Source organism: Somniosus microcephalus, chromosome 1 (assembly GCF_052327205.1).
Source record: "Somniosus microcephalus isolate GS21.2 chromosome 1, FLI_Smic_1.0, whole genome shotgun sequence".
Lineage (NCBI taxonomy): Eukaryota > Metazoa > Chordata > Chondrichthyes > Squaliformes > Somniosidae > Somniosus > Somniosus microcephalus.
The window spans coordinates 382,725,507-382,869,685 of NC_140987.1; the positions used below are offsets into that span (position 1 = coordinate 382,725,507).

The window sequence follows — 144,179 nt, forward strand, 5'->3', positions numbered from 1 at the left end:
GTGTAGCTTTGATTAGGTGGGCTCTATCAGGGCGGTAGAACCGAGGCTTGCACTCAGCACAAGTGCGGCAGTTCCTGGTCAGGGACCGAACTTCCTCAATCGAGTAGGGTAAGTTGCGGGACTTTATGAAGTGGAACAGCCGTGTGACCCCTGGGTGGCAGAGGTCGTTGTGGAGGGTCTGTAGCCAATCCCCGGTGGCGTTGGCACACATCCCTCGTGAGAGGGCGTCGGGGGATTCGTTAAGGGCCCCCAGCCGGTATATGATGTCGTACTCGAAGGTGGAGAGCTCGATCCACCACCTAAGAATCTTATCATTTTTAATCTTCCCCCTCTGTTTATTATTGAACATAAACGCTACCGACCGCTGGTCGGTAAGTAGGGTGAAGCGTTTGCCGGCTAGGTAGTGCCGCCAGTGGCGCACTGCCTCCACGATGGCTTGGGCCTCCTTTTCCACGGAGGAGTGTCTGATCTCGGGCCCCTGGAGGGTCCTCGAGAAGAAAGCTACGGGCCGCCCCGCCTGGTTGAGGGTGGCCGCCAAGGCAAAGTCAGACGCATCACTTTCCACTTGAAAGGGAGTGTTCTCGTCCACTGCCTGTAGCGTTGCCCGCTCAATATCCTGCTTAATGCTTTTGAAGGCAGCATAGGCCTCAGCAGAGAGCGGGAAAGAGGATGCTTTCAAGAGGGGGCGGGCTTTATCGGAGTAGTTGGGGACCCATTGGGCATAATACGAGAATAACCCCAGGCACCTTTTCAGGGCTTTGGGAGTGTTGGGCGGGGGCAGCTCCCGTAGGGGGCGCAATCGGTTGGGGTCTGGTCCGATTTCCCCATTCTCCACCACACTGCCTAGTATGCAGAGGCGCGTGGTGTTGAAAACGCACTTGTCCTCGTTGTAGGTGAGGTTGAGTTTTTGTGCGGTTTTCAGAAACCTCGCGAGGTTTGAGTCGTGGTCCTGTTGGTTGTGGCCGCAGATGGTGACGTTGTCGAGATAGGGGAAGGTTGCCTGCAAGTGGTGGTCATCGACCATGCGGTCCATCTCCCTCTGAAAGACCGAGACCCCATTTGTCACCTCAAAGGGGACTCTGAGGAACTGGTAGAGGCGTCCGTTTGCCTCGAAGGCGGTGTACGAACGGTCCTCTGGTCTGATAGGGAGCTGGTGGTACGCTGACTTGAGGTCGATGGTGGAGAACACCCGGTATTGGGCGATTTGGTTCACCATCTCGGATATGCGGGGTAGCGGGTAGGCGTCTAGTTGGGTATAGATGTTGACTGTTTGACTATAGTCAATCACCATCCGCTTCTTCTCGCTACCCCTCACCACCACCACTTGGGTGCGCCACGGTCTGTTGCTGCGTTCAATAATGCGCTCCTTCAGGAGCCTGTCTACCTCGGTCGCGATAAACCGCCTGTCCTCCCAGCTGTACCTCCTGCTTTTGGTCGCTATTGGCCGGCAGTTAGGGGTAAGGTTCGCGAATAGCGAAGGCGGCTTTACCTTCAGGGTAGCCAGACCACACACTGTGAGGGGCGGCTGGGTCCCACCGAAATTGAGCGTGATGCTTTGGTGGTGGCACTGAAAATCCAGGCCCAAGATCACGCTCACACATAAATCCTTCATAATTAACAGTTTAAAATTATTATATACAGTGCCTTTGATGGACAATCGTACCGCGCAGTAACCCGCAATAGTCGATATCTGGGTTTTGTCGGCCATAGAGATCGTGCCCTGAGTAGGGACTATAGTTAGAGAGAGTCGTTGTACCAGATCAGGGTGAATGAAGCTCTCCGTGCTCCCGCTGTCAATTAAACATTTAACCTTGCACCCGTTTACCTCGATGTCCACCATCGATTTGGATAGTGGGTGCGGTCTGGACTGGTCCACTGTGATCGACGCCACTGTAGGGCCCTGATCGGGACAAGATGGTGGGCCACACGAGGCCGGGTAAGATGGCGTCCACGATGTCTGCTTGCGAGATGGCGGACCCCACGAGGTCGGACAAGATGGCGTCCAAGATGGCCGCTCCCACGGCGCGCACGCGGCGGTGGCGGTTTTGTCTGCGGGGTTCCCTCTGCACACCTTCCCAAAGTGCCCCTTCTTACCGCACTTACAGCAGGTGGTGCCTTTCGCCGGGCACAGGTTCCTGGTGTGCTTCGGCTGCCCGCAGAAGTAGCATTTGGGGTCCCGATGCGTCGCGGCGGTCGTAGGGCTTCTGGGGGGAGAGCAGGGCCGCGACGGTGTTGGGCTACCGGGCGGGGAAGCAGAGGCGGCGTGGGCCGCGCGGCCTGATGAGTAGGAGTCAGAGTTCTTCTGAGCCACATCCAGCGATCGCGCTGTGTCCACAGCCTGTGTCAGATCTAGGCCCGTTTTCTCTAGCAGTCTCTGCCGGATGTAATTAGAGCTAAGGCCTGCGATAAAGGCATCCCGAATAAGCTCGTCTGTGTATACCGTGGCTTTCACGTCTTTGCATTTGCAGTCTTTGCCAAGCACTTTTAGGGTGACTAGAAAGTCCTCTAGCGACTCTCCGGGTCGCTGTGTGCAGGTAGCAAGCAGGTGCCTGGCGTACACCTCGTTGGTAGGCCACTGATAGTGGGCCTTTAGAATGTTGCAGGCATCCAGGTAGGTGGCGGCGTCTTGGATGAGTGGAAAAACCCGGTGGCTTACCCGATTCTGCAGGATCCCGAGTTTCACATCTCCGGTGGCTTTAGAGGCTGTGACGGCTTCGGAGTTGGCCATAAAAAATTCCAAGCACTGGAACCAGTGTCCAAACCGTGCCGATGCATCCGAAGCATGCGGGTCCAAATCCAAGCGTTCCGGTTTCAAAAGTTGATCCATCGTTAAAAGTTTGCTAATAAAATTGATGCGCCTCAATAACTTCAAGACTCAAAGTTAACTGAATAAAACAAGGCTTTTATTAGCAAAGAAAGATGCCTGTGTCTTCACCTAGCGTTCTGCTGCAAGACAAGCCTGGGCTTGTCTTAAGTAGGGCCAGGTATGGGCGGAGCCGACACATCCAATGGGAAGAAAGGGGGCGTTGCACTATATACAATACAAGGTAAAACACCGGAGCAGGCAATACAATATATGTAGTTAAATACAGAGTCTGATGAATGACATATTTCAGCACAGATGTAACAAGGGTAATACAGTAATCATGGGGGACTTTAATTTTTACATAGACTGGGGAAACCAAATTTGCAGTAATAGTGTGCCGGATGAGTCCATGAAATGCATTCAAGGTAGTTTTCTAGATCAGTATGTCGAGGAACCAAAAGGGAAGAGGCAATTTTAGATCTAGTATTGTGCAATGAGACAGGCTTAATTAATAACCCTGTCGTAAAGGAGCCTCTGGGCGAATAGTGTCATAATACGATAGAATTTTATATTGAGTTCAGTGAAGTCTGAAACTAGGGTCTTAAATCGGAGCAAAGCAAACTACATAGGTATGAGGGCCGAGTTGGCTAAGGTAGATCAGGAAACTAGATTAAAAGATATGACTGTACATAAGCAATGGCAAACATTCAAAGAAATAATTCATAATTCTCAATGAATATACATTCCCTTAAGGAATAAAACCCCACGGGAAAAATGGTCAACCGTGGCTAACAAGAGAAGTTAAATATAGTATTAGATTAAAGGAAGAGGCTTACAATGTTGCCAAAAGAGAGTAGTAAGCCTAAGGATTGGGAGGATTTTAGAATTCAGCAAAGGATGACCAAGGATAAAGAGAAAGAAAATAGAGGGGAGAGTAAACTAGCAAGAAACATGAAAACAGATTGTAAAAGCTTCTATATAAGTATGTAAAAAGGTAGAGATTAGCAAAAGTAAAAGTGGATCTGTAAGCATCAGCGCAGGCCCCGAGGATTTTTTTTGTATCGGCCATTTTGTATGTTTGTTACTGCTGATTGACCAGCAGCCTGTTTGGAGAAGATGGGAGGGGCCCAGGTGTTCATGATGGTCCGGAGATTCCAGCCAGGCCTACAAACTGATTACGGGAGAATGTCTGAACAGACAGAGTTCTCTGGGACAAAGGAGGGCCATTGGAAACTAATGGGAAACCACTTAACCTGGGATTGGGTAAGAAGTGCAGCCCATCATCTGCCATTAACACTAGCACCTACATGGGATAGCCCTGAAAGGCGGGAAACCAGACAAAGAAGGGTGATTAAAAAGATATCACTGCAATACACAGACCTTAATGAACTTTTAGGGTATAAGAGAAGGCAGCTTTGGCCATTCTCGCTCGCTTGCTCTCGCCTTCGCGTGCCCTCATTCTCTGAACCAAGAACTGAGCACTCCGGGATGGAGAGAAGAAACCACCATGAGCAACAAGAGCCTCACCTTGCTCTTCGACTGTAGGAACGAACCTCGAAACTAGGACTTGGATACTGCAGTGGCGATACGGAACCAGGAGACACGCTCTACACAGGGAAGCAGTGACCAAGAAAACGGACAATCGGGGTGAGCATTGTCCAAGCCCGCGCAACCTTAAGACCACTGGTACTGTGTGAGGGGGTGCTGTGTGTCCGAATCAATCCAGAGGGGCTTAGTGGGGAGGTTCTGTGTGTATCATAGTGTATGTTCCGGGGTTTGTGGGACAAGTCCATGTTATACTCTGTATAGCAACACAGTGTGATTTTAGGCGTCTTAATACGAGACAGGGGCCTGTTCGACGGACCAAGTTGTATTGTTGTACTGTTTGTTTTACGCCACCAGGCATTTTACATACTGGAGGCGGGTGTTTGTGTTAACCTTATTAAACACCGACGGTTGAGTCGGAAAAGCTTGTCTGTGTTCCAACCCTGTTCACCGTAATTCCTGTCATCTAGAACTAAGTAGGAGAGGTGATTTGAACCACCAAGGCAAACCACCTACAGGTCCCTTACAGACAGAGATAGGAGAAATTATAATGGGGAATAAGGAAATGGCATGAGACATTAGACAAATATTTTTGTATCTGTCTTCATGGAAGAAGACACAAAAAACATTCCGGAAATAGTGGGGAACCAAGGGTATAGTGAGAGTGAGGAACTTAAAGAAATTAGTATTGGTAAAGAAAAAGTACCAGTGAAATTAATGGGACTAAAAGCTGACACATCCCCTGATGGCCTAAATCCTAGGGTTTTAAAAGAGGTGGCTACAGAGAGAGTGGTTGCATTGGTTTTGATCTTCCAGTATTCCCTAGATTTTAGAATGGTTCCCGCAGATTGGAAGGTAGCAAATGCAGCCCCATTATTCAAGAAAGGAGGGAGAGAGAAAACAGGGAACAATAGACCAGTTAGCCTGACATCAGTAGTAGGGAAAATGCTAGAATCTCTTATTAGGGACATGGTAACTGGGTATGTAGAAAATCATAATATGAATGGGCAGAGTCAATACTAATTTATGAAAGGGAAATAGATTTTTGAGGTTGTAATTAGCAGGGTAGATAAGGGGGAGCCATTGGATGTAGTGTATTTGGATTTTCAAAAAGCATTCGATAAGGTGCCACATAAGAGATTATTGCACAAAATTAGGGCTCATGGGTTTGGGGGTTATATACTAGCATGAGGATTGGTTAATGGACAGAAAACAGAGAGTAGGAATAAACGGGGCATTTTCGGGTTGGCAGGCTGTGGGGTACCGCAAGGATCAGTGCTTAGGCCTCAGCTATTTACAATCTATCAATGACTTGGATGAGGGGACCGAGTGTAATGTATCCAAGTTTGCTGACAATAGAAAGCTAGGTGGGAAAGTAAGCTGTGAGGAGGACGCAAAGAGGCTGCAAAGGGATATACACAGGTTAAGTGAGTGGGCAAGAACATGGCAGATGGAATATGACGTGGGGAAATGTGAAGTTATCCACTTTGGAAAAATAGAAAATATTTTTTAAAAGGGGAGAGACTGGGAAATGTTGGTATTCAGAGGGACTTGGGTGTCCTTGTACATAAATCACAGAAAGTTACATGCAGGTACTGCAAGCAATTAGGAAAGCAAATGATATGTTAGCCTTTATTACAAAAGGACTGGAGTATAAGAGTAAAGAAGTCTTACTGCAATTATATAGGGCATTGGTGAGACCACACCTGGAGTACAATGTACATTTTTGGTCTCCTTACTTAAGGAAGGATATACTTGCCTTAGAGGGAGTGCAACAAAGTTCACTAGACTGATTCCTGGGATGAGGGAATTGTCCGATGAGGAGAGATTGAATAGACTAGGCCTCTGTTCCCTAGAGTTTAGACAAATGAGAGGTGATCTCATTGAAACATAAAGTTCTTAAGGGGCTTGACAGGGTAGATGCAGGGAGGATGTTTCCCCTGGCTGGGGAGTCTAGAACTAGGAGTCACAGTCTCAGAATAAGTGGTCGGCCATTTAGGACTGAGATGAGGAGAAATTTCTTCACTCAGAGGGTTGTGAATCTTTGGCATTCTCTACCCTAGAAGGCTGTGGAGGCTCAGTCGTTGAGTATATTCAAGACAGAGATCAATAGATTTTTGGATATTAAGGGAAGCAAGGGATATGGGGATAGGACAGGAAGGCGGAGATGAGGTAGAAGATCAGCCATGATTGTATTGAATGGTGGAGCAGACTCGAAGGGCCAAATGGCCTACTCCTGCTCCTATTTCTTATGTTGTGTTGATGTTATTTCTTACAATCTATAACTGATTCATTGTGAGCAACAACACTGGAGATCTATCTATATTATGATATTATTAAAAAATACTTATGCACTTTATTCACTACACATCAGATAGAAAAATAGTCCATTCGGCCCTTCGAGCCTGCTCCGCCATTTAATATGATCATGGCTGATCCTCTATCTCAATACCATATTCCCGCTCTCTCCCCACATGCCTTTTGCGTCTAGAGATCTATCTGTCTCCTTAAATATATTCAGTGACTTGGCCTCCACAGCCTTGTGGTAGAGAATTCCATAAGTTCACCACCCTCAGTGAAGAAATTTCTCCTCATCTCAGTCCTAAATGTCTTACCCCATATCCTGAGACTGACCCCTCGTTCTAGAGCCCCCAGCCAGGGGAAACATCCTCCCTGCATCCAGTCTGTCTAGCCCTGTCAGAATTTTATATGTTTCAATGAGATCCCCTCTCATTCTTCTAAACTCTAGTGAAGATTTAAGTCACACTTTATGAACATGCAAAAGAAACAAAAGCAGCAATTTGTAATGAATAGAAAATCTCTCCAGGAACAGAAAATAGCAGAGCCACAATGGCTGAAGACTCCTGATTGACCTTCCTACAAACTAAGCCAGGATTCTGATTTCCAGCCTGAATAGCAATTAACCTTTGTTTACTTACATCAATTACACTTTGTAGCCTGAAAAGGACACACACATCTAAACTTTAGTCAATTAATAATATGTTTTACTCGGTATTTTCCTGTCTTTATAAAACAACAAATCCATTGATTTAACTTGAGGAGCTGTACTAGTAATTCAGAAATCTTGCACCTAATATGCAAATTTTTGTGTCACATTTGCAGCTGATTGGCTCAAATTTAATCATAGACAACAAATTACACTGATTAAGTAAGGAAAATACCAATCAAAAGCAGGAATGAAAACTACCAATCATGCACTACAAATGACCGATGCATTTTGATGAGTAGTTTTCAAACTTAGCATTAAAACAATTGCAGGAAGTTGAATGGGAACAGGAACCAATGAATAGCTCAAAATGTTTTTTGCTGCAATTTTGCTTTTTTTATTAAACTGAGGACTTGGTATTGGAAATAAGGTACCATAATAAAGGCATAAATTCCAAAAATCATAAGAAAACAGTTAAATATGCCTGTACAATTGTCGGTGTGTGTCTAACCATGTTCTCTGTTAGAGGATATTGTTCGAGCTTCAACATTTTCCCACCTTGTCCATCTTTGAGAAGCCTTGGCCTTGATTTCATGGGGCTTCTCAAAGCTCTAATTTCTCAGCAGAGTACAACTTCCACAATGCACCAGTGTTAATCTCTGCAAGTGCTCTGGACAATACTCCTGGAATGTTTCGGTGCCACTGTGAATAATCTGTGCATTATGTGTCCCCAAATGCACTTTAAGATCTATCTCTCCTCTGAGTGTTATTAGCACTATTAGATTTTGGAATGTAGAGGTATAATGCACTATGTTACTATAATTGATAGCAAGACTGGCTATTCATAGGATGTGCCAAGTCTTGCTGTTTGTAACCCCATCTGTCCTCGCTTCCCCATCTTTCCTGGTCTAGCAATGGAAAGGGAATAAAAACACTCAAAAAAACTAGCAATTCACCATCGGGACCAGTGAAGGCAACTGAATTTTTTTGCAATAAAACATCAAAGCAAAGTAAAACATGAACTTCTGTACTTTACTGAAGTAACTGATTGGAAAAATAATGAATTAACTCTCTATAAGGTATTGTTTATGCAACTACATCATGTTATATGCATACACTAAATTGATTCATTATTGTAACTGCGGTATGTAAGAGGAAAGAGAAAAAATTTGTATTTACCACCCAAAGGACTTCACAACCAGCTAATTGCTTTTGAAGTGCAATTTGTATTATGCAGCAGAATGTGTCAGGTAATTTGTGCACAGCATGGTCCCACAAACAACAAATGAATGTATGACCAGATAATTACTTTTGGTAGTGTTAGTTGAGGGAGGAATGTAAGTCAGGTCCCAATGATAACTCCCTGCTCTTCTTTGAATCATTTATTACCATATGAGCAGGCACAGAGACCTTGGTTTATGTCTAAATTTAGAAAGAACTAGCATTTATATAGTGCCTTTCACAACTTCAGGATGCCCCAAAATGTTTTGCAGTCAACAAAGTAGTTTTGAAGTGTAGTCACTGTTGTAATATAGTTAAACACAGCAGGCAATTTGTGCCAGCAAGATCCCACAAACAGCAATAAGATAAATGACCAGATAATCTAGTTTTTTTTAATGATGTTGATTGAGGGATAAATGTAGCCAGGACACCAGGAGAACTCCCCTGCTCTTAAATAGTGCCATGGGATCTTTAGTAGCAAGCTGAGAGGGCACGCTGGGCCACGATTTAATGTCTCATCTAAAAGACAGCACCTCTGACAATGTAGCATTCCCTCGCTGCTGCACTGAAATGTCTGCCTAGATTTCATGTCTCTGGAGTGGGGCATGAACCCACAACCTTTTGGCTCAGAGGCTCCCACTGAGCAAGGCAACCATTTATTTAACACCATGTGTTGAATTTCCATCGGGATTGTATTGAACATCCACCATAAATTGGCAGAAAATCTGTGGAAACCCTAGGAAAACGGCGTAAATACTGTGTTGTGCCATTTCTCCAGGATTTCTGCAGACCTTCCACTGAAATTATGGTGGATAATTTTGAGAATCGCAGCAGAACGTCAAGCCCTATATATTTGATTTAAAAATGTTTTTTATTCATGACCAATGGAATGGGAAATCTCTCTCTCTCTCTCTCATTCATACATACATACATATATATATATATATATATGTGTGTGTGTTTGTCGCACAAAAAAATCCTGATTGGCTCAAATTCTCCTCGAACAAATAAAGAAAAAAACTTACATCACCGTCTCTGACCACATCTCTCACACATTTAGTTTCAAATCTTTTCAGCGACAATGTGTTCACTCCCCCACACTAGCACCATCCTCTTTACAACGGTGTGACCTATGGCTCACCATCAGCAACACCCTGGGAGATCTGCTCACGTAGTAAAGTTTGAGTCCATCACACTTTTAAGTAGGAAAATTATTGGGAAAAGCAAGAAAAAGTAGTCATTTCATGCTGCTTTCTTCTGACCTTGAGCTGGACATTTACAAGTACCTGCCAATCTGCAGACTTAGCTCACAAACAACCATTTACCTCTAATTGATCTCAGATCTACTACTTCCAAGAAATAGACTGTGGGATAAAATTGGTCTTTGGTAGTGGTGCAAAATGAACAATAATGAATTGGCAGCCTGCTTTCCACCCTGCCAATTTTCTTTTCCTGTATAAATGTAACTTCTTTATTACTTGAAGTGGGAAGTTCCCTGAGTGTACTTGCAACATTCCTCACAACCAAAGCAGATTGCCTGGTCATTTATCCCATTATTTGTAGGATCTTGCTGTGTGCAAATTGGCTGCTATGTTTTCCTACAGCACAACAGTGATTGCACTTAAAAAGTACAGGAAACTTTGTGATATCCGGCACCGACGGGACCGAGCTGTTGCCGTCCCGTCAAAACTGCCGGACAAACCAGCGCTAATGTTGAAACATACGGAGCTTTTCAGCTCCGTGTGAATCAACAAACCCTGTTGCTTCTAAACAGTCAGCCGTACCTTGCAAGCGTCTCTGTAGCTTAGCAACAGCTTCAGCGAGACCTTGCAGAGGCTGACTGGTGAAAAAAAAGCAACGAAAAGAAGAAATACCTAACGAAACGGCTCCTGATTTTTGCCGGTGGATCAGTGGAACAGTTAACCTCCGGATAAACCAAAGTTTCCTGTAATTAGTTGGTTGTAAAGTACTTTGGATGACATGAGGGCAGGATAAGGTCCTATAAATTCATTCATTCATTCTTATTCTTTTTCTTTTTTTTTTACTTTCTTTCCCTCCCTCAAAGTCTCATATCAAGGGTAGTATTGTTTTCCAGTTGGACACAGCAATGAATAAAAAATGCAGGACATTAATTTTGAAAACTTCAGTTTCTGTGAATGCTTTTCATTACACCATCTTCCTGAGCCACATACTTCTAATCTCTGAAGTTCTACTTATGTATATCATAATATGAATTGATAAAGCTGCACCATAACACTTTGGTGTTTGTTGGGTCTACAACGAGGTTCCCCCGGCCAGAAAAATGAAGTATTTTACAACTGTTAATTCCTTGTCCCCAGAAAAATAGAATCATCCTGAGGTAACTGGTCAATCTCCTTGAGAAGTTAAAATGGTACCATTACTATACATGGTCCAAGCAGTGCTCCCAGAACACAGCTATTATAAGCTCTCGATCATGTAACTTTTGAGGCATATGCTGATTCTCACCAGTAAAACATAAATCTGTCTGGTTACTGTCTCTTGTCTCTTTAAGACAACAATTAGCGTAGATAGTAATAACAAAACATTAATTTGGTCAACACTGTGATTTGAAATGCAGCCCTTTAAAGAACCCTACGGATATGGCTTAATTAACAGCCCTGAGCAAGGTAATTTAATATTTGTGTTTAGTGTCTGGTTTTAGCCTTTCTCTTTTTAAATGTAATGCTATTATTTCTATATATCCGCATTAGATTCCCAGCTTTGATTCTTCACCTGAAGCATTAAATGCATAGCCTATAACAGTCTTGTCAATGGTCCCTCCTCTTGAGCAGGATGTTATTCATATGGCAACCACACACAGAGACAAAAGAGGCACGCTCCCTGGCTGGCAGCCTAAGGCATAAACAGGTGCAGCCCAGAGCACGCAAGTGAACACTGGTTGATTTAGCTGCAGCTTTGAACCAAACGCCATCAAATTGTCCAAAAACCACAGAAACCACCAAACCATCACATCCAAGACAGCCGCAGGTTTAAATGGACATGGCAAAAATGTCCAGTGGAAAACAAGACGTGATAATCATTGGAGGGGGCTTGTCGGGTGAGTTTCTTTGCTCTTCCTTTTCGGTTTCACGCTTCTTCCCCGACATAGTCCAGCACCAAAGGGTTAAGAGCTGGAATCATTCAAATGAAGACAGTTCTAACAGCAGGCTTATGCTTTATGAATAAATGGTTATTTTGAATCAGTAATTATGCTTTAACACAATAAATTGTCTGGATTGCTGTCACCTCGTATTGGTAGGTGATGGGGATTAATACTTTTATGGATATGATAGAATTTATTCCTCATTTCTGAAAGATGCAATCTATTTTCCAATTTATCCAAAAAATATTAAAGCAGAAAAATATTTTGGTTTTCTATGAGCTTTAATTTAGCCCTTATTTAAAATGCAGACTCCATGTATTGAGCTATCTGTTACACAGAAGTCCAAGTCCTTATATGCTGTCCTCTATTAAAAGCAGAGCTGTAAACAAGGCATGTTATCATGAGGGATGCTTTTTAGAGGGGGCATTCTATGTAGTTGCTTTATTAGTCATGATGATGATGATGTCATTACCAATGTGTATTATCACTGAGTGTACAGAGCTCCAGGCTAATCCCTCCTCTGAGCCAATGCCCCCTCCCCCAGCAAGGCAATCAGCTCTCACTGTTCAAACAGACAGATCTTTTTTCAATTAGATCAACAGATGACTGGAAATAAACAAAGGGATGTAAAACATAATGGATCAAACCTTGCTGGAGTGGGGTATCTTGCGGCGTGCATCGTTGGTCTGATTTTTTCCGGCAGCCTTCAGCTCAAAATTTTTTTTGCCCCGTAACCTGCTGAAAGTGCGAGCTGATAACAGCACAGTGAGGGCAACGGGGCATCTGGGACCTTAGTGAACAATGGGACTAACAGTGTATCTCCTTAACCAATGAGATTTAAAGATTGTGAAAGAAACAGAGAAGGATGGTGAATTAGAGTCAAATCAGGTACAGAAAGAGAAATAAAGAGTTGGAAAGAAAGATTGGATTAAGAGAGAAAAAAAGAGACAGGAAGGAAAAGTAAGAAAAAAATTAAAAATTTGACGTTTTTTATATCTCTAAGAAGAGTTTACTACATGCAGGAATGAGACTCGACAGTTTAAATTGTTCCCTTTCTGGGCAAGAGAGATTGTGTTGTTAAAAAGGTACTTGCGCTATTAACTATGAACCCTGACTTTCTGCGGTGAGTTTAAAGGGCAATTAATGTGCAAATCCAGCTATTTCTTAAAACTAAAGGGGGGGCTAAGGTGCCATTTCTGCAAGGCAAACAGCGGAGCAGCCTAAAGCAAGTTATGGAGATTCAGTTTAGTTGGAACATTGGTGGGCACATATGCCCTTGTGGAGACTGGTACACTTCCATTCACTCGACACATCAGGCGTCACATATACTTCCCAAATGAGACTTGTGGAGTCCTCACCATGCTGACATCACAGATGCGATGCACACTCATCTTGGGCCTAATATTTGGTGGCAGGACAAGTTGATAAAGCTGTTAAAAATGCATACGGGATCCTTGGGTTTATAAACAGAGACATAGGGGTCGATTTTCCTGGAGCCGTCAGGCGGGGTTTCAGGTGTGTGGGGGGTGGGGGGGGAAATCCTGAATTTGGGGGTCCCGGCACCATCCCGCCCAAAACCCCGCCCCACGCAAGTTTCAGGGGCGGCGGGTAACCGCCCCGCACTGGGACCCGCCGAAACCAGGCGGGAAGGGATTAGTGCCAATTAACTGCCTGTTAACAGGTAGTTAACAGGCAGTTTTTAGCCTAATCCCTATTCTGAGGAGTTTCGTGTGGGATTCCCGATGGCTGCAAACCACGCCAGGTTAGAGCAGGCGGGCCATCGGGTTGAAGGGGTCGCGATGTCAGTGCTCAGGTAAGTGATGGGTGCATGAGTGCAAAGGTAAGTGTGTTTGGTGTGTCTAAAGTGTGTAAAGAACTTTTACTTACCTGTACTTACCTTAACAGCCTTTCTTCCTGTAGCCATCGGGAGCCCATCACTCAGCCGGCACTTAAAGCTGAATGGCTGCGATCTGTCAAAAGTGACAGCCTTCAGCTTTGAGTGCTGCTGAGAGTTCTAACTGAGTCTGTGCAGAATGACTTAGGTTAGAACTCAGACTGTCAGTGTTTCACAGCTTCAAACAGCTGTGAAACACTGATATTTCATCTGTCAAGAACTCTTGACAGATGAAATTTCAGTCTGTGACATCACCTGTTGCCAGGTGGCCCTTAATTGGCCTGCTGAGCCCGCTATGCAGGCTCAACAAGGTCAATCAAGGGAAAGTCGCGCGGATTGGCTGGACGTCGAAGTAGGCGGGTCTAAAACCCGAAAGTTGTAGTACCACCTTCTTCCCGACAGCTTCAGGAAAATCGACCCCATAGAGTACAAAAGCAAGGAAGTTATTGTAAACCTTTATAAATCATTGTTTGGCTTCAGTTGGAGTATTGTATCAATATCAGGGCACTACACTTTAGGAAGGATATAAAGGTTTTGGAGAGGGTGTAGCGGAGATTTACTAAAATGATACCAGGACGAGTGACTTCAGGAGCGACTAGAGAAGGTGGAATTTGTAATGATCTGTAACATGTCATTCTAGAATGGTACACTAGGTGGAGCTGTATGTTGCTGTATGTAGGAGCTGTATGTATATAAGAGTGGGGCTACCCACGATGCACTAGGCTACCCACAAGGCAGTAGTCAAGATGGATGCTGTACAAGTCCACATGGCATGAATAAAGTGACTAGCTCAAGCTAGCTGTTCATAATGAAAACGACTAGTTATTAATGAACATAACATGGTACCAGGGTTGGTAAAATCTGCTGAAAATTGTGAAATGCGACATGGAGACTTTGAAGCCACCGGAGGGTTTGAAACTCATGGGGAATGTCGACTGCAATTGGCGGACTTTCAAACAACAATTCGAACTCTACATTGCTGCCATCGGGTTCGGTACGATGCCAGACGCAAGGAAAATAACGTTGCTGCTCACGGTTGCAGGCCCACAGGCGATAGAGGTATTTAATACGTTTGTATTTGATCAAGCGGAGGACAGGGAAAAGATGGATGATGTGCTAAAGAAGTTTGATACACATTGTTCTCCCAAAAAGAATGAGACCTATGAAAGATACGTGTTCTGTTCACGGACACAGCAGCAAAATGAGACTTTTGATAGCTTTGTGACCGATTTGAAACTGAAAGCACAGACATGTAATTTCTCTGATCTGAAATCATCCATGATTCGTGACCAGATTGTGTTTGGTATTCATGATAAAAAGGTCAGGGAACGTCTGTTGAGAGAAACCGAACTAACATTGGAGGATGCTGTGAAAATATGCCAAGCCAGTGAGCTAGCTCAAAAGCACGCGAAGGCTTTCAGTGAAAATAATAATAATGCGATTGTAGTAAGTGATAGTGCTGCTGTCGGTGCTGTGTCCTACAAAGGGAAGAAACGTGGGCAGAACAGAAATGAAAAGCAATCGGAGGAAGGAATTTTTAATTGTAAATGCTGTGGTTACAAACACCAGTCACGACAATGCCCTGCGTTTGGAAAAATGTGCACAAAATGTCATGGAAAGAATCACTTTGCCAAACAATGCTTTTCAAAAGTAAAAACTAAGAAAGGGCAACGAGTTAATGTGATTGAGGACACCGATTTAAGTGAGACATTTTCTGTAGGAATGGTGTCATGTGACAATATCAAAAAGGATACAGAAAATGTGCAGCCCTCAGGAATGGACAATGCTAAACATAAAGTTAATACAGTAAAAGAGGACAAATGGATGATCCCACTGCAGGTAAATGGAGCATTAGTTACATTGAAACTAGACACTGGGGCAAAAGCAAACTTAATCAGTATGAGTGACATTAAAAATATGAAAGAAAAGCCCAAAATACAGAAAAAGTCAGTACTACTGAAGAACTATAATGGACAGAAAATAGATAGCTTAGGTGTATGCAGACTTAAAGTGACAGTCAAAGACAAAGTGCATCATCTCATATTTTCTGTTGTGGCTGAAGGACTTGATTCACTATTAGGTGACAAAGCTTGTGAGGACTTAGAACTGGTCAAGAGAGTCTACCGTATAAACTGTGCCATAAGCAGACCAGATGACTCAGTGGATTCTGTAGTGAGTAATTTCCAGGCCTATGACTGACTCTGAGTGTCGATACGCCCAGATTGAAAAGGAATGTCTAGGCTTGGTAGTTGGACTAGAAAAGTTCCATGGCTACATATATGGACTTCCCACCTTCACAGTTGAGACAGACCACTGCCCACTGGTTGCCATCATTTAAAAAATCTGAATGAGGTGTCTCCAAGGATACAACGACTCATGATGAAGCTGCAAAGATATGACTTTGAACTGATCTACACACCAAGCAAACACATAGGGCTGGATTTTGCTACGGGGGCGGGTTGGAGGTGGGAAACCCACATTCGGGCTTGTTGTCCCGCCTCCATGGAGATGTGGCCAACCCACTGGATTTTCCTCTGATTGACCTTGTTGAGCCCGCCCTGTGGGCTCAGCAGGCCAATTAAGGGCCACCCGGCAACAGGTGGCGTCAGAGATTGACATTTCATCTGTCAAAAGCTTTTGGCACATGAAATATCAGTGTTTAACAGCTGTTTGAAGCTGTCAAGCACTGAAAAACTGCTAATTCAGCCTCAGTCCTTTCTCAGGATAACTTTTAAATCATTTTGCTGTAGAAACAAAGAAGCTGATTTTTTTTTAAAAATCGGAGCTTCAGTGGTTCTTGCAGCCGACTCCCGACACCGGAATGCAGGACTCCTGTAAAGGTAAGTAAAAGTAAGTTAAACTTATTTAAACACTTGCAAAACACTTACCTTTGCACTCCTGCACCCCTCACTCACCTGAACACTGGGCACCTCGACCCCTCCAAGACCTCAGACCCACGTCCCGCCTCGAAAACTTTTCGTGGTTTGGAGCTGTCGGGAAGCCCACAAACCTGCAATAAAAATCGCGAAAAGGCAAAAAACTACCTGTTAACTACCTGTTAACAGGCAGTTTAATTGCCTTTAATCCCTTCCCGCCTCTGGGAGTCGGGTTCCAGCACTTGTCGGGAACCCGACTCCTATGAAATTGACATGGAGGCGGGTTGGAGGCGGGATGGGGTCGGGACCCCTGGATCTCTGATTTTTATCGCCCGCACGCCTCCAACCCGACTCCAGGGGCTTAGGAAAATCCAGCCCATAGTGTTAGCAGATGCACTATCCTGAGCACCCACAATGAGTCAAGTGAGCTCTACTGAAGAAGACGTGGATGTTCATGTGAGTATGGTCACTGCTGCGCTGCCCGTGTCAGACACAAAATCAAAGCAAATAGCAGAAGAAACAGTAAAAGATACAGTGTTACAAACAGTAATAGAGAACATTCACAATGGTTGGCCAAAAGGTTCCTGTCCAAAGTACTATCACATCAGGTCAGAGTTGAGTGTCGCAAGTGGACTATTACTAAAACAGAACAGAATAGTCATTCCACAGGCTCTACGTCAAGACATGCTCAAAAGGATTCATGAGGGACACCTCGGAATTGAAAAATGCAAAAGGAGAGCAAGAGACACTGTTTATTGGCCTGGCATAAATAAGGACATTGAGAACATGATAGGCGAATGTGAGACATGTCAGAAACACCAAAACAAACAAGCAAAGGAACCAATGATAGTAGCTGACTTACCAACAGCACCATGGCAAAAGGTTGGTATGGACCTTTTTCATTTGAATGGTAAAGACTATCTAATAGTGATTGACTACCATTCTAACTATCCTGAGATGGCGCTGCTCTCAAGCACCACAGCAAGCAGTGTCATAATGCATGCTAAATCCATCTTCGCCAGACATGGAATTCCCAGTATTGCCATTAGCGACAATGGTCCATGCTTCAACTGTAAGGAGTGGCAACAGTTTGCAGTACAGTATGACTTTCAGCACATCACATCCAGTCCTTTGTATGCTCAGTCGAATGGTAAGGCAGAGAAAGGTGTTCAAGTTCTCAAACAGCTACTGAAGAAAGCGACAGAAAGCAAGTCTGATCCTTATCTCGCTCTGCTGAGCTACCGAGCCTCACCTTTAGACACTGGTTCTTCACCTGCTGAACTCCTAATGGGTCGCAAGTTGCGCACCACGCTACCCTGCTGTGCAAAAGAAAAGCAGAGTAAGGAACTGAGACAGAGACTTCAACTGTTAAAGCTGAAACAGAAATCATACTATGACAAGTCATCCAAAACTCTGAAACCATTGACAAGGGATGATGTTGTCAGGATTGAGGATCCAGATGCATGGAACAGGAAAGCTACAGTTCTTGAGGAAGTAGGACCAAGGTCATACACTGTTAGAACTGAGGAAGGACAGATTCTCAGGAGGAACCGCCGTTCCCTCCTGAAAACACAAGAAACTATCCAAGAGCAAATCGATGACAATGCCGCAACTGAATCTTGTCAATCACCACCAGAACAATCTAACACAAACACACATACAGGCTCTCATGAAAACACATCAGACTTACCTGTGCTGAGAAGATCCACACGTGAAGTAAAAAAGCCTGATAGACTTAATCTTTGAGTATGAAGTAAAGCTTTGAAAATGTGTTGACTGTTGTGAAAATGTTTATGTTTATAGAGCACTAACAAAAGTGTTACTGATATCATCTATATTGTTTTTCTTGAAAGTTGATTGATATTGATTTTGTTTAACCTCAAAGAAAGGGGGATGTAATGATCAGTAACATGTCATTCTAGAATGGTACACTAGGTGGAGCTGTATGTATATAAGAGTGGGGCTACCCATGATGCACTAGGCTACCCACAAGGCAGTAGTCAAGATGGATGCTGTACAAGTCCACATGGCATGAATAAAGTGACTAGCTCAAGCTAGCTGTTCATAATGAAAACGACTAGTTATTAATGAACATAACAGAATTGACCTCTTTAGAGTTGTTGTGATCTGGAATGCGCTGCCTGAGGGTGGGGGAACCAAATTCAGTGGTAACTTTTAAAAGGGAATTTGATAGGCAAATGGTCTCCTTCTGCGCTGTATGATTCTAAGAAAATAATGGGAAATTTTAAGGGTTTTTCACTCAAATTTGGGAGGATACCAGATTTTACCAATTTAATACAGAAAAATCTAGAAATTTATTGGTGGAAATAAATAAAAACGATGTAATTTTCATTTACATTGTGCCCTTCATGATCATAGGACATCCCAATACAGTTTCACAGCCAATTAATTACTTTTTAAAGTGTAGTGACTGTTGTCATGTAGGGAAAGACCACAGGCAATGCACGCACTGCAAGCTCCCACAAAAAGCTGTGAGAAAATGATCAGAAAATCTGTGCTTTTGGTTGAAGGATAAATGGTGTTCTGACACCTCCCCTGCTCATCTTTCAACAGAACAATGGGATCTTTTACACTTCCCCTGTAGAGTGGGCCTCTGTTTAATGTCTCATCTGAAAGACAGCAGCTCCGACAGTGCAGCACCCCCCACCCCCTCTCCCCATCAGTATTACACTGATGTGTCAGCCTGGATTATAGGCTCAACTCTCTGGAGTGAGGCTTGAATCCACAGCTTTCTGATTGAGAGGCGAGACTGCCACCACTAAGTCAAGGCTGACATCATATATTATATTTCCTTATAATTGGTCTACCATGATATCATTGTATAAGAAACCCCAGATGGAAATCATTTTCAGACCTCCTTAGACTTAAATGAAAAAATTCCAGTAAAGAAAAAATTGTAGTAATGAACCTTTTAAAGTCACCTTTGCAAGTCCTAAATATTCATTATATTTCTTAGTTGCAGGGTTTTGTGAGGTTGGTTGTAGGCTTTGCATTGGAATTTGAAGATTTGTTCTTTGGAGCTACAAGCCATAGCTTCAGCTTGCAGCTTCTTGTGTAAAAGAAAAATGCCATGGGAGCACTGAACAACTGGAACAGCACATACTCTAGGAGTAACAACAGAAAATGCTGGAAAAACTCAGCAGGCCAGGCAACATCCGTGGAGAGAAATTAGAGTTGATGTTTCAGGTCGAAACCCTTTTTCAAAACTGGAAAGGAAATAAAATAGATCGAAGGCAGGGCTGCGAAAGAACAAAAGAAGTAAAAGAGACATTAAGAGGTATTCAAAACCAGACGAGATGGTAATAGGACAAGTGGAGACAAAAGATGGCTGAGATTAGATGTGAAGTGTACTGGCAGGATGAGACAGAGCTGCCATGTGGGAGAGAGGAAAAAAAAGGAAAGGGGGTGGGGGGGGGGGGGGCGGGCGGGGGGGGAAGGGAAGACCCAAAACAAAGGGGTGGAAAAAAATGTAAGTAAAAATATAATAGGGGCCGAGGTTATGATCTGAAATTGTTGAACTCGATATTGAGTCCGGAAGGCTGCAAAGTGCCTAATCCCTTTGTTTTGGGTCTTCCCTTCCCCCCCACCTTTCCTTTTTTTTCTCTCTCCCACATGGCAGCTCTGTCTCATCCTGCCAGTACACTTCACACCTAATCTCAGCCGTCTTTTGTCTCCACTTGTCCTATTACCATCTCGTCTGGTTTTGAATACCTCTTAATGTCTCTTTTACTTCTTTTGTTCTTTCACAGCCCTGCCTTTGATCTATTTTATTTCCTTTCCAGTTTTGAAAAAGGGTTTCGACCTGAAACGCCAACTCTAATTTCTCTCCACGGATGTTGCCTGGCCTGCTGAGTTTTTCCCGCATTTTCTGTTGTTATTTCGGATTTCCAGCATCTGCAGTATTTTGCTAACATACTCTAGGAGGACTGATACTGGCCAAGGAGCCAGCCAGAGGAGAGCTGCTACCGTCATCATCCTAGCCAGGATCATGAGAGTATACATAAATTTATATTGCATGTAGAAAATATCAAAACTTGTAATGGGCCACTGTGGATAGACTTTACAATACATTACTTTACTGTATATGTGACATAGTTTAAAGAATTTGTCAAACTATCTGTCAGTACTTTTCTACCTTTTGCTTCTTTAATTGATGATGTAGAGCAGGGTATTGTCTTGATGTGGAGAACAGGGAACTACAATGTTATGACTTTCAGGTATTTAGAGTATAGCCCAGATTGCCTTTAAAAGGAGCCAGCTTGATTTACTGTACAATGCTGGAGAATATATCTGGATATTCCTAATTGAAGTTGCAATCAAGATGCTTCTTGGACTAGAATAATCCAAGGTTACTCAGGTTTTTGATGAGATGTGATGTGCCACAAATATGAAAATATGTTCTTTTTCCTCAATATTTTGTTTTAAACAATTCCACAGATCTGTGAGAAAATATCAGTTGAGATTTTTACAGGCATTGTCCCAATGAAGTAGTTCAAAGATGATGAAGACATTTCCTGGCCAAGAGATTGGTCTTTGACAATGCCATTGTTGAGCTAGTCACTAAGAAGTGCACAAGAGAGACACTAAATGACTTGCCTGCCGGTTTTCCTTCATCCTCTTGAATGAGCACTTGGGCCTTTGCCCCGATGACCAGCCCAACACTGAGAACTCATATATGGGAAAACGTATGGGTTAAGACAAAATTCCTGCTAGTCTGTAGCACAGCATCTCAATATAATGTATTACAACACCCTGTACATAGAGGAGACAGGAGATCCTGATGGCAATATTTTGCTTGAGAGCATATCGGCATGCGGTGGGCAGGGCATGTGATGTGCCCACCCAAAGGAGTCAGCATGGGGTCCATACCACTAACGTGGGGTTACGGGGATAGGGTGGGATATATGTTGGTGTAGGGGTTACGGGGATCAGGTGGGATATGTGTCGGTGCAGGCTCGATGGGCCGAAATGGCCTCTATCTGCACTGTGGGGTTTCTGTGATTCTGTGATTGTGGCCAGGCCTCCTTTACATTCACTTGGATAATTGCCAGTGCAACATGTGTTCCCTAAGGCAGCTCGCTGATCTGGGGGTGAGTATTCCAGCAAGGTGGCCAATTTTAAAGGGTCTGCAACAACACCTTAAAGGGGGAGGCATTTGGAGCAAAAGGAAGCACCAGTTTTCAGGAGCAGGCATAAATTTTGCAGCACATACACCAGCAAGAACATTAAAGGTGGAAGCCTTTAAGCCTCAAAACCCACAAGTGACTGGCATAAAAATTTGTGCCAAATCTGCATCTAGCTTTCCCTGAAACCTCTTCGCCTCCCCACTTCTCCCCTTTAAAATGCTGCTTAAAACCTACGGGGTGTGAAATTGGGTGCCTTTGCGCCTCCCGTTAGTGCCCCTGGGGGGGTCGCAAATGGCTTTGCGACCAGGTGTGGCGTTGATATTGACTCCCGCCATATTCGGCGGGAGTTTTGCGGCGGCGATATGGCGTTGTGCCCCAATCTCCTTCACCCGGAGATCGTGACGTCATTGCCGTGTGTAGTGCCCCGGACCCAAAATTGACTTCCACCCCCTGCAGCAGCACTGGGCGAAAACACCGACAGCTGCAGGAGGCATGCATCGGGCGGCGGCCACTTCGGGGGCGATGATTAAAGGCGAGGTGGCCGAGGTAAGTAAAAAAAAACTTATCTTTCTTGTTCTGCTTTTGTCTGCGGGTTCCTGCCGGGCTGATCGCGCGGGATCGTGGCTGCCTTGGTGGTCCAGGTAGGTAACTTTTCTATTGCAGAGCCTGCAGCGATGGCCCTTCCCTTTAAGGGAGGGAAGGTGCCTTCGAACGCGGAAGCGTTCCAGTGTGCAGCGCTGCACACCTACCGCCCCGCCTGCTGCCGATCGTGCTCCAAGAATGAAGTGGAGCGCAGCGCTCCGCTTCCTTCTTGGAGCGCAAAAATTAATTTTTTTAAAGTGTGGAAACATCAGGGCCTGGTGCTAATTTTCCAAACTTTAAGCTTTAGTGCCTCTAAAGGGGCTATAATGAATTTCTCCCCCTACCTCTTTAACCAATTGCTTGGTCACGTGTCCTAATGTCTCCTTCTTTGACTCCGTGTCAGTTTTTGCCTGATTACGCTCCTGTGAAGCACCTACATTAAAGGCACTATATAAATGCAACTTGTTGTTGTTGTTGTTGTTGACTGTCATGACACGTTAAGAGTGCTTGTATCTGGAGCTCAAATTGTTGTAGTTTCATCAGAAATGGCATTGCCAAAGATCATGCTCATGTCATGATCATCCTGCAGTAGATATAACTACAACAGTGGGAATGTTTCCTTGCAGTAACTGTGGCAGTATGGACCTGCAGAGGAGCATGTTTCGGTATCTGAGCATGGCTCACAACTCTACAGCACAGCAGCATTCCCTTTAAAGAAATCGGCCACTGAAATTACTTACAAGGGTAGAATTTATGTACAAAATATATTTGATCATATTTTATATTTTTGTTAACTTCTTCACTTACATTTTACCAGATGACAACACTAGCTTTTGACAAAGCAAAAGTAAATTGTAGATTTACTTTTCACAGTTTTAATTATAATTGAGCTACTGTAACAGGATTTATTGTGTCCTCAAAATGAATCAAATGAAGCAACTTGTATGACGTGTGGGTCCAGTAACAGCAGCTGGTGTTCTGGAATCATTGCCGTTTAGTTGTTTACAGCCCTCTTGCCGAGGCATGTAATTTCCTGCCCTGCTGCCATGTGTTGATTTACACCTCGATTGCTTGAAGAAATCATTTTAGAAACCTTTATTGTACTGTCAGTGGATCGGAAATGAGTGGGAGGCAAGCACTGTACTGAATGTAGATGGATGACTTTGAATTGATTTATATCAGCGAAAAATCATTAGACGTTAAGGTTTACTGGTAGAAAGGTTCCTGCAGTGCAGACAGATTTATTTTGTAATTTTTGGAACTGAATTTGCTGGAGTTTTGAAAGAGAAGCATTATAACACGCAGCTTTTAACAAGGAGGGTTAGCAGAACTAACGGGTGAAGCCACAGAGTGATGGGACATGCACACTCATTTCTTCATCTCAACCATACATCTAAGCTGTTCCATTTTAATCAGAATGTCCCAACATTAACCAATCAAGGCTACTGATGACCAGGTTCCACAGTATACACTCCCTAGATGATATCCATTGACCAGATTGTCCTAGTCAGTTTTCACAAAAAATTCTTCCTAAGTGATCCTAGGTTTGCTATAAAGAATCACAAATGTCCTGAGCCTGATTTCAAGTGTGCCCACCTTCAGTTGGTCAGCAGCATTTTATTTTGTTGTGATTATATCAATATCATGCAGAAGAGCTGACGGAATCTGATGAATTAACATGGAATGACTTTTAATGCAAAATTGTTTGCATTTGATGCAACTTCATTTTCTGGTCTAGGTCCAAGCTTGTCTTTGGCCCTCCTGGTTCCTATCTAACCCTATTGTCTTTATTCTCTAGGTCTGTCAGCTGCCAAGATGCTGACGGAGGGGGGCCTGAAAGTGGTGGTTTTGGAGGCTAGAGATCGTGTTGGAGGAAGAACATACACTATTCAAGTAAGTAATAAAAATGACTACGACTTCTACATTCCAGGAGTTGCATAGGTTCCAGAAATGCCAATTTGGGAGTTGGGTTATCAACAGGATTTGAAAGAATTTAGGACGTGTTCTGTGGAGGAGCAGGTTATGTACGAAGGATGTTTGGACAACACACGTGATCCATGATGAGTACTCGTGAGAGAACCAACATGAGGGAAAGACATACTTGACCTCGTCCTCACCAATCTACCTGTCGCAAATGCATCTGTCCATGAAAGCATTGGTAGCAGTGACCACCGCACAGTCCTTGTGGAGACGAAGTCCCATCTTCACACTGAGGACACTCTCCATCGTGTTGTGTGGCACTACCACCGTGTTAAATGGGATAGATTCAGAACAGATCTAGCAACTCAAACTGGGCATCCGTGAGGCGCTGTGGGCCATCAGCAGCAGCAGAATTGTATTCGACCACAAACTGTAACCTCATGGCCCAGCATATCCCTCACTCTACCATTACCATTTAGCCAGAGGACCAACCCTGGTTCAATGAGGAGTGCAGAAGAGCATGCCAGGAGCAGCACCAGCTGTACCTAAAAATGAGGTGCCAACCTGGGGAAGCTGCAACACAGGACTACATGCATGCTAAACAGCAGAAATAGCATGCTACAGACAGAGCTAAGCAATCCCACAACCAACTGATCAGATCAAAGCCCTGCAGTCCTGCCACATCCAGTCATGAATGGTGGTGGTCAATTAAACAACTAACAGGAGGAGAAAGCACCATTAATATCCCCATCCTCATGATGAAGGAGCTCAGCACGCGAGTGCGAAAGAAAAGGCTGAAGCGTTTGCAACCATCTTCAGCCAGAATGGATGATCTATATCGGCCTCCTCCTGAGGTCGCCACCATCACAGAAGCCAGTCTTCAGCCAATTTGATTCACTCCACGTTATATCAAGAAATGGCTGAACGCACTGGATACAGCAAAGGCTATGGGCCCCAACAACATCCCGGCTGTCATGCTGAAGACTTGTGCTCCAGAACTAGCTGCGCCTCTAGCCAAGCTGTTCCAGTACAGCTACAACACTGGCATCGACTCAACAATGTAGCAAACTGCCCAGGTATGTCCTGTCCACAAAAAGCAGGACAAATCCAATCCAGCCAATTACCGCCCCATCAGTCTACTCTCAATCATCAGCAAAGTGATGGAAGGTGTCATCAACAGTGCTATCAAGCAGCACTTACCAACAAGCTTCTCACCGATGCTCAGTTTGGGTTCTCCCAAGACCACTCGGCTCCTGACCTCATTACAGGCTTGGTCCAAACATGGACAAAGGAGCAGAATTCCAGAGGTGAGGTAAGAGTGACTGCCCTTGACATCGAGGCAGCATTTGACCAAGTGTGGCATCAAGGAGCCCTAGTAAAATTGAAGTCAATGGGAATTAGGGGGAAAACTCTCCACTGGCTGGAGTCATACCTAGCACAAAGGACGATGGTTGTGGTGGTTGGAAGTCAATCATCTCAGCCCCAGGACATCGCTGTAGGAGTTCCTCAGGGCAACGTCCTAGGCCCAACCATCTTCAGCTGCTTCATCAATGACCTTCCCTCCATCATAAAGTCAGAAGTGGGGATGTTTGCTGATGATTGCAGAGTGTTCAGTTCCACTCACAACTCCCCAGATAATTAAGCAGTCCATGCCTGCATACAGCAATACTTGGACGACATTCAGGCTTGGGCTGAGAAGTGGCAAGTAACATTCGCGCCACACAAGTGCCAGACAATGACTATCTCCAACAAGCGAGAGTCTATCCACTGCCCCTTGACATTAAACGGCATTACCATTGCCGAATTCCCCACAATCAACATCCTGGGGGTAACTTTGACCAGAAATTTAACTGGACAAGCCACATAAATACTATGGCAACAAGAGCAGGTCAGAGGCTGGATATTCTGCGGCGAGTGTCTCACCTCCTGACTCCCAAAACCTTTCCACCATCTACAAGGCACAAGTCAGGAGTGTGATGGAATACTCTCCATTTGCCTGGATGAGTACAGCTCCAACAACACTCATGGAGCTCGACACCATCTAAGACAAAGTAGCCCGCTTGATTGGCACCCCATCCACCACCTTAAACATTCACTCCCTCCACCACTGGTGTACCGTGGCTGCAGTGCGTACCATCTACAAGATGCACTGCAGCAACTCGCCAAGGCTTCTTTGGCAGCACCTCCCAAACCCCCGACTTCTACCACCTAGAAGGACAAGGGCAGCAGGCACATGGGAACAACATCACCTGCAAGTTCCCTTCCATGTTACACACCATCCTGACTTGGAAATATGTCGCCGTTCCTTCATCATCGCTGGAACTCCCTACCTAACAGCACTGTGGGAGTACCTTCACCACACGGTTTGCAGCGGTTCAAGAAGGCGGCTCACCACCACCTTCTCAAAGGCAATTAGGGATGGGCTAAGACCCACTATATTATAATAATCCTGGCCTTGCCAGCGACGCCCCACATCCCATGAACGAATAAAAAAAACTTGTGACACATGCTCCACAAGGAGTCCTGCAAACTCAGACATGCTTATACAAAGTTGAGGTTGGAACTGGAGGGAAGTGAGTATTCCAACACCTATGAGTGCAGTCATTTGCATGTTTGAAGTATAGTGCAACTTGTTTGCCCAGGTTGTCACCCAGATTGCGGGCAGCATTGAACTTTTTTCTTAACCATATTTCAAAGTTATACATTATATTTGAGTCCGCTAATGATTCAATGGGACTGAAAATGTGATCAGTGATTCTTGAATTATTTGTATGCCAGAGCCTCACATTATAGTTCACAGAGGCATATTCAGCACCCAATGCTCTTGGTGCCTTATATTGTGTGCTGACTATGAGCCTGTGTGCGAAAGGATCATGAATGCACTATTTGCATTGTAAGTGAGGCCTGATCCCCATAATGCAGCAGAAGCCCCCTGTTGCAAACATGTGCTGCAAGGAGGGGCTACTGGGTAATTTGGAAAAATATTCTGGGGGGTCCAATCCTTCCATTAGGGCTGTCCCGTTTACCTTGCCCTGAAGACCTTGCCCTCAAAAGGCCAATGTACTGTTGGTGCCATTGTCTTTCCTCACCCTCTAAGAAGGAATGGTTCATTCAATTACTTGAAATCCTGCCCCCATGACCTCAGGGCTCTCCCAGCATTCTATCCTCAATGTGCTGGGCCCATCACAATGCTCCTGTGCTCTGGAGCTCCCTCCCTTGATTTCTTTCTTGTCATCTCCCTCCCTGCTTTAACAAACCTTTCCAAGCAAACCATTTCACCCAAACTCTTTCTATTTTCCCTTTCTCCCTCCTGCTAAGACCCACTATATTATTTTCCTCTTCAATGTAAAGGGCTTCCCCTGCCCCCCACCCCCGTACACAAGGAGAGCAACAGGGATGAAAGTTATTGTTGTTGCATTAGCAGTTTTCCACTAAGGTGCAGATGGCAGAATTGGCCTCAGTGTCGTTGAGCTGGAGAAGATTCCTGCTCCCGTTCACTAACAATTGATTCCTGCTGGAAAGCATGCATGTGTGAACATCACGCAAGGACAGAATTCGTCTTGCCTGTGATGCCCACACTGTTGAATAGTTTGTCAACAGCTATTGCCAAGGCAAGAAATTTAGAAGAAAAATGATACCATCTATTGCTATAATTATTTCTCATAGGGTCCAGAGTTCCAGTATGTTGACTTAGGAGGAGCATATGTTGGACCCACTCAAAATCGGATTTTGCGATTAGCAAAGGAGCTGGGGATAAATACATACCAAGTAAACGAGAAAGAACAATTGATTCACTTTGTGAAGGTAAATTATTCTATTTCATACTTAATTTTATAAACATGATGATGTTTAAAGGGAGGATTGTAGTTCTGGAGAATGAAATTGTTCTGCACCTTTGTCACTGATGGTACTACATATCTACATTAGGTATAACAGATTGTGGATGTTGGGTATGACAGATTGTGGACATTAGGCATAGCATAAGGGGCCGAAATTCAGTGGGTTAGTGCCTGGCAGGGGTGCTAATGGGGCACTCGGGCAGTAGTGCTGTGGCAGGGCGAATCCCGCGCCCCATGGCAAATTCGCCGGCCCCATAGCGCCGGCGATAACAGTTAGTGCCGCGGTCCCTTTCGGCATGCAGATTGTGATGTTAGCGAGTGTGCAACGCTCACTGGGCGCCCGATCTCTTCAAACTTCAGTAGCGCCCCTGCCTTACCGCCTTGCACCGACGGTGCCAGGGAGCGGAGGCGTGAACCAGCCGGCTGGCGGGGCACTACTTAAAGGGATGCGTCACAGCTGTCAAGGAACTTCCGTTCCAAAGGTCAGTTATGAGTGGCAGAGAGCACAGGATGTATCTGCAGCCAAGTAAAGGCTGCGCAGTCCCCGGAGTGTTGCGTATCGTCAAAGCACTTTGCATTTCATTTCACATCATATCACCGTTCTCCACTCCCCGATTCACTGGGGGCTGGTGTGCAGACTCCAGTGACCCTCCCCTTTAATAGCTGGACGCACCTGTGCCAATGCTCACTTCCGATCACACACCTCATATTCGTTATCGCTTGGAGCCTAACGCCACTCAACTACGCAATTAGCGCCTGATTTAGCGCTCCCCTGCTTTGAGCACTGAGGCTGAATTTAGCGGGCAGCGAGATTGATTAGTACCTGCCACTAAATTTCCAAATTCTCAAAAGTTAGCGCCCCTTCCTGGGTGCTACTGAATTTCTCCCCCTAGGTGTGGCAGATTGTCCTTGCAATATCCTAAAAATGCACCCCCAGCCTGCCTCAGAGGAATAACTTAAGTTGAACTAAGGTGACATTTCTTAGTTGCGTGTGACATGGCAATAGAAACATAGAAGATAGGAGCAGGAGTAGGCCAGTTGGCCCCTCTAGCCTGCTCCGCCATTTAATGAGATCATGGCTGATCATCCAAATTCAGTACCCAGTCCCTGCTTTCTCCCCATATCCCTTGATCCCTTTAGCCTTAAGAAATATATCGAACTCCTTCTTGAATATATTTAATGAATTGGCCTCAACTGCCTTTTGTGGTAGAGAATTCCACAGGTTCACCACTCTCTGGGTGAAGAAATTCCTCCTCATCTCAGTCCTAAATGGCTTACCCCTTATCCTTAGACTGTGACCCCTGGTTCTGGACTCCCCCGCCATCGGGAACATCCTTCCAGCATCTAGTCTGTCTAGTCCTGTTAGAATTTTATAAGTTTCAATGAGATCCCCTCTCATTCTTCTAAACTCTAGCGAATATAAGCCTAATCTACCCAATCTCTCTTTACATTTGAGAGTTCCCCCTACTGGACTGAATTGTCTTCATTAATCTAGTAACTATTATTACACTGCTGGAGCACAAGTCGCTGGTGGCCTTTAATACCCTTCACTAAGTTAAACCATTTGGGGTAGAGTTTCCATGGAAGGATCTTCCGATGATCCCCGGAACTTCAGGGGAAGATCGGCAGAAATCCCAGAGAAATAGCATAAATGGCCACTTCACGCCATTTCTCTGGGGTTTCCACCAAAGTTACGGTGGAAGAACGGGAAAATCCCTGTAGAAAGTCTACCCTCTTGTCTCCATTTTTGGAGTAGGGGTCAAAGGGGACTGATTGTGCTTCTGTAGTGCTGCCAACAGAGGTTCATTATATCAGGTGTAACAGAAATGATTTTTGAGTTCCACGGTTCCCTGTCACTCAAACCTGCATGCTACAGCGGGGAAAGGGTTTCCACAGATTTTAGGTGAGTTGGTATTGAGGCACACTTGGGACTGGAGGAAGATGAGAACTGAACGTCAGATTGAGCAATCCCTAAGTGCCATTATTGACAGCTATATAAATATTGACAGCCTAGAATGTCCTTGTTCAACAGCACATGAATCCAGACTAGAGAGGCAGAAGAAATTAAAAGGCGTAATAAATTAAGAAGCATTAAAAAAAATTGTGAGAATTCTTTGTGGCTTTGAGATTTTTTTGCTACATTCCCTACCCCTCCTTGGCACTGTTAAAGTATTTTTGTCAGTCTTGTTTTTAAGTGTGCTAGCTGCAAATTTCTAAAATGTAAATAAAACAGCAAAAGTCTAGCTTTAAAAAATAGTCCATTTTACCACTTACTTCTGTGTCTTATGATGTTGCGACATTAATTCTAATGGTTATTGATGAATTCCCAAAGGTAAACAAAGCATTGGCATTCAAACCACGATCCCACTCCCAACCCTGCCTCATCCTACTCCTGTTCAGTGCTGGACTTGGCAAAAGGTGACAATCTTATTTTAAATACTAAAACTTTACAGAAAAGACTACATTTTAATCTTTATATTAAACAATGCCAATGGGCCATTGTTAAAGTGCCAGCAGTTATCAGTCTGTTAAACCTATATGGAAATGTTCTTGCATTGTACTTTGTATCTGTTTTCATTTTTTTTCATTTTAACAATAGATAAAATGTCTTGTCTTTTCTCCCTCTTTTGATGTAAATGGCAGTGTGTTTTATCACTATTTTCCAGAGACAGTTTGCCTTTCTGGCTTGTATTTTGCTTTTGTTGCCATGGATACACCATAAAAGTAAAGACCCTGAAGCTAGGCTGTCATCTTTAATACATCGGTTTGGATGTACTGATCTGAGACAATAATCTTTAGGAGTTACTCGCTGGAAGAGTCGGGGGTAATTCCATCATTGTACTTACTGGCCTAGAAATTCGTCACGGGCGGTGGCGCAAAATGGGCGGTATCGGATCGGCCGTCCGTTATACGCAGTGCCCGATATGCAGTTCCATTGCAGTCAACGGAACTGAATATCAGGCGCCACGTATAGCGGGCATCTGATCCAATACCGCCCGAGATGAATTTCTAGGCCATTGTCTTTTACAGGATATGTCCTTGAGTAAAACCTACCCCAAATACATCCAGGCCTGAGTTTATATCAGGACACAAGAAATGATCATATAGCACCAGCTGATCTCACACATGTAACTTATCAACGCTATGGATACCTTCAGCGTTGAAGCACTAGGACAATTCTCTCGGGATTGATGGGCACTCATTGGCTTCTGCAGATATCCTCTCCAAAGCTACTTTATGTGTGATGCATATCATCCTATGTTCCCCTTATGTCAGAAATGTGTTTAATTGACGCTTGTATCTGCCTTCAAATGAACACCCATTGTATTGCTTTATTTTAAAAACATGAATTTTAGGTTTTATACAGCACAGCTTCATTGCCGTGTGACTGACCAACTCCTCATGATAACACAGCCCTGTCGTAGTATGATTGAACCCTACATTACTCAAGATTGTTGCTGTGGGAATGACTGAACCCTATGATAGTGTAGCCTGTTGTGTGAATGATTCACTGCATACCATGAGAGTATGGTCCTGTTGCATACATGTCAATTGTCAATGTTTTGTGCAGCATTTTGGGGCATTGGTCAGTGCGTCAGTATTTGCTGACAAAAATTAGTGCTGTTCTCCCCCTACCTCCTACACCCTAGTCCCACATCTTAATGAATTCAGTGACTAACACACCAGAACGAGTTCCTGTCTCCTCTCCGTGCTATGCTCAACGCTAATGGCCAGGATTGAGACCTCTATATATTGAATAATAATAGACCTACAATATACAGAGACCATAAACTTGGTCATTAGCACTGGCAGCGGAGTGGGGAGGTTACAGGGACCAGTTCCAGTGCATTAGCCGTGGCCTGTGTGATCTGTTGAAATCCAAATGACACCTTTTCTTATGTAAAATCTATTAATTGTGAAGTATGAAAGTGCTTAAAATGAACCGGAAGGCATTATTTAATGTAAAATATCAAATTTTTCTGGGGTATTATGCCCCAAACACCCCTAGAAATGCAGCATCAATTTTGTGCCTTAAACATTTACAATTTCCCTTCAGCCTTTGATGTACTTATGTTTTTTCCCCCCAATACAAGTGAATAACTACCACTTAAGTTTCAAAGCCTGTGTAACAACTTGTTTTCACATGTCAGGCTGTTCTTGAGTGGTCAGCTTTTTTGATGCTGTTGGTCAGCTCTTGCTAGTTTTCTAATTTACTAGGCCATTGTTGTTAAACTGACTGAAGTCCATAATAGTCTGTGACTGACTATCTGAACCCCACAAAGGGTGTGTCACTGTGTGACTGACTGACTAAACCAGATAGTAGTGTAGCCCTGTTGTGTGACTGACTGAACTATTCAACACAGTCAAGTACACCTATAATAGTGTGGCCCTGTCACTGTGTGACTGACCGACGACGATGATAATGTGGCAGCAGCTAAGTCTGATTTCCTGTGTATAAACATGAATGAGGAACATAAAATAGAGAAGTAAAATTAATGTAAGTGACACGAAGGCCTCGCCAGGATGAACAGTTAGGATGTAAAACACAGACAGTAGCTAAAGCGGGATGCGGAGTTATATTACGGCAGTAAACACAGGAGCTGTACTCCCTTCTGAGCTGCTGTTTCCCTGCTGTGTACTTACAGAGTACTATGTTTCCAGGCAAGCGCATGGCTCAGATGGTGCTGGGCAAGGAACCGGAGACTTCCTGCTCACTGTGTCCACTGATAAGATGCTGTAGATAATGGCATGTCATGTACGGTGACATTTCTGATGATAACATTGTTGAAATTTCTGCTTGATTAGCGTCTGTATCCTGTTGCCTTTGGAACTGGCTTTTATTCCCATTTGAGAGAGCAGACGCACAGGCCTGTTTGACCAGTGTTCCAATGCTATCAAGGATTCATATCACACACAAACAATAAATGTCATCCTTGCATTTCCTTACCTTTCTTTTATATTTTGTAGAATAATTTAAAAGCAAAAATGTTTATGTTTTCACATTTGAGATGTAGGGGAGAATTTTAACTCCCCCCCCCCCGCCGCCCAGCGAAAACCGGGCCAAGCCTGTCGGGAAGTGGATCCTGGGCCAGAAGAGGCCCAGAAAGATAAGTTATGTAAAACAAAATTCTGTTTCTTTATGGGCCAGGAGGAGCAGGAATGTGCTTCTGGGTCGCACAAGGAAACCTCAGGCCTTCCCTGTCCCGGGCTTCCCTCACCCTCCAAACGACATCCCAAACATTTACCATATTGCCGGGGAACATTCGATTGGGTCTCCGGCAACGGCCCTTTGCCACCTAAAATCCCATTCGCACCCACCGGCCACGTAGCTCTTCCTGCCAGGTTTAGGCCGGAGACTTCCTCCGATTATGTAGATGAGGCCTGGGAGTTGCGGAGGGCTGGAGGGCTTACCGTCTGCCTCGGCCCTCGGCTGCATCGGTCCCACTCATCTTTAAAATTGCCCCTGTAGTGATTGTCAGACCAGGCCATCATTTGTGGGAATTCAGGGGACAGTTTGTCTTCAAATGATATCTAATTACTGAAATGTTAACAGAGTTGCCTAGCTCATATGGAGTTCCATTTTTAAAATATCTGTCCCCTATCCCCACCAGTTCTCGCTCTCTTCTCCTGACGGTGTTGACTCTTGCTATAGTATGAGTGGGAATGCTGGCTAATTCAATCCCCCCTCCCTTAATCCAAGGGCACTGAAGTGAATTGCAGTTCACCATTGCTGTCCTAGAGGTCAGCTAACTCAACACAGACTGCGAATCAAACCTGGGGCATTCTGGTCTGTCTGGCTTTGTAATATACCATGTGTTCAAATGACCCATTATGCCTTTGAAGGAACTCAAGTTCCATTTTATGAGCATGCATTAGCATAAAGCAGAAACCTTTAGAAGTTGATATGAATAGAATATTGAAAAATACTGTATCTCTGGATGACAGGTACATATCCAGCACTGTATTCTGTATCTCTAATTAACAGGTACATATCCAGTGCTGTAGTGAGAATCTCTGAATAATGAATGCATATTCAGCACAATACTGGATGTCTCTGAGTAACAAGTACATATCCAGCAGAGTATCTCTTGTGCAATGGAGACATTAGCGACACAGTACTGGATATATCTGAGTGTTAAGTACATGATCAGTGCTTTACTGTGTATCCTTGAGTAACAAGTACATATCCAACACAGTAATGGGTAATCTCGAGTAACATCGTATATAACCAGCACAATACTGTGTATCCCTGAGTAACATATACATACCCAGTGCTGTACTGGGTATCTCTGAGTACAAGGTATATAGCAGCACAGTACTGGGAATCCTTGATTACCGGGCATATAGCAGCACAGTCCTGGGTATCCTTGAATAGCAGGTATATAGCAGCGCAGTACTGGGTATCCTTCAGTGCCAGGCATATAGCAGCACAGTCCTGGGTATCTCTAGTACCAGATATATAGCAGCATAGCACTGGGTATCTCTGAGTACCAGATATATAGCAGCACAGTACTGGGTATCTCTGAGTACGAGATATATAGCAGCACAGCACTGGGTATCCTTCAGTACCAGATATATAGCAGCACAGCACTGGGTATCTCTGAGTACCAGATATATAGCAGCACAGCACTGGGTATCTCTGAGTACCAGGTATATAGCAGCACAGCACTGGGTATCCTTCAGTACCAGATATATAGCAGCACAGCACTGGGTATCTCTGAGTACCAGATATATAGCAGCACAGCACTGGGTGTCTCTGAGTACCAGGCATATAGCAGCACAGTACTGGGTATCTCTGAGTACCAGGTATATAGCAGCACAGCACTGGGTATCCTTCAGTACCAGATATATAGCAGCACAGCACTGGGTATCTCTGAGTACCAGATATATAGCAGCACAGCACTGGGTATCTCTGAGTACCAGATATATAGCAGCACAGTACTGGGTATCTCTGAGTACCAGGTATATAGCAGCACAGCACTGGGTATCCTTCAGTACCAGATATATAGCAGCACAGCACTGGGTATCTCTGAGTACCAGATATATAACAGCACAGCACTGGGTATCTCTGAGTACCAGATATATAGCAGCACAGCACTGGGTACCTCTGAGTACCAGATATATAACAGCACAGCACTGGGTATCTCTGAGTACCAGATATATAGCAGCACAGCACTGGGTATCTCTGAGTACCAGATATATAGCAGCACAGCACTGGGTATCTCTGAGTACCAGATATATAGCAGCACAGTACTGGGTATCTCTGAGTACCAGGTATATAGCAGCACAGTACTGGGTATCCTTCAGTACCAGGCATATAGCAGCGCAGTACTGAGTATCTCTGAGTACCAGGTATATAGCAGCACAGCACTGGGTATCCTTCAGTACCAGATATATAGCAGCGCAGTACTGGGTATCTCTGAGTACCAGATATACAGCAGCACAGCACTGGGTATCTCTGCGTACCAGGTATATAGCAGCACAGTACTGGCTATCCTTCAGTACCAGATATATAGCAGCACAGCACTGGGTATCCTTCAGTACCAGATATATAGCAGCACAGCACTGGGTATCTCTGAGTACCAGATATATAGCAGTGCAGTACTGGCTATCCTTCAGTACCAGATATATAGCAGCACAGCACTGGGTATCCTTCAGTACCAGATATATAGCAGCACAGCACTGGGTATCTCTGAGTACCAGATATATAGCAGCACAGCACTGGGTATCTCTGAGTACCAGATATGTAGTGTCCGTGTGTAGATAAAGACACTGAAGACAGGAGTTGGTTCATAGGTATTTACTAAGCAAGTCTGGGGGGGGTTTCTAAAGGATATACACAATACACAGGCTTATATAGCCCAAGTGGCAATTACCGGCATTACGCACACCTGGGGCTCTTAAAGGCACATACACCATAATTGCTCTTAAAGGCACATACACCACAATTCCTCCCCTTCTAGCTAACTAGTACATCATATTTTAAGTAATTATTAATTACATGTTATATGCAAAATAATATACATTGCTGTATTAATTAATTATAAGTTAGTCTCTCAGGAGGCTTCCTGATTCGGTCCGGATAACGCCTCGGGGGTGTAGTAGTTTCTGGTGGTGTAGTAGGTTCTTCTGGCAAGGCTGATTCGGCTTGAAGGCCAGTGTCGGGTTCATCGGGCTCCAGTATCACCGGATCGGAGGTAGATATGGGTATCTCTACTTCATCGTTAGATGTATAGAGTGGTGGTGTAGGTTGTCCCTTTTCGGATGACTTGATGATTTGGTCAGCATGGCGCCTTATTATGCTGTCTCCGATGTCCACGGTATACATCAGTGGTCCTAATCATGTGCAGATAGTTCCAGGCTGCCATTTCTCGGTACGGTAGTCCCGGGCCAAAACCGGTTGGCCTATCTGGAAGGTCCTAGTTAGCCTTTCATTCATGCCCTGAAACTGCCGGTTCTCCACGTCCCTTCAGATGTTGGGCTTGACCAAATCCAGCCGGCATCTTAGGTTTCTATTGTAGAACATCATGGCGGGAGTTTGGTTAGTAACCATATGCGTTGCATTCCTATATGCAAATAAGAAGTTATCCACCTTGTGCTGAAGTTTTATGTCTTCATTACCCATGGCCTTGATGGCCTTCTTGAAGGTCTGGACAAACCTTTCAGCCAATCCATTGGTGGTGGGATGGTATGGGGTGGACGTGTAGTGCTTTACCCCATTGTTCTTTAAGAACGTTCTGAATTCTTCGAACACAAATTGCGGTCCATTATCAGAACATATCTGCTCCGGCAGCCCATTCCTGGCAAATATGGTCCTTAATACTGTGATGGTTTTTTCCGTGGTGGTGGAGGACATCTTTATTACCTCCGGCCACTTGGAGTGTGCATCAACTGCAATTAAGAACATTGAGTGCATAAATGGACCAGCAAAGTCAATGTGCACCCTTTGCCAGGGAGATGAGGGCCACTCCCATGGATGTAGAGGGGCCTGTGGCGGAGCATTTTGGACCTTCTGGCATCCTAGGCAGCTCTTGGTCATGTCTTTGATGTCTCCATCGATACCTGGCCACCATACAAACGCCCTAGCTAGGTTCTTCATTTTCACTCCACCCAGATGCCCCGCGTGAAGCTCCTTTAGTACTTTATCCTGGAGTTTGGGTGGAATCACCACTCTGGATCCACACATCAAGGTTCCTCGGCACACTGACAGCTGTTCTCTTCTTTGCGAGAATGCTGGCAACAGTGGTTCGCCATGTGCTGGCCATCCCTTCACTGTTAAATCGTAGACCCGTGAGAGAGTAGGGTAATTTCTTGTCTCCCTTTCAATGGCAGAATTTGTCACCGGTAGACATTCCACTATGGTAAAGTGGAATATCTCTACTGGGTCTACTGTAGGTGCCTCTTCTATCGTTGGCAAAGGTAGGCGTGATAAACCGTCAGCATTCCCATGCTGTTTTGACCCTTTGTATTCAATGTTGTATTGGTGTGCCCCTAGAAAAAGGGACCACCTCTGTAGTCTTTGTGCTGTCATAATGGGGACACCTTTTTTAGGGTTGAATACGGAGATGAGGGGTTGATGGTCAGTCAGCAAGGTAAATTTTTGTCCGTGTAGGTAATGGTTGAATTTCTTCACTCCCCATACCAGGCTGAGTGCTTCCCTGTCTATCTGGGCATAGTTACGCTCAGCTGAGTTCAATGAGCGTGACGCAAAAGCTATCGGCCGTTCCGAGCCATCAGGGAATCTATGGGACAATACCGCTCCTATGCCGTAAGGGGATGCATCGCACGCCAGTCTGATTGGTAGTGATGGGTTGTAATGAGCCAAAATTTTCTCGGATGTGATTAAGTCTTTACATTTATGGAAGGCACGTTTACAGTCTTCGTTCCATTTCCAAATCACTCCTGCCTGTAGAAGATCATTAAGAGGGTGTAGAATAGTTGATAAGTTCGGTAAAAATTTATGATAGTAATTTATTAATCCCAGGAATGACCTTAATTGTGAAACATTTTCAGGTGCTGGGGCTTTTATAACTGCTTCAATTTTTTCAGGTGACTTATGCAACCCTTCCTTATTAATTATGTGGCCACAATATGATATCTGATTTTGGAAAAATTCGCACTTGGGGCGATTTGCTCGTAGGCCCCGTTCTTTCAGCCTAGTGAGCACCTGCTCCAAATTGGCAAGGTGCTCGTTGTCGTTTTCTCCTGTTATAAGGATGTCGTCTAGGTAGCATTGAGTCCCCGGAATCCCTTGCAGGACTTGCTCCATAGCTCTTTGCCAGATAGCTGGAGCTGATGCTATTCCAAAAACCAGTCGATTGTACTGGTACAGGCCTTTGTGTGTGTTTATTGTGAGATACTTTTTAGAGGTCTCCTCAACCTCCATCTGTAGATATGCTTGTGCCAAGTCAATTTTTGTGAAACGTTTCCCTCCGGATAGTGAGGTGAAAATATCTTCTATCCTCAGAAGAGGATACTGTACCGTGTGAAGGACCGGGTTTACAGTCACCTTAAAGTCCCCACAGATGCGAATTTTTTTCTGTTCCTCAGAGTTATTTTTCAATGTTTTTTTCATGACTGGAACGATGGGTGTTGCCCATTCGCTCCAATCTATTTTGGATAATACGCCTGCCTTTTCCAAATTCTTCAGCTCTGCCTCGACTGCCGGACGTATTGCGTATGGCACCGGTCTTGCCTTAAAAAATTTTGGAATTGCTGTATCTTCCACTTTTATTGAGGCGGTGATGCCTTTCAAGGTTCCTAGTTTCTCTTGAAACACTTCTTTGGCATTGGCCAAGATGTCTTTTAATCGTTCAGGTATGATGTCATCATTGTTTTTTTCCTTACTGGTCACCGTCAGTGCCTGAATGGAGTGCCAGTCTAAACGTATCTTCCTTATCCATTCACGTCCCAACAACGGTGGACCACCATCTTGTAGAATGTATAAATACAACTTTTGTATTTCTTTGCCGTTGTATACCACAGGCACCCTTATTTTTCCTTTGGGGTAGACTTTCTGCCCCGTATATGTTTTTAAGATAATGGATGTGTCTTTTAGAGGTATATGCGAAAATAGCCTCTCGTAATCTCGTCGATTTATTACGGTTAGAGTTGATCCTGTATCTAGCTCCATTTTAACTGGGGACCCTGCTATTGTGAGGGTAACCCAAATGGTTTGGTAATCCTCTTTGGCAAGTACATTATGTAATTTGAGACAGCTTAGTCTCTTGTTTCCGGAGTCGCTATCGCTATTCTGGTCTTCGGAGCTATTGTCCGTCATCATTTGTACCTTCCTGTACTTTTCTTTATTGATTTTTTTGTTTTCTGTCAGTGGATTTATTTTGTCCAGATTGGCATACCCGTGCAATGTGTCCAATCTTACCACATTGCCTGCATGCTTTGCCCGTGAACCAGCAGTCCCTCTGGTTATGGGTGGATCTGCCGCAGCGATAACATCTTCCGAACTCCTGTGTCATTTTATGGGTGCCGAAGTCCTGTGTCGCTTGTTGTATCTCTGCAGCTCCTTTTGCTGCTGCTTCGTATGATACAGCCATACTGAAAGCTTTGTCCAATGTTAAATCTTTTTCAGAAAGCAGTCTTTTTTGTGTTCCTTCACTTAAGAGACCGCAAACAAATTTGTCTCGAAGATAATCCGATAGTCCCGCTCCGAATTGGCAGTACTTTGATAGCTTTCTTAATTCGGTTAGGTAATCAGCGTTACTTTCATTCTTGTGTTGATTTCTCTTGAAGAACTTGAATCGTTCCGCTATCAGCAGCGGTGTTGGGTTTAAATGCTCCTGCAGGGTATCAACAATTTCTTTAAAAGTCTTGTCCTTTGGTTTGGCTGGAGTGATTAAATTTCGTAACAGCCCGTATGTCTTCGCGCCCATTAAGTTCAGAAGTACTGAAGCTTTTTTTTCATCTGTTATTCCATTTGCAGTGCAATAAACCTCTACTCTTTCCACGTATGTGGTCCAATCTTCTATTTCGCCATCAAAAGCCTCAATATTACCAGATTTAGGCATTTCAGAAAAGATACGGCGCTTCCCGCACTTTTTTTTTCTCTCTGTAGCAACGATATGGTGCTTCCCGCGCTTTCCCGCCGCTGCTACCGATAACAACGCTATTTTACTGTGGTTTCCGTTTATTCACTGTTGGAGACTCATTCCCGACGGAGGTCTAAACGCTGACCTGCTTGCCGCGCCGGCCGTCTCTCGAGTGCACCCTCCCAGTCCGTTATTGCTTGCCTCCGATTTTGCTGCCTGTCTCAGCTGTAGAGCTCGCCGCTGGAGCTCCAGCCTGATGCCCAGGAAGGATTAGCGCAGTACCTGTCACCAGCTTGGCCAGCTGGTGAAACCACAGTTTCTCTTACTTCCTTGAGTCTTCTGGACGCTGGAGGAATCGATGTCCTTGAGGTGCTGCCGAATTGCAGGTAAGTCCATTTCCACTTCGTCGCCACTGTAGTGTCCGTGTGTAGATAAAGACACTGAAGACAGGAGTTGGTTCATAGGTATTTACTAAGCAAGTCTGGGGGGGGTTTCTAAAGGATATACACAATACACAGGCTTATATAGCCCAAGTGGCAATTACCGGCATTACGCACACCTGGGGCTCTCAAAGGCACATACACCATAATTGCTCTAAAAGGCACATACACCACAAGATATATAGCAGCACAGCACTGGGTATCCTTCAGTACCAGATATATAGCAGCACAGTACTGGGTATCCTTCAGTACCAGATATATAGCAGCACAGCACTGGGTATCTCTCAGTACCAGGTATATAGCAGCACAGCACTGGGTATCTCTCAGTACCAGGTATATAGCAGCACAGCACTGGGTATCCTTCAGTACCAGATATATAGCAGCACAGCACTGGGTATCTCTCAGTACCAGGTATATAGCAGCACAGCACTGGGTATCTCTGAGTACTAGATATATAGCAGCACAGCACTGGGTATTTCTGAGTACCAGATATATAGCAGCACAGCACTGGGTATCTCTGAGTACTAGATATATAGCAGCACAGCACTGGGTATCTCTGAGTACTAGATATATAGCAGCACAGCACTGGGTATTTCTGAGTACCAGATATATAGCAGCACAGCACTGGGTATTTCTGAGTACCAGATATATAACAGCGCAGCACTGGGTATCTCTGAGTACCAGGTATATAGCAGCACAGCACTGGGTATCTCTGAGTACCAGATATATAGCAGCACAGCACTGGGTATCTCTGAGTACCAGATATATAGCAGCGCAGCACTGGGTATCTCTGAGTACCAAATATATAGCAGCACAGCACTGGGTATGTCTGAGTACCAGATATATAGCAGCACAGCACTGGGTATCTCTGAGTACTAGATATATAGCAGCACAGCACTGGGTATCTCTGAGTACTAGATATATAGCAGCACAGCACTGGATATCTCTGAGTACCAGATATATAGCAGCACAGCACTGGGTATCTCTGAGTACCAGATATATTGCAGCACAACACTGGGTATCTCTGAGTACCAAATATATAGCAGCACAGCACTGGGTATGTCTGAGTACCAGATATATAGCAGCACAGCACTGGGTATCTCTGAGTACTAGATATATAGCAGCACAGCACTGGGTATCTCTGAGTACTAGATATATAGCAGCACAGCACTGGATATCTCTGAGTACCAGATATATAGCAGCACAGCACTGGGTATCTCTGAGTACCAGATATATTGCAGCACAGCACTGGGTATCTCTGAGTACCAGATATATTGCAGCACAGCACTGGGTATCTCTGAGTACCAGATATATAACAGCACAGTACTGGGTATCCTTCAGTACCAGGTATTTAGCAGCACAGCACTGGATATCTCTGAGTACCAGATATATAGCAGCACAGCACTGGGTATCTCTGAGTACTAGATATATAGCAGCACAGCACTGGATATCTCTGAGTACCAGATATATAGCAGCACAGCACTGGGTATCTCTGAGTACCAGATATATTGCAGCACAGCACTGGGTATCTCTGAGTACCAGATATATTGCAGCACAGCACTGGGTATCTCTGAGTACCAGATATATAGCAGCACAGCACTGGGTATTTCTGAGTACCAGATATATAGCAGCACAGCACTGTGTATCTCTGAGTACTAGATATATAGCAGCACAGCACTGGGTATTTCTGAGTACCAGATATATAGCAGCACAGCACTGGGTATTTCTGAGTACCAGATATATAACAGCGCAGTACTGGGTACCTCTGAGTACCAGGTATATAGCAGCACAGCACTGGGTATCTCTGAGTACCAGATATATAGCAGCACAGCACTGGGTATTTCTGAGTACCAGATATATAGCAGCACAGCACTGGGTATTTCTGAGTACCAGGTATATAGCAGCACAGCACTGGGTATCTCTGAGTACCAGATATATAGCAGCACAGCACTGGGTATTTCTGAGTACCAGATATATAGCAGCGCAGTACTGGGTATCTCTGAGTACCAGATATATAGCAGCACAGCACTGGGTATTTCTGAGTACCAGATATATAGCAGCACAGCACTGGGTATCTCTGAGTACCAGGTATATAGCAGCACAGCACTGGGTATCTCTGAGTACCAGATATATAGCAGCGCAGCACTGGTTATCTCTAGATATATAGCAGCACAGCACTGGGTATCTCTGAGTACCAGGCATATAGCAGCGCAGTACTGGGTATCTCTGAGTACCAGATATATAGCAGCACAGCACTGGGTATCTCTGAGTACCAGATATATAGCAGCACAGCACTGGGTATCTCTGAGTACCAGATATATAGCAGCACAGTACTGGGTATCTCTGAGTACCAGATATATAACAACACAGCACTGGGTATCCTTCAGTACCAGGTATATAGCAGCACAGCACTGGGTATCTCTGAGTACCAGATATATAGCAGCACAGTACTGGGTATCTCTGAGTACCAGATATATAACAACACAGCACTGGGTATCTCTGAGTACCAGATATATAGCAGCACAGCACTGGGAATCTCTGAGTACCAGATATATAGCAGCACAGCACTGGGTATCTCTGAGTACCAGGTATATAGCAGCACAGCACTGGGCATCCTTCAGTACCAGATATATAGCAGCACAGCACTGGGTATCTCTGAGTACCAGGTATATAGCAGCACAGCACTGGGTATCCTTCAGTACCAGATATAAAGCAGCATAGCACTGGGTATCTCTGAGTACCAGATATATAGCAGCACAGCACTGGGCATCTCTGAGTACCAGGTATATAGCAGCACAGCACTGGGCATCCTTCAGTACCAGATATATAGCAGCACAGCACTGGGTATCTCTGAGTACCAGGTATATAGCAGCACAGTACTGGGTATCCTTCAGTACCAGGTATATAGCAGCACAGTACTGGGTATCTCTGAGTACCAGATATATAGCAGCACAATACTGGGTATCTCTGAGTACCAGATATATAGCAGCACAGCACTGGGTATCTCTGAGTACCAGGTATATAGCAGCACAGCACTGGGCATCTCTCAGTACTGGATATATAACAGCACAGTACTGGGTATCTCTGAGTACCAGATATATAGCAGCACAGCACTGAGTATCTCTGAGTACCAGATATATAGCAGCACAGCACTGGGTATCTCTGAGTACCAGATATATAGCAGCATAGCACTGAGTATCTTTGAGTACCAGATATATAGCAGCACAGCACTGGGTATCTCTCAGTACTGGATATATAACAGCACAGTACTGGGTGTCTCTGAGTACCAGATATATAGCAGCACAGCACTGAGTATCTCTGAGTACCAGATATATAGCAGCACAGCACTGGGTATCTCTGAGTACCAGATATATAGCAGCACAGCACTGGGTATCTCTGAGTACCAGATATATAGCAGCACAGCACTGGGTATCTCTGAGTACCAGATATATAGCAGCACAGCACTGGGTATCTCTGAGTACCAGATATATAGCAGCACAGCACTGGGTATCTCTGAGTACCAAGCATATAGCAGCACAGCACTGGGTATCTCTGAGTACCAGATATATAGCAGCACAGCACTGGGTATCTCTGAGTACCAGATATATAGCAGCACAGCACTGGGTATCTCTGCGTACCAGATATATAGCAGCACAGCACTGGGTATCTCTGAGTACCAGATATATAGCAGCACAGCACTGTGTATCTCTGAGTACCAGATATATAGCAGCACAGTACTGGGTATCTCTGAGTACCAGATATATAGCAGCACAGCACTGGGTATCTCTGAGTACCAGATATATAGCAGCACAGCACTGGGTATCTCTGAGTACCAGGTATATAGCAGCACAGCACTGGGTATCTCTGAGTACCAAATATATAGCAGCACAGCACTGGGTATGTCTGAGTACCAAATATATAGCAGCACAGCACTGGGTATGTCTGAGTACCAGATATATAGCAGCGCAGCACTGGGTATCTCTGAGTACCAAATATATAGCAGCACAGCACTGGGTATGTCTGAGTACCAGATATATAGCAGCACAGCACTGTGTATCTCTGAGTACCAGATATATAGCAGCACAGCACTGGGTATCTCTGAGTACCAGATATATAGCAGCACAGCACTGGGTATCTCTGAGTACCAGATATATAGCAGCACAGCACTGAGTATCTCTGAGTACCAGATATATAGCAGCACAGCACTGGGTATCTCTGAGTACCAGATATATAGCAGCACAGCACTGGGTATGTCTGAGTACCAGATATATAGCAGCACAGCACTGTGTATCTCTGAGTACCAGATATATAGCAGCATAGCACTGGGTATCTCTGAGTACCAGATATATTGCAGCACAGCACTGGGTATGTCTGAGTACCAGATATATAGCAGCACAGCACTGTGTATCTCTGAGTACCAGATATATAGCAGCATAGCACTGGGTATCTCTGAGTACCAGATATATAGCAGCACAGTACTGGGTATCTCTGAGTACCAGATATATTGCAGCACAGCACTGGGTATCTCTGAGTACCAGATATATAGCAGCACAGCACTGGATATCTCTGAGTACCAGATATATAGCAGCACAGCACTGGGTATCTCTGAGTACCAGATATATAGCAGCACAGCACTGGGTATCTCTGAGTACTAGATATATAGCAGCGCAGTACTGGGTATCTCTGAGTACCAGATATATAGCAGCACAGCACTGGGTATCTCTGAGTACCAGATATATAGCAGCACAGCACTGGGTATCTCTGAGTACCAGATATATTGCAGCACAGCACTGGGTATCTCTGAGTACCAGATATATAGCAGCACAGCACTGGATATCTCTGAGTACCAGATATATAGCAGCACAGCACTGGGTATCTCTGAGTACCAGATATATAGCAGCACAGCACTGGGTATCTCTGAGTACCAGATATATAGCAGCACAGTACTGGGTATCTCTGAGTACCAGATATATAGCAGCACAGCACTGGGTATCTCTGAGTACCAGATATATAGCAGCACAGCACTGGGTATCTCTGAGTACTAGATATATAGCAGCGCAGTACTGGGTATCTCTGAGTACCAGATATATAGCAGCACAGTACTGGGTATGTCTGAGGAGCAGATATATCGCAGCACAGCACTGGATATCTCTGAGTACCAGATATATAGCAGCACAGCACTGGGTATCTCTGAGTACCAGATATATAGCAGCACAGCACTGGGTATCTCTGAGTACCAGATATATAGCAGCACAGCACTGGGTATCTCTGAGTACCAGATATATAGCAGCACAGCACTGGGTATCTCTGAGTACCAGATATATAGCAGCACAGTACTGGGTATCCCTGCGTACCAGATATATAGCAGCACAGCACTGGGTATCTCTGCGTACCAGATATATAGCAGCACAGTACTGGGTATCCCTGCGTACCAGATATATAGCAGCACAGCACTGGGTATCTCTGCGTACCAGATATATAGCAGCACAGCACTGGGTATCTCTGATTACTAGATATATAGCAGCACAGCACTGGGTATTTCTGAGTACCAGATATATAACAGCGCAGTACTGGGTATCTCTGAGTACCAGGTATATAGCAGCACAGCACTGGGTATCTCTGAGTACCAGATATATAGCAGCACAGCACTGGGTATCTCTGAGTACCAGATATATAGCAGCGCAGCACTGGGTATCTCTGAGTACCAAATATATAGCAGCACAGCACTGGGTATGTCTGAGTACCAGATATATAGCAGCACAGCACTGGGTATCTCTGAGTACTAGATATATAGCAGCACAGCACTGGGTATCTCTGAGTACTAGATATATAGCAGCACAGCACTGGATATCTCTGAGTACCAGATATATAGCAGCACAGCACTGGGTATCTCTGAGTACTAGATATATAGCAGCACAGCACTGGATATCTCTGAGTACCAGATATATAGCAGCATAGCACTGGGTATCTCTGAGTACCAGATATATTGCAGCACAGCACTGGGTATCTCTGAGTACCAGATATATTGCAGCACAGCACTGGGTATCTCTGAGTACCAGATATATAACAGCACAGTACTGGGTATCCTTCAGTACCAGGTATTTAGCAGCACAGCACTGGATATCTCTGAGTACCAGATATATAGCAGCACAGCACTGGGTATCTCTGAGTACCAGATATATTGCAGCACAGCACTGGGTATCTCTGAGTACCAGATATATAACAGCACAGTACTGGGTATCCTTCAGTACCAGGTATTTAGCAGCACAGTACTGGGTATCCCTGCGTACCAGATATATAGCAGCACAGCACTGGGTATCTCTGCGTACCAGATATATAGCAGCACAGTACTGGGTATCCCTGCGTACCAGATATATAGCAGCACAGCACTGGGTATCTCTGCGTACCAGATATATAGCAGCACAGCACTGGGTATCTCTGATTACTAGATATATAGCAGCACAGCACTGGGTATTTCTGAGTACCAGATATATAACAGCGCAGTACTGGGTATCTCTGAGTACCAGGTATATAGCAGCACAGCACTGGGTATCTCTGAGTACCAGATATATAGCAGCACAGCACTGGGTATCTCTGAGTACCAGATATATAGCAGCGCAGCACTGGGTATCTCTGAGTACCAAATATATAGCAGCACAGCACTGGGTATGTCTGAGTACCAGATATATAGCAGCACAGCACTGGGTATCTCTGAGTACTAGATATATAGCAGCACAGCACTGGGTATCTCTGAGTACTAGATATATAGCAGCACAGCACTGGATATCTCTGAGTACCAGATATATAGCAGCACAGAACTGGGTATCTCTGAGTACTAGATATATAGCAGCACAGCACTGGATATCTCTGAGTACCAGATATATAGCAGCATAGCACTGGGTATCTCTGAGTACCAGATATATTGCAGCACAGCACTGGGTATCTCTGAGTACCAGATATATTGCAGCACAGCACTGGGTATCTCTGAGTACCAGATATATAACAGCACAGTACTGGGTATCCTTCAGTACCAGGTATTTAGCAGCACAGCACTGGATATCTCTGAGTACCAGATATATAGCAGCACAGCACTGGGTATCTCTGAGTACCAGATATATTGCAGCACAGCACTGGGTATCTCTGAGTACCAGATATATAACAGCACAGTACTGGGTATCCTTCAGTACCAGGTATTTAGCAGCACAGCACTGGATATCTCTGAGTACCAGATATATAGCAGCACAGCACTGGGTATCTCTGAGTACCAGATATATTGCAGCACAGCACTGGGTATCTCTGAGTACCAGATATATAGCAGCACAGCACTGTGTATCTCTGAGTACTAGATATATAGCAGCACAGCACTGGGTATTTCTGAGTACCAGATATATAGCAGCACAGCACTGGGTATTTCTGAGTACCAGATATATAACAGCGCAGTGCTGGGTATCTCTGAGTACCAGATATATAGCAGCACAGCACTGGGTATCTCTGAGTACCAGATATATAGCAGCACAGCACTGGGTATTTCTGAGTACCAGGTATATAGCAGCACAGCACTGGGTATCTCTGAGTACCAGATATATAGCAGCACAGCACGTGGGTATTTCTGAGTACCAGATATATAGCAGCGCAGTACTGGGTATCTCTGAGTACCAGATATATAGCAGCACAGCACTGGGTATTTCTGAGTACCAGATATATAGCAGCACAGCACTGGGTATCTCTGAGTACCAGGTATATAGCAGCACAGCACTGGGTATCTCTGAGTACCAGATATATAGCAGCGCAGCACTGGTTATCTCTGAGTACCAGATATATAGCAGCACAGCACTGGGTATCTCTGAGTACCAGGCATATAGCAGCGCAGTACTGGGTATCTCTGAGTACCAGATATATAGCAGCACAGCACTGGGTATCTCTGAGTACCAGATATATAGCAGCACAGCACTGGGTATCTCTGAGTACCAGATATATAGCAGCGCAGTACTGGGTATCCTTCAGTACCAGATATATAGCAGCACAGCACTGGGTATCTCTGAGTACCAGATATATAGCAGCACAGTACTGGGTATCTCTGAGTACCAGATATATAACAACACAGCACTGGGTATCGTTCAGTACCAGGTATATAGCAGCACAGCACTGGGTATCTCTGAGTACCAGATATATAGCAGCACAGTACTGGGTATCTCTGAGTACCAGATATATAACAACACAGCACTGGGTATCCTTCAGTACCAGATATAAAGCAGCACAGCACTGGGCATCCTTCAGTACCAGATATATAGCAGCACAGCACTGGGTATCTCTGAGTACCAGGTATATAGCAGCACAGTACTGGGTATCTCTGAGTACCAGATATATAGCAGCACAATACTGGGTATCTCTGAGTACCAGATATATAGCAGCACAGCACTGGGTATCCTTCAGTACCAGGTATATAGCAGCACAGTACTGGGTATCTCTGAGTACCAGATATATAGCAGCACAATACTGGGTATCTCTGAGTACCAGATATATAGCAGCACAGCACTGGGTATCTCTGAGTACCAGGTATATAGCAGCACAGCACTGGGCATCTCTCAGTACTGGATATATAACAGCACAGTACTGGGTATCTCTGAGTACCAGATATATAGCAGCACAGCACTGAGTATCTCTGAGTACCAGATATATAGCAGCACAGTACTGGGTATCTCTGAGTACCAGATATATAGCAGCACAATACTGGGTATCTCTGAGTACCAGATATATAGCAGCACAGCACTGGGTATCTCTGAGTACCAGGTATATAGCAGCACAGCACTGGGCATCTCTCAGTACTGGATATATAACAGCACAGTACTGGGTATCTCTGAGTACCAGATATATAGCAGCACAGCACTGAGTATCTCTGAGTACCAGATATATAGCAGCACAGCACTGGGTATCTCTGAGTACCAGATATATAGCAGCATAGCACTGAGTATCTTTGAGTACCAGATATATAGCAGCACAGCACTGGGTATCTCTCAGTACTGGATATATAACAGCACAGTACTGGGTATCTCTGAGTACCAGATATATAGCAGCACAGCACTGGGTATCTCTGAGTACCAGGCATATAGCAGCACAGCACTGGGTATCTCTGAGTACCAGATATATAGCAGCACAGCACTGGGTATCTCTGAGTACCAGATATATAGCAGCACAGCACTGTGTATCTCTGAGTACCAGATATATTGCAGCACAGCACTGGGTATCTCTGCGTACCAGATATATAGCAACACAGCACTGGGTATCTCTGAGTACCAGATATATAGCAGCACAGCACTGTGTATCTCTGAGTACCAGATATATAGCAGCACAGTACTGGGTATCTCTGAGTACCAGATATATAGCAGCACAGCACTGGGTATCTCTGAGTACCAGATGTATAGCAGCACAGCACTGGGTATCTCTGAGTACCAGGTATATAGCAGCGCAGTACTGGGTATCTCTGAGTACCAGATATATAGCAGCACAGCACTGGGTATCTCTGAGTACCAGATATATAGCAGCACAGCACTGGGTATCTCTGAGTACCAGATATATTGCAGCACAGCACTGGGTATCTCTGAGTACCAGATATATAGCAGCACAGCACTGGATATCTCTGAGTACCAGATATATAGCAGCACAGCACTGGGTATCTCTGAGTACCAGATATATAGCAGCACAGCACTGGGTATCTCTGAGTACCAGGTATATAGCAGCACAGCACTGGGTATCTCTGAGTACCAAATATATAGCAGCACAGCACTGGGTATGTCTGAGTACCAAATATATAGCAGCACAGCACTGGGTATGTCTGAGTACCAGATATATAGCAGCGCAGCACTGGGTATCTCTGAGTACCAAATATATAGCAGCACAGCACTGGGTATGTCTGAGTACCAGATATATAGCAGCACAGCACTGTGTATCTCTGAGTACCAGATATATAGCAGCACAGCACTGGGTATCTCTGAGTACCAGATATATAGCAGCACAGCACTGGGTATCTCTGAGTACCAGATATATAGCAGCACAGCACTGAGTATCTCTGAGTACCAGATATATAGCAGCACAGCACTGGGTATCTCTGAGTACCAGATATATAGCAGCACAGCACTGGGTATGTCTGAGTACCAGATATATAGCAGCACAGCACTGTGTATCTCTGAGTACCAGATATATAGCAGCATAGCACTGGGTATCTCTGAGTACCAGATATATTGCAGCACAGCACTGGGTATGTCTGAGTACCAGATATATAGCAGCACAGCACTGTGTATCTCTGAGTACCAGATATATAGCAGCATAGCACTGGGTATCTCTGAGTACCAGATATATAGCAGCACAGTACTGGGTATCTCTGAGTACCAGATATATTGCAGCACAGCACTGGGTATCTCTGAGTACCAGATATATAGCAGCACAGCACTGGATATCTCTGAGTACCAGATATATAGCAGCACAGCACTGGGTATCTCTGAGTACCAGATATATAGCAGCACAGCACTGGGTATCTCTGAGTACTAGATATATAGCAGCGCAGTACTGGGTATCTCTGAGTACCAGATATATAGCAGCACAGCACTGGGTATCTCTGAGTACCAGATATATAGCAGCACAGCACTGGGTATCTCTGAGTACCAGATATATTGCAGCACAGCACTGGGTATCTCTGAGTACCAGATATATAGCAGCACAGCACTGGATATCTCTGAGTACCAGATATATAGCAGCACAGCACTGGGTATCTCTGAGTACCAGATATATAGCAGCACAGCACTGGGTATCTCTGAGTACCAGATATATAGCAGCACAGTACTGGGTATCTCTGAGTACCAGATATATAGCAGCACAGCACTGGGTATCTCTGAGTACCAGATATATAGCAGCACAGCACTGGGTATCTCTGAGTACTAGATATATAGCAGCGCAGTACTGGGTATCTCTGAGTACCAGATATATAGCAGCACAGTACTGGGTATGTCTGAGGAGCAGATATATCGCAGCACAGCACTGGATATCTCTGAGTACCAGATATATAGCAGCACAGCACTGGGTATCTCTGAGTACCAGATATATAGCAGCACAGCACTGGGTATCTCTGAGTACCAGATATATAGCAGCACAGCACTGGGTATCTCTGAGTACCAGATATATAGCAGCACAGCACTGGGTATCTCTGAGTACCAGATATATAGCAGCACAGTACTGGGTATCCCTGCGTACCAGATATATAGCAGCACAGCACTGGGTATCTCTGCGTACCAGATATATAGCAGCACAGTACTGGGTATCCCTGCGTACCAGATATATAGCAGCACAGCACTGGGTATCTCTGCGTACCAGATATATAGCAGCACAGCACTGGGTATCTCTGATTACTAGATATATAGCAGCACAGCACTGGGTATTTCTGAGTACCAGATATATAACAGCGCAGTACTGGGTATCTCTGAGTACCAGGTATATAGCAGCACAGCACTGGGTATCTCTGAGTACCAGATATATAGCAGCACAGCACTGGGTATCTCTGAGTACCAGATATATAGCAGCGCAGCACTGGGTATCTCTGAGTACCAAATATATAGCAGCACAGCACTGGGTATGTCTGAGTACCAGATATATAGCAGCACAGCACTGGGTATCTCTGAGTACTAGATATATAGCAGCACAGCACTGGGTATCTCTGAGTACTAGATATATAGCAGCACAGCACTGGATATCTCTGAGTACCAGATATATAGCAGCACAGCACTGGGTATCTCTGAGTACTAGATATATAGCAGCACAGCACTGGATATCTCTGAGTACCAGATATATAGCAGCATAGCACTGGGTATCTCTGAGTACCAGATATATTGCAGCACAGCACTGGGTATCTCTGAGTACCAGATATATTGCAGCACAGCACTGGGTATCTCTGAGTACCAGATATATAACAGCACAGTACTGGGTATCCTTCAGTACCAGGTATTTAGCAGCACAGCACTGGATATCTCTGAGTACCAGATATATAGCAGCACAGCACTGGGTATCTCTGAGTACCAGATATATTGCAGCACAGCACTGGGTATCTCTGAGTACCAGATATATAACAGCACAGTACTGGGTATCCTTCAGTACCAGGTATTTAGCAGCACAGTACTGGGTATCCCTGCGTACCAGATATATAGCAGCACAGCACTGGGTATCTCTGCGTACCAGATATATAGCAGCACAGTACTGGGTATCCCTGCGTACCAGATATATAGCAGCACAGCACTGGGTATCTCTGCGTACCAGATATATAGCAGCACAGCACTGGGTATCTCTGATTACTAGATATATAGCAGCACAGCACTGGGTATTTCTGAGTACCAGATATATAACAGCGCAGTACTGGGTATCTCTGAGTACCAGGTATATAGCAGCACAGCACTGGGTATCTCTGAGTACCAGATATATAGCAGCACAGCACTGGGTATCTCTGAGTACCAGATATATAGCAGCGCAGCACTGGGTATCTCTGAGTACCAAATATATAGCAGCACAGCACTGGGTATGTCTGAGTACCAGATATATAGCAGCACAGCACTGGGTATCTCTGAGTACTAGATATATAGCAGCACAGCACTGGGTATCTCTGAGTACTAGATATATAGCAGCACAGCACTGGATATCTCTGAGTACCAGATATATAGCAGCACAGAACTGGGTATCTCTGAGTACTAGATATATAGCAGCACAGCACTGGATATCTCTGAGTACCAGATATATAGCAGCATAGCACTGGGTATCTCTGAGTACCAGATATATTGCAGCACAGCACTGGGTATCTCTGAGTACCAGATATATTGCAGCACAGCACTGGGTATCTCTGAGTACCAGATATATAACAGCACAGTACTGGGTATCCTTCAGTACCAGGTATTTAGCAGCACAGCACTGGATATCTCTGAGTACCAGATATATAGCAGCACAGCACTGGGTATCTCTGAGTACCAGATATATTGCAGCACAGCACTGGGTATCTCTGAGTACCAGATATATAACAGCACAGTACTGGGTATCCTTCAGTACCAGGTATTTAGCAGCACAGCACTGGATATCTCTGAGTACCAGATATATAGCAGCACAGCACTGGGTATCTCTGAGTACCAGATATATTGCAGCACAGCACTGGGTATCTCTGAGTACCAGATATATAGCAGCACAGCACTGTGTATCTCTGAGTACTAGATATATAGCAGCACAGCACTGGGTATTTCTGAGTACCAGATATATAGCAGCACAGCACTGGGTATTTCTGAGTACCAGATATATAACAGCGCAGTGCTGGGTATCTCTGAGTACCAGATATATAGCAGCACAGCACTGGGTATCTCTGAGTACCAGATATATAGCAGCACAGCACTGGGTATTTCTGAGTACCAGGTATATAGCAGCACAGCACTGGGTATCTCTGAGTACCAGATATATAGCAGCACAGCACGTGGGTATTTCTGAGTACCAGATATATAGCAGCGCAGTACTGGGTATCTCTGAGTACCAGATATATAGCAGCACAGCACTGGGTATTTCTGAGTACCAGATATATAGCAGCACAGCACTGGGTATCTCTGAGTACCAGGTATATAGCAGCACAGCACTGGGTATCTCTGAGTACCAGATATATAGCAGCGCAGCACTGGTTATCTCTGAGTACCAGATATATAGCAGCACAGCACTGGGTATCTCTGAGTACCAGGCATATAGCAGCGCAGTACTGGGTATCTCTGAGTACCAGATATATAGCAGCACAGCACTGGGTATCTCTGAGTACCAGATATATAGCAGCACAGCACTGGGTATCTCTGAGTACCAGATATATAGCAGCGCAGTACTGGGTATCCTTCAGTACCAGATATATAGCAGCACAGCACTGGGTATCTCTGAGTACCAGATATATAGCAGCACAGTACTGGGTATCTCTGAGTACCAGATATATAACAACACAGCACTGGGTATCGTTCAGTACCAGGTATATAGCAGCACAGCACTGGGTATCTCTGAGTACCAGATATATAGCAGCACAGTACTGGGTATCTCTGAGTACCAGATATATAACAACACAGCACTGGGTATCCTTCAGTACCAGATATAAAGCAGCACAGCACTGGGCATCCTTCAGTACCAGATATATAGCAGCACAGCACTGGGTATCTCTGAGTACCAGGTATATAGCAGCACAGTACTGGGTATCTCTGAGTACCAGATATATAGCAGCACAATACTGGGTATCTCTGAGTACCAGATATATAGCAGCACAGCACTGGGTATCCTTCAGTACCAGGTATATAGCAGCACAGTACTGGGTATCTCTGAGTACCAGATATATAGCAGCACAATACTGGGTATCTCTGAGTACCAGATATATAGCAGCACAGCACTGGGTATCTCTGAGTACCAGGTATATAGCAGCACAGCACTGGGCATCTCTCAGTACTGGATATATAACAGCACAGTACTGGGTATCTCTGAGTACCAGATATATAGCAGCACAGCACTGAGTATCTCTGAGTACCAGATATATAGCAGCACAGTACTGGGTATCTCTGAGTACCAGATATATAGCAGCACAATACTGGGTATCTCTGAGTACCAGATATATAGCAGCACAGCACTGGGTATCTCTGAGTACCAGGTATATAGCAGCACAGCACTGGGCATCTCTCAGTACTGGATATATAACAGCACAGTACTGGGTATCTCTGAGTACCAGATATATAGCAGCACAGCACTGAGTATCTCTGAGTACCAGATATATAGCAGCACAGCACTGGGTATCTCTGAGTACCAGATATATAGCAGCATAGCACTGAGTATCTTTGAGTACCAGATATATAGCAGCACAGCACTGGGTATCTCTCAGTACTGGATATATAACAGCACAGTACTGGGTATCTCTGAGTACCAGATATATAGCAGCACAGCACTGGGTATCTCTGAGTACCAGGCATATAGCAGCACAGCACTGGGTATCTCTGAGTACCAGATATATAGCAGCACAGCACTGGGTATCTCTGAGTACCAGATATATAGCAGCACAGCACTGTGTATCTCTGAGTACCAGATATATTGCAGCACAGCACTGGGTATCTCTGCGTACCAGATATATAGCAACACAGCACTGGGTATCTCTGAGTACCAGATATATAGCAGCACAGCACTGTGTATCTCTGAGTACCAGATATATAGCAGCACAGTACTGGGTATCTCTGAGTACCAGATATATAGCAGCACAGCACTGGGTATCTCTGAGTACCAGATGTATAGCAGCACAGCACTGGGTATCTCTGAGTACCAGGTATATAGCAGCGCAGTACTGGGTATCTCTGAGTACCAGATATATAGCAGCACAGCACTGGGTATCTCTGAGTACCAGATATATAGCAGCACAGCACTGGGTATCTCTGAGTACCAGATATATTGCAGCACAGCACTGGGTATCTCTGAGTACCAGATATATAGCAGCACAGCACTGGATATCTCTGAGTACCAGATATATAGCAGCACAGCACTGGGTATCTCTGAGTACCAGATATATAGCAGCACAGCACTGGGTATCTCTGAGTACCAGATATATAGCAGCACAGTACTGGGTATCTCTGAGTACCAGATATATAGCAGCACAGCACTGGGTATCTCTGAGTACCAGATATATAGCAGCACAGCACTGGGTATCTCTGAGTACTAGATATATAGCAGCGCAGTACTGGGTATCTCTGAGTACCAGATATATAGCAGCACAGTACTGGGTATGTCTGAGGAGCAGATATATAGCAGCACAGCACTGGATATCTCTGAGTACCAGATATATAGCAGCACAGCACTGGGTATCTCTGAGTACCAGATATATAGCAGCACAGCACTGGGTATCTCTGAGTACCAGATATATAGCAGCACAGCACTGGGTATCTCTGAGTACCAGATATATAGCAGCACAGCACTGGGTATCCTTCAGCACCAGATATATAGCAGCACAGCCCTGGGTATCTCTGAGTACCAGGTATATAGCAGCACAGCACTGGGTATCTCTGAGTACCAGGTATATAGCAGCACAGCACTGGGTATCTCTGAGTACCAGATATATAGCAGCACAGCACTGGGTATCTCTGAGTACCAGATATATAGCAGCACAGCACTGGGTATCTCTGAGTACCAGATATATAGCAGCACAGTACTGGGTATCCCTGCGTACCAGATATATAGCAGCACAGCACTGGGTATCTCTGCGTACCAGATATATAGCAGCACAGCACTGGGTATCTCTGAGTACCAGATATATAGCAGCACAGTACTGGGTATCCCTGCGTACCAGATATATAGCAGCACAGCACTGGGTATCTCTGCGTACCAGATATATAGCAGCACAGTACTGGGTATCCCTGCGTACCAGATATATAGCAGCACAGCACTGGGTATCTCTGCGTACCAGATATATAGCAGCACAGCACTGGGTATCTCTGATTACTAGATATATAGCAGCACAGCACTGGGTATTTCTGAGTACCAGATATATAACAGCGCAGTACTGGGTATCTCTGAGTACCAGGTATATAGCAGCACAGCACTGGGTATCTCTGAGTACCAGATATATAGCAGCGCAGCACTGGGTATCTCTGAGTACCAAATATATAGCAGCACAGCACTGGGTATGTCTGAGTACCAGATATATAGCAGCACAGCACTGGGTATCTCTGAGTACTAGATATATAGCAGCACAGCACTGGGTATCTCTGAGTACTAGATATATAGCAGCACAGCACTGGATATCTCTGAGTACCAGATATATAGCAGCACAGCACTGGGTATCTCTGAGTACTAGATATATAGCAGCACAGCACTGGATATCTCTGAGTACCAGATATATAGCAGCATAGCACTGGGTATCTCTGAGTACCAGATATATTGCAGCACAGCACTGGGTATCTCTGAGTACCAGATATATTGCAGCACAGCACTGGGTATCTCTGAGTACCAGATATATAACAGCACAGTACTGGGTATCCTTCAGTACCAGGTATTTAGCAGCACAGCACTGGATATCTCTGAGTACCAGATATATAGCAGCACAGCACTGGGTATCTCTGAGTACCAGATATATTGCAGCACAGCACTGGGTATCTCTGAGTACCAGATATATAACAGCACAGTACTGGGTATCCTTCAGTACCAGGTATTTAGCAGCACAGCACTGGATATCTCTGAGTACCAGATATATAGCAGCACAGCACTGGGTATCTCTGAGTACCAGATATATTGCAGCACAGCACTGGGTATCTCTGAGTACCAGATATATAGCAGCACAGCACTGTGTATCTCTGAGTACTAGATATATAGCAGCACAGCACTGGGTATTTCTGAGTACCAGATATATAGCAGCACAGCACTGGGTATTTCTGAGTACCAGATATATAACAGCGCAGTGCTGGGTATCTCTGAGTACCAGATATATAGCAGCACAGCACTGGGTATCTCTGAGTACCAGATATATAGCAGCACAGCACTGGGTATTTCTGAGTACCAGGTATATAGCAGCACAGCACTGGGTATCTCTGAGTACCAGATATATAGCAGCACAGCACTGGGTATTTCTGAGTACCAGATATATAGCAGCGCAGTACTGGGTATCTCTGAGTACCAGATATATAGCAGCACAGCACTGGGTATTTCTGAGTACCAGATATATAGCAGCACAGCACTGGGTATCTCTGAGTACCAGGTATATAGCAGCACAGCACTGGGTATCTCTGAGTACCAGATATATAGCAGCGCAGCACTGGTTATCTCTGAGTACCAGATATATAGCAGCACAGCACTGGGTATCTCTGAGTACCAGGCATATAGCAGCGCAGTACTGGGTATCTCTGAGTACCAGATATATAGCAGCACAGCACTGGGTATCTCTGAGTACCAGATATATAGCAGCACAGCACTGGGTATCTCTGAGTACCAGATATATAGCAGCGCAGTACTGGGTATCCTTCAGTACCAGATATATAGCAGCACAGCACTGGGTATCTCTGAGTACCAGATATATAGCAGCACAGTACTGGGTATCTCTGAGTACCAGATATGTAACAACACAGCACTGGGTATCGTTCAGTACCAGGTATATAGCAGCACAGCACTGGGTATCTCTGAGTACCAGATATATAGCAGCACAGTACTGGGTATCTCTGAGTACCAGATATATAACAACACAGCACTGGGTATCCTTCAGTACCAGATATAAAGCAGCACAGCACTGGGCATCCTTCAGTACCAGATATATAGCAGCACAGCACTGGGTATCTCTGAGTACCAGGTATATAGCAGCACAGTACTGGGTATCTCTGAGTACCAGATATATAGCAGCACAATACTGGGTATCTCTGAGTACCAGATATATAGCAGCACAGCACTGGGTATCCTTCAGTACCAGGTATATAGCAGCACAGTACTGGGTATCTCTGAGTACCAGATATATAGCAGCACAATACTGGGTATCTCTGAGTACCAGATATATAGCAGCACAGCACTGGGTATCTCTGAGTACCAGGTATATAGCAGCACAGCACTGGGCATCTCTCAGTACTGGATATATAACAGCACAGTACTGGGTATCTCTGAGTACCAGATATATAGCAGCACAGCACTGAGTATCTCTGAGTACCAGATATATAGCAGCACAGTACTGGGTATCTCTGAGTACCAGATATATAGCAGCACAATACTGGGTATCTCTGAGTACCAGATATATAGCAGCACAGCACTGGGTATCTCTGAGTACCAGGTATATAGCAGCACAGCACTGGGCATCTCTCAGTACTGGATATATAACAGCACAGTACTGGGTATCTCTGAGTACCAGATATATAGCAGCACAGCACTGAGTATCTCTGAGTACCAGATATATAGCAGCACAGCACTGGGTATCTCTGAGTACCAGATATATAGCAGCATAGCACTGAGTATCTTTGAGTACCAGATATATAGCAGCACAGCACTGGGTATCTCTCAGTACTGGATATATAACAGCACAGTACTGGGTATCTCTGAGTACCAGATATATAGCAGCACAGCACTGAGTATCTCTGAGTACCAGATATATAGCAGCACAGCACTGGGTATCTCTGAGTACCAGATATATAGCAGCACAGCACTGGGTATCTCTGAGTACCAGATATATAGCAGCACAGCACTGGGTATGTCTGAGTACCAGATATATAGCAGCACAGCACTGTGTATCTCTGAGTACCAGATATATAGCAGCATAGCACTGGGTATCTCTGAGTACCAGATATATTGCAGCACAGCACTGGGTATGTCTGAGTACCAGATATATAGCAGCACAGCACTGTGTATCTCTGAGTACCAGATATATAGCAGCATAGCACTGGGTATCTCTGAGTACCAGATATATAGCAGCACAGTACTGGGTATCTCTGAGTACCAGATATATTGCAGCACAGCACTGGGTATCTCTGAGTACCAGATATATAGCAGCACAGCACTGGATATCTCTGAGTACCAGATATATAGCAGCACAGCACTGGGTATCTCTGAGTACCAGATATATAGCAGCTCAGCACTGGGTATCTCTGAGTACTAGATATATAGCAGCGCAGTACTGGGTATCTCTGAGTACCAGATATATAGCAGCACAGCACTGGGTATCTCTGAGTACCAGATATATTGCAGCACAGCACTGGGTATCTCTGAGTACCAGATATATAGCAGCACAGCACTGGATATCTCTGAGTACCAGATATATAGCAGCACAGCACTGGGTATCTCTGAGTACCAGATATATAGCAGCACAGCACTGGGTATCTCTGAGTACCAGATATATAGCAGCACAGTACTGGGTATCTCTGAGTACCAGATATATAGCAGCACAGCACTGGGTATCTCTGAGTACCAGATATATAGCAGCACAGCACTGGGTATCTCTGAGTACCAGATATATAGCAGCACAGCACTGGGTATCTCTGAGTACCAGGCATATAGCAGCACAGCACTGGGTATCCTTCAGCACCAGATATATAGCAGCACAGCCCTGGGTATCTCTGAGTACCAGGTATATAGCAGCACAGCACTGGGTATCTCTGAGTACCAGGTATATAGCAGCACAGCACTGGGTATCTCTGAGTACCAGATATATAGCAGCACAGCACTGGGTATCTCTGAGTACCAGATATATAGCAGCACAGCACTGGGTATCTCTGAGTACCAGATATATAGCAGCACAGTACTGGGTATCCCTGCGTACCAGATATATAGCAGCACAGCACTGGGTATCTCTGCGTACCAGATATATAGCAGCACAGCACTGGGTATCTCTGAGTACCAGATATATAGCAGCACAGTACTGGGTATCCCTGCGTACCAGATATATAGCAGCACAGCACTGGGTATCTCTGCGTACCAGATATATAGCAGCACAGTACTGGGTATCCCTGCGTACCAGATATATAGCAGCACAGCACTGGGTATCTCTGCGTACCAGATATATAGCAGCACAGTACTGGGTATCTCTGAGTATCAGCTATATAGCAGCACAGCACTGGGTATCTCTGAGTACCAGATATATAGCAGCACAGCACTGGGTATCTCTGAGTACCAGATATATAGCAGCACAGCACTGGGTATCTCTGAGTACCAGATATATAACAGCACAGTACTGGGTATCTCTGCGTACCAGATATATAGCAGCACAGCACTGGGTATCTCTGAGTACCAGATATATAGCAGCACAGCACTGGGTATCTCTGAGTACCAGATATATAGCAGCACAGCACTGGGTATGTTTGAGTAATGAGTATGTAATCACTCAGTTTGCGAATCTCTGAGTAATAGGCACATATCTAGCATTTTATCAGTCATCTCTGAGTAGTGAATATATGCCAAGTGCTCTATTAGATATCCATTAGTACCAGACATACACCCATATATTGAATTGTTCAGCATGAGCAGTTTCCATTGCATTTACTGTCTTCTTTTGCAGGGAAGGTCTTACCCATTTAATGGGCCATTTCCTCCTGTGTGGAACCCTATTGCTTACATGGATTACAACAACCTCTGGAGAACTTTGGATGAAATGGGAAAGGAGGTGACGGGCTGGATTCTTTCTAGAATTATTCTGTGTTGAAAAGGTCACATATGTTTATTTTACTGTCTGCCAGTGCCTACATTTTCCCTTCTTGGGGCTCCTCTGGCTATGTATCCAGTGAGGCGAGAGGGTGCACTCTTCTAACCTGTGCTGGTCATTAACCAGGTACTGGGCTCACTAGGAGTGACCTGGTGGCTGATTGAAATCTTTCTGGTTGATATAAATCTGGGGGTTTATATCTGGGGAACGCAATGACACAATAATTGGATAAATGTATAAAATTATGAGGGGTATAGATAAAGTGGATAGAAAGGACCTATTTCCCTTAGCAGAGGGGTCAGAAACCAGGGGGCACAGATTTAAAGTAATTGGGGGAAGGTTTAGAGGGAATTTAAGGAGAAATTTCTTCACCCAGAGGGTTGTGGGAGTCTGGAACTCACTGCCTGAAAGGGTGGTAGAGGCAGGAACCCTAACCACATTTAAAAAGTACTTGGATGTGCACTTGGGATGCTCTAACCTGCAGGGCTACGGACCAAGAGCTGGGAAGTGGGATTAGGCTGGATTAGCTCTTTGTTGGCCGGCGCCGACACGATGGGCCGAAATGGCCTCCTTCCGTGCTGTAACTTTCTATGATTCTATGAAGGTGCAATCAACAGCTCCAACAACCCTGGGGAATCTGGCAATTCTGAAAATTTGATGACCCACCCAGTCATCTGTGTGGGAACCCTGTCAAATTGTATAGATTGAGATGCCCTGGCAAAGAAGGCATTGGCGACTTGTGTTACAGAGGAATAATTTGCTAAGCTGACGAAAGTTAGATGGAAAATTCTCCTGTGGCTCCCTGGAATGAGCCTGTGGCATAAAAGTTGACAGCTGTGGTCACGTTCTGTGCCTTCCGTGCTGTGATTGAAGCGCAACCTCCTGAGACAGAGCTCTTGGGAAGGGTCTTGGGAACCACGGCCTGATATATAGATCCTGCTGGATGAGTAGTGTTAGGATGATCCGGCTCTTCTCTGGTGCTATCTGATTAATCTGGCTTCCCTTACAGCCTCCTACTCCTCTTCCTCCTCCTCCAGCATACAGATCCTGTAAAGTGGGATTTCTAGTAGGAAGCCCATTAAGCAGCCCTCAGATCCTAGCTCAGTAACTGTGTTGAAATAGAATGATTTCCAAGAGTAACAAAATGCTTCCTGAGTATAAAGTGACTAAAATTTTCCAAAGCTTGCTGTGGGTCCCAAGATATGGCCACAAACAATCTCAGTTGAACAGTATCCCTTTAACCAAGTACCATTGCCTTGATGACTGGGTCCTGACAAATTGTGCCTTTTAAACAGTTACGTACATTTTCAAGGGGAAATTGATATGCGGAGGTTACACAATCTTGTCCTAGCTCCGTCATTTACATGTGGCTGCCACTGTGAGGACAGGCACTTCTTCAGCCTGTCTGAAACTGAGTTTAGGCCCGTGAACTTCTTCAGCAGAACCTTGGCCTCACCAGAAATTCCTGACACCGCAAAAGTGTAATTCCCAACTTATGCCCTCCCCCAACCCAGGAATTTTGGGGCCAATTGCTTTCTTTCTTGGCAGGAGTTATATCCCTAAGATTAAAGAAGAATGTTATAACTTAGATAATATACCAGAGTGAGGAGGCCTTTGTTCCTCTCTCTCTGGGTTGGATCTCTGTATTGATTTCTTTGTGGGTTCATTAAGTGTTACAGTTAAAATGCAGATTAATACAAAGAAAACATGTTGTTAGTTAAAAGTAAAATACTTTTGTTTTAAGGAAAGGAGATGTAATGATATCAGCAAATAGTGATGTTATTTGCCTGTTTGATTATCATGCCTTACTAGCATAGTTGCATGTATTGATTACTTATGCCTGACCAGCAGAGGTCATGTGACCGAGACAAGCAAGGCAGTTTGGTTTGGTTTCAGTTTCGTTCTAGATGCATCACAAGCTTGTTGTCTCCTGTAAATGCTGTATAAAGAGTTGAACAGACTTTAGATTAAAACTCGTTCTCTTTCATAAATGTCTCATCATTGAACCCACAAAGAAATCAATACAATCTCTAAGCAAATCTTAGAAATGAAGAGACAGTATTCTAACTCAGCCCCACATTGTCTGCATATTGTAATGATCATTAATTTAATATTTTTAGATTCCTGCAGATGCACCATGGAATGCTCAACGTGCAGAGAAGTGGGACAACATGACCATGAAAGAGTTAATTGACCAACTATGTTGGACGAGGTAGGTAGCTCCTCACGCCTAGGCTGCTAACAGTTTGTGACAATAACCTTTGACCCCTCAACAGAAGGAGCACCAGTCATTCTGGTAACATTTTTCACCCAAGAAAAGCTTAGTCTAAGAGGTTTTTCAAGCTGAGGGCAATGTCTTGCCCTCCTCAAAATTAGGCTCTCTTTTGTCAATAGGACAGCCAAGTGTAGCAATCCTGTTCAAACGGCCTGCACTTGGATATATGGATCATATTGATGATTTTTTTAAATGAACTTTGTACCCATTAAGATAAAAGATATCAGTATTCCAATCGGGCTCAAGGACTCGCATTACCAGGAATAGCATGGATTTCATGCAGAGTAGAGCTTCCTCAAAACGATTTTATTGAATTATTCTAGGATCAGGTATCCCGATCAGTCTCCAGAAGGGAGAAAGACGCCAATCCATAGCCTTTTAAAACAGCTTTGTTGCTAACACAAGCTAGACTAGAATTGGGACCTCCCACTTGAGATGAAGTGCCAGGGCTCCAGGTCAGTGTGGAGTTATAACAATGGTCTTCTTTGAAGCTGGAGGAGATTTTATAGGAGAAACCATTGATAAAAATAAAAGAGAAGGAATTTCTTTGCTTTGCATTCCCTCTTTTATTTTTACCAACTGTTTGGTCCCGTTTAAAATGGGACAAAGAAAGTAGTAGAGTGCAGTGGAGGGTTATTGTCTGTTTTGACCAGTTTCTTTACTCTGTACGTTTAACTGCAGGGTGGCAAGAGAATTTGCAACACTCTTTGTCAACGTGAATGTCACTTCAGAGCCCCACGAAGTCTCTGCTCTCTGGTTTCTGTGGTACGTGAGACAGTGCGGAGGGACAAGGCGGATATTTTCTACCACCAATGGAGGCCAGGTTTGAGAGTCTGATGTCTACCCTTTACAGTTTGGACTGTCACTTAAGACAATTAACATGGCCCAGAGAATTCGGTCAGATTCATTTCATTCATTTTATGTTGCACTGATACCTTCAATCCAATAAGGGTGGTTGATGACCACTTTTAAAACTGAATTGTGACAATTCCTTAGCTTAGAACTGTGAATTATTTTCCAAGTTTGAATAAAAATGGAATAACTTTATAACGCCGCTTCACATTAGAGTTCATTCAGGTCTTCACACCCGATTTATGCTCCACTTTTAGCAGCAGTGCAAGGCAGTTTTGACTTTGCACTGACACTAATCTTGTGGAGTGTGAAAGCACCCAAAGTTACATATGCAAACTGATATGAAACGTTAGTCTGGTAATTACTATTGGTGATAGTATCATACAAATAATTAACACATAACATTCTGGTTTAAGATAAATGAGTTAATGCCTGTCTTAAAATAGCAGTCAGAGGAATGTTATATGAACACATTAAGTGTTTGACAACTGGTATCACCAACAGTAATTCTAGACCATTGACACTTACTGAAGTTAGAGAGTAATGATACTTATATTGCAAGAACCATCTGAATTGATATCCTTGTTATTTTAGTCCAGAAGGTCAGGAAATAGTGTTTGTGTTGCTGAGATGTTGACTGTTACATGGCTCACTTACACACAGAGGGGTAGATCTTGACTTTGTGCAATAAAACAGATAATAGTGAGTATTAATTGAAGCCAATGGAAATAAAAATTGGAAGAGATGTAAAATAGGCTGCCGATTCGATACCATCCGTTTTACACCATCACACAAAGTCAAGATGTACCCCAGTGTGTTACGTAGACACACTGCTTTGGGTATGACTGTGTATCGCTGCGCCTGGAATTACAAAGGATTGCTACATGGAAACAGGCCTTTTGGCCCAATCAGTCCATATTGGTATTTATCATCCAAACAAGGAGTAGGCCTAATCCCATCTATCTACCCTGTTTCCATATCCCTTTATCCTCTTTTCCCTCAACCACATATCTAAACTATTGTTAAATGTTGACATTGTGGCGGTACCACCAGTTGTACCTTACATAAAGGCACATAATTCCCTTTAACTTACCTTACTGTATGTTTAACTTACCTTTTGGGGCCGTTGCCCTTTTAATTTACCTGTTGGGGCCATTGCCCCTTTAAGACGCGCCCTAGCGCACTGACATCACGTCACGTACAACGTGATGTGCGTGCGCCGGCACAACCCGGCCTAGCGTCTTCGGCCTCAACGGCCAGCCGACGGGAGCGACGCGATCTTCCGCTCCCGTGGCAAGCACCAGCACAGCCCGGCCTAGCGTCTTCGGCCTCAACGGCCAGCCGATGGGAGCGACGCGATCTTCCGCTCCCGCGGCAAGCACCGGCACAGCCCGGCCTCGCGACCTCGGCCTCAATGGCCAGCGACGCAACGACGCGCATCACGTGATGTCCTAAGCACGGGAAACGTGAACACCGTGATGACGTCACAACACAAACGCGATGACGTCATCACGCTCCCCACAGGACTGCGAACTCAGTCCTCGTGGAGTCCCCGCTGGGACAAGACCTACACCACGGTGCTCCTACAGTCAGCCATCTTACCTGCTATCTTACCTGCTGTAATTAGCCTGTTCCTGTAAATAAACAACTTATTTATAGTTCGGCGAAGTCAAACTCTCTTATTTAGTGGCGATCTACACGAACCGCTACAGCATGGTCTCTGCTTCGATCACTAACTCCAGTAGTGCATTCCACAGCCTCACAATCCTCTATGTAAAAAATGTTTCTCCCCTTCTCTGTCCCAGACTCTGAGCATTGCAATACCTTACCTGTCTTGTTTGTATTTAATGCTGCTCCTTTCACCTTGATTTTTCCTTGAAGATGTAACAAATTGAGATTAACCTTTCATTTCATCAGGAAAGGAAATTTATTGGTGGCTCGGGACAAATCAGTGAGCGTTTAGCTGAGCGAATGAAGGACAGCGTGAAGCTGAACAGGCCAGTGGTGAGAGTGGAACAAATTGAGGGGACCGTCCGTGTGGAGACACTGCATGGAGAGGAATATGAGGTGTGTGAGCTTATGGTTACATGTGAGTTCTACGCTATACAATGTCAGCTGTATCTATCAAATCCAGTATCCTTTGTTCCTGTTGTAAAAAATACTAATGTCACATTCAATTTGCCAGCTACAGTTGTTGTTTTAAAGTCAGGACCTGTCCAATAATACTCTTTAATACAAAAATTCACTTAAATAGCGACATCCCATCCTTCAACTGAGCTCTTCAACCAATGATCTTCCAGTGGTTCAAGTATATGCTCCAGATCCCTTGGCACTATTCAAAAAAGAGCAGGGAGGTCCCCCAGATTCCTGGCCAAAATTTTTCCCTTAACTCATACTGCCAAATAATATTAACTGGTCTTTCATCGCACTACTTTGTGGGCTCTTGCTATATGAAAAATGGCTACTATATTTGCCTACATAACAGTCAAGTAACTTATTGTATGTAAAGCATTTGAGATGTTTTTGAGAAATGTGCTGATGAGCCATATATGAATACATTGCTTTTTTAAAGTTATAATTTTTGTATCAAGCTGGGGATAGTAAGTGAAACATTTTCTCAATTTGGGGAACCAGTATCAGCATCACACACTAAATACCCAACTATCAGCCTTAGCCCTCACTTCAGAAAAGCATAACTTTCCTTATGAGCTGTCCTGTCACCTCTCTTAGTGAGATGACATCAGTGCCAAATGAAGGGCAGTTTTGTGCTGTCTGTTTACACTCATTAGGAGATTTTCCAAACTCATTACACAGCCAGCACACATAGGAAAGTTTCAACAGTTTATTGGAAACTCAAATTCTTGAGGTGAAAGGATAGTGTACTCATCCACAAAGCTACCCAGTCACTTCAATAAAAAATTGTTGTGAAAAACAATCAACATAATTAAACAAAATGTTGTTAAAGTTCCTGATCGTGAGATCTTTTCTTTAAGAAGGACAACGAAGATAAGGGAAGGATTGAAAGTGAACGAGGCAGGGAATGGAAAGAATCTAAGACGTGAGCATTCTGAGACTGGAAATCACTGCCCGTCTAGAATTTTATCGCAATTACAACAACAACAACAACGTGTATTCATATAGCACCTTTAACATAGTAAAACGTCCCAAGGTGCTTCACAGGAGTATTAAAAGACAAAAAGTTTGACACCGAGCCACATAAGGAGAAGTTAGGGCAGGTGACCAAAAGCTTGGTCAAAGAGGTAGGTTTTAAGGAGTGTCTTAAAGGAGGAAAGAAAGGTAGAGAGGCGGAGAGGTTTAGGCAGGGAATTCCAGAGCTTAGGGCCTAGGCAACAGAAGGCATGGCCACCAAAGGTTGAGCGATTATAATCAGGGATGCTCAAGAGGGCAGAATTAGAGGAGCGCAGATATCTCGGGGGGTTGTGGGGCTGAAGGAGATTATAGAGATAGGAAGGGGCGAGGCCATGGAGGGATTTGAAAACAAGGATGAGAATTTTGAAATCGAGGCGCTGCTTAACCGGGAGCCAATGTAGGTCAGCGAGCACAGGGGAGATGGGTGAACGGGACTTGGTGCGAGTTAGAACATGGGCAGCCGAGTTTTGGATGACTTCAAGTTTACATAGGGTAGAATGTGGGAGGCCAGCCAGGAGTGCGTTGGAATCGTCAACATTTGGAAGATCAAAGTCATTGCCTTCAGCACCCATCACAAACTCTGTTCCCTTGCCACTGATTCCATTCCCTTCCCTGGTCACTCTCAGGTTGAATCAGATTGCTTGCAATCTCAACGTCCTGTTTGACCCTGAAGCTGAGTTCAGACCCCATATTCTCTGCATCACAAAGACTGCTTCCTTCCACCTCCACAACATTGCCCGCTCCACCCTACCGCAGCCCCTCCACTGCTGAAAAACTCATGCATGCCTTAGTCACCTCTAGACTAGACTACGCTAACACTTTCCTTCCTGGCCTCCCATCCTTCACCCTCCATGATGTCCAACTTGTACAAAACTCTGCTACCTATATCCAATCCCATGCTAAGTCCTGCACACCTATCAGCTCAGTCCTTGCAGGCCTGCATTGACGTCACAGCCCTATTGCCTCAAGTTTAAAGCCCATATCCTTGTCATTAAACCCCTCCATGGCCTTGCATCACCCTGTCTCTGCAATCTCCTCCAGCCCTATACCTTCCCTGAACTGCCTGTTCCTCTGAATCTGGTCCATAGTGCATCCCCCTCCCTTTGCCTCATCATTGGCATCCAAAGATTCAGACACCTGGGTCCTACTTTCTGAAAAACCCTCCCTAAACTCCTCTGCCTTTCCAGCTCTCTCCGCTCCTTTAAAAACTCCTCAAAACTCAGCTTTTCAACCAAGCTTTTGGTCACCCTTCATAAACTCTTCTTTTCCACCTCAGCACCCATTTGCCATATGCCTATCTGTGAAGCACCTTGGGACATTTGTTATATTAAAGGTGCAATATAAATGCAAGCTGATGTTATTGGTGAAGCGCAGCTCTATCAACATACTATCAAGGCCTATTAGGGAAACGTCACCTTACAAAAGAGTGTTCAAATACAATGACAATACTAGCGTTACAGCAAGTTCTGTACCATGTTGGACACCCTGGCTTGGCCATGTAGTTTTTTGGTCTAGTGAGTTGCTGTTGTAGGATGGTACAGTTAGGCTCCCAGACCGGATCATACTTATTCTGGAAACTACACGAGTAAGCCCTTCATTATTTCCGTTTATACATCAATATGTGTGAACACATCAAGAACACAATTAACCTTGCTATAGCTTTTGCTTCTTTTTCATCCATCATTGGAAGATATTTTTTCTTTATGCAATATTTCATCAATTATTCTACAGCATCCTCTCCAGTCTTTCTCTATTGGTTGTTAATATGTTCTGATTAATTTCTTCTGTGCTGTTTCTAGGCAGATTATGTCATCAGTGCTATCCCACCAGCCCTCACTCAGCAGATTCACTACAGTCCTGCAATGCCTGCATTGCGAAACCAGTTGATCCAGCGTGTGCCGATGGGATCCATCATTAAGTGTATGGTTTACTACAACCGGCCATTCTGGAGGGAGAAAGGTCTGTATCTGTTGGGAGATGCACACTGAGCAGAGACAGAGCGAGTCCACAACCAAAGCACGTGCTGAGATTTTAAAAAGAACTTGCATTTATTTAGTGCTTTCATGTCTATGGGATATCCCAAAGACTTACAGCTAATGGATTACTTTTGAAGTGTAGTCACTAATACTACATAGGTTCCACAAATAGTTGATGAATAGTCAACCAGACAATCTGTTCTTGGTACTGCAGGTTGAGGGTGGAATGTTGGCCAGGGCATTGGGAAAACTCTCTACTCTTCCTTGAATACTGCTATGGGACCTTTTACATTCACCTGAGCAGGCTTCAATCTAATATACAAAAGATACATAGCAAACAGAAAGTAGTCACTGTTTGTACATTGACTATTCTCTGTTTCTAGTGCTAAAAACCTACTTGATATTCTAATTTTTTTATCGGCAATACGCCACCATTTTAACATCTGATGTGAAGAGCACTGCTAGAGGACAAGAGCAACAGTGATGTAACTCCACAGGCATTTTTACTAAATGGGAGTTCCCTTTTTCATCCATCATTGGAAGATATTTTTTCTTTATGCAATAGCTCATCAATTATTCTACAGCATCCTCTCCAGTCTTTCTCTGTTGGTTGTTAATATGTTCTGATTAATTTCTTCTGTGCTGTTTCGGGGCCATGACCTCAAATGACTGGAATTTCATCCTGCTGAGGAAATTACTTCAGCTGTTATTAAGAAGTTTTTTGTAAAACAAACGGACCAAATAATATGTTATTAATGGCTTTTTGTTCAGCACTTATCATTGCAACACTTTCTTGCAATCAGAAATGAGTGGCAACAACACCTGTTGCGTCCCTGTTTAGCATCTCATTGAAACATACAAGATGCTGAGAAGCTGGAGAGTCTAGAACTAGGGGGCACAGTCTCAGGATAAGGGGTCGGCCATTTAGGACTGAGACGAGGAGAAATTTCTTTACTCAGAGGGTTGTGAATCTTTGGAATTCTCTACCCCAGAGGGCTGCAGATGTTGAGCCATTGAGTATATTCAAGGCAGAGATCGATAGATTTTTGGACTCTTAATGGAATCAAGAGATTTGGGAATCGGGCAGAAAAGTGGAGTTGAGGTCGCAGATCAGCCATGAAGCAGGCTCGAGGGGCCGTATGGCCTACGCCTGCTCCTATTTCTTATGTTCTTATAATGTGGCCATCCATGGGCAAGCTATTACTGCTCATGCGGGGTCCTGGCCAAAAAATAGCATACTGGACAGAGAATGGGTAACACCATAGGAAAATTGTGCAGCGGCAATACTAACTGTCTAAAAGTTCCGATGTCACTTCAATCCTTGCAGAGTAATAGTTAAATTTCTGGGGTTTCCATTTTCACCAGTCAGCAGCCTAACTCTGGATGTCAATGAGGAGAGGATATGGGATTGGTTGACTTATAGCGCCACCCACTGGACACTAGGTAAAAGAGGCTGCAAGCATGGTATGATTGTAGCAAAATACTGCGGATGCTGGAAATCCGAAATAACAACAGAAAATGCTGGTAAAACTCAGCAGGCCAGGGCAGCATCCGTAGAGAGAGAAACAGAGTTAACGTTTCAGGTCAATGACCTTCGTCAGAACTGGAAAAAAGCAGGAAATGGAAAGCAGGTTTAGGGGCTGGAAAAAGGGGGAGGGGATGAAAGAACAAATGGGAAGGACCTTTGGTTTCTGGATCATCACGCCTTCTTAATTTCAATATTCCACTCCTTTCCTTCCTGAGACATATGACACATGCTGAGGTACTGTTCAATGGGCCGAGGCCGCACCCCTTCCCCTTACCTCGCCCGGATGACTATTTTTCTTGTATACGCCCAGATAATGTAAGCAAGTTATTGAACTACAGGAGGAATCAGAGTTGGGCCCGATCCTCTCCTCATTGACATCCAGATGTATGCCAGTTTCCAGCAGGAGTCACTGGATCACAATCAGGAGCGGGATCCTGGCTGATCTTTTTTCTCCTCCTTAATCCAGGGACACTGTGGACAATTGCAGCTTCCCCATTGACACTCCGGCTAGAGTCAGGTAACTCAGGTCAGACTAGAGATTGAATCTGGGGCCTTCCCAGTCTGCACGGCCCAGCTCCAGATTGCGCAGTATTGATGTTAGATCTCAACATATATCATTGCGCCATCTTTCAGAGTAGCTGGGAATGGCTCTGCTCTTAAGAATCTCATATGAGATTACTGGGCAACAGGAGTGGTACTGAACAGCACACCGTCATGGTAGATCACTCTCACATCAATCTCTTTATGGTCAGTGACTCTACTGTACTGGTAGATGCTTAGTGGAAGACTGCCTGTTTACCTCTTTGGCCAGGGGATAGAGAATATTTTGAGGGAGAAAGGTACTCATTTTGGGGGCAATCATTGCTGCTCCAATAGTCACTGAAATATTGATTGACAGTATAACTTTAGTCTTCATGTTGAGTTAGTTTTTTCAGTATGGCTCTCTGCAGTGCTACGTTCTATATCAGTGATACGTTCTATATCGATAACCAGAGGGCACAGATTTAAGGTGATTGGCAAAAAAAAAGAGGCAACATGAGGAAACACTTCTTTACGCAATGAGTGGTTAGGATTTGGAATGCACTGCCTGATAGGGTGGTGGATACAGATTCAATAGTAGCCTTCAAAAGGGAATTGGATAAACACTTGAAGGGAAAAAAATTCAGGGACATAGGGAAAGAGCAGGAGAGTGGGACTAACTGGCTTGCTCTTCGAAAGAGCCAGCACAGACTCAATGGGCCGAATGGTCTCCTTCTGTGATATACACTTTTCCCTGTCCACAAAACATTTCCTGCTGCTCTGCAATAAACTATCTTTCTGCTGCCAGGTTATTGCGGTACCATGATGATTGAAGACGAGGAGTCGCCTATTTCCCTGACACTGGACGACACCAAGCCTGATGGTTCCTATCCTGCAATTATGGGGTATAGTTCACAGAGCTGAAGAAATGCACACCACTAAGATCTTAGATTATGTTAAAATGATCAAAATTAGCACAGGGAGACTTTGCAAGACAATGTGGAGAAGTAATTAAAGAGCAAATACAATGCTGGAATATGTAGCCAGGGCAGTGGAGTTTAAGTCTGCAGTGGGTACGCTGAACTTTTATATCGCACTGGTCATATCTTACTTGCAATATGGTGTTCACTTCTGGTCACCACACTTGAAAAGGAATAAGTACATTGGAGAGACTGCAGAGGAGAGCAACAAGAGTGCTCCTAGGTGTAATGGGAATGAGCTATGAAGAAAGATTAGAGACGCTAAAGGTCTACAAGCTGGAGAGAAGAAGGCTGATGGGCAACTTCATTGCGATATATAAGATACAGTTTTATGAAATCATGTTCCTGGTATATCCTTGTCTGCTGGTCTCATGTATCAGGGAACCTACTCACAATTTCCTGATATTTTCTTGCGGTAGGTGCAATTCCCCGGCAGCAGCAAACATTCTTAAATTGTTCATATAAAGAACTAAATGAGATAAATAAGATGTGAACAACAACAACAGCTACTTGCATTTATATAGTGCCTTCAATGTAGTAAAACGTCCCAAGGTGCTTCACAGGAGCGATTATCAAACAAACATTGACACAGGAGGAGATATTAGGACAGATTGGTCAAAGAGGGAGGTTTTAAAGAGCGTCTTAAAGGAAAAGAGAGAGGTGGAGAGGTTTAGAGAGGAAATTCCAGAGCTTAGCACCTAGGCAGCTGAAGGACAATAAAATGTAAGGATATAAATGTAAATTGGTGAAAAATAAATTTAAAACAAATCTTAGAAAAAGTTCTGCACTGAAAATCTTGGTTTATGGTTGAAATGGACTACCATGTAAGGAAGTTGAACCTATGGCATTAGGGCATTCAAAATGCAATTACATGCTAGGCAGGGTGAGCTGACAAATGAGAGGAATGAGGTTGATGGGCCAATTGACCTTTTCTCATTCTTGACTTTTTCTGATGTTCCTTTTCTTAAAATATTTTCATTTTAGTATTCTCTCGAGTCAGCTGTGCTCTTGACTCAAACCTTTAATTAGAATCACATGTATGCTGTGCACTGTGACTTAGTTAATCCCAGAATCAGCATGAGTCCAATAGACTCTGAGCTGTGACCTGGATCAGTCCCTGAGTCAGTGAGAATCCTGCTGCACATCCTGCACCCAGCCCATCATTACGACTTGGAACGCAGCTAAGAACCATTGAGTCGAAATTTAAAATGATCTCGCATTCTGCCTGGAGTGCCAAGCTATGTGCTACAGAAAATATAACCAGCTGGATTTATTGTCTGGCGTGGCCAGGCTATCCTGTGGCACAGTATATAGCTAATCAGATTTACTGCCAGGCTGTCACATTACTTTCTGCAGATGAAGATTCCCCACCAGACTTACTACAGGAAGGTAGTTGGTAACTGAAAGTGCAAGAAGCTGTGCTAGTGATGAAGGAGGCAGTGTTTTAGACCTTGGCCAAGCTTCCCACGGAGGTAATGGTTATTTTCCTGTGTGCTGTTACAAATTCAGTTGCTCCTGTAAGTGGATCCCATGGCCCTTATATGCTAGAGTTGGCTCACACTGTCCAATATCTACTTGTATAATAGCATAACTGAAGTAATAAGACATCCCCCTTGACATACAAACTGGATATTGCTTCTTTTGCATGTGTCTTCACACATGCTTCTTCAATCATTTCAAAGGTGGACCGTGAATATACATTGTAAATTGAGGCCAGATACATATCATTAAGCTGTTTAATTTCAGAAACAGCAAATGAACTAATAAAGCAACAGTTATACTTGACTTGCTTCATTCTTTCAGTCCAATTTGTCTTTTTGTAATAATAGAAAATAGTGAAGTCGCTGCACTTTCCCACATTAGTGGGTTGCCTTGCTTCACTTAAACAAAATAACTTCTAACTAGTATCCTGCATCCTAACCTTCTGAGCTTGGTGAGAGCTTGCCCTTGTAGCTTTCTGTTTAAAACCTTATTGACGTCATGTGCCTCTGTCTCTGTTTTTTATTTCTTTGTGTGCACAACCCTAGGAAAGGGCTTATAATAGAGAACGCTTGCCAAGCCTTGTGGGACCAGGGACCTCCCAATACAATGAGTGTGAGGTGTTCATCGACTACTGAGACGGGCTAATGAATTGTTTATTGATTTCAATCTTTGGTGAAGCAACTTCAAAACCTTGCTCACTAGCATTTTAACCACCTTTTGTCTCAAAGTCTTTTTTTTTAATGTGTGTGAATACATGTTGCTTCAAACAAACCATTTTCTGTGGAAAAAGGTCAAAAAAATCCTGAAATGTGACAGTTCCAGATAGCATACATGTCCTATGGATCTGTAACTAGATTGTTAGGTTACCGGTAATCAGATTATCTGATGTATAATTGAGTACTTTTATTTCTTTCTAGGTTTATTTTGGCGAGGAAGGCACGACTCTTACTTAGTCTCACCAAAGCAGAGAGGTGGGTGTTGTGGTGTTTGGTCTGATACTGTGTAACCTCATCAATGATAGCTTTTAAAACTACCTGACATGTAAAAGTGGGAGTGTGTTTGCAATTTTCCTGCAGCGTTGCTGCGTTTAACGTGGGGAATCTCAACATAAACCTGCACCCTCAGCAGCTTTCAGCACTTTGGTCAGGATTCCCGTATTTAAATAGAACTCCCACTCAGAGTCAGATATGGGAAACAGTAACCATCACTGATACACCATGTTGTGCTTCCATCCTTTTTCCAAAATTGTTGTGTATGTACCTTTAAGAGAATAACTGGTCTCAGACTGCAATACCGGCGGTGACCACCCCTGTATAAAAGGCGCTAGTGAGCCTCTGTTGTTTTCAGTTTCACTATTGACTTCCATCAGTAAAGACTTGTTTTGTTCAACTCCTGCTGTCCGTGTCTCAATCATTCACGGACGTAATACTGGCGATGAGGATGGGATTCGAACCTACCTACAGTCTGCACCACCTCCTGGGATCCATTCCTACAGCGAAGTGAGCAGAGGTCGAGGCCAGAAAGAAAAGAAAGTAAGAGGCAGTAGAAACGGGCGTCGACCGTGGGCATCCGCCCCTGTGTTTGCGGAGTTGAAGATTGTTGGAGAAGCTGTCGGAAGCGGGGCCTGGTTCCTGTCGACGGTGCTTCAGCTAATCGGGCGGGTGGCAGGTAGTGCACTGATCCTTCCTGGGCTGCGGCGGTCGCGAACTCGAGCGGGTGGTTTGCAACGGGGCCGAGCAGCGTTATCGGGAAGAAGAGAGAGAGAGGGTGGAGCACACAGGGCGCGGCTGGTGCTACGAAGCCGGGCTGTGTATAGACCCGCGAAGAGGGAGGCAAGAGTCCCACAGGGTTGTTCCACGACGGGAAAATAGTTTTAAAAAAAATATTAAACGCGCAAGAAACCGCGAGGAGCTGCAGGTTGCAACGGGAACCGCGGAAAGCAGCGCTAACAACAGCGGGGAAGAAGGCAAAGCGCGGGAGGCGCCATGTTAAGCAGCGGGGAAGAAGGCAAAGCGCGGGAGGCGCCATTTTGTTAAATCGGGGAAGAAGGCAAAGCGCGGGAGGCGCCATTTTAGATTTGCAAGATACCGAAGACTGGCTGTATCACTGCTTTTGATAATACAATAGAGGACTGGACCACGTATGTGGAAAGAGTCGAGGTATATTTCGAGGCAAACGAAATAGCGGAGGAGAAAAAGGCATCGATATTGCTAAACTTAATGGGCGCTAGAACGTATGGCCTATTGCGGGACCTGATTACTCCGGCCAAACCGAAGGCGAAAAGTTTTAACGAAATTGTTGCTGTCCTACAGCAACACCTAAATCCTACACCGCTGTTGATAGCAGAAAGATTTAAATTCCACAGGAGAACTCAGCATAAAGATGAGAGCAATGCTGAGTACCTTACGGAACTACGCAAGCTATCAAAGCACTGCCAGTTCGGAGCAGGACTGGCAGATACCCTATGGGACAAATTTGTCTGTGGACTCCTGAGTGAAGGAACACAGAAGAAGTTACTCTCAGAGAAAGAGCTGACGCTAGATAAGGCTTTCAGCATGGCAGTATCGTATAAAGCAGCAGCCAGGGGAGCTGCAGAAATTCAACAAAAACCACAGGAATACGGCACCCACGAAATGACACGGGGATTTGCAAAATGTTATCGCTGCGGCAGAACTAACCATGACCAGAAGGACTGCTGCAGGCAATGCGGGAAGATGGGACACATTGCACGAGTTTGCAGGTCTGGGAAGAAGACCAGCGACAACAAAAAGGCTACTAAGGAACCGTACAAGAAAGTACAAAAGATGACGGACAGTAGTTCCGAAGACCAGATGAGCGATAGTGAATCCGGGAACAGGAGACTAAGCTGTCTCAAACTTCACAATGTAATCACAAAAGAGGATCACCGAACCATTTGGGTCACCCTCACGGTAGCAGGGTCCCAAGTTAAAATGGAATTGGATACAGGATCAGCGCTAACCATCATGAATCGATGAGACTACGAGCGGCTATTTTCACACATACCCTTGAGAGAGACATCCATCGTCTTGATGACGTATACGGGGCAAAAAGTATACCCCAGAGGAAAAATAAGGGTGCCTGTCGAATACAACGGCAAGAAAATACGGAAATTGTATCTCTACATACTGCCAAATGGTGGACCACCGTTATTGGGACGGGAATGGATCAGGAAGATAAACTTAGATTGGCACTCCATTCATACAATGACGGTGGACGGTAAAAAAGATGAAGACGTCACTCCTGGACGATTGTCAACAATCTTAGCTAACGCCAAAGAAGTATTTCAACAAGAACTGGGCACGCTTAAAGGCGTAACCGCCTCGATAAAAATAGAAGAGAATGCAGTTCCCAAGTTTTTCAAAGCAAGACCGGTACCATATGCAATTCGCCCAGTCGTCGAGGCAGAGCTGGAGAATCTGGAGAAGGCAGGCGTGTTGTCTAAGGTCGACTGGAGCGAGTGGGCGACACCCATTGTTCCTGTTATGAAGAAAACGTTAAGCAATAAGTCCGGGGAGCCAAGGAAGATTCGCATCTGTGGGGATTTCAAGGTGACGGTGAACCCAGTCCTTCACACAGTACAATATCCTCTTCCAAGGATAGAAGACATCTTCGCCTCACTGTCTGGAGGGAAGCGTTTTACAAAAATTGACATAGCACAAGCATATTTGCAGATGGAGGTTGAAGAGTCCTCTAGGAAGTATCTCACGATAAACACTCACAAAGGTCTTTACCAGTATCATCGATTGGTATTCGGAGTAGCATCGGCTCTGCCGATATGGCAAAGAGCGATGGAACAAGTCCTGCAAGGGATTCTGGGGACTCAGTGTTACTTGGACGACATCCTTGTGACAGGTGAAGATGACAGTGAACACCTTAACAACCTAGAACAGGTGCTCACTAGACTACGGGAACATGGGCTGCGAGCCAACCGCCCCAAGTGCGAATTTTTTAAGAAACAGATATCGTATTGTGGCCACGTGATTGATGAAGAGGGGTTACATAAGTCCCCTGACAAAATTGAAGCGGTTGTTAAGGCCCCAGCGCCTGAAAATGTGTCGCAACTGAGGTCATTCCTCGGATTGGTGAATTACTACCATAAGTTTTTACCGAATTTGTCGACAATTCTGCACCCACTGAACGCCCTGCTACGAACGGGGGTAGCATGGAAATGGAGCGATGATTGTAAGCAGGCCTTTCAGAAGAGTAACGACTTAATCACTTCAAGGGAAGTATTGGCTCACTACAACCCAGCACTGCCGATCAGACTGGCGTGTGATGCGTCTCCCTACGGCATTGGGGCGGTACTGTCACATAAATTCCTTGATGGTTTAGAGAGGCCGATAGCTTTTGCGTCACGCTCGTTAACTTCTGCCGAGCGTAACTACGCCCAGATTGACAGAGAGGCCCTCAGCCTAGTGTGGGGGGTGAAGAAGTTCAATCACTACCTGCACGGTCAAAAATTTACTCTACTAACCGATCATCAACCTCTTGTCTCCATTTTCAACCCTCAGAAGGGCGTACCGATAATGACAGCACAACAGCTGCAGAGGTGGTCCCTTTTCCTAGGGGCACACCAATATGACATCGAGTACAAAGGAACTAAACAGCATGGAAATGCTGATGGATTGTCACGCCTACCGTTGCCGACGGTGGAAGAAGAAGACCTTGCAGTGGATCCAATGGAGTTATTCCACTCTACCATAGTTGAATGTCTCCCTGTGACGAATGCAAACATAGAAAAGGAAACACGGAATGACCCGACACTATCACGGGTCTATGATTTAATGGTGACGGGATGGCCAGCACATGGCGAACCACTGCTGCCAGCATTCTCGCCGAGAAGAGAACAGCTGTCAGTGTGCAGAGGAACCTTGATGTGTGGATCCAGGGTAGTAATTCCACCTAAGTTGACAGATAAAGTGCTCAATGAGCTTCATGAGGGTCATCTGGGTGGGGTAAAAATAAAGAACTTAGCCAGAGCGTTTGTGTGGTGGCCGGGAATCGATAGAGAAATCGAAGAGATGACCAAGAGCTGTGCAGGATGCCAGAAGGTTCAAAATGCCCCACCACAAGCTCCTCTGCATCCATGGGAGTGGCCCTCATCTCCATGGCAAAGGGTGCACATTGATTTTGCTGGTCCCTTCATGGACTCGATGTTTTTAATTGCGGTGGATGCACATTCAAAGTGGCCAGAGGTAATAAAAATGTCCTCAACCACCACGGAAAAAACTATCACAGTTTTACGAACCATATTCGCCAGGAATGGGCTGCCTGAACAGATTTGCTCTGACAATGGACCACAGTTCGTGTCTGAAGAGTTCCGGAGGTTCTTAAAGAACAATGGTGTTAAGCATTACACATCTGCCCCATATCATCCAGCCACTAATGGATTGGCCGAGAGGTTTGTCCAAACATTCAAGAAGGCTATCAAGGCAATATGTAATGAAGAGATACCCCTACAACACAAGGTGGACAACTTCTTGTTTGCCTACTGGAATGCGACACATGCGGTTACCAACCAAACTCCAGCCATGATGGTCTTCAATCGAAGACTACAATGCCGCTTGGATTTGGTTAAGCCAAACGTCCGAAGAGATGTGGAGAACAGGCAGTTTCAGAATATGAATGAAAGGCCGACCAGGAGTTTTAAGATAGGTCAACCAGTTTTGGCCCGGGACTACCGCACTGAGAAATGGCAGCCAGGAACGATTTGTACACGGCAAGGACCTCTCATGTATACTGTGAATGTTGGGGAGAGCATTGTAAGACGCCATGCTGACCAGATTCTAGAGTCACTGGAAAACGTCAACGCCACACCACGATCTGATACACCTGGTAATGAAATCGACGTTCCAATTGCAGCTACCGCAGAACCGGTAATATTGGAAGCAGATGAACCAAACAACGACATTGATCCCGACTCAACATTGCCAGAAGAACCTGATACCCCAAAGAGGCGTTATCCAGGCTGAATCAGGAAGCCTCCTCAAAGACTGAACTTATAATTGCTTAAACTTAACCAAAGTATCTAGCAACCGTAATTGTGATTGTAATTAGTTATCATTTAGTTGTTAAATGAATGTTATGTACTGTTTATCTAAAAGGGGAGGAATTGTTGTGTATGTACCTTTAAGAGAATAACTGGTTTCAGACTGCAGTACCGGCAGTGACCACCCCTGTATAAAAGGCGCTAGTGAGCCTCTGTTGTTTTCAGTTTCACTATTGACTTCCATCAGTAAAGACTTGTTTTGTTCAACTCCTGCTGTCCGTGTCTCAATCATTCACGGACGTAATAAAAATGGCTGCCATTTTGAAATGGTTATGTTTTCACATTGGTGCAGAATGCGAATGAAAGAGAAGTGAATTGAATTGACCCACCAGATAATAGTGCAAATACAGCTTCACCCACTGGGGGTGCAAAGTTGAAAAGTTGCCCCATATATCTTGAAGACGGTGTCAGCCGTGGCTCAGTGGGTAGCACTCTCGCCTCTGATTCAGAAGGTTGTGGGTTCAAGTCCCACTCCAGAGACTTGAGCACAGAAATCTAGGCTGACACTCCAGTGCAGTGCTGAGGGAGTGCTGCACTGTCGGAGGTGCCGTCCTTCAGATGAGATGTTAAACCGAGGCCCCGTCTGCTCTCTCAGGTGGATGTAAAATATCCTATGGCACTATTTCGAAGAAGAGCAGGGGAGTTATCCCCGGTGTCCTGGCCAATATTTATCCCTCAATCAACATCACTAAAAACATTATCACATTGCTGTTTGTGGGAGCTTGCTGTGTGCAAATTGGCTGCCCCGTTTCCTACATTACAACAGTGACTACATATCAAAAACTGTAAAGCGCTTTGGGCCGTCCGGTGGTCGTGAAAGGCGCTATATAAATGCAAGTCTTTCTTTCTTTCAGTGGAAATAAAAATCGGGAGAGATGAAAAGTGGGCTGCCGATTCGCTCTTACCTGTTTTACACTGTCATCCAAAGTCAAGATCTACCCCATTGTCCTTTCATCCTTGTAGTATAAGTTTAAAACCAGTCTGGAGTGATGTGTGAAAATCTCCTTTCTTTATTGGCCGAAAGGGTCCAATGTTTCAATGAAGTTAGGACTGTCTCAGCTCAGTTCACATTGGCGTGTGTTCACACCACAGAACTGCCCAGTGTAAATTGTCACTAATTGTCAGTCTTGCCCAAAGGGACATTTAGAATGGCTACTATGTGAAATGGAAACGTTGCACTAGTTTTGAAGTTTTTGTTACGATGTTAGAGGAAACTATAGTGTGTCTAACACATGCTGCACCTGCATCGAATTACATATAATCTATAGCACAGAAACAGGCCTTTCGGCCAGTGTTCATACTCCACATGAGCTTCCTCCCACTCTAATTACTGCTTCCCACACTGCCCCATCCGTCTATTCCTTTCTCCCTCATGTATGCTCCCTTAACTGCTTCAACCACCCGACGTGGCAACGAGTTCCATACTCCCACCACTCTCTGTGTTAAGAGAGTCGTTGATGGAGCGGTGTGAACAGAGCTTAATCTGCAACTAATCCATAATAGTTCTGTGTGAGACAGCATGTGACACCACAGTATAATATGCAGCATAAATTCTGTTGCCACGCAGGAGACTGTGTTAACACATTATGTGCCTCAATGTTAACCTAGCCACATTTCTGTTGAGATGAAAATAAATCTTGTTTTTTTCAGGAAGAAACGAATCTGCCAGGTTTATGCACGAGTCCTGGAGACAGAAGAAGCCCTGTATGTAAGCACCTTATACTACAAGACACCATGGCAACCAATTATCTTGCATTTGTAGTGAAGGTGTGAGATAATGAGGTAAAAATACGTCTGGGCCCAGGCCTCATTTCATTAATTTGGGCAAGCTGCAAGCTGCAAGCGTCTATCGCAACACCACAGGCAGCTCGCCCATCTCTGAAAACAAATTTTGGGCCAATTGCCTCATCGGCACTGGTTCTCAGGTAAGTTCTGGGAATAGGGGGGTGGGGGGCAAGGACAGGAGGAAGGGGTCAATCGTGGGCGGCAGCTGCCCTCAGGAGTGTCGTGTAGCTGAGGGGCGCACCCCTGCTCCTCCTGGCTCCACCTGAAGTTTTTTAAAAATGTACTTACCTCTTTGGTGGCAGCAGCTGGTTAGGCTGCATCCACACCTGGAAAACCTGAGCAGACCAGGTAAGGCGCCTGCTCCGCTCAGGAGCGATCCTATACCAGGCGTTAGGCCTCTCATTAACATAATGGGAAGGGAGAAGGGAATGTGTCAGTTTGTTTCATGCAATGCGCAATTATGATGAGGAAGGATTTGTTGAGTTGTTGAAAGCGAGATATCCTTTTCCCCCCCCAGTAGTTTCTATTTTTCTCCTGAATACACTGAGTCATGCAGCCATTCTTCTTGAGTGAGTCTAGGCAGTAAGCGTTGACAGGTTATTAGATATGGAAATATGGCGGCTGAGCTTCACTTTGTCCTCACCCAATATCTAAAAATGCCCCAAGTCACCATTTGAAGAAGAGCAGGGAGTACTCCTCCCTCCCTCAACAAATGTCACACAAAGCAGATTAACTGGTCATTCATCTCAATGCTGCTTGTGGGATGTTGGCAGTGCAGAATCGCTGGGGCATTTCTTTATATTACTTCAAGAGTGGTTCGCTGTGCAAAGTGTTCTGAGACTCTAGGGGTTGATATTGTACTATGAAATCTCACAGCGCTTCCAGTGTGGGAGGCCCCTATTCTCAAACTTACTTCACACCCAACGCTGCATATACAAGTAGGAAGCACCTTTTTTAAAAATTCATTCCTGGGATGCCTGAGATTGCAGACACTGATACTAAGGGAGATTTAAGGACAGTCTCATTTTACTCCTAGTTGGCCCTCTCATTGTAATAGGGCCACCCTTCGTTTCTGCTCCAGTAGTTCCTTGGCCTCCAATAGACAATTCCTCAAAGGAGATTGTGTCCCACAGCCTCGGAAAAGAAATTGACAATGCTTGAAGTTTTATCCGTACATAACTAGTGATAAATTCTGTTATTATTACATGTCATTAAAAGACAAACCTTTATTGTTGCCAGGCTGTTCACTACGAAGAGAAAGACTGGTGTGAGGAGCAGTACTCGGGTGGCTGCTACACTGCATACTTCCCACCAGGGACGTTTATTCAGTTTGGCAGGTGAATATTTACTCCAGATAGTTGCAACATAGCACACAGTGTTTCTTGCTGAAGGGTGAGAGCTGTGCTTTGCCTCTACTTACTTATGTGCACTGTTTACACAGTGCCAGCTAATTGGGGTCAACACCATGCTTACAGCCTCATTAGACTTCAGCACATGGTATAACCTGAGTACACTTAATCATCTGCTGTAACTGTGGAGGAGCACAAAATTCACGCTGTCAGTTGCAACTGCAGGAACCATGTTTTGTTTCTTAACTTATCCCATTACCACCCCTTTCACCTTGCACTATCATCCCCTTTATCATTTCATCTCTCCTGCCTTCCACTCTATCACAGACCTTCCCTTTTGTTCTTTCCCCCCCTCCCCCATTTCTTGCCTCTGTACTTGCTTAAAACCTGTTACGTCTCTAACTTTTTTCAGTTCTGATGAAAGGTCATCGATCTGAAACGTTAACTCTGTTTCTCTCTACACAGATGCTGCCTGGCCTGCTGAGTATTTCCAGCATTTTCTATTTTTAGTTTAGATAAAGTGATTTTGTTCGATGGGATTGACTCACACAAGTTTCTTTCCATGTTTGGTCAGAGTTCTGCGAGAACCTTTTGGGAGACTGTACTTTGCTGGGACTGAGACGGCCACCAAGTGGAGCGGGTACATGGATGGAGCGGTACAGGCTGGGGAACGTGCTGCTAGAGAGGTACTGCGAGGAGTCAGACTCTAATTCAATCCACTAGTTTGCTGCATTCTAGCTTCTGTACATTTCTCTGTTAGTGTTAAGTGCCTATTGGAGCTTTATAGATTGCCTGAGCGGAAGGAGGAAGTGTGTCTAGAGATGTTGGAGTGACGTACTCAATGATTCTGCTGGTGAGGAGAGGCTGATTTGTTGGTGGCAATGGACAGTTTTGTGTGGGGACAGTGTGTCTTGTGGGCCCTAGCTTTGAACTGTCATATAATCACCAATGCAAAAGGCAAAATACTGCAGATACTGGAAATCAGAAATAAAAACAGAATTTTATTTTTTTAATTCATTTATGGGATGTGTGCATCGCTGGCAAGGCCAGCATTTATTGCCCATCCCTAATTGCCCTTGAGAAGGTGGTGGTGAGCCGCCTTCTTAAAATGCTGCAGTCCATGTTGTTAAGTCTGTGTGTTATATTGCGAATTACTACACAGACCACAAGAGTAAACTTTAACAGGACTTTACTGATTGAAGGTCAGGGCGGAACTGCCCAATAAATCCTTACACAGCACTTATATACCGGTGTGGTCACCACCGGTATTACAGTATACAGTAGCCAAGATAAAGTAGTGCAACCCTTAAAATAGTTCTCTTAAAGGTGGAACGTTACATACACTACAATCCTCCCTTTTTAGGTTAACAGTATATATTCCCATTAAATATAACATCATAATATATATACACAACTTCATGTAAAAACAGTTCACAGATTCAGTCTCTCTGGAGGCTTCCTGACTCAGTCCGGATAACGCCTCGGTGGTGTAGTAGTTTTCGGTGGTGTAGTAGGTTCTTCTGGCAAGGTCGATTCGGCTTGAAGGCCAGTGTCAGGTTCATCTGATTCCAGTATTACCGGATCGGAGGTAGATGCTATGGGTATCTCTGCTTCAACATTAGGCATATAGAGTTGTGGAGTAGGTTGGCCCTTTTCGGATGACTCTATGATCTGGTCAACATGGCGCCTTATTATGCTTTCACCAATGTCCACGGTATACATCAGCGGTCCTAACCGTTTGCAAATAGTTCCAGGCTGCCATTTCTCGGTACGGTAGTCCCGGGCCAAAACTTGTTGACCTATCTGGAAGGTTCTAGTTGGCCTTTCATTCATGCCTTGAAATTGCCGGTTCTCTACGTCCCTTCTGACGTTTGGCTTGATCAAATCCAGCCGGCATCTTAGTCTTCTATTGAAAAACATCATGGCGGGAGTTTGGTTTGTGACCGCATGTGTTGCATTCCTGTACGCCAACAAGAAGTTATCTACCTTATGTTGTAGATTTATGTCTTCATTACCCATGGCCTTTATGGCCTTCTTGAAGGTCTGGACAAACCTTTCAGCTAATCCATTGGTGGCGGGATGGTATGGGGCGGACGTGTAGTGCTTAACCCCATTGCTTTTTAAGAACTTCCTGAATTCTTCGGACACAAATTGCGGTCCATTATCAGAACAGATCTGTTCCGGCAGCCCATTCCTGGCAAATATGGTCCTTAATACTGTGATGGTTTTTTCCGTGGTGGTGGAGGACATCTTTATTACCTCCGGCCACTTGGAGTGTGCATCCACCGCGATTAAAAACATTGAGTCCATAAATGGACCAGCAAAGTCGATATGTACCCTTTGCCATGGAGATGAGGGCCACTCCCATGGATGCAGAGGAGCTTGTGGTGGGGCGTTTTGGACCTTCTGGCATCCCAGACAGCTCTTGGTCATTTCTTCGATGTCTCCATCGATACCTGGCCACCACACAAACGCTCTGGCTAGGTTCTTCATTTTCACTCCACCCAGATGCCCCTCGTGAAGCTCCTTTAGCACTTTATGCTGGAGTTTGGGTGGAATCACCACTCTGGATCCACACATCAAAGTTCCTCGGCACACTGACAGCTGTTCTCTTCTTTGCGAAAATGCTGGCAACATTGGTTCGCCATGTGCTGGCCATCCCTTCACCGTTAAATCGTAGACTCGTGAGAGAGTCGGGTCATTTCTTGTTTCCTTTTCGGTCGTAGAATTTGTTACTGGTAGACATTCCACTATGGTTGAGTGGAACATCTCCACTGGGTCCACTGTAGGCGCCTCTTCTACCGTTGGCAACGGTAGGCGCGATAACCCGTCAGCATTCCCATGCTGTTTGGACCCTTTGTATTCGATGTCATATTGGTGTGCCCCTAGGAAAATGGACCACCTCTGTAGCCTTTGCGCTGTCATAGTGGAAACGGCCTTGTCAGGGTTGAATATGGATACCAACGGCTGGTGGTCTGTCAGCAGTGTAAACTTCTTGCCCTGCAGGTAATGATTGAATTTCTTTACTCCCCACACAAGGCTGAGAGCCTCCCTATCTATCTGAGCATAGTTGCGCTCAGCGGAGGTCAATGATCTGGATGCAAATGCGACTGGCCTTTCCGAGCCATTTGGCAACTTGTGTGAGAGTACTGCTCCAATACCATAAGGGGAAGCATCACAAGCTAGACGAAGAGGTAGCATTGGGTTGAAGTGAGCCAACACTTCCTCAGAGGTGATCAATGCCTTACTTTTGCGAAAGGCCTTCTTACAGTCCTCGCTCCACTTCCATGGTACTTCTTTCCTCAACAGAGCATTCAGCGGGTGCAGCACCGTGGATAGATTTGGCAGAAACTTATGGTAATAGTTAATCAACCCCAGAAACGACCTCAACTGGGATACATTTTCCAGAGCGGGGGCCTTCACGACAGCTTCGATCTTGTCAGGTGACTTGTGCAGCCCCTCTTGGTCAATGACATGACCACAGTACGAGATCCGTTTCTGGAAGAACTCACATTTCTGGCGATTAACTCGAAGGCCATATTCCTTCAACCTGGTGAGCACCAGTTTCAAATTTGCGAGGTGTTCCTTCTCGTCCTCTCCTGTAATCAGGATATCGTCCAAGTAACACTGAGTGCTTGGAATTCCCTGTAAGACCTGCTCCATGGCCCTCTGCCAAATTGCTGGAGCCGAAGCCACTCCAAAAACCAGTCTATTATATCGATACAAGCCTCTGTGCGTGTTGATTGTGAGATACTGGCGCGACTCTTCCTCAACTTCCATCTGTAAGTACGCTTGCGCCAGGTCTATCTTGGTGAAGTGTTTCCCGCCAGACAATGAAGCAAAGATATCCTCAATCCGCGGAAGCGGATATTGTACCGTGTGAAGCACCAGATTAACTGTGATCTTGAAGTCTCCGCAGATGCGGACCTTTCCCGGTTCCCCTGGCTTGTTACTCGATGAAGGCTTCATGGCGGGAACAATGGGCATGGCCCACTCACTCCAGTCCACCTTAGACAGTACCCCTGAATGCTCAAGCTCTTCCAGTTCAGCCTCCACAGCAGGTCGTATCGCGTAAGGTACCGATCTGGCTTTGAAAAATTTTGGGTTTGCATGTTCTGCAATCTTGATTTTCGCCTTAATTCCTCTCAGTATTCCCAGTCCCTGTTGGAATACCTCTTTAGCCTCATCCAATATTCTGGACAATCGTTCAGGTTTGACATCTTTCTTTCCGGAATCTACCGTTATTGCGTTTAGGGAGTGCCAGTCCATATTTATTTTCCTGATCCACTCCCGTCCCAGAAGTGGTGGACCTCCCTCGGGTAGTACATATATGTCCATTCCTTGGTGTTCTTTGCCCTTGTGTCTCACCTTGACTTTTATCTTTCCGATGGGGTATACTTTTTGCCCCGTATATGTCTGCAATACTATCTTCGTGTCCCGTAGGGGAATATGTTCGAATAACTTTTTGTAATCTTGCTTATTCATGACCGTCAACACCGATCCGGTGTCCAATTCCATCTTCACTTGGACTTCTGCAATCTGCAGTGTGACCCAGATAGTTTGTCGGTCAGTTTCCTTACTCACATTGTGAATTCTCAGACTACCCAGTTCCTTGCTGTTGGAGTCTGAGTCCGAATTCTGTTCATCCGAACTCTTCATAGCCACCTTATGTACCTTTCTGTACTTTTTCTGCGGTGACTTTTTGTTGCTGGTCTTCTTTCCTGACCGGCATACTTTAGCTATGTGACCAAGCTTGCCACATTTTCTACATTCCTGGTTTTTAACCCAGCATTGGTTCTGATCGTGTGTTGTCTTTCCACAACGATAACATTTCGTTGTACCCGAAGCCATTTGATCTACGCTGAGTACCGCTGTCTTCAGCTGCATTTCCGCAGTGCCTCTCGCTGCGGCTTCGTGCGATGCTGCAATAGTGACAGCCTTATCAAGTGTAAGATCATTCTCTTCGAGCAGTCGCTTTTGTGTTCCTTCCTTCGACAACCCACACACGAACTTGTCTCTCAGTGCCTCTGTCAGATTTTCCCCAAACTGACAGTATTTCGCTAGCCTACGCAGTTCAACCATGTATTCCACGTTGCTTTCCTCTTTCAGTTGCATTCTCGCATAAAATTTAAATCGTTCCGCCAACATCAGCGGTGTAGGGTTCAAATGATCCTTCAGGACAGCAACAATATTAGCGAAAGTCTGATCCGCCAGTTTAGCTGGTGATAGAAGATGCTTCAATAGCCCGTATGTCTTCGCACCCATTGAGTTTAGTAAGGTTAGTGCTTTATCATCATTTGATATTTCATTTGCCTTACAATATATCTCTATGCGTTCTACATACGTGGCCCACTCTTCCACCTCGGGATCGAAATCGTTGGTGTTACCATGCTTAGGCATCTTCGCAATCTTTTTGAGAAACAACAACGAAATTTTTCTTTAACTTTTTTTTCAAAAAAAAAATGGCGGTTTCCCGCGCTTGTGTTCTTCCCCGCCTCTGAAAATGGCGGTTTCCCGTGCTTGTCTTCTTCCCCGCCTCCGAAAATGGCGGTTTCCCGCACTCGCACGGTCTCCCTCGCTCGCTCGGTCTCGTTCTCCCTCGCTCGCTCGGTCTCGTTCTCCCTCGCTCGCTCGGTCTGTCTCTCCCGCTCGCTCGGGCTCTGTCTCTCCTGCTGGCTGTGACGGCGATTGCCGTATTGCTGCGTTCGCCCTCCCCAGCGGTTTTCAATCGCGCCTCCCCAGCCCCTCTTGCAGTCCGGTCCTTTCCCCCCGGCTGCGGCTGAGTTCTCCGCGGTTTTCTTTTATTTGTTTTATTTTCTCCCGCGCAAGCGGTTCTCGGTCGCTGCGCTTCGCGGCCTCGGTAGCTGCCTGGCCTTGTTTACCGGTCGCGGTCGAGCTTGCTCTCGATGCCGTTGCGTCTCCCAGCCCGCTTGCAGCCCGGTCTCTCGCACCGGCTGCCTTTGCCTGCACCGCGGCTTCCGTGCCTTACGCTGCCCCAGTCTCAGCGCCTCTGGCCCCGACTTCTGTCCAGCTCTTTTCCCCCCGGCCGTGGTCGAGTTCTCCGCCCTTATATCCTCCGTTTTTAAAAAAATTTCTCCCCTGCTCACAGTCAACGTGGCCGACTTGCTTTTCGTCGCTGATCGGCTCACCCACCACCGTGATAGAAGGGACGATCACTGCCTGTTGCTGATGGAAGGCTTCGTGTCAGAAATCTTCCTTCTTCCTTGCTCTGCAAACTCGAGTCTTCTCTCAGCAGAATGACGAGGGCGGATGCCTCTTCTCGACGCCCGTTAACTGCTTCGGATGTATCTCTGCCGCAGGGTAAGATCGAACTCGTCGCCACTGTTAAGTCTGTGTGTTATATTGCGAATTACTACACAGACCACAAGAGTAAACTTTAACAGGACTTTACTGGTTGAAGGTCAGGGCGGAACTGCCCAATAAATCCTTACACAGCACTTATATACCGGTGTGGTCACCACCGGTATTACAGTATACAGTAGCCAAGATAAAGTAGTGCAACCCTTAAAATAGTTCTCTTAAAGGTGGAACGTTACATACACTACACATGTGGTGAAGGTACTCCCACAGTGCTGTTAGGTAGGGAGTTCCAGGATTTTGACCCAGCGACGATGAAGGATCGTCGATATACTTCTAAGTCAGGATGGTGTGTGACTTAGAGGGGAACTTGGAGGTGGTGGTGTTCCCATGCGCCGGCTGCCCTTGCCCTGCTAAGTGGAAGAGGTCGGGGGTTTGGGAGGTGCTGCCGAAAAACCCTTGGCGAGTTGCTGCAGTGCATCTTGTAGATGGTACGCACTGCAGCCACGGTACGCTGTGATGGAGGGAGTGAATGTTTAAGGTGGTGGATGGGGTGCCAATCAAGTGGACTGCTTTGTCTTGGATGGTGTCGAGCTTCTTGAGTGTTGTTGGAGCTGTAGTGGAGAGCATTCCATCACACTCCTGACTTGTGCCCTGTAGATGGTGGAAAGGCTTTGGAGAGTCTGGAGGTGAGACACTCGCCACAGAATACCCAGCCTCTGACCTGCTCTTGTTGCCACAGTATTTATGTGGCTGGTCCAGTTAAGTTTCTGGGCAATGGTGACCCGCAGGATGTTGATGGTGGGGGATTCGGCAATGGTAATACCGTTGAATGACAAGGGGTGGTGGTTAGATGCTCTCTTGTTAGAGATAGTCATTGCCTGGCATTTGTGTGGCGCGAATGTTACCTGCCACTTCTCAGCCCAAGCCTGAATGTCGTCCAGGTCTTGCTGTATGTGGGCATGGACTGCTTCATTATCTGAGGAGTTGCAAATGCCACTGAACACTGTGCAGTCATCAGTGAACATCCCCACTTCTGACCTTATGATGGAGGGAAAGTCATTGATGAAGCAGCTGAAGATGGTTGGGCCTAGGACACTGCCCTGAGGAACTCCTGCAGCGATGTCTTGGGGCTACGATGATTGACTTCCAATCACCACAACCATCTTCCTTTGTGCTAGGTATGACTCCAGCCAGTGGTGCGTTTTCCCCCCGATTCCCATTGACTTCAGTTTTACTCGGGCTCCTTGATGCCACACTCGGTCAAATGCTGCCTTGATGTCAAGGGCAGTCACTCTCACCTCACCTCTGGAATTCAGTTCCTTTGTCCATGTTTGGACCAAGGCTGTAATGAGGTCGGGAGCCGAGTGGTCTTGGTGGAACCCAAACTGAGCATCAGTGAGCAGGTTATTAGTGAGTGAGTGGTGCTTGATAGCACAGTTGACGGCATCTTCCATCACTTTGCTGGTGATTAAGAGTAGACTGATGGGACGGTAATTGGCCAGGTTAGATTTGTCCTGCTTTTTGTGGACAGGACATACATGGGCAGTTTTCTACAATGTCGGATAGATGCCAGTGTTATAGCTGTATTGGAATAGCTTGGCTAGAGGCGCGGCTAGTTCTAGAGCACAAGTCTTCAGCACAACAGCCGGGATGTCATCGGGGCCCATAGCCCATAGCGCTCTGGGGGAGGGTTTAAACTAAAATGGCAGGGGGTTGGGAACCTGAGCAGGGAGACAGAGGAAAGGCAAACAAGGATAAAAGCAAAAGATAGGAAGGAGAAAAACAAAAGTGGCAGTCAGAGAAATCAACGGTTTAAATCAAACATGGCCACAGTAAATAATAATTCTAATAGGTCTAAGAGCATTAAAAAAACAAGCCTGAAGGCTTTGTGTCTTAATGCGAGGAGCATTCATAATAAGGTGGATGAATTAGCTGCGCAAATAGAGGTAAATGAATATGATTTGATTGGGATTACGGAAACATGGCTCCAGGGTGGCCAAGGCTGGGAACTCAACATCCAGGGGTATTCAATATTCAGGAAAGATAGGCAAAAAGGAAAGGGAGGTGGGGTAGCATTGCTGGTTAAAGAAGGGATTAACACAATTGTAAGGAAGGATATTAGCTCTGATGATGTGGAATCTGTATGGGTAGAACTGAGAAATACCAAGGGGCAGAAAACGTTAGTGGGAGTGGTATATAGACCTCCAAACAGTAAAGTGGAGGTTGGGGGTGGCATTAAAAGGGAAATTAGAGAAGCGTGCAATAAGGGCACAGCAGTCATCATGGGTGACTTTAATCTACATATAGATTGGGCTAACCAAATTAGTAACAATACTGTGGAGGAGGAATTCCTTGAGTGTTTACGGGATGGTCTCCTGGACCAATATGTCGAGGAACCAACCAGAGATCAGGCCATCTTAGACTGGGTATTATGTAACGAGAAAGGATTAGTTAGCAATCTTGTTGTACGAGGCCCCTTGGGTCGGAGCGATCATAATATGATCGAATTCTTCATTAAGATGGAGAATGAAGTAGTTGACTCAGAGACTCGGGTCCTGAATTTAAATAAAGGAAACTATGATGGTCTGAGGCGCGAGTTGGGTAGGATTGATTGGGGAACGTCACTCAAAGGGTTGAGGGTGGATAGGCAATGGCAAACATTCAAAGACATAATGGATGAACTACAGAATTTGTTCATCCCGGTTTGGCATAAAAATAAAACAAACAAGGTGACTCAACCGTGGCTAACAAGGGAAATTAGGGATAGCATAAGATTCAAGGAGAGGACATATAAATTGGCCAGAAAAAGCAGTAAACCTGAGGATTGGGAGCAGTTTTGGATTCAACAAAGGAGGACAAAGGGATTAATTAAGAAAGGAAAAATAGAATATGAAAGTAAGCTTGCAGGGAACATAAAAACTGACTGTAAAAACTTTTATAGATATGTGAAGAGAAAAAGATTGGTGAAGTCAAGCATAGGTCCCTTGCAGTCAGAATCAGGGGAATTTATAATGGGGAACAAAGAAATGGCAGACCAATTTAAATATATATTTTGGTTCTGTCTTCACAAAGGAGGACACAAATAACCTCCCAGAGATGTCGGGGAACATAGGGTCTGATGAAAGGGAGGAACTGAAAGAAATCAGTATTTGTAGGGAAATGGTGTTAGGGAAATTGACGGGATTGAAGGCTGATAAATCCCCAGGGCCTGATAATCTACATCCTAGGGTACTTAAGGAAGTGGCCCTAGAAATAGTAGATGCATTGCTGATCATCTTCCAACATTCGATGGAATCTGGAACAGTACCCATGGATTGGAGGGTAACTAAGCCTGACATCGGTAGTGGGGAAAATGCTAGAGTCCATTATAAAAGATGTAATAGCAGAGCACTTGGAAAACAGTGACAGGATCGGACAAAGTCAACATGGATTTACAAAAGGTAAGTCGTGCTTGACTAATCTACTGGAATTTTTGAGGATGTAACTGGTAAAATAGATAAGGGAGAACCAGTGGATGTGGTGTATTTGGACTTTCAGAAGGCTTTTGATAAGGTCCCGCATAAGAGATTAGCGTGTAAAGTTAAGGCACATGGGATTGGGGGCAAGGTATTGACTTGGATAGAGAACTGGTTGGCAGACAGAAAGCAAAGAGTTGGAATAAACGGGTCTTTTTCCGAGTGGCAGGCAGTGACTAGTGGGGTACCACAGGGATCGGTCCTTGGACCCCAGCTATTGACAATATATTTTAATGATCTAGACAAGGGAACTAGATGTAATATCTCCAAGTTTGCAGGCGACACAAAGCTGGGTGGGCGTGTGTGCTGTGAGGAGGCTGCCGAGAAACTCCAGGATGGTTTGGACAGTTTGGGTGATTGGGCAGAAGCATGGCAGATGCAATATAACGTGGATAAATGCGAGGTTATCCACTTTGGTGGCAAAAACAGGAAGGCAGATTATTATCTGAATGGCAATTGATTGGGAGAAGGGGAAGTGCAACGAGACCTGAGTGTCCTTGTGCACCAGTCGCTGAAGGAGCAGCAGGCGGTTAAGAAGGCAAATGGCATGTTGGCCTTCGTAGCAAGAGGGTTTGAGTACAGGAACAAGGATGTCTTGCTGCAGTTGTACAGGGCCTTGGTGAGACCACATCTTGAGTATTGTGTGCAGTTTTGGTCGCCTTATCTGAGGAAGGATGTTCTTGCCATGGAAGGAGTTCAGCAAAGATTCACCAGGCTGATACCTGGGATGTCAGGAATGATGTATGAGGAGAGATTGGGTCGATTGGGCTTATACTTGCTGCAGTTTAGAAGAATGAGAGGGGATCTCATTGAAACTTATAACATTCTGACAGGACTGGACAGACTAGATGCAGAAAGGATGTTCCCGAATGGCCTACTCCTGCTCCTATCTTCTATGTTTCTATGTTTCTATGTCGGGGAGTCCAGAACCAGGGGTCACAGTCTATGGATAAGGGGTAGGCCATTTAGGACAGAAATGAGGAGGAATTTCTTCACCCAGAGAGTGGTGAACCTGTGGAATTCTCTACCACAGAAGGCAGTAGAGGCCAATTCATTAAATATATTCAAGAAGGAGTTAGATATATTTCTTAAGGCTAAAGGGTTCAAGGGGTATGGGGAGAAAGCAGGGACAGGGTACTGAATTTGGATGATCAGCCATGATCGCATTGAATGGCGGAGCAGGCTCGAGGGGCCGAATGGCCTACTCCTGCTCCTGTCTTCTATGTTTCTATGTTGCTGTATCTAATGCATCAGCCGTTTCTTGATATCACGTGGAGTGAATTGAATTGGCTGAAGATTGGCTTCTGTGGTGGTGGGGACCTCAGGAGGAGGCCGACATGGATCATCCACTCGGCATCTCTGGCTGAAGATGGTTGCAAACGCTTCAGCCTTGTCTTTTGCACTCACGTGCTGGGCTCCACCATCATTGAGGATGGGGATATTCATGGAATCACCTCCTCGCGTTAGTTGTTTAATTGTCCACCACCATTCACGACTGGATGTGGCAGGACTGCAGAGCTTTGATCTGATCTGTTGATTGTTGGATCGCTTAGCTCTGTCTATAGCATGCTGCCAGGCAGCATTTCAACCTGAAACGTTAAGGTTTCAGGTCAGTGCCTGGCCTGCTGAGTATTTCCAGTATTTTCGGTTTATATATAATCACCAATGTTCTTCTTAGTAAAAAGTACAGCTGGTGCTGGGATGTACCATTGGAGTTACAACATCAAGATTCAAACTTTAAAAAACTTGCTTTCTAAGTGTTGTGATACACTGACAACTATAAGTCAATATTTGTTGTCTGCTCCCCAACTAACAAGTGTGCACTATGTGTAATTGTACACGTGTCGGGGGTAACTTTAACATTGGGTGATAGTTTAAAATGGGCGATGAAGTCAATGGAAATGAAAATCGGGAGAGACGTATAATGGGCAGCTGAATTGATATCGCCCACAGTCAAAATTATCCTTGTGGAGTCAAAACTCTCTTCATTTGTGTTTCGGTTCTGTTTGAAATAACTATGTGTGTGTGGGTATTTGCTCAACACTGCTCTTATTTAGCCTGTGTTCTGTCTGCAGGTGATGTGTGCCATCGGAATTATTCCAGATACAGCAATCTGGACCCTCGAGCCTGAGGTTCAGGTAAGTGGTGAACAGACTAAAGAGAAATCTTACAGCTACCCTTTGCAATGACAACTTGATGATTGAATAATAAAATGGATTTGGTGGTGAATGGTTAAATCCCATGAGACACATTAGTAAATCTGATGTGACACAGTAGGACATGTTCACAAAAGTAAATACACATTATGATCAGGAGTGCTGATAAATTGAATAAAGATCAGTCTGCTGTATTGATATCTCGGCCTGGTTAATCACACCCACAGGACTGAATTGAAATTGATGGTGTATTAAAACAGGAAGCTCGCAATGTCTGAGTGACAAACCTCTCCTGGACTCAGATTTATGTCATCAATGTCCTAGGGTACAGTATGACATGTTTACAGATTGTGCAGATCAAGAACTCTGTACAATGAGAAGTGAACTAATCCATTGCAATTCCATATAATGGGAATGATGGAGAGTAAATCAGTGTGTGGGAATTCTCCTGCTCCCTTGACCCTATTCCTATCAAACTGCTGACCACCCAACTTCCCTTCCTGGTCCTCATATTAGCTGATATTGTTAACAGTGACCTCTCTTCAGGTACTGTCCCTCTCCCCTTCAAATCTGCCGTCATCACTCTTCGACTCAAAAAAAACACCCTTGATCCCTCTGTCCTTGCAAACTACTACCCCATCTCCAACCTCTCTTTCCTCTCCAAAGTCCTTGAACATGTTGTCGCCTCCCAAATCCGTGCCCATGTTTCTCACAATTCCATATTTGATTCCCTCCAATCAGGTTTCCGCCCCTGCCACAGTACTGAAACGGCCCTTATCAAAGTGACAAATGAAATTCGATGTGACTGCGACCATGGTAAACCAGCTCTCCTCATCCTTCTTGACCTGTCTGTAGCCTTCGATATGTTTGACCTCACTATCCTCCTCCAATGCCTCTACTCTGTCGTCCAGTTAGGTGGGACTGCCCTCGCCTGGTTCGATTCTTATCTATCCGATTGTAGCCAGAGTATTGCCTACAATGGCTTTTCTTCCCAATCCTGCATTGTTACCTCTGGAATCCCCCAGGGATCTTGGCCCCCTTCTAGTTCTCATCTACATGCTGCTCCTTGGCGATATAATCCAAAAACACGTCAGGTAACACGTGTCCACTGACGACACTCAGCTCTACCTCATCATCACCTTTATTGACCCCTCCACTGTCTCTGATTTGTCAGACTGCTTGTCCGACATCCAGTATTGGATGAGCAGAAATTTGCTCCAACTAAATATTGGGAAGACCGAAGATATTGTCTTTGGTCCCTGCCACAAACTCCGTTCCCTAGCCACCGATTCTATCCCTCTCCCTGGCAACTGTCTGAGGTTGAACCAGACCGTTCACAACCTTGGTGTCGTGTTTGACCCTGAGATGAGCTTCTGACCACATATTCGCTCCATCACCAAGCCTGCCTATTTCCATCTCTGGAACATCGCCGGACTCTACCCCTGCCTCAGCTCATCACTCTCATCCATGCCTTTGTTATCTCTAAAGTCTACTCCAATGCTCTCCTGGCCGACCTCCCATCTTCCACCCTAAGTAAACTTGTGCAATGCCTCAGTTTTAAATTTCTCATCCTTGTTTTCAAATCCTTCCATGACCTTTCCTATCCCTAGTTCTGTAATCTCCGTCAGCCCTACAACCCTCCAATTCTGGCATCATGCGCATCCCCGATTTTAATCGCTCCACCATTGGTGGCCATGCCTTCAGCTGCCAAGGCCCTAAGCTCTGAAATTCCCGCCCCTAAACCTCTCTGCTTCTCTACCTCTCTCTCCTCCTTTAAGATGCTCCTTAAAATCTACCTCTTTGACAAAGCTTTTGGTCTCTGTCCTGATATCCTCTTCTGTGGCTCAGTGTCAAATTTTGATTAATAATGCTCTTGTGAAGCACCGTGGGATGTTTTGCCACATTATAGGCACTATATAATTGCAAGTTGTTGTTATTGACTCCTTTTGCTTCTCCAAGGTGGACTGATATTGCAAAGCTGAATTGGAAATGGAATAAAATCATCACAGCTACACCTCTGGAATTTGAATGATAGACTTGAGGAAGATTTAGTGAGGCTGTGCTCCTGGGTGGAGCCTCACTAGATGGGAGCATTGGTATAAGAATCATGACAATAGTGTTATAGCCGTATCTCTGACTCATGCTCCAGCCTACTGCGACTTCATTTCAGGAGTGCAGCCTCACTGAATTTGCCACTTAATGCTGCACAAATGAGCAAATTAACACAGTGGGATAGCTAACAGAAAATGTTGTATCTGAGAGCTTTTTAATGAGGATCGGGAGTGTATCAACTTGGCTCAGTTGGTAGCACTCTTGCCTCTGTCAGAAGGTTGGGAGTTCAAGCCCAACTATAGGCTTCAGTATTCTATCCACACTAACACTTTAATGCAGTACTGAGGAAATTCTGCATTGTCAATGGAGCAATCTTCTGGATGAGAGGTTAAACCTAATTCCCTTCTGCCTACTCAGATGTAAAAGATCCCATAGCACTATTCAAAGAGCAGGGAAATCCCCCTCAGGATCCTGGCCAACATTTCTTCCACAATCAACACTCCCAAAAACCAGGTTATCTGGTCATTTATTGCTGTGGGACCTGAATGATAAGAAGCCTTCAGACTTAAAGCAAATTCAGGAAGGCTTTGCTCACAGAGTGGAGTCTGACTAGATTGAAGTCGAAGTTGGAGAATTATGGCTCCAGGTTTATAGTTTGGGGACCTTGCTGCCACATTTGCCCATAAAAGAACAGTGACTACACTTCAAAAATAACCATTGGTTGTAATGTGCTTTGGGAGGTCCTGTAAATATGAAAAGCACTATATAAATTCAAATTCTTTCTATTATGTTTGAGTGCTTCATAATGTTCTTGGGTGTCATTGACTTTTATTGAAAAAATACATTTCCTCCCTTGTTAAACCAGCTCTCACTATAACTGTTACAATAAGGGTGGAGATGTATTTCTTGCAATAAAAACAGTCAATGACATATAAGAACATTACACCGTGTTGCTGAACAGGGAGTACTAAAGCTCATTCTTTACTTTTATTCAGGAAGTTCCAGGTCAACCAATCACCACAACATTCTGGGAGCGACATCTGCCATCTGTGCCAGTATTCCTGCTGGTTCTCGGCTTTTCCACCTGTCTGGCAGTTGCTGGGGTGGTCATGTCCAGGAAAATCTGTCTGCACAGGGGTTGAGAGGTAACTTTGTTACTTTGCTGCAGATGGAAACCTTTTGTTGCATAGATCATCTGTTAGAATTCATCAATGGCACCATTTTGGAGCTGAGGTCAAAGCCTGAACCATTCAGGGCATCTGAGGGCAGGGCCATTTGAGAGTATATTAGACAGATCGCAAACAATCTTGTGGAGCCATCAGATCTTTTATTAAGGGGGGATTTAATACATTATATAAATTTCTCATGGATAGTATTCAAGAACATTGATGCTCAGAGATTCTACAGAATCCCTTGGTCTGTTTTCTTCTCAACACTGTCCCAATGGGCCCACCTGTGATGACTCTCTGTGAAGATTTTTTTTTAAATCAGGTTTTTATAATCCATCACCCTACAATGACATCTACCAGTGACAAGAAGAAAAGGGCAAAATGTCACAATAACTCCTCCAACCCCCTCCCCCCAACCTCATAGTCAGTGGTCTGCGTAACATAGAAACATAGAAGATAGGAGCAGGAGTAGGCCATTCGGCCCCTCGAGCCTGCTCCGCCATTCAATGCGATCATGGCTGATCATCCAAATTCAGTACCCTGTTCCTGCCTTCTCTCCATATACCTTGATCTCCTTAGCCTTAAGAAATATATCCAACTCCTTCAATACATTTAATGAATTGGCCTCTACTGCCTTCTTTGGCAGAGAATTCCACAGGTTCACCACTCTCTGGGTGAAGAAATTCCTCTTCATCTCTGTCCTAAATGGCTTACCCCTTATCCTTAGACTGTGACCCCTGGTTCTGGACTCCCCGACATAGAAACATAGAAGATAGGAGCAGGAGTAGGCCATTCGGCCCCTCGAGCCTGCTCCGCCATTCAATGCAATCATGGCTGATCATCCAAATTCAGTACCCTGTCCCTGCTTTCTCCCCATACCCCTTGATCCCTTTAGCCTTAAGAAATATATCTAACTCCTTCTTGGATATATTTAATGAATTGGCCTCTACTGCCTTCTGTGGTAGAGAATTCCACAGGTTCACCACTCACTGGGTGAAGAAATTCCTCCTTCTTTCTGTCCTAAATGGCCTACCCCTTATCCTTAGACTGTGACCCCTGGTTCTGGACTCCCCAACCATCGGGAACATTCTTCCTGCATCTAGTCTGTCCAGTCCTGTCAGAATTTTATAAGTTTCAATGAGATCCCCTCTCATTCTTCTAAACTCCAGCGAGTACAAGCCCAGTCGACCCAATCTCTCCTCATACGTCATTCCTGCCATCCCAGGTATCAGCCTGGTGAATCTTCGCTGAACTCCTTCCATGGCAAGAACATCCTTCCTCAGATAAGGCAACCAAAACTGCACACAATACTCAAGATGTGGTCTCACCAAGGCCCTGTACAACTGCAGCAAGACATCCTTGTTCCTGTACTCAAAACCTCTCGCTGCGAAGGCCAACATGCCATTTGCCTTCTTAACCGCCTGCTGCACCTGCATGCTTACCTTCAGCGACTGGTGCACAAGGACACTCAGGTCTCGTTGCACTTCCCCTTCGCCTAATCTATTGCCATTTAGATAATAATCTGCCTTCCTGTTTTTGACACCAAACATAGAAACATAGAAACATAGAAGATAGGAGCAGGAGTAGGCCATTCGGCCCCTCGAGCCTGCTCCGCCATTCAATGAGATCATGGCTGATCATCCAAATTCAGTACCCGGTCCCTGCCTTCTCCCCATATCCCTTGATCCCTTTAGCCTTAAGAAATATATCCAACTCTTTCTTGAATATATTTAATGAACTGGCCTCCACCACCCTCTGTGGCAGAGAATTCCACAGGTTCACCACTCTCTGGGTGAAGAAATTCCTCCTCATTTCAGTCCTCAATGGCTTACCCCTTATCCTTAGACTATGACCCCTGGTTCTGGACTCCCCAGCCATCAGAAACATCCTTTCTGTATCTAGTCTGTCCAGACCTGACAGAATTTTATAGGTTTCGATGAGATCCCCTCTCAATCTTCTAAACTCCAGTGAGTATAAGCCCAATTGACACAATCTCTCCTCGTACGTCATTCCTGCCATCCCAGGTATCAGCCTGGTGAATCTTCGCTGCACTCCCTCCATGGCAAGAACGTCCTTCCTCAGGTAAGGTGACCAAAACTGCACACAATACTCAAGGTGCGGTCTCACCAAGGCCCTGTACAACTGCAGAAAGACATCCTTGTTCTTGTACTCGTACCCTCTTGCTACGAAGGCCAACATACCATTTGCCTTCTTAACCGCCTGCTGCACCTGCATGCTTACCTTCAGCGACTAGTGCACAAGAACACCCAGGTCTCTTTGCACTTCCCCTTCTCCCAATCTATTGCCATTCAAATAATAATCTGCCTTCCTGTTTTTGCCACCAAAGTGGATAACCTCACATTTATCCACATTATAGTGCATTTGCCATGTTTCTGCCCAATCACCCAACCTGTCCAAATCGTACTGGAGTTTCATGACATCCTCCTCACAGCATACCCTCCCACCCAGCTTTGTGTCGTCTGCAAATTTGGAGATATTACATCCAATTCCCTCGTCCAGATCATTAATATATATTGTGAACAGCTGGGGTCCTAGGACCGATCCTTGCGGTACCCCACTAGTCACTGCCTGCCACTCGGAAAACGACCCGTTTATTCCAACTCTTTGCTTTCTGTCCGCCAACCAGTTCTCTATCCAAGTCAATACCTTGCCCCCAATCCCATGTGCCTTAATTTTGCACGCTAACCTCTTATGCGGGACCTTATCGAAAGCCTTCTGAAAGTCCAAATACACCACATCCACTGGTTCTCCCTTATCTATTTTACCAGTTACATCCTCAAAAAATTCCAGTAGATTAGTCAAGCATGATTTACCTTTTGTAAATCCATGTTGACTTTGTCCGATCCTGTCACTGCTTTCCAAGTGCTCTGCTATTTCATCTTTTATAATGGACTCTAGCATTTTCCCCACTACCGATGTCAGGCTTACCGGTCTATAATTCCCCGCTTTTTCTCTGCCACCTTTTTTGAATAGTGGGGTAACATTAGCTACCCTCCAATCCATGGGTACTGTTCCAGAGTCTATCGAGTTCTGGAAGATGACCAGCAATGCATCTACTATTTCTAGGGCCACTTCCTTAAGTACCCTGGGATGTAGATTATCAGGCCCTGGGGATTTATCGGCCTTCAGTCCCATCAATTTTCCTAACACCATTTCCCTACAAATACTGATTTCTTTCAGTTCCACCCTTTCATCAGACCCTATGTTCCGTGGTATTTCTGGGAGGTTATTTGTGTCCTCCTTTGTGAAGACAGAACCAAAATATGTATTTAGCTGGTAAGCCATTTCTTTGCTCCCCATTATAAATTCCCCCGATTCTGACTGCAAGGGACCTACACTTGACTTCACCAATCTTTTTCTCTTCACATATCTATAAAAGCTTTTACAGTCAGTTTTTATGTTCCCTGCAGGCTTACTCTCATATTCTATTTTCCCTTTCTTAATTAATCCCTTTGTCCTCCTTTGTTGAATCCTAAACTGCTCCCAATCCTCAGGATTATTGCTTTTTCTGGCCAATTTGTATGTCCTCTCCTTGGATCTTATGCTATCCCTAATTTCCCTTGTTAGCCACGGTTGAGCCAACTTTTTTGTTTTATTTTTATGCCAAACTGTGATGAACAACTTCTGTAGTTCATCCATTCGGTCTTTGAATGTTTGCCATTGCCTATCCACCCTCAACCCTTTGAGTGCCATTCCCCAATCAATCATACCCAACTCGCTCCTCAGACCATCGTAGTTTCCTTTATTTAAATTGAGGACCCTAGTTTCTGAGTGGATAACCTTGCATTTATCCACATTATATTGCATCTGCCATGCTTCTGCCCAATCACCCAACCTGTCCAAATCATACTGGAGTTTCTCGGCATCCTCCTCACAGCACACACGCCCACCCAGCTTTGTGTCATCTGCAAACTTGGAGATATTACATCTAGTTCCCTCATCCAGATCATTAATATATATTGTGAATAGCTGGGGTCCAAGGACCGATCCCTGCGGTACCCCACTAGTCACTGCCTGCCACTCGGAAAAAGCCGTTTATTCCAACTCTTTGCTTTCTGTCTGCCAACCAGTTCTCTATCCAAGTCAATACCTTGCCCCCAATCCCATGTGCCTTAATTTTACACGCTAATCTCTTATGCGGGACCTTATCGAAAGCCTTTTGAAAATCCAAATACACCACATTCACTGGTTCTCCCTTATCTATTTTACCAGTTACATCCTCAAAAAATTCCAGTAGATTAGTCAAGCACGATTTACCTTTTGTAAAGTCATGTTGACTTTGTCCGATCCGGTCACTTTTTTCCAAGTGCTCTGCTATTACATCCTTTATAATGGACTCTAGCATTTTCCCCACTACCGATGTCAGGCTTACCGGTCTGTAATTCCCTGTTTTCTCTCTACCACCCTTTTTGAACAGTGGGGTAACATTAGCTACCCGCCAATCCATGGGTACTGTAAGGCAGGTTCTGGCTCAATTCCCCCTTCTCCAAACCACTGTCTATGAATAAGATAATATATAAGGGGATTATGAAATTCTCATTTCCGAGCTCACTGCATGGTTATAAACCACTGAATTCCCACTCTCCTGGTAGATGACACCATCTAAGCTACCCAATTAGAAGCTAGCCTGTAGGAACATAGGAACAGGAGTAGGCCATTCAGCCCCTCGAGCCTGTTCTGCCATTTAGTGAGATCGTGGCTGATCTAACTCCATAAACCCGCCTTTGCCCTATATCTCTTAATACCTTTGGTTAACAAAAATCTATCAATCTCAGATTTAAAATTAACAATTGATCTAGCATCAATTGCCATTTGCGAAAGAGAGTTCCAAACTTCTACCACCCTTTGGGGGAAAAATTGGGTCGCGCCCTCTTTGGGGTGCTAATTTCCCCAGGGCGCTACTTTTAGCGCCCCGAAAAAATTAGTGCCCCTGCAGCCAAAATTCACCAGTAGCGCCCCAAAAGGGAGGTGGAGCACTGCTGGAAGCTCTGCAGCACGTCGCGCTGTGGTACTGCTGGCCTTCCTCCCCTTATTAAAGGGGAGGGGCCTAGCACAACGCGACCCGGGACCCAGCTGGGCGACCAGGGATCAGTGTGCTGGCAAAAGAGCCTGGCACTCAAGAGAAGTGCCAGGCTCATGGCGCGCAGCCGGCACTCCATGGTGGGGGCTTCACAGGAAGCAGGGATGGCAGAGGGTGCAGGTGCTGGCAGGCGGCCAGCAACAAAAATGCCGCCCTGCACCTTCCCTTTAATTTGCGCCACACCGGCTGCAGGTAGGCCCCTCTGATCCCGTCGGACATAGCATCCGGCGATAAGTCAGGGGGCGTTACCGAAGATCGTGGCAGGGGTGCGAGCGGGGCGCTGCGCATGGCGATGACGTCATCGCCGGCGGCGCAGCGCTGCAGGGCGCTAACGGTTACCGCCGCCGCTAACCTCCCGCTGAATTTCACAGGAGGTGTTGGTGGTGCTGCGCCCAGGTGCTAGTTGCTTTGCGCCCCATTAGCGCCCTCTTATTTTAAAAGAAATTCTCATTTCCGAGCTCACTGCATGGTTATAAACCACTGAAATGCCACTCTCCTGGTAGATGACACCATCTAAGCTACCCAATTAGAAGCTAGCCTGTAGGAACATAGGAACAGGAGTAGGCCATTCAGCCCCTCGAGCCTGTTCTGCCATTTAGTGAGATCGTGGCTGATCTAACTCCATAAACCCGCCTTTGCCCCATATCCCTTAATACCTTTGGTTAACAAAAATCTATCAATCTCAGGTTTAAAATGAACAATCCTGAAAAACCTTGCTCTAATTTTTAGACTATGCCGCTTAGTCCTAGACTCCCCAATTAGCATAACTCAATGAGCATCAGTTAATGTGTATATTGGACAGTTTGGGCCTCAGCATCCCTGGTTTAGGGAGGGGGAAATCAGTCAGGATTCACACTGTCCAGTAGCCCCTACTCTGCTGAAGGTGCATATATCGGGTGAGAGCTGAATCAGGCTTGTCACTGTCTCGGCTCACACATGAAGAACGCTAATGTCTGTGGATTTGTAGCCCAGAATCTTTAGGAACAAATGGGAGAAAACTAGTAAAAAAAAAATCTGAAAAATAAGTAAAAACTGGCCAATTGTAAAAGTAGGTTGCTGAAAGTCTTTAATTTGAGATGGCTCCATTTCCCCCGATTGACTGACAGAAGATTTCTCCAATCAGGTGATTGGACTCTGTAGCTTTGGGTCTTCACAAGTGGCCAATCCCCAGTGAATCAAGTACGTCTTATAGTTGGGCGCAAGCTGAAGAAAGTGATGTAACCTGCAAACCAGCCCTCAGCATACGACTAAGTGGTGCCTGTGTGAGTGGTGCCCGTGTCCATGTTACTCAAACCTGCCTACCCACTTTAGCCCTTTATAGGTGGTTACTGTTTTGGAAAATAAATACTTTTTGGTGTCTTACATTTTCCTGAAGTGATATCCATTTCCTAGCTGAAAGCTGTAGAGTCCTTGTTCATATTTTAAAAGAAATCAGTGAGCTACTGTGTTTATTGTATCATTGTTGGGTTTTTAAAATTAAAGTCTCAGTGGAATCCACTCTGTGTTTTATTACAGTAACTCACCATAACTTTACTGTAATCTGTTCTTTGTAGCTTTCAGCCAGAAGGAGAGGTGATTTGTATACACCTCCTACCATGTTATTTCCACTCAAGGAAATGAAGGGTATGCATACACACCCCACTGTGCTTTGGACTTTTTGCAGCACTGGTTTGCAGTCCTTGTGGTGAGGGAGTTGTCACACTGTGCCAGTGCCACCAGTTCCAGGCATCATGAGTGTAAGCCATGGATCAGTGGGTGGCACTCTCGCTCTGAGTCAGAAGGTTGTGGGTTCAAGTCCCACTCCAGACACTTGAGCACAAAAGTCTAGGCTGACACTCCAGCGCAGCACTCCCTTAGTACTGCACTAGAGTGTCAGCCTAGATTTTTGTGCTCAAATTTCTGGAGTGGGAAGTGGTGCCGTCTTTCGGATGCGTCATTAAACCGAGGCCCCGTCTGCTCTCTCGTGGGCGTAAAAGATCCCATAGCACTATTTTGAAGAAGAGCAGGGGAGTTATCTCCGGTGTCCTAGTCAATATTTATCCCTCAATCAACATCACTAAAAAAAACATTATCTGGTCATTATCACATTGCTGTTTGTGGGAGCTTGCTGTGTGCAAATTGGCTGCCACGTTTCCTACATTACAACAGTAACTACACTTCAAAGAGAATATCATTGGCTGTAAAGCACTTTGGGATGTCCGGTGGTCATGAAGGGCGCTATATAAATGCAAGTCTGTCTTTTTTCTAATTTTTTTGTGAGTGACGGTCCTGGCAGACTTAGTCTGTGCCTCCTGTCTTCAATCTCACTGAGTAGGACTTAGAGGTTTACACCACTGAAGTTCTGAATTCTGCTCCTGGATGGAGCCCTCTGGGCAAAATGGCACTTGAGTGGTCATAATTCTGTCCAACTGCAATCAAATCTTGGTAAACTTGCAGTGAGGTAATTTGAGAGGGAAATAAAAGAGCGGAACTCAGTTCCTGTCTTACCTGCTTATCCCCCAGAGTGCTGCTGAAGAGCACAGGCTGAACAGCACTTTTTAAAAGGCTGCACTGTAGTTTCCTGGTGGCTCAGCTGCTTACACCTATTTTACACCGTTTTACAATGCCTGAACCAATAGATATGCAAATGAGTATACCCAGGAAATCAGCGCGTAACTCCCTCTACAGGCCATTGGCAGGTGCAATGATTTTCTTAAAGGGGCATTAGTGCCGTAAATCACATTGAGGAAATTCTAGGCCTTAGCCAGAACACTGATCCCAAGTTTAATGGGGATGTGGTATGAGGAAAGATTGCAGTAGGATGCTTCAATCGGCTGAATGGAGTTTTCATGTCCTTGATTTTTCTTATGTTTATATGCTATTGGACGAGAATTAACATTTGAATGCAGCAAATCACAAACAGAATTGGTTTAGGAAATAAATCATTGCTCACAATCAGCATCGATGGTTGATGTCTGTGCTGATTCTGCTCAGCCTGCCGAATACCCATTGGAACCTGTGAGCATTCACTACTCAGTGGGAAATGTAGCTGTTAAAGATAGTCTCCATTGCATTCTTATGTGTAGAATGGAAACCTGCAGTTGTAATAACATTTGGAGCCGTGCAGGGAGCTACATGACGGTTCAATTGATTATCCTGTTCCGAGAGCACAAGAGGGGTGGTTCTTGAAGTAGTGACATAAGGACTATTAGCCTGGTAAAAAAAAATATAGAATCAGTCCTTAGGATCCCATTATCACAAATTTGTACATTTTCTGTAATGTTGCGTCTATCTTTGTTGCTTGCAATAAGAACATAAGAAATAGGAGCAGGAGTAGGCCATGCGGCCCCTCGAGCCGGCTCCGCCATTCAATAAAATCATGGCTGATCATCGACCTCAACTCCACTTTTCCCGTCCAATCCCCATATCCCTCGATTCCCTTAGTCTCCAAAAATCTATCGCTCTCGGTCTTGAATATACTCAATGACTGAGCATCCACAGCCCTCTGGGGCAGAGAATTCCAAAGATTCATCACCCTCTAAGTGAAGAAATTCCTCCTCATCTCTTAAATGGTCGACCCCTTATCCTGAGACTATAGAATGTAAGTAAATAGATAGAATATCAATTTTTCAGAGGCTTTCAAACTTTCTGTTTAGGGGACTTGCTGTAAATAATGATAGACTCCCAGAGACTCCTGTCCTAACTTCTGTTACCTAAAGGAAAAGGTGCTATCATTGATCATTGCAGAAAGTATTTTTATTTAAGCAGCCATAGAAATAATGATTGTAACTAAATAAAAGCAGGATAATACAAAAGTCCAATATTTTCATGAATCCCTTGGGATCCAAGGACCCCAGTTTAAAAACCTATGGTCTGTGGAGGTGGTACTGATTCTGTCAAGAATACTTGGAATATCCTATCCATTTTCAGCCACTGTACACACAAAATGGCATAGTGGTATTGAAAAAGATTCAAAGGTTGGTACCGGGTCTAAGATCAACATGCTACAAAGGTAGTAAGAAAATTTCATCACTTTGCTTCAAATTTCCACCCCTCCCTCACATTCACATGGTCCATCATCTCCTCTTCCCTTCCTTTCCTCAACTTCTCTGTCTCCATTTCTGGGGATAGGGTATTAACTAATATCCATTATAAGCCCACCGACTCCCACAGTTACCTTGATTACACTTCCTCCTACCCTGCTTCCTGTAAGGACTCTATTCCATTCTCTCAGTTTCTCCGTCTCCGTTGCATCTGTTCTGACAATACCACCTTCCATACCAGTGCTTCCGATATGTTTTCCTTTTTCCTCAACCAAGGATTCCCCTCAATCGTGGTTGACAGGGCCTCGACCGTATCCATCCCATTTCCCACACTTCTGCTCTCATCCCTTCATCTCCCTCCCAGAACCATGATAGGGTTCCCCTTGTCCTCACCTTCAACCCCACCAGCCTCCATGTTCAACGGATCATCTTCTGCCATTTCCGCTACTTTCAGCGAGATGCCACCAACAAACACATCTTCCCTCCCGTCCCCTTTCAGCATTCCGAAGGGACCGCTCCCACCATGACACCCTGGTCCACTCTTCAATCATCCCCAACACCAACTCCCCTTCCAACGGCACCTTCCCGTGCAAGCACAGGAGATGCAATACCTGCCCTTTCACCTCCTCCCTTCCCACCATCCAGCGCATCAAACACTCCTTCCAGGTGAAACAGTGAATTGCTTGTACTACTTTTAATTTAATATACTGTATTCGCTGCTCACGGTGCGGTCTCTATATTGGGGAGACCAAACGCAGATTGGGTGACCACTTTGCGGAACACATCCATTCAGTCCGCAAGCGTGACCCTGAGCTTCCGGTCGCCTGTCACTTTAATTCTCTGCTCCACTCCCACTCTGACCTCTCCGTCCTCGGCCTCCTGCACTGTTCCAATGAAGCTCAATGGAAGCTCGAGGAACAGCACCTCATCTTTCGATTAAGCACTTTACAGCCTTCCAGTCTCAACATTGAGTTCAACAATTTCAGATCATAACCGCTGTTCCCATTTTTTCGGACAGCAGGTGCTGCTAATGGTTCTGCTGTTGCCATTTACACCTCCTCTACACCCGTCTTTTGTTTCTTTACTTGTCCCATTACCATCCCCTTTTGCCCTGCACCATCACCCCTTTTGTCATTTAATCTCTCCAACCTTACACCCTATAAACAGACCTTCCCTTTTGTTCTTTCCTCCCCTTCCCCCTTCTCCCTGCCTCTGTACTTGCTTAAAACCTGTTACATCTGTAACATTTTCCAGTTCTGACAAAAGATCATTGACCTGAAACCTTGGCCGCAATTTCTCCTACCTTGGCGGGTCCGTGGCGGGCGAAGTTAGTGGCGGGTCCCGACCTCACTGCTGGCTCCAGCCCACTGTCTAAAATGATTTTCCCCTGATTGGCTTGTTAAGCCCGCCCAATGCGTTTCCCGGCCAATTGAAGGAAGCGGGTCTGATGACGCCACTCGATGACGCATCATCAGCCGGTTTCCTTAAAGGGACCATGTGCAAATGTAGTTTGACAGTTTTGCCATCAGAATTCTACAGCATTGAGGTGCTGCAAACACTGACAGAGGTGCATGGCTGCACCCAGGCTCTCCCATGACTCCCTCCATATGCTTATGGAGGGAGTCACAGCACACAGGGAAGTTCTCTTCCCTTCCCATGAGCGGAAGAGACCTCCCCAGGAGACCAACGCAGCCTGGTTGCACATTGCACAGGAGGGCACAAGGGATGTCATCAGGAGGACCAGGCGGCAGTGGTGCAAATCTTTCAATGATCTCAGTAGATCATGAAACGTTACTGCAAAACCACACTCAACCTCATCCTGCTGTGCCACTCATCACATCCCCATCACTCTGCCTTCCCATCCCTACTCCTGCACATCCTTACTCACACCAACTTACTTTGCACCTCCACCCATCCCTCTCTCTATATCTACATTATCACTTCCCCATTTCACTAGCCACTCCTCACATTCACCCTCATCCTAGTGCAATCATACCAACTAACAACACACAAGGGTAGGCACTTGGGTGTTTTATGCAATGTTCATGTAACATTTCTGTTAATGTGCTGTCAAACATTGAAACCTTTATTTTCAACACTTTGCGTTCTTAGACAGATTTGTGTGCACCTTTAGAAGTGGCTTAGTGAGTTGCAGTGAATGGTGAGACATAACGGTACCCCCCGCAATGATGATGAGTGTGAAAGGAATCGCTTGGACATTGTAGGAATGCTTTATGGTGCTGGTGTGGGGTGGTGCCTACCTGGTGCATCATGTGGCAGCCAGGGTGTACAGCACCAAGTGAAGTAAATCTGGCCATGGTGAGCCCATCCCGGGCGTCCTGGGCAGCGATGTGGTTGGGTGCTGATGCCCTCTGTCCTGTGCAGCATCAGGTGATTGCGGAGAAGGTTGGTGTTGTTGTTGGTGCTGCTGGTGTGCCTAGTGCTGCTGGTGTTGGGGCCGATCGTGGTCAGATTCTGAGGGCCAAGGTGACAGAGTGTAAATGGTTCCCATCCTGATGGAGAAGATACCAGTTGAAGGAGATGACAGAAGCACTCGGTCAATGGTGAGAGAGGTTGCTGCAATGAGGTGAGCCTGACTGGAGAGTTCGCTACAAAGACTTGCAGCCTGCATAAAGCACAATCTGTCTTCCAAGGGGAGAAACCAAAGAGTCTCTGGGTTTGGAAAGTGTGCAGGTGTAAATTATGAGGTTTTATACAAGTTTCAACCCCGTCACCAATCATTTGCTTCAATGGCCACTCAACCTCCGCCTCGAATGAACATTGTGAAATCCGTGGGTGACCTGGTAAAGTTAAAAGCTGAGTAAAGTATCACTGTTAAGGGCTTCTAAACAAACCAATAATTGACTCAATTGCCTCCCCCGCTGCTGCGTGTCGGGTCTGCTCAGCGCTGACGGACTGGACATTTGGGAAAGGTGCGTGGTGGCAGGTTGACAGCGGGGTCCCGACCCGGTCAAAAAAAAATTTTTCCCCACCAAACGCACCCGGTGACCCCCCAAAAATTTCCCCTGTTATCTCTCCACAGATGCTGCCTGACCCGCTGAGCATTTTCTGCTTATATTTCAAATTTCCAACATCCACAGTATTTTGCCTTCATTTGAAATCAGTTTGCTTGCATTGGAAAAATAGAGTAGACGAAGATATGCTCCAGATTTTAAAATAATGAAAGGAACCGATGAGGTGGATGGAGAGAGGCATGCTGTGCAGAGTAGGAGAAAAGAGACAAGTGTTCAGCCTACTAGCGAAATAAGATGGTTTTGCCAATACCTATTACAAAAATTGAATGGCCAGATATTCAAAATCAAGAAGTCCCAGTAGTTCTTTTCTGCAGTATTCTGTTTAAATTGAAAGTTAAACTGAAACTTCATTGAAAGAAGGAACTAGTCAGTTTGAAACTCATGAAAGAAAAACAAGTTTGACATTTCCAAAAAGCAGTTTAATTATAAGCACCCACAGTGATAAGAAATTTCAAAAAAAGAATCATTGAGTGGGTTTGAAAGTTATTTGTAAAAAATTAGTTTTGTTCTTAGAGCTGTGATTTTTTTGTTATTTTGACGAGAAGTCAGATAATAGACTTTTTTCTGTACATATATAATTATTATATGACTGTTACTTAGTTGTTTGTTTGTCTTTTGTTAAATACATTTGCTTTATGGTTTTAAATGTAAAACAAGGTCTGAATGTGTGATGCTGTACTTGCTCCTTGAAGGTGAGATAGATCCTATGAAGGCACAGAATAAGTCCAGTAGCTAAAATCAACAAACAGACACGGTTTTGTGCTTTGTTATGCCAGGCATGTTACAAAAAGCTTACCTAGATCTCAACACAAACTTAGACATTCTCAACGGAATGGAGAGTTGCGGCTTGCCCATGAGAGTGATCTGAGATACGAGAGCTGAATTAATCCAGAGAAAGAGTCAGCTCCCGCCCCAAGCTCCAGACCGAGTTCCATCCTTGCAATAAATTTTATGTTGAGAAAATTGCTATAAGGAGTGACTAACCTTATTTGCAGCTGGAATAGACTACCACAAGAACAGTGAAAGATCATAGATTGGTTGAAACATTCAAAAGGGAAATGGACAAATTCCTGATGCAACAAGGTAATAGAGGATGTAGGGTTTGGCCCTGAGGCACCAGGAAAGTGCAAGTGATCTGATCAAGTCCCAAACAAGGTTGAGCTGGAAGGGCTGAAAGGTCCTGCAATTAGCTTATGACCCCCACCTGCAACGGAACACAGTTAATATTCCAATTGATTTCAAAGGCCTTGCAGGAATCTCTTCTTCTTAGGCAGTCCCTTGGAACCGAGGATGACTTGCTTCCACATTAAAAATGAGTTCTCAGGTGAGTGATAAGTCCAATGCGGGACCTACAGTCTCTGTCACAGGTGGGGCAGACAGTGGGTGGGGTGCTTGGGTTGACATGCACTGCTTGCTCTTGGCTTCCGGTTGCTCCCGGCGAAGAGACTCAAGGTGTTCGGCGCCTTCCAGGATGCTTCTCCTCCACTTTGTGCGGTCTTGGGCCAGGGATTCCCAGGTGTCAGTGGGGATGTTTACACTTTTTCAAGGAGGCTTTGAGGGTGTCCTTGAAGCATTTCCTCTGCCCACCTGGGGCTCTCATGCTGTGTCGGAGCTCCAAGTAGAGCGCTTGTTTTGGGAGTCTCGTATCAGGCATACGGACGATGTGGCCTGTCCATCAGAGCTGATCGAGCGTGGTCAAAGCTTCGATGCTGGGGATGTTGGCCTGAGCGAGAACACTGACGTTGGTGCGCCTATCCTGCCAATGAATTTGCAGGATCTTGCGGAGGCAGCGTTGGTGGTACCTCTCCAGTGCTTTGAGGTGCCTGCTGTACATGGTCCATGTCTCTGAGGCATACAGCAGGGCGGGTATCACTGCTGCTCTGTAGACCATGAGCTTAGTGCTGGGTTTGAGATCTTGGTCTTCAAACACTCTCTTCCTCAGGTGACCAAAGGTTGGCACACTGAAGGTGGTGTTGGACTTTGTCATTGACGTCTGCCCTTGTTGACAGTAGGCTCCCGAGGTATGGAAAGTGGTCCACGTTGTCCAAAGCCTTGTCGTGGATTTTGATAATCGGGGGGGCAGCACTGTGTAGCGGGGGCAGGTTGGTAGAGGACCTTTGTCTTACGAATGTTTAGTGTAAGGCCCATGCTCCTGTACGCTTCGGTGAAGGTGTTGACGATGGTTTGGAATTTGACCTCCGAGTGAGCGTAGACGCAAACTTCAAGGCCCCACTGTATCTGGAGAGGTGCGATTCCATCTCCCGGCTGTGTCTGGAGAGGTGAGATTCCGTCTCCCAGCTGTGTCTGGAGAGGTGAGATTCCGTCTCCCGGCTGTGTCTGGAGAGGTGAGATTCCGTCTCCCAGCTGTGTCTGGAGAGGTGAGATTCCGTCTCCCATCTGTGTCTGGAGAGGTGAGATTCCGTCTCCCAGCTGTGTCTGGAGAGGTGAGATTCCATCTCCCAGCTGTGTCTGGAGAGGTGAGATTCCGTCTCCCAGCTGTGTCTGGAGAGGTGAGATTCCGTCTCCCAGCTGTGTCTGGAGAGGTGAGATTCCATCTCCCGGCTGTGTCTGGAGAGGTGAGATTCCGTCTCCCGGCTGTGTCTGGAGAGGTGAGATTCCATCTCCCAGCTGTGTCTGGAGAGGTGAGATTCCGTCTCCCATCTGTGTCTGGAGAGGTGAGATTCCGTCTCCCGGCTGTGTCTGGAGAGGTGAGATTCCGTCTCCCAGCTGTGTCTGGAGAGGTGAGATTCCGTCTCCCAGCTGTGTCTGGAGAGGTGAGATTCCATCTCCCAGCTGTGTCTGGAGAGGTGAGATTCCGTCTCCCATCTGTGTCTGGAGAGGTGAGATTCCGTCTCCCGGCTGTGTCTGGAGAGGTGAGATTCCGTCTCCCGGCTGTGTCTGGAGAGGTGAGATTCCATCTCCCAGCTGTGTCTGGAGAGGTGAGATTCCGTCTCCCAGCTGTGTCTGGAGAGGTGAGATTCCGTCTCCCGGCTGTGTCTGGAGAGGTGAGATTCCGTCTCCCGGCTGTGTCTGGAGAGGTGAGATTCTGTCTCCCGGCTGTGTCTGGAGAGGTGAGATTCCGTCTCCCGGCTGTGTCTGGAGAGGTGAGATTCCGTCTCCCGGCTGTGTCTGGAGAGGTGAGATTCCATCTCCCAGCTGTGTCTGGAGAGGTGAGATTCCGTCTCCCAGCTGTGTCTGGAGAGGTGAGATTCCGTCTCCCAGCTGTGTCTGGAGAGGTGAGATTCCGTCTCCCAGCTGTGTCTGGAGAGGTGAGATTCCGTCTCCCAGCTGTGTCTGGAGAGGTGAGATTCCGTCTCCCAGCTGTGTCTGGAGAGGTGAGATTCCGTCTCCCAGCTGTGTCTGGAGAGGTGAGACTCCGTCTCCCAGCTGTGTCTGGAGAGGTGAGACTCCGTCTCCCAGCTGTGTCTGGAGAGGTGAGACTCCGTCTCCCGGCTGTGTCTGGAGAGGTGAGATTCCGTCTCCCAGCTGTGTCTGGAGAGGTGAGATTCCGTCTCCCAGCTGTGTCTGGAGAGGTGAGATTCCGTCTCCCGGCTGTGTCTGGAGAGGTGAGATTCCGTCTCCCAGCTGTGTCTGGAGAGGTGAGATTCCATCTCCCGGCTGTGTCTGGAGAGGTGAGATTCCGTCTCCCAGCTGTGTCTGGAGAGGTGAGATTCCATCTCCCGGCTGTGTCTGGAGAGGTGAGATTCCATCTCCCAGCTGTGTCTGGAGAGGTGAGATTCCATCTCCCGGCTGTGTCTGGAGAGGTGAGATTCCGTCTCCCAGCTGTGTCTGGAGAGGTGAGATTCCGTCTCCCAGCTGTGTCTGGAGAGGTGAGATTCCGTCTCCCGGCTGTGTCTGGAGAGGTGAGATTCCGTCTCCCGGCTGTGTCTGGAGAGGTGAGATTCCGTCTCCCAGCTGTGTCTGGAGAGGTGAGATTCCGTCTCCCGGCTGTGTCTGGAGAGGTGAGATTCCGTCTCCCAGCTGTGTCTGGAGAGGTGAGATTCCATCTCCCAGCTGTGTCTGGAGAGGTGAGACTCCGTCTCCCGGCTGTGTCTGGAGAGGTGAGACTCCGTCTCCCGGCTGTGTCTGGAGAGGTGAGATTCCGTCTCCCATCTGTGTCTGGAGAGGTGAGATTCCGTCTCCCGGCTGTGTCTGGAGAGGTGAGATTCCGTCTCCCGGCTGTGTCTGGAGAGGTGAGATTCCATCTCCCAGCTGTGTCTGGAGAGGTGAGACTCCGTCTCCCGGCTGTGTCTGGAGAGGTGAGATTCCGTCTCCCAGCTGTGTCTGGAGAGGTGAGACTCCGTCTCCCAGCTGTGTCTGGAGAGGTGAGACTCCGTCTCCCGGCTGTGTCTGGAGAGGTGAGATTCCGTCTCCCAGCTGTGTCTGGAGAGGTGAGACTCCGTCTCCCAGCTGTGTCTGGAGAGGTGAGATTCCATCTCCCAGCTGTGTCTGGAGAGGTGAGACTCCGTCTCCCAGCTGTGTCTGGAGAGGTGAGATTCCGTCTCCCGGCTGTGTCTGGAGAGGTGAGATTCCGTCTCCCAGCTGTGTCTGGAGAGGTGAGACTCCGTCTCCCAGCTGTGTCTGGAGAGGTGAGACTCCGTCTCCCAGCTGTGTCTGGAGAGGTGAGATTCCATCTCCCGGCTGTGTCTGGAGAGGTGAGATTCCGTCTCCCAGCTGTGTCTGGAGAGGTGAGATTCCGTCTCCCGGCTGTGTCTGGAGAGGTGAGATTCCGTCTCCCGGCTGTGTCTGGAGAGGTGAGATTCCGTCTCCCATCTGTGTCTGGAGAGGTGAGATTCCGTCTCCCGGCTGTGTCTGGAGAGGTGAGATTCCGTCTCCCGGCTGTGTCTGGAGAGGTGAGATTCCGTCTCCCGGCTGTGTCTGGAGAGGTGAGATTCCGTCTCCCGGCTGTGTCTGGAGAGGTGAGATTCCGTCTCCCGGCTGTGTCTGGAGAGGTGAGATTCCGTCTCCCGGCTGTGTCTGGAGGGGTGAGATTCCGTCTCCCGGCTGTGTCTGGAGAGGTGAGATTCCGTCTCCCATCTGTGTCTGGAGAGGTGAGATTCCGTCTCCCGGCTGTGTCTGGAGAGGTGAGACTCCGTCTCCCGGCTGTGTCTGGAGAGGTGAGATTCCGTCTCCCGGCTGTGTCTGGAGAGGTGAGACTCCGTCTCCCGGCTGTGTCTGGAGAGGTGAGATTCCGTCTCCCGGCTGTGTCTGGAGAGGTGAGATTCCGTCTCCCAGCTGTGTCTGGAGAGGTGAGACTCCGTCTCCCAGCTGTGTCTGGAGAGGTGAGACTCCGTCTCCCAGCTGTGTCTGGAGAGGTGAGATTCTGTCTCCCAGCTGTGTCTGGAGAGGTGAGATTCCGTCTCCCATCTGTGTCTGGAGAGGTGAGACTCCGTCTCCCAGCTGTGTCTGGAGAGGTGAGATTCCGTCTCCCAGCTGTGTCTGGAGAGGTGAGACTCCGTCTCCCAGCTGTGTCTGGAGAGGTGAGACTCCGTCTCCCAGCTGTGTCTGGAGAGGTGAGATTCCGTCTCCCAGCTGTGTCTGGAGAGGTGAGATTCCGTCTCCCGGCTGTGTCTGGAGAGGTGAGATTCCGTCTCCCATCTGTGTCTGGAGAGGTGAGATTCCGTCTCCCGGCTGTGTCTGGAGAGGTGAGATTCCGTCTCCCATCTGTGTCTGGAGAGGTGAGATTCCGTCTCCCGGCTGTGTCTGGAGAGGTGAGATTCCGTCTCCCATCTGTGTCTGGAGAGGTGAGATTCCGTCTCCCGGCTGTGTCTGGAGAGGTGAGATTCCGTCTCCCGGCTGTGTCTGGAGAGGTGAGATTCCGTCTCCCATCTGTGTCTGGAGAGGTGAGATTCCGTCTCCCGGCTGTGTCTGGAGAGGTGAGATTCCGTCTCCCATCTGTGTCTGGAGAGGTGAGATTCCATCTCCCAGCTGTGTCTGGAGAGGTGAGATTCCATCTCCCGGCTGTGTCTGGAGAGGTGAGATTCCGTCTCCCATCTGTGTCTGGAGAGGTGAGATTCCGTCTCCCGGCTGTGTCTGGAGAGGTGAGATTCCGTCTCCCGGCTGTGTCTGGAGAGGTGAGATTCCGTCTCCCAGCTGTGTCTGGAGAGGTGAGATTCCGTCTCCCAGCTGTGTCTGGAGAGGTGAGATTCCGTCTCCCATCTGTGTCTGGAGAGGTGAGATTCCGTCTCCCGGCTGTGTCTGGAGAGGTGAGATTCCGTCTCCCGGCTGTGTCTGGAGAGGTGAGATTCCGTCTCCCAGCTGTGTCTGGAGAGGTGAGATTCCATCTCCCGGCTGTGTCTGGAGAGGTGAGATTCCGTCTCCCATCTGTGTCTGGAGAGGTGAGATTCCGTCTCCCGGCTGTGTCTGGAGAGGTGAGATTCCGTCTCCCATCTGTGTCTGGAGAGGTGAGATTCCGTCTCCCAGCTGTGTCTGGAGAGGTGAGATTCCGTCTCCCGGCTGTGTCTGGAGAGGTGAGATTCCGTCTCCCGGCTGTGTCTGGAGAGGTGAGATTCCGTCTCCCGGCTGTGTCTGGAGAGGTGAGATTCCATCTCCCAGCTGTGTCTGGAGAGGTGAGATTCCGTCTCCCGGCTGTGTCTGGAGAGGTGAGATTCCGTCTCCCGGCTGTGTCTGGAGAGGTGAGATTCCATCTCCCAGCTGTGTCTGGAGAGGTGAGATTCCGTCTCCCGGCTGTGTCTGGAGAGGTGAGATTCCGTCTCCCATCTGTGTCTGGAGAGGTGAGATTCCGTCTCCCAGCTGTGTCTGGAGAGGTGAGACTCCGTCTCCCGGCTGTGTCTGGAGAGGTGAGATTCCGTCTCCCGGCTGTGTCTGGAGAGGTGAGATTCCGTCTCCCGGCTGTGTCTGGAGAGGTGAGACTCCGTCTCCCGGCTGTGTCTGGAGGGGTGAGATTCCGTCTCCCGGCTGTGTCTGGAGAGGTGAAATTTTGTTCCCTGAGGTTTGAGATTTGTCACAATGTGAACCATAGGTCATTCTTACCACAGTTTTTGCACTGGGTTGACATAATTTACAGCCCTTGTTTGTCTCTGGAACGCATCCATAAGAGCTAACCACTGAGGAGATGATGGCACCAACTCAATATCATTATTACTGTAGCATCTAAATGCTATTTATGAAATGATTGTTATGGTGGGAGAACAAGTAATGGTCTGGCCACCATTGGAGGCCATGCCTTCAGCTGCCTAGGCCCCAAGCTCTAAACCTCTCCGCCTCTCACTCGACGGTCCTTAAAGCCTATCTCTTTAACCAAGCTTTGGTCACCAGTCCTAATATCTCCTTATGTGGATCGGTGTCAAATTTTGTTTGATAATCGCTCCTGTGAAGCACCTTGGGACATTTTCCTACATTAAAGGCGCAAGTCATTGTTGTTGATGATAATGAATTAGGGTGAGAGGAGGCTGGTGTCTCATAAACACTGGCATAGACCAGTTGGGCCGAATGGCTTCTGTGCTTTAAATTATATGTAATTATGGGAGGGGATTGTGGCTTTTCTGCAGACAGTCACTTTGCTGGCCTTGCTGTGTTCAGTATGATACTAATGTCAGGCTGCAGCAGCCCGTGGTAAACTGAGTTACTGATAGGATTAACTTCCAATGGAATGTCCAGCTGTTTGTTTCTTCTCATCTATTATCTTTGGAGAAACCGATACAATTTCTGCAATCTGTTTTCCTGCATTTATTCATCACTTTGGCACCTAATCCTCACAGCTCACAGCTTCCTCTGATAATCAGAGTCTGAGCTTTCAGTTGAGAATTATGCTCTGCGGCTTCCTTGATGACTTAGTGGATTTTTAAATCTTTTCCTCTTCATTTTTCAGCCAGTTCCCCCACCCCCTTCCTCTTTGATGGGCTTTAACTCCTTGCTGGGGTGTGGTATAGGAAGGTGTGGGATGGGCAACTACATGTGCCTCCTATTACCGTGACCAAGTGAACGTTCTTCACCTGTGAGCTCAGACAATGCTTTTCAATCATGGAATGTGTCACAGCTGAGCCTCATCCTGTCTTCATCCAACGCCCACAAACACCACCCACATCAGGGAGATCCCAACTCAATCCCTATTTTTTGGTGTCAACTAAGACAATGATGGGGGTGCAATAATTGTGCCAGCACCTGGAAGTATATGATGATAGTACAGTGATTAAATTAAATCATCGTATCAGTAGTATTTTTGCCCAAAGGTGTGAGCAAGGCTACTGCCATTAAAAGTGCATCCTCCTCATCTACTACCCACCTGGTCCACTTCGTCTGAGGTGCCTGATCTCAGCAATAAAGAAAACCTGTGCTCTGTGACGGGGGGCATGATGTAACCACTATTCCTGACACCAAGGTATTACAATCACTCTCAAGTCAATGCTCTTAGCTTTCAAAGCCACCCTTAGCCTGAATTCCATATGTATGTGAATGTACCAAACCTCATACCTTTGGATCCAGAGATACACAGGTGTGACTGTCTTAACTGAAGCACTAGTGTAGCCTGTATCCACTGTAGTAATGAACAGAACAGCATGTACCTATTGTACTGGTAAATCTCAGACATCCCAGTCAACCGACGCTAGATCTGAGACCAGAGGTTCTTGGGTTTGAATCCTGTTCTTTCAACTTTTTGTCCCTGTCAGGTGGATAAAATAAGCACCGTGTCCTAGAATGTGGGGAGAAGATAGGATAAGGCAGGAACCGCTCAGTGCTGCCACACTGTTGCAGGACCTCTAGGCTGTTTGGCAATGAAACCAGCATTACATATAACTGGCAATTTGTGCCTAATGGAGATCCATCTCTGCAGCTAATTGTATTCTCTGCTGTACTGGTATAGCTGGAGAAAATGTACCCTATGTAGTAGGCTACTGGGTCAACACGTACATGCTCCAATGGTGGCCTGAAGAACGACTGCGGGTTGGTAGAGGGTTGTGTGGAGACCTGTAATCGACATGGTATAGTTAACTGGGAGACCCCGCAGGGAGAGGTGTATTGAGATGTATTGAACTCCACGGGGAGCACGATGTAGTGTGCTGAGAATGCCACAGGGGGCACTGGGTAATTTGCTGGGAACTCCACAGGGGGCACTGTGCAGTGTACTGCGAACTCCACAGGGGGCACTGTACAGTGTGCTGGGAACTGGGCAGTGTGCTGGGATCTCCACAGGAGGCACTGTAGAGTGTGCTGGGAACTCCACAGGGGGCACTGTGCAGTGTGCTGGGAACTCCAGAGGAAGCAATGTACAGTGTGCTGGGAACTCCACAGGGGCACTGTACAGTTTGCTGGGAACTCCACAGGGGGCACTGTACAGTGTACTGGGAACTCCAGAGGAGGCAATGTACAGTGTACTGGGAACTCCACAGGGGGCACTGTACAGTGTGCTGGGAACTCCACAGGGGGCACTGTGCAGTGTACTGCAAACTCCACAGGGGGCACTGTACAGTGTGCTGGGAACTGGGCAGTGTGCTGGGATCTCCACAGGGGGCACTGTACAGTGTGCTGGGAACTCCATAGGGGGCACTGTACAGTGTGCTGGGAACTGGACATTGTGCTGGGAACTCCACAGAGGGCACTGTACAGTGTACTGGGAACTCCACAGGGGGCACAGTACAGCGTGCTGGGAACACCACAGGGGGCACTGTACAGCATGCTGGGAAGTCCACATGGGGCACTGTACAGTGTGCTGGTTAACTCCACAGGGGACACTGTACAGTGTGCTGGGAACTCCACAGGTGACACTGTACAGTGTGCTGGGAACTCCACAGGGGGCACTGGACAGTGTGCTGGGAACTCTATGGGGTGCTCTGTACAGTGTGATGGGAACTCTACGGGATGCACTGTACAGTGTGCTGGGAACTCCATAGGGGGCACTGTACAGTGTGCTGAGAACTCCATGGGGTGCATTGTACAGTGACTGGTTAACTCCACAGGGGACACTGTACAATGTGCTAGGAACTCCACAGGGTGCACTGTACAGTGTGCCGGGAGCTCCACAGGGGGCACTGTACAGCATGCTGGGAACTCCACATGGGACACTGTACAGTGTGCTGGTTAACTCCACATGGGACACTGTACAGTGTGCTGGTTAACTCCACAGGAGGCACTTTACAGTGTGCTGGTAACTCTATGGGGTGCACTGTACAGTGTGCTGGCAACTCCACATGGGACACTGTACAGTGTGCTGGTTAACTCCACAGGGGACACTGTACAGTGTGCTGGGAACTCCATGGGGTGCATTGTACAGTGTGCTGGTTAACTCCACAGGGGGCACTGTACAGTGTGCTGGGTACTCCACGGGGTGCACTGCACAGTGTGCTGGTTAACTCCACAGGAGGCACTTTACAGTGTGCTGGTAACTCTATGGGGTGCACTGTACAGTGTGCTGGCAACTCCACATGGGACACTGTACAGTGTGCTGGTTAACTCCACAGGGGACACTGTACAGTGTGCTGGGAACTCCATGGGGTGCATTGTACAGTGTGCTGGTTAACTCCACAGGGGGCACTGTACAGTGTGCTGGGTACTCCACGGGGTGCACTGCACAGTGTGCTGGTTAACACCATAGAGGGCACTGTACAATGTGCTGGGAACTCCACGGGGGGCACTGCACAGTGTGCTAGTTAACTCCACAGGGGGCACTGTACAGTGTGCTGGGAACTCTATGGGGTGCACTGTACAGTGTGCTGGAAACTCTACGGGGTGCACTGTGCAGTGTGCTGGGAACTCCACAGGGAGCACTGTACAGTGTGCTGGGAACTCCATGGGGGGCCTTGCACAGTGTACTGGGAACTCCACAGGAGGCAGTGTGCTGGGAACTGGGCATTGTGCTGGGAACTCCACAGGGAGCACTGTGCAGTGTACTGGGAACTCCACAGGAGGCATTGTACAGTGTTCTGGGAACTCCACAGGGCATCACTGTGCAGTGTGCTGGGAACTGGGCAGTGTGGTGGGAACTCCACAGAGGGCACTGTGCAGTGTACTGGGAACTCCACAGGGGGCACTATACAGTGACTGGTTAACTCCACAGGGGACACTGTACAATGTGCTAGGAACTCCACAGGGTGCACTGTACAGTGTGCCGGGAACTCCACAGGGGGCACTGTACAGCATGCTGGGAACTCCACATGGGACACTGTACAGTGTGCTGGTTAACTCCACATGGGACACTGTACAGTGTGCTGGTTAACTCCACAGGAGGCACTTTACAGTGTGCTGGTACCTCTACGGGGTGCACTGTACAGTGTGCTGGCAACTCCACATGGGACACTGTACAGTGTGCTGGTTAACTCCACAGGGGACACTGTACAGTGTGCTGGGAACTCCATGGGGTGCATTGTACAGTGTGCTGGTTAACTCCACAGGGGGCACTGTACAGTGTGCTGGGTACTCCACGGGGTGCACTGCACAGTGTGCTGGTTAACACCATAGAGGGCACTGTACAATGTGCTGGGAACTCCATGGGGGGCACTGCACAGTGTGCTGGTTAACTCCACAGGGGGCACTGTACAGTGTGCTGGGAACTCTATGGGGTGCACTGTACAGTGTGCTGGAAACTCTACGGGGTGCACTGTACAGTGTGCTGGGAACTCCACAGGGAGCACTGTACAGTGTGCTGGGAACTCCACAGGGGGCACTGTACAGTGTGCTGGGAACTCCACGGGGTGCACTGTACATTGTGCTGGTTAACTCCATAGGGGGCACTGTACAGTGTGCTGGGAACTCCATGGGGGGCATTGCACAGTGTGCTGGGAACTCCACAGAGGGCACTGTGCAGCGTGCTGGGAACTCCATAGGGGGCACTGTACAGTGTACTGGGAACACCACAGGAGGCAGTGTGCTGGGAACTGGGCATTGTGCTGGGAACTCCACAGGGAGCACTGTGCAGTGTACTGGGAACTCCACAGGAGGCATTGTACAGTGTTCTGGGAACTCCACAGGGCATCACTGTGCAGTGTGCTGGGAACTGTACAGTGTGGTGGGAACTCCACAGAGGGCACTGTGCAGTGTACTGGGAACTCCACAGGGGCACTATAGAGTGTGCTGGTAACTCCACGGGGTGCACTGTACATTGTGCTGGTTAACTCCATAGGGGGCACTTTGCAGTGTGCTGGGAACTCCATGGGGGGCATTGCACAGTGTACTGGGAACTCCACAGGAGGCAGTGTGCTGGGAACTGGGCATTGTGCTGGGAACTCCACAGGGAGCACTGTGCAGTGTACTGGGAACTCCACAGGAGGCATTGTACAGTGTTCTGGGAACTCCACAGGGCGTCACTGTGCAGTGTGCTGGGAACTGGGCAGTGTGGTGGGAACTCCACAGAGGGCACTGTGCAGTGTACTGGGAACTCCACAGGGGGCACTATACAGTGACTGGTTAACTCCACAGGGGACACTGTACAATGTGCTAGGAACTCCACAGGGTGCACTGTACAGTGTGCCGGGAACTCCACAGGGGGCACTGTATAGCATGCTGGGAACTCCACATGGGACACTGTACAGTGTGCTGGTTAACTCCACAGGAGGCACTTTACAGTGTGCTGGTAACTCTACGGGGTGCACTGTACAGTGTGCTGGCAACTCCACATGGGACACTGTACAGTGTGCTGGTTAACTCCACAGGGGACACTGTACAGTGTGCTGGGAACTCCATGGGGTGCATTGTACAGTGTGCTGGTTAACTCCACAGTGGGCACTGTACAGTGTGCTGGGTACTCCACGGGGTGCACTGCACAGTGTGCTGGTTAACACCATAGAGGGCACTGTACAATGTGCTGGGAACTCCACGGGGGGCACTGCACAGTGTGCTGGTTAACTCCACAGGGGGCACTGTACAGTGTGCTGGGAACTCTATGGGGTGCACTGTACAGTGTGCTGGAAACTCTACGGGGTGCACTGTACAGTGTGCTGGGAACTCCACAGGGAGCACTGTACAGTGTGCTGGGAACTCCACAGGGGGCACTGTACAGTGTGCTGGGAACTCCACGGGGTGCACTGTACATTGTGCTGGTTAACTCCATAGGGGGCACTGTACAGTGTGCTGGGAACTCCATGGGGGGCATTGCACAGTGTGCTGGGAACTCCACAGAGGGCACTGTGCAGCGTGCTGGGAACTCCATAGGGGGCACTGTACAGTGTACTGGGAACACCACAGGAGGCAGTGTGCTGGGAACTGGGCATTGTGCTGGGAACTCCACAGGGAGCACTGTGCAGTGTACTGGGAACTCCACAGGAGGCATTGTACAGTGTTCTGGGAACTCCACAGGGCGTCACTGTGCAGTGTGCTGGGAACTGGGCAGTGTGGTGGGAACTCCACAGAGGGCACTGTGCAGTGTACTGGGAACTCCACAGGGGGCACTATACAGTGTGCTGGGAACTCCACAGAGGGCACTGTGCAGCGTGCTGGGAACTCCACAGAGGGCACTGTACAGTGTACTGGGAACTCCACAGGAGGCAGTGTGCTGGGAACTGGGCAGTGTGCTGGGAACTCCACAGGGAGCACTGTGCAGTGTACTGGGAACTCCACAGGGGGCATTGTACAGTGTGCTGGGAACTCCACAGGGGGCACTGTGCAGTGTGCTGGGAACTGGGCAGTGTGGTGGGAACGCCACAGAGGGCACTGTGCAGTGTACTGGGAACTCTACAGGGGGCACAGTACAGTGTGCTGGTTAACTCCACAGGGGACACTGTACAGTGTGCTGGGAACGCCACAGGGGGCACTGTACCGTGTGGTGGGAACTCCACAGGGGACACTGTACAATGTGCTGGGGACTCCACCGGGGACACTGTACAATGTGCTGGGAACTCTATGGGGTGCACTGTACAGTGTGCTGGGAACTCCACAGGGGGCACTGTGCAGTGTGCTGGGAACTCCACAGGGAGCACTGTGCAGTGTGCTGGGAACTGGGCAGTGTGCTGGGAACTCTATGGGCTGCACTGTACAGTGTGCTGGGAACTCCACAGGGGGCACTGCCTGTAGTGACCTAGTTGAGCTTTATTACAGAAGCTCATTTCTTTGTGGAAAACTATCAGTGTGCGTGCTGTGCAAACCTCTAATAAAATCAGGAGAGAACAGTAATAGCGCACAGTCTCTGAGGGTAGAGGTTTTTTTAAAAAGTGCGCAACCAGAATGATTAGTAAAAATAATTATATTTAATTAGAGTGAGGCTCATTTGTACAAAAATATCTTTTTGACTAGGTGCTAAAGTACTGGTATAATATAGTTCACATAATTTATGCTTTGTTATTTACAGTTTCTATTTATACTTTTACATATAGTCTCATAATCTGAATGACTCAAATTTGACTGGCCCCAGTTAAGGGACAGTTATTTATAAAACATGACTTAATTTACACATCCAACATGGAGTGACTCTTTAATCCACAACAAGATATTGGGTCTTCATGCATTTATGCCGACTTTATGCACTGGAAAATGAATTTGCAACATGTGCAAGAGTCAGATGAGCTTTCTGCTCATCCCTACAGTCAGATGTGACTGGCAAGACCAAAGGTGTTTTTTTTTAATGTCCTGTACAGGAAATTGATTCTTTATAAAACCACAATTTAGTTTCTTTATTAAGTGTCCCCTGTGCATTTTGTTCTTTCACAAAACTCTAGTGCACCAGGGGAAGAGGAACAAGAGGCTTTGGAGAGCTGACCTGCCTCTCCCCAGAGGGTCAACACTTCCTCATGTCCACACAAGTTGGCGAAGGAGAGATTGTCTGGCTCACTATTACTGGTTTTGAGCTTGTGCCAGAAGAAAATGTGTCTTGCTGCATTTTAAAATACTGCTGCATTGTAAACACCTGTAATGAACTGGTGGAGCGGTCCCAGTGCTGTGTTATTGGAGCTTTTAAGTTTAATTAGATTTTACAGCTTCTTTGCAAAATGTCTACAAGTTCATGTTGGAAAAAAACCACATTGGAACCAATTGGAAATAGCTCCATGATGTTGTCAGAGGTTCTTGCTGTGTTGATATGATATTGCTATTTGTCGGTCAGCTGTGGCTCAGCTGGTAACACTCTCACCTCTGAGTCAGAAGGTTGTGGGTTCATCGTCCCACTCCAGGGACTTAAGCACAAAAATCTAGGCTGACACTCCAGTGCAGTATTGAGGGAGAGCTGCACTGTTGGAGGTGCCGTCTTTCGGATGAGATGTTAAACCAAGGCCTCGTCTGTCCTCTCAGGTGGATGTATAAGATCCCATGACGCTATTTCGAAGAAGAGCAGGGGAGTTATCCCTGGTGTCCTAGCCAATATTTATCTCTCAATCAACATAACAAAAACAGATTATCTGGTCATTATCACATTGCTGTTTGTGGGAGCTTGCTGTGTGCAAATTGGCTGCCGCGTTTCCCACATTACAACAGTGACTCCACTTCAAAAAGTACTTCATTGGCTGTAAAGCGCTTTGAGATGTCCAATGGTTATTAAAGGCACTATATACATGCAAGTCTTTCTTGCTTTTCCAATGAGTTCCAACACTGCAGTAAGATGCATCAGGCTGAACAAAACTGTAGCTCCACTCATTCTATTGTTGCTGCATTTCCCTTGTCATGACCAGATATCATATATTTGAAACAAGGCATATCTTGAGTATTTTTCATCCTGTTTACTAGATGTATGTATGAGTGGCTATCTCTGCTCTCTCTAGGAAGGCTGCTTCTATCCATAGGAACATAATGATGCCAAGCCTTGCCTGAAATACCGCAACTGCATGCAACACCTTAGGCCGAGATGGTTGCTGTGATAGTGCTGATGGCCATGCATGCTGCTTCTATCCCATTAACTCAATATTTGCAGCACTGAACTTCAGATCTCTGTGATGGATTTGAAACTGGTCCTGCCCCCATTGGTTTTGGGGAAGGTTTTGTTGAATCTTCCTTGAATAGTGTAAACTATAGTCCTGCGGAAAGAGTTGGAGAGGAAGAAATAGATGACTGGATCAAGACAGCTGTTTAGGGCAGAGAGGCACAGAACCAGTTCATTGGCTGTGTGCAGAAACTGCTTTGATTGGCAGCTGGAGATTATCTCCATCTGAGAGAGGACATAAGGGACTCGAACAATGTGATACGGCATGAAGCACACAATGTAGATAGCGAGGACAATAAAAGTCTTTATGATGGCCCTGGTGCTCACTTTCCTGATATGTTGCTTTTTTTTTCCTTGGGAGATGTTGTAGAGTTTGACTGCAATCTTAGCATAGGACACCAGGAACAGCAAGGAGAGGATAAAAATAAATATGACGGCTACCAGGTTCATTGCACCCGCTGTCACACTCTGATTCTTGTAGTGGAAGCATTTTGTCTCATTTGACTTTAAGCTGCTCACCACAACAAAGGGTAGCATTAACAGGAATGTGACCACCCACACGGCCATGGACATGCCCGAACTCCATTTCACGCTATGGATCCTGAACTTGCGGAGAGGCTTGGTGATCTTTAAATAGCGGTCCAGGCTGATCAGCCCTAGGAATATAATGCTGGCATACATATTGATGTAGAAAAATGCACCAATGATTTTACAGAAGTAGCACTTAATCATCCACTCGTACTGTCCGACATGGTAGGCGATCCTGAATGGAAGGCAGAGTAACAACAGGAGGTCGGCCATAGCCAGGTGCTTCATGTATATAGAGATAGACGTCGGCTTCCTCTGGTTGAAGAAAAACACCCACAAGGCCAATAAGTTACTCAGTAGCCCAATCACACAAATAATGCTGTAGAAAATAGGCAGACCCGTTGAGAGGAAACGATCTTCAACAGTACAGTTAGTGTCCTTGGGTGTTGCAGTGGAGTTTGTTGCTGGCTGGGAAACATTGGCAAAGGGGAATGGCGAAGATGACAAATCAGCCATAGTTACAACCTAAATCATGGAAAGAAAGGAAAAGCTTAATTTCTGATTTAGAAATGAAAACATTCTATTACAATAACACCTATCTCCTTTGAGGCAGACCTATTTCCGTCACTCCAGGAGTGGGACAGTTATGGGGCAGGCTTTCCTGTGTTATTCCAGGTAATGGTTTCTAACCTTTTCTAGGACAGGCCTATCTGTCACTCTGGGTAACAGGTGTCTAACCCTTGCAGCAATGGTCTATCTCTGTCTCCAGATATTAAACTGTCCTTTAAAAGGAATCCAACAGCAACTGGGCTTCACTGTCGAGGATTTTTCAGATTAAAGTGAACCCAAATGTCAGCCACTAATGAGGCAAAAATGGCAAAAAGAGGATCAACCAGATAATTAAGAAATGCAACGTTTTAACTCTGTCGGGAGGTGGTTATGGTTGTGTACTTTCAGTTGAACTGATATATATCTAAAATCAATTAGGATGTCGCATCTATTTTTTTGGGTTAAACCACTCATCCTCATCAATAAAAAGCCTAAAATGCTCTGACAAAGTCTTCCACCTGCACAAGCTCTTTCTTGGAAATGACGACGGGATCAGCTGCTTTCATTACAGAAAATTCTTGAATGTCGTTCGCAATTCCTGCTTCCCTGCCTGTCTGGCACAGGACCCGAGGCTCAGGTGAACAACTGCTGTTAACAAGTTTGTGGCAGCCAGTGAACACTTCAAAGTCACCGTTCAATCCTGTAAACTCTGCATCAGCCAGGCACTTACACTATTACACAGCTGGGGTATAGCGGATAGGCTGCGGAAAGCACCAATAGAACTAGAGGTTTGGTGCAAACAAAAAAAGGGTAAAATAAATACTAAAATTAAGAAAAACCAAACAACAAAACCTAGAAAGCATACATATAACCTTTATGTGTAATTTCAACTGAATTCAATTACTATTTAGTATTTTAAATTTGACAACTTCCGTTTATTAGCACTTCTCACAGAAAGGAAACAAACATGCCTTCAGAGGGGAAGATCCTGTCTGACCAACTTACTCAACGTCTTTGAGGATGTGGCAACCCAAATGGACTGTGGAAAGCCCTAACACATGATATACCTCAATTTCCATAAGGCATTTGACAAAATTCCACATGAAAGGGCTATTGGCTAAACTTAAAGCTGTGGAAATTCAGGGTATTTTTTGGGTATGGATAAGAAATGGACTTATAGGTAGATTCCAATGGGTACTTTTTTTCTTTTTTATTCATTCACGGGCAAGGCCAGCATTTAGTGCTCATCCCTAATTGCCCTTGAGAAGGTGGTGGTGAGCCACCTTCTTGAACCGCTGCAGTCCGTGTGGTGAAGGTACTCCCACAGTGCTGTTAGGGAGGGAGTTCCAGGATTTTGACCCAGCGACGATGAAGGATTGGCAATCTACTTCTAAGTCAGGATGGTGTCTGACTTGGAGGGGAACTTGGAGGTGGTGGTGTTCCCGTGCACCTGCTGTCCTTGTTCTTCTAGGTGGAAGAGGTCGCGGGTTTGGGAGGTGCTGTCGAAGAAGCATTGGCGAGTTGCTGCAGTGCATCTTGTAGATGGTACACACTGCTGCCACGGTACACTGATGATGGAGTGAGTGAATGTCTAAAGTGGTGGATGGGGTGCCAATCAAGCGGGCTGCTTTGTCCTGGATGGTGTCAAGTTTCTTGAGTGTTGTTGGAGCTGCACTCATCCAGGCAGGTGGAGAGTATTCCATCACACTCCTGACTTGTGCCTTGTAGATGGTGGAAAGGCTTTGGGGAGTCAGGAGGTGAGTCACGCGCCACAGGATACCCAGCCTCTGACCTTGTTTGAGGAGTTATGTTGGGATGGGGGAAGTTTTAGTTGGAGTGTCTCAGGGCTTAGTGTTGGGACTACTACTGTTTCCCATTTATATTAACAACTTAGATTCAGAAACTCAATGCAAATTTGCAAATGATGTCAAACTAGGAGTGGAATTGAAGGATGCAACTCATAAATTACAGAATGAGTTGAGCAAAATATTTAAGTGGGCTGAACAATTTAATGCAGACAAGTGTAAAGTACTGCATATTGGAGAAAAGAATGTAAAAATGCAAACTGCTTGAATGATGCTGAGAAAGCCAAGGATGAAGTTCAAAGTGACCGGGAGTCTTAGTAGATTTGACACTAACATGTCCAGCCAATGCAGAGCAGTAATCAACACTGCCAATAAATGTTGAACTATAGTCAATGCAATAGATTACAAGGCAGAGAGAGTCTGAACCAACAACAGAAAATGCTGCAAACACTCAGCGGGTCAGGCAGTATAATGGAGAGAGAAACAAAGTCAGAACGAAGGGTCATCAACCTGAAACATTAACTCTGTTTCTCTCTCCACGATGTTGCCTGACCTGCTGAGTGTTTCCAGCATTTTCTGTTGTTATTTATAATAAATTCACTGCCCAGTATGGAATTGAACCAAACAGATGAGAAGGCTTCTAGATTCAATCCCTGGTCTGTGCTGATTGAATGACAACAGCAACTGTCCCTCTCACTGTCCCCAACAACACCCGTCTTTCTCAGTGCTTGTCCAGCCTGACACAGCCCGCATTCTCTCCCTCATCATTTCAGGTGCAGTCTAATCGCATGTCATCATTGCCACAGGCTCTTTCCAGTTCTTAAAGGGGAGGTTCAATCATGCTGCAGAATCTCATTCTCAGCATTGAACCTGTGTCAGCAAGCAGGAGCAGGTCAAGACCAAGGAGCCGGATGACTCAACCAGCTGTACTCATGGCAGATCCACACCCCAGGGAGAGAGCCCGCAGATTTTGGGACCAAGTATTGGAGGAGTTGGTGCCCGTTGTGGAGAGATGGAGGGCAGTGCTCTACCCGGCAAGTGGCAGGAGGCCCTCGTCGCAAGTCTTCTGTGCCATGTGGAGGGAGGTAGCCCATCAGGTCTCGGGAAGCACTGTGATCCCCAGGACCCACACACAGTGCAGGAAGAAATTTAATGACCTCACTCGGGTGGTCAGGGTGAGTCAATGCTTCAACAAATGCTACATACCACCGTTTGAACCACAGTCTGCACACACTGCCCAAAGCACCACGCCCCCCGCATTCACCCACCAACAATCTGTACCTGCCAACACTCACACCCACATCTCACACCTTGCACACAATGACAGCTATTCAACTATGGCAGGTACATCACTCAAACACATTGCACCACACTCACTCACACACTTTCCTTTCTCTTGCAGGCCAAGGTGGGAGCAGGAGCGCCAGGCGGGGGACAAGCTGACACCCAACCACTGTCTGCGCTGGAAAATAGAGTGCTGGAGATTATTGGGTGCCAGGTGGTGGGCGTCATGGCCACCGGTGATGTTGACCCCTTTGGGGACAACAATGGTATGTTCATCCCTACTCCTTCTTCTCACATCCCACTTCCCCCTCACCACACAAGTGTTTCGCACTTTCCAGCTAATCAAGCTGTATGCATGCATTTCTCCCTTCCTGCCCCCTTCCCTCACCTTAACCCGACTCTTGTGCCTTTATGCTTTCAAATAATGAGCAAGCACCTGAGCAGCCTGTCCCTGAGGGTACCATTAAGGGCGGGGCAGGAGAAGTGGACGAGGAAGAACACACCGCGTCACCGTGTTGGGGTTGAGGAGAGGAGTCATGAGCCTGGTGGAGAGCGGATACCCCTTGTCTTCGACCAGCCAGCCGCGAGCTTGATGAGGTGGCTGGAAGAGTGCTGGCACACCGGTCTGGTGCAGGATGAAGGCATCGTGGCTGCTGCCAGGATAGCGGGCATTCACATTGAAGATTCGCTGTCTGTGGTCGCACACCAACTGGACATTAAGTGAGTGGGAGCCTTTGCGGTTACGGAAGATCACAGGATTGTTATGCGGTGCCCGCAAAGCCATGTGGGTGCAGTCAATGGCACCCTGCACCATGGGGAATCCTGCTATCCTGGCAAAGCCACATGCACGCCCGTCCTGCTTCTCTCTGGTGATGGGGAAGGATATGTAATCCCTTCTCCTACTGTAGAGAGCATCTGTGACCTCCCAGGTGCAGCGATGGATGGCGAACTGCGAGACGTTACCTATGTCTCCTGTTGCAGACTGGAAGGAACCACTGGCAAAGAAATTGAGGGCAATGGCAACCTTGACTGCCACTGAGAGAGCCGTGGTCACCCTGATCTGAGGCTCGAGGTCTGGTTGCAGGAAATGGCAGAGTTCGGTGACCACATCCTTGCTGAAGCGAACCTTCTAATGCACTGCTCCTCGCTTAATTGAAGGTAGGAGAAGTGCTCTCAGAATACCCTCGGAGGGTAAGGCCTCCTGTTGAGAGCCCTGATGGCCCTCCTCCTCCTTCTGGCTGCATGTTCCAATCTTTCTCGCTGCCTCCGCTCCCTCCGCAGTAGATCCTGGAGGTCGAGACCGACTGGCAGTACAGCCCCCATTAATGTAACAAAGTGTAGCACTTTGATGTTGTGAGAATAAATGTAACTAATTTTTAGTAGCCACAACACTCCGGAGACTAAACAACCTTTCAATAACTGATTTAAATTGTTGCACAATATCAAACTGACAAGGAAGCAGTGAAACAGCACTAACCTGAGAGCTGTGACTCATTACTCATGATCCCTTGTAGCACCCCTGGAGCCAGCTACCAACTGCTTCACGCCTCCTCTCCCTGTTGCTGTCGGGGTGAGGCGCTAAGGCAGGGGGCGATACTCAATTTGGCAGATCGGGCATCCAGTGAGTGTTGCACACTCGCTGATGTCACGATCTGCCTGACACTGAAGTCCCCGGCGCTAACTCGTAGCGGCGGCGCTAAGGGGGAGCCTAATTTGGTGTGCGGCGCTGGATTCGCCTCGCCGCGACACTACTGCCTCAGTGTCCCATTAGCGCCCCCGCCAGCTACTAACTGGAGGTGCTAAGGTACCAAATTTCTCCACAAAGGCTTTGAAATTCGGCGTGCCCAGACACGGGAACACAGTGGGCACAGGGAACGATCTCCACACTGAATGGATAGGCCTGAGACGCATGTTATATTGAGCCTCAAGCTTCAACATCATCGAGCCGGCGAGCTGTGAACACCTGATGGCGCTCCCCAGGCAATTCCTCTCTAGCTCTTTGTCCATTATTCCGTAACATCTCTACATGCACAGATGAAAATGACTGTAATGTTACTCCACAAAGAAATTGTCCCACAGTGAATGGAGCCTGCATCTAATCATCCCTCATAAACTAATTGTGAACTTTCTCACCTACATAACCTTTACTGGTCACTCCTAATTACTGACCGGTGATATTGACAGTGAGATCTGACCTCTGAGCATGTTTAAGATTTCAGGGTCATCTCAAATGAGGGCCATGGTAAGCAGCATAGCATAATTTTCTTTAAATTTTACTTTCACATTATTGAACAGCCTAACACTGCACGACAACTGACTACAAAAAGCATCTAATCAGGGTCGCACTGATAATGAAGTGTTGCGTCGGATGGAACAATAGGCATGGTGTAGATGTACTTGATTAACACTGGGCACAAGCTGCTCAGATTTTATAAATAAATATTTAGACATTGGTATGATGGAGAGAAGTAAGATAAATCGGAAACCATATTTCCCACACCATGTACACCCACCCTGCTTGTACCCACCACATTGATTAAACTTTCACTGTTCCCATCACACATTACACAATATTGCTGTCTACATCGAACACTGTGATTACACTCTCACTGCCTGGACCCACCATAATGATTACACGGTTGCTGCCTCTACCTAACACACCAATTGCACCCTCTCACTGCCTGGACCACCACCCCAGCTTTGTGCACTTGTACAAGATCAGTTTCCACTAGCTTCAATGTTTTTCGTAAACATTCAAAATACAATGAATGACCCCTCACACGTAGACACAGACATGATATGGGACTACCACACTCTTCATATTCACCAAAATTCCTAAAGCTTAAGCTATAAAAGTTAAACTTCACAAGCGCCAATGAAGGAGTATGTGTTTCAGCTGCTGTACACACCTCACTCCAAAGTTCTCAGTTGAGCAGTAACCCAATAATATTTTATAAAGTGTTGAGAAGCAAATGGTTTGAGTTCTGGCCTGTAATTTGAATAAATGAGTTATATTGTTTTGAAGCCCCTTACCTGCTCTGTACTGTTACTTGCTTCTGTCTCAATGAAAGTGCCACTAGTTCACTGCTAGTCACTTTTATTCCTCTGTCAGTGGAAATTCCACTGAGAGGAGTACGTAGGCTTTGCTCTGCATATCAGTGCATAGATTTGTGCTTCCTGACGTAATCTGTGCTGCATATCTTCCTGTCTCGGTAGTTTTAAGCATACGCCTACTTCCTTGACTCATTACTTCAAAAAGAAAAGTAGAAGCAAAACCCATCAGAACCATATTAATAAGAGCAGACAGTCACTCGGGAGCCAGGCAAGGTCTGTGCTTTTGATATGAGCAATTTAAAATCTTTAATGTCCACAGAAAACTTTGACAGGACAGTCTTGTTCAGATTATTCATGTGAGCAAGGTAGTTTACTGTCCTTTAAGTCTCAAAAGTTGGGTGGCAGGTACCACAGGTCACCATCATGTGACTTCTTCTTTCCCCTTTGAGTAACAGTTTTACTCACTGACGCTTGGCCTGTCTTATGATGGGGGGGGGGGGAAGTTAGTAACCACATTTGTGACGTTTCGTTGTGACGTTATACAATCACGATTAAAAATGTTCCTAAAGGCATCATGTATGCACAAGCCTTTATCTTGCAGCTCTGTAACATGTGATTATCATCAGTATTTAAAAAGTACCTGAGAAAGAGTTTTATGCATTGTTCACCAAATAGAACTCATAAGGGGGCTATTTATTTTTTTGAAACTTTCTACCTGTGTATCTGTCCGTGGTTTAGTGCCAAGGGAAAGGAATAAGTTTTTCTTCAGGGAGTAACTCTGTGTAACAGGTGTAAATAGGGGGATCCATACTTCTCACATTAAAGGTTCCAGAAGAAACTAGCCCAGAGAGACAAGGATTTCTGATTTTAAAATGTTTCCGGTTAGACTGATAGCGTAGGATTTCATTTTCAACACCCGTTACTTTACAGTAGAATGAGGCTCCTTCCATTTCCCCCCTCCACCAATCATCTTTCCATGTGTCACATGACTGATAGATTGGACCACCTGCATTTAGGGTCCTCCAGTTCCCCTCGGAAACTGGTCATTAGTAACTTCATGGGAGCAGCCTGGGCAATATTGTCTTTCTGAATCTGCCTCTCCACTTGGGCATTCCTTTCCCCTATATTCTGTGCCATCCCCCAGGAGCGCAGCAGCTTAGATTAGTACACCAGCGATGTGGGAATCACACCGTGAATTTGCACTGACTGTATCACTCACTTGTGCTGCTTGCTGGATACAGCAAAGGTTATGGACCCCGACAACATCCCGGCTGCAGTGCTGAAGACTTGTGCTCCAGAACTAGCCGTGCCTCTAGCCACATTGTTCCAGTACAGCTACAACACTGGCATCTAACCGACAATGTGGAAAACTGCCCAGGTATGTCCTGTCCACAAAAAGCAGGACAAATCCAATCTGGCCAATTACCGCCCCATCAGCCTACTCTCAATCATCAGCAAAATGATGGAAGGTGTCATTGATAGTGCAGTTACTCACCAATAACCTGCTCAATGCGCTCAGTTTGGGTTCTGCCAGGACCACTCAGCTCCAGACCTTATTACAGCCTTAGTCCACACATGGACAAAAGAGCAGAATTCCAAGGTGAAATGAGAGTGACTGCCCTTGACATCAAAGCAACATTTGACCAAGTGTGGCATCAAGGAGCCCTAGTAAAACTGAAGTCAATGGGAATCGGGGGGAAAACCCTTCACTGGATGGAGTCATACCTAGCACAAAGGAAGATGGTTGTGGTTGTTGGGGGCCAATCATCACAGCCCCAGGACATCGCTGCAGGAGTTCCTCAGGGCAGTGTCCTAGGACCAACTATCTTCAGCTGCTTCATCAATGACCTTCCCTCCATCATAAGGTCAGAAGTTGAGATATTTGCTGATAATTGCATAGTGTTCAGCCATTCGCAATTCCTCAGATAATGAAACAGTCCATGCCCACATGCAGCAAGACCTGGATAACATCCGGGCTTGGGCTGTTAAGTGGTAAGTAATATTCGTACCACTCAACTGCCACGCAATGACAATCTCTAACAAGATAGAGTCTAACCACCTTCCCTTGACATTCAACGGCATTACCATCACCAAATCCCCCACCATCAATATCCTGGGGAGTCATCATTTACCAGAAACTTAACTGGACCAACCATAAAAATACTGTGGCTACAAGACCAGGTCAGAGGCTGGGTATTCTCTGGTGAGTGACTCACCTCCCAACTCCCCAAAGCCTTTCCACCATCTATAAGGCACAAATCAGGAGTATGATGGAATACTCTCCACTTGCTTGGATGAATACAGCCCTAACAACACTCAAGAAGCTCAACATCATCCAGGACAAAGCAGCCCGCTTGATTAGCACCCCATCCACGACCTTAAACATTCACTCACTCTACCATCGGTGCACCGTGGCTGCAGTGTGTACCATCTACAAGGTGCACTGCAGCAACTCATCAAGGCTTCTTCGACAGCACCTCCCAAACCAGCGATCCCTACCACCTAAAAGGACAAGGGCAGCAGGTGCATGGGAACACCACCACCTCCAAGTTCCCCTCCAAGTCACACACCATCCTGATTTGGAAATATATCCCCGTTCCTTCATTGTCACTGGGTCAAAATCCTGGAACCCCCCTCCCTAACAGCAGTGTGGCAGTACCTTCACCACACGGACTGCAGTGGTTCAAGAAAGCGGCTCACCTTCTCAAGGGCAATTAGGGATGGGCAATAAATGCTGGTCTTGCCAGCAACACCCACATCCCATGAATGAATAAATAAAAAATGTTGGTCCTCCAATGCATAGTGCCACCTACAAAGCAGTTTAACCAACCTACTCTTCCTTGCTCATCCCCTCCCCTGTCTCAATTCCTAATACATAAAATGTACAAGAAATGTACTATGTTGTGCAGGGTATACCCAACTACTGCATTGTATTGCACTGTGTTTACTTGGTACTATGTTGTATTGTGCAGGGTATACCCAACTACTACATTGTATTGCACTGTGTTTACTTGGTACTATGTTGTATTGTGCAGGGTATACCCAACTACTACATTGTATTGCACTGTGTTTGCTTGGTACTATGTTGTATTGTGCAGGGTATACCCAACTACTACATTGTATTGCACTGTGTATATCATGGTGGTAATTTGGATTATGCAGTGATGAGCAGAAATTTCCTCCAACTAAATATTGGGAAGACCAAAGCCACTGTCTTCGGTCCCCACCACAAACTCTGTTCCCTAGCCACTGATGCCATCCCTCTCTCTGGCAACTGTCTGAGGCTGAACAAGACTGTTGCAACCTTGGTGTCGTATTTGACCCCTGAGAGGAGCTTCCGACCACATATCCTCTCCATCACTAAGACCGCCTACTTCCACCTCTGTAATATCACCCCACTCCGCCCCTGCCTCAGCTCATCTGCTGTTGAAACCCTCACCCATGCCTTTGTTACCTTTAGACTTGACTATTCCAATGCACGCTGGGCTGACTTCTCATCTTCCATCCTACATAAACTTGAGCTAATCTAAAACTCTGCTGCCCGTATCCTAACTCACACCAAGTCCCGTTCACCCATCATCCCTGTGCTCACTGATCTACTTTGGCTCCCGGTCCAGCAATGCCTTGATTTTAAAATTCTCATCCTTGTTTTCATATCCCTCCATAGCCTTGCCCCTCCCTATCTCTGTAACCATCTTCAGCCCTCCAACCCTCTAAGATCGCTGTGCTCCTCCAATTCTGGCCTCTTGTACATCCCCGATTTTAATTGCTCCACCATTGGCGGCCTTGCCTTCAGCTGCCTAGGCACTAAGCTCTGGAATTCCCTCCCTAAACACTTCCGCCTCTCTACCTCTCTCTCCTCCTTTAATATTCTCTTTAAAACCTACCTCTTTGACCAAGCTTTTGGCCATCTGTCCTAATATCCCCTTATGGGGCTCGGTGTCAAATTTTATTTGATAACATTCCTGTGAAACGCCTTGGGATGTTTTACTACATTAATGGCACTATATAAATATGAGTTGTTATTGTTGATACAACATTATAAATTGAAATCAGTTGAAGAAAAGGAACGTGAAGAGTTCTGACACATTGCACAAGGTATTTCTCAGTCTGTCTTATTTCAATTAGGTAGTTTATCTTAGGCAATCAGATAGAAAAGCCAGAGAGCAACCATGGTCAGTCAGCGGCAAGCTGCCACATAAAGATTAATATTCAGGGACCCGGTTTTCAGTTAACACTGCAGCTTAGCAATTTATTTGTTGCTAATTTCTGAGAAGGGATAGTTAAACCTGTAAGTCCTGTAAATCTATAGTGTCGTTGCTTCTGTTCACCTCCTTTGGCTGTTTAGTATATCTATTTGGCAGCTTATAGGCTAAGCTACAGTCTAGAGGAGTGTTTATTTTACCACCTTCTGAAGTTGAGGAAGACCACGTTACGGGAAGTAACATAACCAGCAAGCTGAAATACAATAAAAATGGTTTTCTCTTTAGTCTTCCGGGCTCCCTACACATTACCTAGCGATTGGCAGGTCCACATGTAAAGTATCGTATTATAGGAAGGCCTAATGTGGGAGTTATGTAGAAAATGAGTTTATACCGCCAGCAGGATCAGGCTCAGAGACCCTGTTTTGACAAAGGGTGCACGCCCGAAACATTGGCCCAGAAATTCGGGTCCCAACGCGTGAGTACGGACGGAGTACCCACGCGTGGGCCCGATGGAAGTGCCGGTTTCTTGCATGCACTACGCATACGCGGGAAACCGGCATTTCCGATCCTCTGAACGAAGGGGTTCAGAGGTCAAACGCGTGCGTGCAGGAGTCTGCGTGCGCGTTGAACTTCCTCTTTTTTGACAGGTTTGCCCGTGCGTGAAGGGCTCTACTTTTTGCACATTTAAAAACCAGACGTAAGGACTTCATTTTAAAAGGTAAGTGGTCAATTAATTAAAACTAGAACATTTTTTCCACAGGTTTATTATTTTTAAATACTTTACAGTAAGGTAAGTGTATTTTTAGCCCCGATTTTTTATAAAATTATTTTTTTCAAAAATTTAAATTATTGTTTAAAATAGTTATTTAATGTTATTTATAGTTGATTTAAATAGTGTGATTTTTTTTCAAATTTATTTTAAGGTTAAGTACTGTTTTGGGCGCCTGGAGTTTTCATGAGTTTGACAGTTCTTTCTGTCAAACTCATGAATGGACTTTTCCCTCCTCCGATTGGTTGCCCAGTGCTCACGTGATCCCAGCCGACGCATCGCACTAACTACGCCGCTGGGTCACGCAAGCACAGCGCGCCGGGAGCTGGAGCGGGCCACAGACCCGCTCCAATGCACGCAGGCCCAGGCCTCAACGGCCGGCGCGCTAGTTAAGTGCAGGTCGGGGGCTTGCACCCGCGGGAAGCCCCCGACCCGAATTTCTGGGCCATTGACTTTGTCTTTTCTCTCTCCACAGATGCTGCCTGACCTGCTGAGTGTTTCCAGCATTTACTGTATTTTGCTTTTTAGAAAACCAGCTCCTGAGGTAGTCCTCGAGTCTTCTGCAGGCTGCAGTGGTACCTCGTTTATGATACTGGGTTTGCTTCTGCAGTCCAGGCTGCTGTCAGGAGAACCATTTTAGTATAAAAGGAGCATCAGATTCACAAAAATATCATGCGGATTAATATTTTACAATTATTTGTTTAGTCTTCTGAAGGTAAACTACTTTTGAATGCTCATCGAGAATGAGCCTAGATTGGAAGGAGTTTGATGAAATTAAAATGTCTTCTGATTTTTTATACGGCCCCTTATGTCTGGACTGTGCCTCTATAAGGACGAGTCATTACAGTTTGCAACCACATTGGAAGGCTACATTAGTGTGAATAGCCTGATGACTGTCCTGCTGTGAACTGGTGAAGGATTGTTCTTGAGACTCATTTGACTGGTTTCAGCTGTGCTTCTCCTTTTGTTCTGTCTCCCACACTCTTCAGCCTGAGCATGATTTGACATGTTTGCTGCAGGATGTTCTGAGGAATGCCTGTTTTACAAATCCTCAGCCAGGCTGAACCGCATCAAGATATTTTCAGTCCTGCACAGGTTTTGTTCTGTGACATCAGCTCATGGAATTCAAACAAGTCGCCATAAAACCACAGACATATTTTAACTGCTACTGATAACATCCTCACACTTACTCCAGTATATCTCTCATCTGGCTCCCAGTGCAGCAACATATTTGCAATGGTTTATTGGTGGGGTGGGGGGGGGGGGGGGTTAATTGATAATTATCATGATTTGAAGGTGCTTGCGGGCGCTGAAACCGACAACTTCAGGTTTAGTACTCAACCGCTGATTAGATGCAATTTTCCTGGGGCTTGAAGGTGTGGAGTGCGGTGGCTGGGAGTGGAAGGATGTCGCAAGGAGCAAGAGAGAGGGCTCTCAGGTTCTCCGATGCGGCACTGGATGTCCTGGTGGAGGAGGTAGAGAGCAGGAGGGATGTTCTCTACCCGTAGGGAGGAAGGAGGCTTCAGAGGCAGCTGATGCGCCACATGTGGGACGAGATCACCCGGGAGGTCACAGCCAGGAGCCCTGGGCTCAGGACATGGCTCCAGTGCCACAAGAAATTTCATGATGTGACAAGAGTGGTCAAGGTAGGATCCTATCTCACAAAGACACCTCTCAATAACTGAACCACCACCACCAGCATCACAACCTCAACACACTGCATCCACCATCTAACTACAAATTACCCAGCTTTCAGGAGAACAGCGACCATGACACCACACAACCCTGCCACAGCAACCTCTGCAAGACATGCCAGATCATCAACACAGGTACCATCATCACACGTGAGGACACCACCCACCAGGTACATGGTACATACTCATGTGACTCGGCCAACGTTGTCTACCTCATACGTTGCAGGAAAGGATGCCCCGGAGCATGGTACATCGGCGAGACCATGCAGACACTGCGACAACGGATGAACGGACACCGCGCAACAATCGCCAGGCAGGAGTGTTCCCTCCCAGTCGGGGAACACTTCAGCAGTCAAGGACATTCAGCCTCCGATCTTCGGGTAAGCATTCTCCAAGGCGGCCTTCGAGACACACGACAACGCAAAATCATCGAGCAGAAACTGATAGCCAAGTTCCGCACCCATGAGGATGACCTCAACCGAGATCTTGGGTTCATGTCACACTACATGTAACCCCACCTGACGTAGGGTCATCCAGACTCAAGTTGTCGTTGGCTTGTTCTCTCCACACAGATGCGGCCGGACCTGCTGTGATTTCCAGCAAAAAAAATGTTTTTTGTCTGTTTTTTTGTTTTTCATACAGACCCCAGCATCTGCAACATTTGACCCCTTGTGACCCCACCTCATTGTTCTTTGATGTAATGTTTTCCTGACTGACCTGTTTGGACACCATTTACACTTTTGATTGCTGTGATTATCTCTCTGCCGAGGTGTGATAAATGGTAGCTAGAAAGATTACCTGTAAACATCTGACATTATTCTCTGACTATATAAGCTGTGTTTTTATGCATCTCTCCACTTCACCTGACGAAGGAGCAGCGCTCCGAAAGCTTGTGATTTCAAATAAAGATGTTGGACTATAACCTGGTGTTGTGTGCTTTCTTACATTTGTCCACCCCAGTCCAACACCAGCACCTCCACACCATAACTACACACTGGCATTCACACATCCCACACTATTGCATCCTTCACAGGCACTACTCACATCTCACAGCTCTTCAAGCATGTGAGGCATCACACACACACAAATACACCTGTCAATACACTCATTCACAATCACCATTCTTTCTCTTCCAGGAAAAAATAGCGCATAACAGGCGGCAGCAGGACCTGACTGGGGGAGAGGAAGGACAACTTCATGATCTCATTCCCCCTGAGGAGGTAGTGCTGGTCGTGATCAGGAGGGGAGTGGTAGACCATCTACAAGATGCACTGCAGCAACTCGCCAAGGCTTCTTCGGCAGCACCTCCCAAAGGCTTCTTCGGCAGCACCTCCCAAACCCGTGACCTCTTCCACCTAGAAGGACAAGGGCAGCAGACGCATGGGAACACCATCACCTCCAAGTTCCCCTCCAAGTCACACACCATCCTGACTTAGAAGTATATCGCCGTTCCTTCATCGTCGCTGGGTCAAAATCCAGGAACTTCCTCCCTAACAGCAGTGTGGGAGTACCTTCACCACACAGACTGCAGCGGTTCAAGAAGGCGGCTCACCACCACCTTCTCGAGAGCAATTAGGAATGGGCAATAAATGCTGGCCTTGACAGTGTTAGATCCGTGTATTTTGATGTTGTGTGTCCTTCAATAACTAGACACGAGACTGCAGGGAACAATCAACAGGTATTTACTGGATGAGGGTTACTCTAAAATTAAACGTACAGATCCCTACTCAGCGTTTATATACAGGTGTGGTCACTGCCGGTACTACAGTATACAGGAGCTGTAAAAAGTAGTTCTCCCCTTAAAGGTACATACACTACAATTCCTCCCCTTTTAGATTGACAGTACCATAACATTCATTTAACAATTAACACTTTTAACATGCACATTAACTGAAAATAGTCCATTTATAAATTCAGTCTTTGGGGCGGCTTCCTGATCCTTCCTGGATAGCGCCTTTCCTGAGTGTCTTGTTCTTGGTGCGGAGGCCCCCCTGTCGTCAGTTGGTTCATCAGCTTCCGATGCTACTGTTTCTGGGGTAGATGCTACCTGTATGTCGGGTTCATCACCAGGTGCGCGAGACATGGGGTTGACTCATTCCTGTGACTCTAGGATCTGGTCGACATGGCGTCTCACAATGTTCTCCCCAACATCCACTGTGTACATTAGTGGCCCCTGCCGTGTGCCTATCATTCCTGGTTGCCATTTCGCTGTTCGGTAGTCGCGGGCCAAGACTGGTTGCCCTACATTGAAGCTCCTGGTCGGCTTCTCATTGATGTGCTGGAATTGCTTATTCTCAACATCTCTTCGTACATTTGGTCTGAGCAAATCCAGACGAGATCTCAACCTTCGGTTAAAGAACATCATGGCCGGGGTCTGGTTGGTGACTGCATGTGTCGCATTTCTGTAGGCTAACAGGAAATTGTCCACCTTATGCTGCAGTGGAATGTCGTCATCGCACATGGCCCTTCCTGCTTTCTTAAAGGTTTGTACGAACCTCTCAGCCAATCCATTTGTGGCTGGATGATACGGGGCGGATGTGTAATGCCTTACCCCATTCCTTTTCATGAATCTTCGAAACTCTTCGGACACAAACTGTGGTCCGTTATCAGAGCAAATCTGCTCTGGCAAGCCGTTCCTGGCAAATATGGTCCGTAGGACTGCAATAGTTTTCTCCGTGGTGGTGGACGACATTTTGATCACCTCAGGCCATTTCGAGTGCGCATCCACGGCTATTAGAAACATTGAGTCCATGAATGGACCAGCAAAGTCAATATGCACCCGTTGCCATGGAGATGAGGGCCACTCCCATGGGTGTAGAGGGGCATGTGGTGGTGCATTTTGGACCTTCTGGCATCCTGAGCAGCTCTTTGTCAGGTCCTCGATTTGCTGATTGATCCCCGGCCACCACACATAAGCCCTAGCAAGGCTTTTCATTTTCACCCCTCCCAGATGGCCTCCATGAAGCTCATTGAGCACTCTCTCCCTTAACTTGGGTGGAATTACCACTCGGGATCCACACATCAAGGTCCCCTGGCATACTGACAGCTGTTCTCTTCTGGATGAGAATGCTGGCAACAGTGAGTCGCCATGTGTTGGCCATCCCTTCACCGCCAAGTCATATACCCGAGACGGTGTCGGGTCATTTCGGGTCTCCTTCTCTATATCAGCGATAGTTACTGGCAAGCGTTCAATTATAGTCGAATGAAATATTTCGACAGGGTCCACTGCTGGTGCTTCCTCCGCAGTAGGCAGTGGCAGGCGTGATAGCCCATCAGCATTTCCATGCTGTTTTGTGCCCTTATACTCGATTTCATATTGGTTCGCCCCTAGAAAAAGGGACCATCTTTGTAGCCGTTGCGCAGTCATCACCGGCTTGCCCTTCTTTGGATTAAAGGTGGAGACAAGTGGCTGGTGGTCCGTCAGCAAGGTGAACTTCTGCCCGTGCAGATAGTGATTGAACTTTTTCACTCCCCACACTAGGCTGAGGGCCTCCCTGTCAATCTGGGCGTAGTTACGCTCGGCTGAGGTTAGTGACCGAGACGCAAAGGCTACCGGCCTCTCTGAGCCGTCCAGGAACTTGTGCGACAGTACTGCTCC

General features: G+C 46.0%; 2 protein-coding genes across 2 annotated transcripts; one reads left to right on the forward strand and one right to left on the reverse strand.

The window, feature by feature from the left end:
* The first annotated feature begins 11,540 nt into the window (after positions 1 to 11,540).
* LOC147125048 (amine oxidase [flavin-containing]-like) lies at positions 11,541 to 100,381 on the forward strand. The gene is made up of 15 exons (XM_085991129.1): positions 11,541 to 11,598; positions 23,941 to 24,035; positions 27,729 to 27,866; positions 61,417 to 61,521; positions 63,681 to 63,772; positions 64,517 to 64,658; positions 66,605 to 66,754; positions 69,637 to 69,796; positions 72,669 to 72,765; positions 75,240 to 75,293; positions 82,043 to 82,100; positions 83,417 to 83,514; positions 84,101 to 84,212; positions 95,438 to 95,500; positions 98,566 to 100,381. Exons 1-15 carry the CDS (start codon positions 11,541 to 11,543, stop codon positions 98,710 to 98,712), a joined length of 1,569 nt encoding a protein of 522 aa, XP_085847255.1. The 3' UTR covers positions 98,713 to 100,381.
* A 24,638-nt stretch (positions 100,382 to 125,019) lies between these two features.
* gpr34l (G protein-coupled receptor 34 like) lies at positions 125,020 to 127,787 on the reverse strand. Its single transcript, XM_086008530.1, has one exon. It carries the CDS (start codon positions 127,735 to 127,737, stop codon positions 126,694 to 126,696), a length of 1,044 nt encoding a protein of 347 aa, XP_085864656.1. The 5' UTR covers positions 127,738 to 127,787; the 3' UTR covers positions 125,020 to 126,693.
* Between the last annotated feature and the right edge of the window lie 16,392 nt (positions 127,788 to 144,179).

What these genes read in the sequence shown, in the direction of transcription:
- LOC147125048 (XM_085991129.1), top strand. Translation starts at nt 11,541, where the DNA reads ATGGCAAAAATGTCCAGTGGAAAACAAGACGTGATAATCATTGGAGGG. An exon ending in GACCAACTATGTTGGACGAG is followed by an intron (nt 63,773 to 64,516) that starts GTAGGTAGCTCC and finishes GTTTAACTGCAG; the next exon opens with GGTGGCAAGAGAATTTGCAA. An exon ending in AGACAGAAGAAGCCCTGTAT is followed by an intron (nt 82,101 to 83,416) that starts GTAAGCACCTTA and finishes TATTGTTGCCAG; the next exon opens with GCTGTTCACTACGAAGAGAA.
- gpr34l (XM_086008530.1), bottom strand. Translation starts at nt 127,737, where the DNA reads ATGGCTGATTTGTCATCTTCGCCATTCCCCTTTGCCAATGTTTCCCAG.